Below are 144,179 nucleotides of genomic sequence, written 5' to 3'. Positions count from 1 at the left end.
CCTTTCAGGTAGTTCTAGAAAGCAATGAGGTCTCTCCTGAGCCTCCTCTTCTCCAGACTAAACAGCCCCGGTTTCCTCAGCAGCTCCTCACAGGACTTGTGTTCCAGGCCCTTCACCAGCTTCTCTGGATGCCCTCCAGAGCATCAATGTCTTTCTGGTAGTGACAGGCCCAAAACTGAACACAGTAATTGAGGTGCAGCCTCACCAGAGCTGAGTACAAGGGGACAATCATCTCATAGACCAAACTGAGAAGAGTGTAAACTTTGTGTTACAGAAGTCATTAAAAGAGTATAGTGCTAAAAAAACTACTTTTAAAGTTTTTACTCCTTGAAACTAGATAACGACCGTTAAAAAAATCTCATGTCCATCCTTTTGTTGTTTAGATGTGGGAAACAGGAATGTTATCGCAGCTGCAGGGTAACAGTATAGACTGTACTTTTCGGGGGGAGGAGGGGAGGAAGGGCAAGCTGTCAGATACGGTGATATGAATGGTATTCTCTGCTCAAATTTTAAAAATTGGAGAGTGGTTAGAAGCATGCAGTTGGTGCCTTTTGGTTGAGTGATGAGTATATCTGAAAATTAAAATGAATGCATTGTGCTAGCTTTGTTCGTGTCAAAAAAAAGGATTTTCAGAGTTTATCTTTGAAGAAGTAGGAGTCATGTGAGTGCATCATGCTGACACACACAAAATCTGCACTATTCTCAAGGGTTCTGTTTAATGAGAGAAACAGATCTGCAGGGGAGAGTGCCGACCATGCCAATGACAGCAGGACACATACAGGCATTTTAAGGACTTTGATTGAACACTAATTGCAAACACTTGGGTTTGTTTGTTATAATTGAGTGTTCACAAAACTGTTAGACTCAAATTAGATTATAATGTCTTTGGTCTCATGTTCATAGTTATTTTCTCTGTAACAAAACCTTGCACCATTTGGAGGCTGCAGAAATAACGACTTTAACTTGTGACATAGCTAAGCCAAGTGCACGGCTATATTCCCTGCTTTATAGTTTAAAACCAACCAAAGGGATATTCCATGCCATATGACGTCACACTCAACAATAAAAGGTGGAAAAAGGAAGGAGACGGGAGGGGTGGGCTCTTGAGGGCAGACTCTTCAGGTCTGTCCTCCCGAACAACAGCTACATGTTCTGCTTCCAGGACGTGGTCAAGCATTGCTCATTAGTGGGAAGTAAAGAGTAATTTCTTTCCTCTGCACTTCTATATGGCCTTTGCTTTTTGTTGTTGTTGTTTTTGTATTTTTCCCCTTTCCCTTTAGTTAAATTATTTAATTATTAATAATTTTCCCTTACTAATTATTTTTCCTTTAATTAAATTATCCTTATCTCTACCTGTGAGTTGTTTCTTTCCTTTCCTTCCTCCCCTTTTCTGAGGAGGGGGAGTGAGAGAGCGGTTGTGGTGGAGTTCAGCTGCCTAGCAAAGTAAAACTACCACAGTTTTCATTGAAGTAGATCAGTGAAGATATCCCTCCTTTCTTTTGGGGCTGATCACTCAAGGTAAAAGTGACCTATGTAAAGTAATGAGCACATTGCTTTTTCAGGCAAAGTTACACATGCCTTAAGCAGTACATTGCTTTTGTAAGGGCCTTTCCCACAGCACTTCCCTTTGAGTGCTAGATAACGCTAAAACACTACAGGTGTAAACTGAGGTCCTTTCTGGTCCTCAAAATCCAGCTCATGACATTTTTTAATGTACTTACGTATGAGTGAATTTCACAGACTAACAAATGTCCCCATATTCCATTTTAGTGGTTAAGCAACATAACGTCAGCTATACACTATGATACATAAAAAAACACATACATCCTCTTCTTAAAGGTGGCCCATGAAAAAACTTGTACTCATCAAAAAACTTTTTGATCCTTTGTCACATAAAGATGTCCTGATGTTATTTAAAGTCTGATGGTTTACTATTAAGATAATAAAACCAGAAATAACAGTAACAAGTTAGGTCCTGTTCGAAATTCCAGGACCTATTTCTGTTGTTAGGTGAGTTCGTAAAAATTAACAACAAAAGTTGTTTATGTACAACTTTACAATACATAAAAATACTGAATAATATACTTAGTTTTACATGGGCACGATGTGGTCTTGAGCTCATTCCACTGCAATCTATTCTTTCTTTAAGCATCTGAGCTAAATCCTTCCTCTAGTTACAAATGCATAATGCTCTTTATTATAAGGAAGGCTTTATAGATATGACTGCTAATTTGACCAAAAGTATTAATGGGCAACACAGTTGCAAAGCAAAAATGAAGAAAAAGAAGGAGCATAAAGGCTTAAATGTAAATGACAGCTATCTACAAGATGTGTCATTCTCTTTTGGTAAACTTCTCTTATGTAGAGTAAAATATATTCAGTCCATTAATGAGATGTCATGATTAATTCAAACCTGATTAATGTTTATTTTTAATTAATCCAAAATAAATTTCATAATGTTATGATGAAAAAATATATAGGCACTGAAGGCACTGTGCACGTGCAGATGGGAGGAGTTTGTGGAAATGAGTTTGTGGAACTAATTTTAATGTGAAGTGGAGATAAGTCATGCATATGTATAGGCTCATTTTGAAACTTGATGCATATGTAACCCTTTACTGCATATAGCTGAGGCAAGTTGCCGCATTGGGGTGTGCAGGACTTTGGTGGGACTACCCCCCATGCTACCCAGTGCTGAATAAACATACCTACTTTAAAATCTTGCTGGTTGTGGAGTCCATTTTCACCATAATCACCAATTTATTAGCATGCAATTTCTAGTAATTCATTGTGTGGCAGAAATCAATATGTAGTATACAAAGAGAAGAAAGTGTTTATTTTATTTTATTTTATTTTATTTTATTTTATTTTATTTTATTTTATTTTATTTTATTTTATTTTATTTTATTTTATTTTATTTTATTTTATTTTATTTTATTTTTTATTTAGACATCGTAAGTCTCAAGTTAACTCATAACTTGTCCCAATTCTTGGGACATGAACAACTATTAACGTGAGTTAAAAGCTATCTAAGAAATAGGGAGAGGAAGTAGAAATAAATCACTTGGTTTATTGACATAAAAATCAGAATTCATATTGAGCAGTCCTGTAGTGTAGATGAAGGGAAAGGAGCCAACAATACAGCAGCAGCAATTGCAAATGGGTTACTTAAATCAGTCAGTCTGCGAAATGATGTTGAATTAGGACTATAAGGATGTAGCGAGGCTGTGCAGGGACAAAATTAGGAAGGCCAAAGCTCATCTAGAGCTCAATCTGGCTACTGCCGTTAAAGATAACAAAAAACGTTTTTATAATTACATCAACACAAAAAGGAGGACTAAGGAGAATCTCCATCCTTTACTGGATGCGGGGGGAAACTTAGTTACAAGAGATGAGGAAAAGGCGGAGGTGCTCAATGCCTTCTTTGCCTCAGTCTTTAGCGGCAATACCGGATGTTCTCTGGATACTCAGTACCCTGAGCTGGTGGAAGGGGATGGGGAGCAGGATGTGGCCCTCACTATCCATGAAGAACTGGTTGGTGACCTGCTACGGCACTTGGATGTGCACAAGTCGATGGGGCCGGATGGGATCCACCCAAGGGTACTGAGGGAACTGGCAGAGGAGCTGGCCAAGCCACTGTCCATCATTTATCAGCAGTCCTGGCGATCGTGGGAGGTCCCAGTTGACTGGCGGCTAGCAAATGTGACGCCCGTCTACAAGAAGGGCCGGAGGGCAGACCCGGGAAACTACAGGCCTGTCAGTTTGACCTCAGTACCAGGGAAGCTCATGGAGCAGATCCTCTTGACAGTCATCACGCAGCACTTGCAGGGCAAGCAGGCGATCAGGCCCAGTCAGCATGGCTTTATGAAAGGCAGATCCTGCTTGACGAACCTGATCTCCTTCTATGACAAAGTGACGCGCTGGGTGGATGAGGGAAAGGCTGTGGATGTGGTCTACCTTGACTTCAGCAAGGCTTTTGACACCGTCTCCCACAGCATTCTCCTCAAGAAACTGGCTGCTCTTGGCTTGGACTGGCGCACGCTTCGTTGGGTTAGAAACTGGCTGGATAGCCGGGCCCAAAGAGTCGTGGTGAATGGAGCCAAGTCCAGTTGGAGGCCAGTCACTAGTGGCGTCCCCCAGGGCTCGGTGCTGGGGTCGGTCCTCTTTAATATCTTCATCGATGATCTGGACGAGGGCATCGAGTGCACCCTCAGTAAGTTTGCAGATGACACCAAGTTAGGTGCGTGTGTCGATCTGCTTGAGGGTAGGAAAGCTCTGCAGGAGGATCTGGATAGGCTGCACCGGTGGGCTGAGGTCAACTGCATGAAGTTCAACAAGGCCAAGTGCCGGGTCCTGCACCTGGGGCGCAATAACCCCAAGCAGAGCTACAGGCTGGGAGAGGAATGGTTGGAGAGCTGCCTGGCAGAGAAGGACCTGGCAGTATTGGTGGATAGTCGGCTGAATATGAGCCAGCAGTGTGCTCAGGTGGCCAAGAAGGCCAACAGCATCCTGGCTTGTATCAGAAACAGTGTGGCCAGCAGGGCTAGGGAGGTGATCGTCCCCCTGTACTCGGCTCTGGTGAGGCCGCACCTCAAGTACTGTGTTCAGTTTTGGGCCCCTCGCTACAAGAAGGACATCGAGGTGCTTGAGCGGGTCCAGAGAAGGGCGACGAAGCTGGTGAGGGGCCTGGAGAACAAGTCCTACGAGGAGCGGCTGAGGGAGCTGGGCTTGTTCAGCCTGGAGAAAAGGAGGCTCAGGGGCGACCTTATTGCTCTCTACAGATACATTAAAGGAGGCTGTAGTGAGGTGGGGGTTGGCCTGTTCTCCCACGTGCCTGGTGACAGGACGAGGGGGAATGGGCTTAAGTTGCGCCAGGGGAGTTTTAGGTTGGATGTTAGGAAGAACTTCTTCACTGAAAGGGTTGTTAGACACTGGAACAGGCTGCCCAGGGAAGTGGTGGAGTCACCATCCCTGGAAGTCTTCAAAAGACGTTTAGATGTAGAGCTTAGGGATATGGTTTAGTGGGGACTGCTAGCGTTAGGTCAGAGGTTGGACTCGATGATCTTGAGGTCTCTTCCAACCTAGAAATTCTGTGATTCTGTGATTCTTCCACACTGCTAAGTGAATAGTCACTAAAATGGCAACTAGTATGATTAATGACATAATACAAGTGACAAATCACTAGGTGGATGAAATAAAAAGTCTTTTTAAAATATATGTTATGGGATTCGAAATTAACTATCGATAATTTCAAGAAAATATAACTGGCCATTACCATGAACAGTGCGTTAACAGTGCTGTTCGGTCTACAGTCTGATAGAAAAATAAATGAAATGTTAGGAAATGTTTGGGAAAGAATGAAAAATAATTCAGAAAACATCACACTTAGCTCTGTGCCATGGCCTTTTTCCACAACACCATGTCCAGAGAAGGATATTCTGGAATTAGAGGCTTGAGAGCTGCAACAGAAACAGGAGCAACTCTCACTGGAATAAAAATTGAAAACTTTGGAACTGTCAGTCTTAGAAGATGAATAGACTATGTGATAAAAGTGTAACAATGAAACATTGTTCAGAAGCTAGAACAGGACTGTTTCACATAACAGTAATAAAGCAATAGTAAAGTAATAAAGCAACTTAAATGGAATATTGGCAAACTAAAAAATTGTAACAGATCTTTGTGCAAAATGAAGATGACTCTGGCACTTACTGACATGTACCTGTGAGGCTAAGGATTTAGCAATGCTTAGACAGAGACTGAACAACTAACTGAAGTTCACAAAACTATACGGTACTAACAGTTAAGGCTGAGGATTCTGCAGTTGGGGTAAAATGGCACACTTCAGGATTCACGCCAATGCACACTGAGGTTGTGATGAAGATGAATGACTCAGTATCCGCCTGCTCTTGGACTTCTTGCATATTCTTCTGCAAAGCATCTGCTCCAGCTGTTCTGAGAAACTAGACTGGCCATATGGTTCCCATAAACCTTTAGCAAATTCCTACCTTCATGTCTTGAACTTTTAGGATTAGAGGCAGTTTAACGCTAGTCTTGCAGCACGATGCCCCTGGAGCTGCAGAATTTGGGGCTGTTACCACTTAAGTGACCAGCGAGGGACTCACGTTAGGCTTCATAAACGTGCTGCAGAGTGCATCTGCAAGGTGGGGACAGCGACACCTCCCCTGCATTTGCTTTGTGCCAGCGTGGGAGTAATTACACACCGTGCTTGCTTCGCTTCGCATTTAATTTCCCCGTCTTTTTGTGTCCTCCGCGCACAGGAGCCGCGCCCGCCGGCTCTGCCCGAGGCTCCCGGCGGCCCCTTGCTGAAGGACTGAGGAGATGGCGGCCCCCGCTGAGGGGCGGAGGAGACGGCGGCTCCCGGGGAGGGCGGCCTCGAACCGGCACTCCCCGCCCCGTCACCGAGAGCCCCCCCCGTTGGCGATAACCACCACGGGCAGCCGCTCCGCCCTCCCGGAGGCACCGAGCCGCCGGGCTCTGCGTGTCCCCTCCCAGAGGCCGGCCCCGAGAGCGGCGCTCCGCGGGCTGCCCCCTCACGGCCCCGCCGGCCGCACACCCCGGCAGGAGGCGCCGCTGCGGCCGTTGGGGCGGCCGTGACGGCTGCTGGCGGCGGGGCCTCTCTGCCCGCCTGAGTGCCGGGGTCGGCAAGGAGAGAGCTGATGAGACCAAATCCAAAGCTCTAGTCCCTGTTCCCATTTATACGATTATATATATATGTGTGTGTATGAAGGTGCTTCTTCATCATAATGAGAAACCAACCCATTCCAGCGTGCGAAAGGGGTGTTTCATACGCAGGCAGGCAGCACGCCTGTGCGGGCTGTGATGTTTCAGTCAGACCCGGGCACGTCGCGAAGGCAAAACCTGACCTCGCCAAGCGAAGAGGCTGGCCCGGTGACTCCTTAAGTCCCACGGAACGATGCTGCACAGGTAGGTTTTGTTGGCTGGGCTCTTGCACGTCTGCTGTGTGCACCCCCGGAAGGGCATTTATGGGGAACGGGATAGTGCTAACACAAAGTGTTTTGTGTGACAAGTGGTATTGGCAATGCCAAACACAGCTTGTCTGGTGTTTTATCTTTATTGTAAGTTCCTGGTGGTGGTCTGACAGAAATCTCCAAGTTGCGTTTCCGTTGAGCAAAAGACAGTACCAGGTAATGCATGTTTGGGGATTTATCAATAGAGCACCCCAAAGCGGTTTCTACTTGCTTTTAGTAGTCTTGAATCCCTGGTCACCTGAACTTCCTGTACCTTCCCAAAACGCTGGACCTGACAGCGGATAGGAAAAGTGCTCACATCCCCACCCCTACTCTGCTCTGAGCACTGGGGCGCTGGGAGCAGAACTGGTCCAGCCTCGCTCATCCGAGAGGTGCGGGACTGCAGAGGTGGACATCAAATCCTCTGTCATCTACATGGTGAGCAGGATCAGGATTTGAGAATGACTCAAATGAAATTGTAACGATCACATTTTTAAGGGGATGCTTAAAGAAAGAAGTGTTTATATTCAGCACGCTTTGCAGGTGATGCCACCAATCATTTTCTACCTCACAGGTTAATGAATGAAATAAAAACAGCAGGGGGAAGTGTACACTTTCAAGGTCTATGTGATGCTACAACTAATTTAGCATGTTTAAGTTAATTAATCAATCAACCAGCCCTTTTAGTTTGTGCTTAGGTTTGAGCACTCATACTCCCATTTATTTATATGCCCCAAATTAAAGGATGTGTGAGTGTTGTTGGGTCACAGCCTTACTATCTGCACAAACAACATGAGTGTTATTTCTATGCCACTTTGTAAGGATTTATGAAATTTAATATTGGTACAGTGCCCTGAAATTGGTAAACCTTTATATGGCAATGGATTTTATAGCCCTTGCAATTCGTATTTTACAGGCTTTTATGATTTATTAAAAAATGCTGAGTACGAGGGTGTTGGAAATGTCAGTGTTTATAAAACAATTTTTGGTTATGTACCTTGGCACAGTCCTGCTGGTCTAGTGATACTGTTACTTCTGGCTTTGCATCACTGCTAGAATTACATTTTAGTGACAACACTCCCCAAAATATTTTCTTCACTCAGGCGTTTGAAATAAAGCCAGTTAAGGTTTCATTTTTCTTTAAAAATTCTGTTTAAGTATTGCTGGGGGAGGATATTTTTTTGGATGTTTTAATGCCTTTTACATTTTGCCTGTATAAAGGTGAGGACTGTGCTCTACAGAGATGCATGTGTGTGATGTGCTACACTGTGTTTATAAACCCTTTTACAGGCTGTCAGCTGAGTGTCCATGCCTCAAGTGAAGAATTATTTTATTTTTTAAATTTCATATCGAATGCTATATACCCATAGTGAAGTTAGGAGTCATAAGTGGAATTGTTTGGGTAGAAGAACCCTTTCGACACTGAACAAGAAAATTGTATTTAGATTCTGCAGCATTTAGAAGACTGACTGAAGAGAGGCTGAAGATGCCTAAAAATGTTAGGGCCTGATTTTGCACAACTTTGCCTGGATGAAGAATCCTTGCTATCATAGTTCCTCTCACTGATGACAATGAAATTATTTATGTGGGTTATGAACTATTTGTATGACAAAGAATGTGCAAGAGTCTTAACCGTACAGTAAAGCTGCCCTTGCACAAATTCTTCCAGAAGTTTTATTTTGCAATAGTCAGTTGGATGAACTTTTCCTTTCCGCATCCTGCATATGATGAAACACTTACTTGACAATGTACTCACTGTTGATCCAAACAGGAATGTGTGAGGTAATCTATCACTTCCCCAAGCTGTAATTTGCAGGAGTCTGTGTGAGTCCCAGGAAAGCAATGTGCTTGGTAATATATTTAATACAAGGAGTCTGAACAGTGTGCAGTGCTGTGTTCAGCATTTACCACTGAAATACAGTCGCTTCTGTAGCAAGCACTGAAATACATACAGTATACATTTAAAGGTTTAACAAAAAATTCATCTCCATTTGTTTGAAGTGTTTTATATGCTTCAATAGTGCTGAAGCTGTTTCTTCAGATAAAGCACTCTGGCATGGTTTTGGACCAGTCACTGAGAACATATTCTGTTGAACATTTTTGCAAATTCAGAATTCACGAGTACTTGTTGCAAATGTATTGATTCGCTGACATTCTTCACTAGAAGAGTGTTCTAAATGTAAATTTTCAGTTAGCTTACAAGTTTGGCAATATTACTAAGATGCTGAACCTGAAAACCTGTTGACTATATAAAAATAAAAGGTTAAATATGTATTGAATGTCAGTAGAAGAAGGTCTTTTATATCTCTGCCAGTGGAAAACTCTTCTGATTAGTACTGAAGGTTTGACTGGATCAGATTTATTTGATTTTTATTTTTTTTTTGTGGTTCCTGATTAAAAAACAACAGAAACAACAACAACAAAAATAAACAGCATGCAGGTAGAAGGGATTTAGATGTAAATAAATTAATCAATCATGTCTCAAAATATCTTAGCAAAAAAATAAAATCTAATGCAAAGTTGCTTGGAAAATCCTGTCATCTTGGCACTAAAAATAATTTTATGAATTGGTAGAAAAAATATCTTGATTTTTGAGAGAGTTGTCCTATACAGTAGTGAATGTACTTCATATACAGAAATCAAAAGTGCAAAGGGTAATAATAAGTGGAAATCTAAAAATAGGTTTCCAGGTCTGTATTTAGATTCTTAAAAAAGGTGACCTGATTTTTCAAAGGTGCTGAGCAGCCAGTCATGCATGTGCATTCCACAACAGTTCTCAGCTGCTCAGTGCTTCCACAAACAGCCAAGCTATTCAGGATCAGAGAAGTGAAATTTTTAAAAGCTTTTTCTGTACCTCCTAAAATTGGTGAATTTTACTGGGCTTGTGCCTAATGTAGTGTTCTAAGACATCTCTATTTTGCCTTATGTCATCTTCCTTATTTAAGTTTTGGCACAGGGTAGCCTGGATTATATAGTGAGGTCACTGAACTCTTGGCTGCCAGCCTTGTTGCACTCTCACTTGGCTGTGAATGGACTCTGCTTTATCTTGCAAAGTTCAGTGAGTATTTATAAAACTGGAACCACAGTTCTACTGCAAGTTTGGAAAACCCTGATCTTAGTCAGAACGTTTTACTATTTCTTCACCAAAAAATAGATAGATGGAAACGGTCCAACTCTGGAAATAGACAGATGTCTTTTTCTATGTATATATTAAAAAAGGGAAACAATATTTAAACATGAATCTAAGCTTGGATAGCGAAGTATTTTGTTAATTCATTCTACCCCATACTTTGTATATATTTCTCTTCTGCCCAACACTGCAGTTTTATTATCTGAAGTACAGGTAGTTTTCTGTGTTTTTAAAGCTTATTGGAGAAAAATTGGTCATAATAGTACACAGTTTAAGTCTGATGGTCCTTGAGGCAAAGTGGTAATGGATGGATCATCAATTGGTATAGTCAAAATATTTCCATTTTCTTGGAAGAAACTGTGATTTCTGGATCTATGCCTTCCACTTATATGCTATTTTATTTTTATATTTCTCTTTTTCTTCATATATATTCCCACAAAATAACAGGCATATTATTTATTTTTATTTTTTTCAAGTAATTGCTGTGAACAACTTATATTCATAAATGGCAGAAGGCCTTTTTTTTTTTTTTTCTTTTTTTTTTTTTTTCCTTAGTATTTCAGTAATGTAAAATTACCTTTGGCAATGTAACAACTCAAATTACAGGAAACCTATTTTTCCCTTAAACTTCCTGCCTGATTGCATATCCCTGCTTAGTTATTTGTGAAACAAATAAAACAATGTTACACACAGCTTCTATGTTACTGCTTAACTTCATTTGGTTTGGGTTCTGTGAGTCGGGAACTATCAACCTAAGCTGTAACATCAAAATGAAGAAGGATCTGTACTTTTAGTTTGCAAATTACAGTGGAAATATACAAAGCTAATGAAATTCATGATACAGTGTATCAGTGAAGAAACTTGCTAATGCTACATCACATATATCATATAAATCTCTCAATGTAGTAACTTGATTCTCTGATTTTACATTTGAATGCAGTAGTTTTTGTGTGTTGTGTAACGCTTACTAAGATGTGAGCGAAACAGTTTTGGACACAGTTGAAGGTTTTGTTGGACAGATATTGGTAGTGAGATTATTCGGAGATAAATCAAGAAAATGATCTTTAAGTATTTATTTATTCATTTATTTGTCATTTTTTACCGTGCAAAGTTAAAATTATAGTTTCTGTTTTAGAATGAAAGTTTTCCTATGAGGTCCACATGAAATGGTTACAAAGCCCAAAGAGGTATAAGCTATTATTTTCATTCAAGGAATTAGGGAGAAATAGAATTTTTTATGGATTAGCTTTTGTCATCAGTGTTACATCTTTAAGGGAAATTATGAACTACTTTTTTTTTTTTTTTTCAGGTTTAGAAAAAAAACTGAAAAAGGTGTAAAGGATTCAGTTCTGTAGCTAACCTAACCTGAAATATCTGATGTCAGGATTGGTTGTTTGTAAAGAGTTATACAAATAATGCATACAGTTCTGGGAACAATAAAAGCTCAGGCACACTGGATTGACATTAGGGATTTAAAGAAATTCTTGGTATGAAACTGTGGGAAGAAACAATATAAACATGAGAGTCCTGCCACCTAACTAGTCAAATGGCACTCAAATGACAAATAGCATTAAAAAAAAAAAAATATTGCTAGTTTTGCAGTGAAATCTTTAAAGTACAGTTTCTCATATTGCTTTCAGTTAAGCCTGATTTTAAAGCCTAATAGAAAGCAGAAATGCAGAACACAATGTAAGGTGTGGACACTTCCATATTTTGAAAAGTACTTGGTTAATTTACTGGAAAATGGGTTACAGCTTTCTTAACGCTAACTAGTCCCTGAAGTAGGTATTGGCTAGTCACTGGGCAGGAATTCAAAAATCTGGGATATGTTGCATACCTGTGACACCACAGAAATCCTAATTCCTTAAATATAGCTACTCAGTTTTGTAATTAGCTGGAGAGGAGCACTAGTCAATGAAATAAATTTGAACAGAACACAAATTTGAAGGAGAAAGTAACTTTTTTTTCTGTTATTTTTATAATAGGTTTCTAACTTTAAATACAAAAATATTTGGTATGGATATGAATTACATTTTCAAACTGCAGCAAACATGCAAGTTAGATAATGAAGATGCAACCGTTTATTTCCTTTTGAATCTCAACATGAAAAAATAACGCTTTTAAAGTTAGAAATAAAAACCTTCTATTGAGATTACAAATGCCTTATGCCGTATTTTACCCTCTTAAACTCTTGTTTTGTTTTGGCTTTTTTTTGCTTTGCTCTGGAAGGAATAGAGACATAGCACTGACATAGGTTTTCCTTCTGCCTGAAAACTGGAGAGTTTGGTTTGGATTGTATCCATGCTGTCCTTAGTTCTCGAAGGTTAGATACCATTTATCTGTTCTTTGTGCAAGATGGAGCAATAATAATAATAATAACTCTAAAATAGCGAAAACCATCAGTGTCCTGCCTTTATATATATATATATATTATTTTTTTTAACATATATTTTCTGAAGTTTCTAAAGTAAAAGCAATAGAAGGGAAGAGTGGAACGTCACAGCAAAGGCCTCATACACCTCATGGGCATATATACCCATTATATGGATATACCATTATATTCTAGCTACACACATACACCTCATGGGCAGTGCTGGCTCTTGGGATACCTGCAAAGCTGTTGAAAGCGGTTTTACATGATTTCTGACACATTATTCTGACCAGTGCTTCCTAGACTTGGGCAGCACAATTATCTCTCCCAAAATGCATCTTTGCATTTTCTTTCAAACTCCACTTAAGAAATGCATTCTCACTCTGAGCATATGGACCAGTGTAATTTACCAGTCACCTGCAGGGTCAGTGCTAATGCAGTGCGCTGAGCAGACTGGTGGGGCAGGGATCCCAGCACTGGGTGAGCAGAGCAGAGCAAGCACCAGCCCGAAGAGCCAGGCACCTTCTGTGTAGGGGCGCTCAGACCAGAGCACTTCTGCTAGTGCTTCTGCGCAGGACAGGAGGCCGGAGCCAGGAGGTCACGCAGATAAGATCTCAGCCAAGGGAACTAGGCGTTTCTAATGTATCTTCTAGGCACAGGCTTATTTTGAACTTCAGATGTAGAAAACATTAGGCCAAGACCTTTGTAACTCAGCAGCTTCAGGGGAACTGTAGCGAGGAAAAGAGAGCCCAATCCCTGGTGATTATTCATGGGCAGGCAGACAGGTCCTGCATCTGGACTCTTGGCTGAGGCTGGTGGTTTATTGCAGTCCCAGCAGCCAGAGGCAGCCCATTTGGCAGGTTTTTCTGGTAACTTTTCCAACAGCCTTTTTTGTCCAGAAGTACCAAGCTGCTGAGGACTGGAGCGGCCCAGTCTTAACCAGGCATTAGCCAGCCTCTGTCTGTCTGCGTCCTGCTGGTGACAAAGAGGAGGGGCGGCTCCAGCCCACCCCATTTCCCTGGTGTCTGCTTGCACCCAGCCTTGGCTGCTGCTGCCTGGTCCCCGGGACAGACTCAGGCTCTGCCTGGCTGGGTGCCCCCTGCCTCTGCCAGGAGAGGAGGTTGCAAAAGCGGTTCTCCTCCTTCTCCCAGCACACAGCTGTCCACCCTGGCAGCAGCAACCTTAAGTCAGAAAAACAAGGAGAAAAACACAGAGTTGCTCGCCAGTGTTAAAATTAGCATGTTGACATGATTGTGGTAACTCCTTGATGCTGTTTTTTGATGCTGTATTAGATCCACAAGTAATTCTGCTTTGCTTTTTCCTTGGGGGTTAGCTGCAAATATTTTGTGTTTAGGTATCTGAAAAGTTTAAAACATAATTGGAAATTGATCCAAAGGTTATATGCATAGCTAATACAAATACATTTTTAAAGCTCTGTTATGAATGGCCTCATTGAGGAGTGAGGATCTTACTGATGAGCTACGTGGAATACTTTCCAGGAATTACAAAAATATTTTCTCGTTTTTCTTGGATAGATGCAACACAGTTCTCTGAAAATGTTAAGTAACTGTGGCAGCGTCAGCAATCTCTGATTAAGTATCCTTAGAGCAAGAAAATTTACCCTTTGGTTCTAAAGCAGTTGATGGAATGTATCTTTTTTGTATTTACTGCAAGATCAAAATATGCATGTTTGTCTTTATGGGATACCATTATATTCTAGCTAAACATTTTTCTTTTGAAATCAAGCAGTTGTGATTTTTTCTTTAGTGACTTCTGGGTTTAAAACTGTTAGTTGTTGTTTAATTTGCAGTGAACTTTCCTAATTCCTGCAAACTCCTTACAGCCTTTTAACTCCAGCAAAAAATAACTCTGTGATAGAAACTCAGTTCTTTTTTTCACAGGAGTTGACTCTGCTAATTCCATGCTTTAGAGTAGCAAATGTACCTTTAAAAATATTGCTAGCATGTAGGCTTTGATAAGACTGTGGAGAATATGAAGGTGCTTTAATTTTTGAGTTTTTCCTTCATTCAATAGGAATAGAAGTACCTCATGCTTTTTTTTTTTTTTTAATTATTATTATTATTTTTTTTTTTTAAGGAGACAGGAAAAAAGCCTATTACATTGAGTAATTATATTTCAATGAAATACTTTTTGTTTATGTGTGCCACTCCCCTCTAGTGAATAGCAGTGGAATTGCTCCATCTCATGCCATGTCATGGACCACCAGCTGCAAACACAAAGAAATTTTCTTTAACTTTCAGTGACAGAGAATAATCTTTTTTTTGGAGTTGAACAATGTGAGCTTTTTTGTGCTTTCCCTATTAAGGACAAATCAGATCTTCATTGTTAAGGATACCAAGTTTGCTAAATTCAGTCCTTTTTGTGCATATAATGCCCATGTAAGTACAAAATTAACTTCAGGGACAATGACAAAGCTATGAGCTATTACTGCTGTGTCTGTAGATTACTGGATTTATATAATAGTGTCTTGCTTTTTGCCCCAGCTTACATACATGCAGCATTTATTTTAACAATGTTTACTTTTTTCTTAATTGTTGCCAGTATTTGAACATATGTACACACACACGCACATATATATAGTGATTTTTAATTCCTCTATGTTAATGTTTGCTTTATTAAACCTTTAAGTAACTGATACCAATGCTGGCGTGGTTTGGTCACAGATAGGTGGGCAAGCCAAGGTAAAAATAACAATCTATGTATTTTCACACAGATGTTTTGGTATAATCACAGAATCACAGAATCATCTAGGTTGGAAGAGACCTCCAAGATCACCCAGTCCAACCTCTGACCTAACGCTAACAAGTTCTCCACTAAAACATATCCCTAAGCTCTACATCTAAATGTCTTTTAAAGACCTCCAGGGATGGTGACTCAACCACTTCCCTGGCCGAAAAAATAGGGTATGGTATGCATTCTGTAACATGTCAGCCAACGTGATCTCAAGTGGAGGATTTCTCTGGCAAAAGGCCGGTCATATAATTCAGTAATCATGCTAGTCTGTCTTCATTACCCATGGAGAGAAATACATGCATTTAGGGCACCATTCATCTCCTAACATACACAACTGGAGCAGGTCAGATATCTCATGCCTAGAACTGTGTTGTTTCTTTTGACTTCCAATTACAGACATCTCAAACTATTAAGACTTGTGTATGTGGTGGTCTAAGAAAATACTTGCATCTGATTCTTTGCTCTTTAGTGGTTTTGTTTTTGTTTTTCTTTTTGTTTTTATTTTTTGGCACAATAAATGGGTGATTAAATGGTGGTAGTGGTGAAAAGAAGTTTCTTTCACTCTGACAACCAAGGTAGTCTGTTAGACTTGCACAAGCTATGAAGGTCTCATTCTTAGTAAAATGAGTAGCCTGAAGAAGTCATGTAAGGAAGATGTAAAAATAATGAACTCTAAAATCAACACTAAATTTGGTGCGGAGCATGTATGTATTTTTAAAAATGTTTCATTAAAAAAATAAGAACAAGTATCCAAAGTTATTTTCAGTCATATCTAATGAATGCAGAGCTATGCATGAGAGTAGATTTAGATCTCTAGAATTTCATATGTTTATATATTGTACACATGCATTAAAACTGACATTAGACATTCACTTCATACAGTTTTCTTATATGTCTTATACTGCTTATGCACTTAATTTAAGCATGGTAATGCTTAAACACGTACATAAGCATTCAGTGACTCAATATACTGGATTTTGTGTTTCCAAAAGTTAGACATACTTCCTTTCTTTTTTCTCTTATACAATAAATAAATACATAAAGTCTGTATTTAATATTTCACTCTGATGTAAGCATGTAGGTGATAATCAAGTGTAAAGTAACAGCTAGCATGAATTTGTCAAGAGCAAATCACATCAAACTTTTTTTTTTTTTTTTTTTTTTTTTGTATCCACAGGTTTTTGTGGCTAATGCATGCATTATGAATCAACAAAACCATGCTTATGAGATACTGGGGGAGAACTGACATGAGAGATGGGAAACCAGTAGTAATAATGGCATATGTAAAATGATTAATAATCTTTCCACTTTACGTAGCACTGGTGAGGTTTTAGTTGCATTTCTTGTGCAGTCTTGGGTGATTCACTTCACATGTGACATTGGAGTAAGTCCAGAGAAGAGCAACCAGAATCATATTTAGAACATATGCCTGTAAAGACAGAGTGATATAATTGTTCAGGAGATAGAAAAAATGAGGCGAGACTTTTAAGTCTTTGAACATCTACAAGTGCTTTGAAGAAAGGAATGCATTGTTTCCCAAGTCCACTGGGAACATACTTAAATTGCAGGAAGGGGAGAGGGGTGTCAGACTTGATATTAGGAAAAAAAATTCTGATGACAATTTTGGAATGAATCACCGTCCTTGTTCAGGGAATGTAACTGAACATTGACTGGAAGGTTGTGAATTATCCTTTGTGATAAGGGTTCAGGAACATGTTAGATCTTAGACAAGCCCTTGACAGGAATGGCACAGGTACAGCTGATGTGTCTGAGAAACAGGATGTCTGTCCTGAGGACCATCTCTGTTCTTTGATTTCAAAATAGATACTGTGATATCATAAGAAATAAAGTTGAGGGAAGAATTTGGAAGAGAGAAATGATGCTGGCTAGGAGAACAAGAGACTTAGCACAACCAGGATCCTGTACAGTAGCAAGTGAATGTTATAAAAAATGGGTAGAAGCTGTCAGGCTCTTTGGACATAGTTGCAGCATTACAGTAATGGTAGCAATGGTCCAAATTTACATCCATCAAAATTAAATGCAGTATTATTTCTGATTTCTTAGGGGCATAAGCATGAACACCATACAGAACATGAGGGGAAGAAAATATGATTTCCAAATTTACTGCTTAATGGAGTCTAAAAACCAAGCAGTTACTACAATTATGTTGTACCATAAATCATTTCTGTTATCCTGATGGAAATCCACTGCAAGTTTGAAGTTTGCTTAGACTACATAATCAGACGTGTTGTTTGAAAAGGCTAAAGGAACTTTTTTATTTTTAGCTAAAACAAGCATTAAAAAAAAAATAAGACCAGACTGTGTGGACTCTAGTTATGCCAAACCTGCACTGGGATTTGTGGACTAGCATTTTATTTATGGACTGTGTTGTGCATCACTGCAAATTTTTGTTTTTTTCATTTGTAACAAAGAGATAAAGTCTTGCTTGTTGCTGCATACCGCTTTTAGAACTACAGTTGAGAAGTGCTATTATGGAATTGTTATTAAAAATAATCTCTTTTCCAGAGAGATCAGTGCTTGCCCATCCAACGTTTGTGTTTGAAAAGAAGGACCGTCCTTTGAAGGTAAAAACTTAAACTTTTGTTTTGCACAGTTGATCAAAAATGATGAGACATGAGGATTCTATAAACAATGATCCTTACAGTAAATCAAATTTTTAGCTCAGATTAAGACTTGTAATAATTGGGATCAAAATAGAACAAGGAATAGTGGAAAGCAAATACGAGACTGTTTTTAATACGTATATGTTGGATTGATGTACCTTGTGTCCTGCTCTAGAAAATGGCTGTTCTATTCTCCTTGACCTTTCCACACTTATATTTTTTTTCCAGCGGCCGGCAGAGGACCCAGTTTGCAAAGCTGAAAATGGTAATAACCACCTCACTGAAGCAGTATAATAATACACTGAGTTATTCATAGGATCTGACTGTTGCCTGTGAAAATAGTGTTTGGACCTTTATTTTGTATGAGCCAGGACAAATTTCCTGTTAGTAGACTTAGACTACATAGGTTGTAGAGCCACCTATTATGTCCTAATGTAAATTCCCCTGTCTTATTTCAAGAATTCTTGGCTTCTTACCTCTCATATTTACCAAAAAGCTGAACTCCAGAAGCCCTGAAAAGGAGCCAAGTATATTCATCAGCTACATTTGCTCCTATCTGCCCTTTCCTATTTGTTTTGGCCACAGCATAATGTTATTTCTCATATTTAAAATCCTCTGAGCCTATGGGCTGTTGTAATCTGATTCTAAGTGCTTGATTTTAGGTCCCCTGAACTTAATAGAAAGAAAGAAAGAAGATTCCCTAGGGCTTTCTACCAGGTGTTGATTGAGATTCTAAGACCTTCTTTTGGTTTTAGGTACTGCCTTAAGGCTGTTCCTGTAAGTCATTCCTAGAATTTATTGTGTTCAAGTTTTAATTCTGTATAATAACATTATGCTGAAATCACCTGCAAATCTGTACTCGCAGAACATTATATTTAACTTTCTTTAGATTTCATCTGTTGTTCCAGAAAACGTGCAAGATCATCATCTTTTACTTTTCAGAAGTCTAACTCACTGTCTAATACAGGTATGCTATTTAGATCCAATCATGTTTTAATTACCATAGTTCTGTATTCTTACCTGGTAAAGAAGAGAAGGTATTTTCCTATTTAATAAATGTTTCTGCTTTGTAGAAATGAAGACTTAAACACTGATATAAACTTCGATGGTAATTTCCAATAAAAAGGTCTTAAAGTAAAAATAAATTGTTTTCCCATATTTACATAGTATTGTATAAAATACTGAAAAATGTGTAGATTTCATACAGTTTCTTTGAGTTGCTCACACAGTCAGTGGAGGAGGAGGGCTGGAAAGGAATGAGATGTCTTGGTTTGTGGAAGAGATCAATGTTCCTTGAGCAAACCCTGAAACTGTAAAGCAGTTTTCCAAAGGGACCCTCTTTCTATCCAGCTGACAGGTGACCTCAAAGTCCCTTTAAGGATTGTGTGTTGATTCCATGATATTCAGGGGAAATGCAGACAAGTCACTGAAGGCTACTAAGCAGTAGGACTAATCTCTTTTTTACTGTATTTATTTAGCATAGGAACTGGGAAGTTTCTCCAGGATTTAGGCATTAATTGTGTAAATTATATTTGTATTTATAGTTTTCATTTTTAATATTTATTTTAATTTTTGCTTTTATTTTTATTTAGTTCTGTGACACACCTAAACATAGCTAAAAGGATTTAAGATAATCTATGTTGGATTTACCCTGAAAATTACATCAAAATAAAGTACAAAAAATCATACATATGGTAGAAATTTTAGAGTTTGCCTACATCAAAAAATAAATCAGGGTACTAGAGCAAGTATGAGTGTTAGTTCTCTTGACTGGTCGCACTATTAACCAGTAGCTTACTCCCTGGTTCTGTTTTGAACCTCTCTAACAGGCAATCTCCAAGACAGTAGAGTAGAGTAGAGTAGACTGTAGAGTGGCTGTAAGCAGTGTGCCTGAACCAGGCTATAGCACTTGGCCTCAGAGACCCCTCTGATTCAGCAGTATAAACATAATCTAGTGGTCTACTTCAGAAAGCTGGTAGATGGCATATAGTAATTTGTTCTGCTGCCAGTTAAGACATGACATGAAATTAGCTAGCCTTAAAATTAATCTCTTTGCTCCAAATAAAAAGAATAATGTCAGTTTCTTTTCTTTTCAGATACAAAACTTGCTCAGAAAAGAGGGAGATCATCTTCCTTTACCATCCTTCCTACCTTCCCTCCCTCCCAGCCAGGTAATTAAAAAAAAACAAACAACAAACAAACACAAAACCCAAACCAACAAAAAACGACATATAATATAAAATATAAAATATAATAAAATATATATAATAAATATATATATAATAAAAATAAATATATTAAAATATAAAATATTTGTGTAGAAAAGTAGTTAGCTACAATAAAGACATCTGCAGAAGTTCTTTTTTCTGTAGGACAGATCTGGACAGGATTGGGCTGGGCTTGTAGTGAAGAGGAGAAAGGAATATTTTAGGAGGATTGGTAGCACGATGTTATTTGAATTTGTTTTTAGGGAATCATGCACTTCTGGGGATGAATCTTTAAATAAGTTGCAAGTAGGCATTTTACTGCATGAGGTACAAATAGTAATTGAAAAAAACACAGAATGAAGTTAAAGTAGTTACATGAATTAGTTTGCTTGCAGTTTATTAGTAGTTGTTCCTATAGGAGTGTCGTTTTTATCCCAGGAACCTGTCTTCCATCTCACCAGTGACCTTGTGAGCATTCTCCCACTTACTAAGAATGGGGAAGACAGCATGGTCTGAAATCCTAGTCTGTCTCTTGTCAGGATCAGGTCCTTGACAGACTTTCATGTAAGGGATTTCTAAAGGGATCTTACGGGGCTTTGTTACAGCAACAAATGACATTCTTCCTGCAATGAAAAAGCAGTGATCATGTGTAGAGTATCAGTTGTGTGTAATTTTATAGGACATGGTACATGTTTACTATTACTTGCATGTTTCTGGCTGGCATGTTGTGTCTTTGTAAAAACAGTGAAAGTATCAGGAGTGCAATGCCATCACTGCAGTAAGTTATGAAAGCCTTTTGACTAGAACAGGGCAGGGTACATCAATTTATTTCCATGTTCTTAGGTCTCATTTACTCATTTTAAAAAAGCATGAGATGGGACTAGGTTGTATTGCTATTTCAATGGCTTTTGCAAACCAGCAGCAAAAATGCGTGATTTCCTGGTTTTGAAAGCTGAAGAAAGATTTGAGATTAAAGCATCTGTTCATATCCAAAAGACTTGTATCTCTGGCATAGCCAGAAAACCCATGGTACTTAAGACCCATGATACTTAAGATTAAGATATTGCTTGGATAATACCAAAAGAAGCCGGGGGGGGGGGGGGGAGGTAAGAGAGGGAGGGCACTTACAAAATCATTAATTAATAATTTAAACTTTTTCATTTTTGATTAAGTTTTAATTCCATGTTCTTTAGTAAAGAAGAACAACATATTCATGACCTCAGCTCTCCTTCGAAGAAACACTGAAGTCAAAACTACAAAAGAAGGTAATTACCATTGCATTATTTATTCACTATAGCTTCACAAAGATGCTCTTAAAGGATACAGAAGAGATAAAAATGTCAATTCTCCTGTAGACTGAGTAATATGCCAAGTGTCTTTGTGAGGTTCATCAGTTACTTTTTTAACAGTGTAAATATCTTGTGAGCTCTGGTCTGAGCCTCTGCTCTGACTACTTAATTCCTGAGTGGAATGAATATGGCCTTGCATAGTGAAATCCTACATTTCTAATAAACGACTGAATAAGGATAAAACTCTACTGTTTCAGAAGTCAATGAAGAGCCCCCCTTGGCATCTGCAGGTGCAGGATTAAATCTGAAATACTGGAAGACATGTCTAACACAAAACACTACTGATTTGTTTGAACCTAAATATGAATAGGTTAGTATTTATATTTAGGTCCAAATATATATTTAGGTTCTAAATATAAATATATATTTTATTTAGATATATATATGTATATATTATATAATGCATCACCCTGTTATCCTGATAAGTTGGTGTCACAGCAGACTTGTATGTGTTTTAGAGGTATTATTTTTTTTTAGAATATATACCACAGAAACAATAACAATAAATGTTATTTAAGTATGCTTTGAAGTTTTCAGTTAAAGAGGCAAGACACATTAGTATGAATTAGATGTGGAGAAAAAGTCTCTGTTTAAATATTTTGTCTTTGTATTTTGCAAGGATCCTTGTCACAAAGTCAATTGCGGAATGTTATTAGACCTGCCATTTTACAACCCCCAGAAGCCCTGACCTGTCCTGAAAATCCTGTAGTATCTCTAATGACTAAGCAAGAAGCACATATTCAGGTAAAAGGAAGAGTAATTTTACTGACTAATTTATGTTTGGAGCTCAATCAAATTAAAGAACAAAAAACAAATGAAAAATCAGTGCTGTTTAAAAGTGGTTAATTATTCCACTGCATGATTTTCAAGGAATTTCCTGTATCTGTTTGAGTGGAATTGATGGATCACTGATTACAGTGGGAACTGTTAAACTGGTCCTAACCCTGTTTAGAAAAACATGTCTTCTTTGCAGTCTGTCTCAATTTTCAGATACCAGGTTTCTGTGGGTGAATCAAGTTTGGGGATCTATATTTTACTTATTTAGAAAGTAACATTTTTATGTTTTGATTAAGGGCACTGGCTTAATACGTAGTTGGAGGAAGATTTGCTAACTACCACATATATAAACCTCAGTGACTCTGGATTTCTAGCAGACCTGTTTAGAGCAGAAAGTAAACTTGGACTGATTAATTCATCTGGTTCTGTTATTCCTAGTTACATGAAGACAGCTCTTATTCCTTAACTGAGAATTCAGTAAGTTCTAAAACAGCAGCAAGGTCATCTATTACCATGAATCCTTCTAGCTCTAAAGCAACACGGTAAGTTTATTATATTTTTACACTATTTTGTCACTCTGCCTATGGCCTGCCCTTTTGTATTACATGTCTAAGATGGTACTAAGCCTATCTACATCCACACAGTACTCACTGGTATTTGTGTGTGGTGCCAAGATTTGTGGGTGCTGACATGAGTTCTGTACACCATAAGGAATGGACTGCTGCCAGGAAACAGTTCATTTCTCCTTAGCAACTCCCAAGCCAGAAACTATTTTGGTTTGCCATTTCATGCAGCTTTGTCAATTCAAAATATGTCTTGGTTTTGAATGTTTACAATCACGTTTTCTCTTCGGAGAACTCTGTTCTGATTGCATAGCTGCCCATTTCATAAGCAGATGGAGAGAAAATCATTAATTACCAACATATGTAAACATATTGGACACAGAATGCATGAAGAAGACCATGCAGGACTGCTTTGGAAGACATGGTGAATGCTGCAGCTGATGTGCTACTTCCATGTACATACCGGAATTTCTGGCATGAACAAATAGCTGCAGTGACTGTGATAGGGTGGCATCTTTGTGCACAGGTTCTCCAGGATGGACTTTTGAATTTCTGCATGAGGAAGCTAATTTCTTTGGACTGGGACGCTTTCTCTCACCACTGCTTCTGTATATAACTGAAGGAACTCATACTAGTGCAAAAGAGGGCACTTGAGAGCTCACTTCTCTCTGGAGAATCATGAGAATGCTATAGGTCTGTCAGCTAACCAGTTTAGTGCAGACAGGTTATCCCATGAGTATTAAAACTGCTTCCTGATGGTTGGTTAAAGTTTTTTACCTGGAAATTGTGATCATCTGGAGTATACCTTAAGATACTGATTAAAGAACGGTACTTCAAAATTGCTAGGACCACAACCAACAATCTCTGATGTTGCATCCTTTCCCCCTCCCACCCAATGAGAGCAGAGAGCGTGTTGACTGCAAAGGAATCTGTTCAAGTCTTCTTCAGAGCCTGATGGACCACAGGTAAAGAGTCTTGCACACACATTTGGGATGCAGAGTGCCAGGCTTCCGAAGAGATGAGAAATTTTATATGCACAGGCAACTTAGATTCTCAATACTTATCAACAAGAAGAGCATTGTTAGAGGGCTCAATTGTTGTTTTTGGAAGAGCCAGCCTGCCCTGTTCTATCACAATTAACGTTGTGATGATATCCTATGAGTACATGCTATGTTTTTAGCAGATTAAGAATGATGGTAATGTACATATTAGAAAAGCTAAAGGAAGATGCTCCTGCCTTAAAATCAGTTGATTTTAAGCCAAAATTTAAACCAATATTCCAAGTCCATTTACCTTCTGTCACCTGTACAACATCTGGGAACAGAGGCTTGAGTGGCTTTGTTTTCTGAAGTAGAAGAATAGAGAAATGCTATGCAGTGTTTCAGTACTGACAAGCTACAGGACTTAAAAGTTCTTACAGTGTTTCATTTCCTTTTCTTTTTTTAAAAAAGGGATTACAAATCTCCTTGTATTCTGTGCCTGATTAATTTTGTATATCAGAATTGTGGTAAATGTAGACTTAATTGCCAAGCTGAATACTAATTTAAATATGACCAGGTGCTTTCTGGTCTTCCAAGATTATAGGAGAGGGCTAGTGCCATTCTTCTGAGTGTCCGTTGCTCAAAAACGTGTCATAAAAATCTTTTTTCTTTCCCCCATCTTCCTCCTGTTCTTCTCTGTGATACAGTTCTGTCAAGAGATGAATGAAAATAATTTGTTAGTCCTCTGCAGTTGCTGCAGCTGTTGATATCACAGGAAACCACCAACAGTTCCATTTCCTGAACTGACTGTAGCTTACAGCAATAAACTAAAGAGGAGAAATTTACTGATTTTCTTGAGTCTTATTAAGTAAATAATTAGTAAATTTGAAATTATTAAAATATTATGGATAATAATAACAATTAAAAATAAAACAAATTTATTAACATTTTAAAGACAACATTTTTTTCTAAGTGACAGAAATACAATGTTGGGAGAATGCAGACTTCTGCTCCTGTATTCATCTTTGAACAATAATTCGCCTGAAAACCTTGCAGTGCATCAGAGCCAGCACTAGAAGTGGCAGCTACTCAGAACCCTCTGGACAATCTGAGAAGGAGCAGCGGAGTATCTGAATCTACTCCCTCTCCATGGTATCTTTCCAGTGTCCTATAGACATTGCTCCTTCTCTGATTCTTCCTTGTTAGTGTTAGTTTCCTGAATTCAGTGTCTCTGATTTGCATCTCCATGTCAGTGTCATCCTGGCACATTTTGTTCTTGCCCTGCAGCAACATAAGGGTATTGAGGTTTTAATGAGACTCTCAGGCTGGCACATACAATTTAATTGTCTGCAAAAAGAAAGATCCTGACAGATTGTTTTTTTCTTAAATTTCTCAAAATAATCAAAATCTGTTTCCTGCATTATTTATTTGAGACAAGGTTCTAGTTTTTGATTTTCAGCTCTTCTAGAATGCTATCCTTACTCTTTTGCTAGTAGAGTAGCCTGGATGTAGCAAATGAAATCTCAGAATGGAAATTGATTACAATTCATTGAATTTTAATGGAAAATTGTCTTTACTAAAGGATAAGAAAGTAATTAGTTTAAACATACTTCAGATTCCCTGTTCATGGCATAAAATCTGTAGGGAAGACTTCAAGGCTGAAAAGAGACTGATTTTCTGCTTTTTATATTTTATTTCCTCTTTGTGTTTGTAACACATCAAATATGGATGAAGAATAGTTAAGGAGTATTATTTCTGTGAGTGTAAGGTTCTGAATTAACTGTTAACTACTGAATTCCTTCATACTACATGAAGAGATTTCAAGCACATTGTCACTGTGAACACAAAGACTTAGTTGTAGACACATATCATCAAAGTTGTAGAAGCAAACCCAGCTTATTAACAGGAATATCCTCTGCATGACATAAGTGCCACTAAGCCCTCCCAAGGATGATAAGTGCTCTAGAAGAGACTTGATAAGTGGTGCTGAGGTATGTACTTTGTGTCAGAGCATCAGATTGTCTTCCTGCCAAATCTTCCTTCTGAAACAGAAGGAGACAAGAATGGTTTTGACTGTGACAGCAAGAGAGATACAGTGATAAGTTCTACAGCAAGCATGAACAACCTGTAGGCCTATTGTCAAAAAATGCCAGCAGGAACAATTTCCAAATAAAGAAGTTAATAAGGACTTTTTTAGTGAATTTTATAAAAAATGGATCTTGTTAATTTAAAATGGCAATCGAGTTAGCAGTAATCACAATTAATAATCACAACTCAATTTATACTAAAATATTCTTGATTGTGATCCACAAGTAATATGCTTTTTATAAGTTGTGACTGTATCACTATTGCAAAAAGCATTCTCTTAAAACCTCCTGAGAAGCAAGAAGCTAATTGAGAGCTGTGAAGCTCGGGGAGGCAGTTCAATAAAAATACTTAATGTTTTTTACCTGGAAAACCTAAGATGGTAAGAAGAGGAAAGGGAAAAGAAAAAGTGTTGTTTTAGTGTAGCTTCTGCCAAAACTAGTCACACTCAAGAAACTCCAGATCCTAGTTGTAACATAATTTATCTACAGTGGGAAATTTTCTCCCAAATCTGTATCCCCCAAAACTATTATTTAGTCAGTGTCACAGGACTGTAAATACTTACTTTTCTTCACTTCTCATCTTAAATATATCTGGAGAATAGGTCACTGAAGAACGTAAAGATCTTTGTTTCCTGTTTTAGTTACATCTCATCATAAGCCATGTGCTATCATATGATATCATCTCATGAGCTGGCAATGTGCACTTGTGGCTCAGAAAGCCAACCATATCATGGGATGCATCAAAAGAAGCATGGCCAGCAGGTGGATAGAGGTGATTCTCCCCCTCTACTCTGCTCTTGTGAGGCCCCACCTGGATTTCTGGATTTCAGCTCTGGGGCCCCGAGCACAAGAAAGACATGGACCTGTTAGAAGGAATCCAGACGAGGGCCTCAAGGAAGATCAGAGGACTGGAGCACCTCTGCTATGAAAACAGGCTGAGGGTGTTGGGGTTGTTCAGTCTGAAGAAGAGAAGGCTCCAGAAAGGCCTTACTGCAGATTTTCAATACTTAAAGGAGGCTGACAGGAGAGACAAGGAGAGACTTCTTACCAGGGTGTGTAATGATTGGACAAGGAGTAATGGTCTTAAAGTAAAAGAATGTAGATTTAGATTAGATATAAGGAAGAAATTCTTCACTCAGAGGGTGGTGGGGCCCTGACACAGGCTGCCCAGAGAAGCTGTGGCTGCCCCATCCCTGACAGTGCTCAAGGCCAGGCTGGATGGGGCTTTGGGCAGCCTGGGCTGGTGGGAGGTGTCCCTGCCCATACTGGGGAGGTTGGAGTTAGATGATCTTTAAAGGTCCCTTCCAACCCAAGTCAGTTTTTGATTCTATGATACTACAATTCAAGCTCTGCAGGAGGATCTGGATAGGCTGCACCGATGGGCTGAGGCCAACTGTATGAAGTTCAACAAGGCCAAGTGCTGGGTCCTGCACCTGGGGCGCAATAACCCCAAGCAGAGCTACAGGCTGGGAGATGAGTGGTTGGAGAGCTGCCAGGCAGAGAAGGACCTGGCAGTATTGGTGGATAGTTGGCTGAAAATGAGCCAGCAGTGTGCTCAGGTGGCCAAGAAGGCCAATGGCATCCTGGCTTGTATCAGGAACAGTGTGACCAGCAGGGCTAGGGAGGTGATCGTCCCCCTGTACTCAGCTCTGGTGAGGCCGCACCTCGAGTACTGTGTTCAGTTTTGGGCCCCTCACTACAAGGACATGGAGGTGCTTGAGCGGGTGCAGAGAAGGGCGACGAAGCTGGTGAGGGGCCTGGAGAACAAGTCCTACGAGGAGCGGCTGAGGGAGCTGGGCTTGTTCAGCCTGGAGAAGAGGAGGCTCAGGGGTGACCTTATCGCTCTCTACAGATACATTAAAGGAGGCTGTAGTGAGGTGGGGGTTGGTCTGTTCTCCCACGTGCCTGGTGACAGGACGAGGGGGAATAGGCTTAAGTTGCGCCAGGGGAGTTTTAGGTTAGATGTTAGGAAGAACTTCTTCACTGAAAGGGTTGATAGGCATTGGAACAGGCTGCCCAGGGAAGTGGTGGAGTCACCATCCCTGGAAGTCTTCAAAAGACGTTTAGATGTAGAGCTTAGGGAAATGGTTTAGTGGGGACTGTTAGTGTTAGGTTGGAGGTTGGACTCGATGACCTTGAGGTCTCTTCCAACCTAGAAATTCTGTGATTCTGTGAATTCTCTGATGCTACAATACCTTTACATATTTTTGCAGTATTTATCTGAATTAAAAGTGTATTAGAATGCACTGCCTGTCTGCTTTTCTAAGTTGTTTGGTGGATGACCAAGGAGGGCCTGTGAGGCACTGAGAAGTAGGTTATTCTGTAGGGCACCAGAGCTGCATCAACATGGAGGGATAGTTGTTTATCAATGGTACATTTTCATGGTGCAAAAAATAGGGAAACAAATGTGACTCTTTAAAGCTTCTAGAGTAAGAAGCTTTAGAGTAGAACACTTCCCAGAGGAGGAGAGGGCATGTTCTTTTGCTTGTTGTCCTTGGCTTTCAAGGAACATCCTTGGTAATCTTCATGTAATCCTATATGTTCCTTTTCTCAAATGTTATGAAGAGAACAGTTTCAAATTCTCTTGAAGATTATGTCTATCTGATTGCTTAAGAGGTCATTTTTTGTTTGTCTTTAAGAATGTAAAGTGTGGCAAAGTAAATGCATGAACATATTTTTATTCTTTACTTAGTTCTATATTTATACTTGTAAAAGAAATTATATTATTTAAATAGTTCTAAATCACAGCCTTATTTTGTTCCCACAGAACAGAAAACAGAAGTGTATTATGCAACAGCAATTCTAGTTTTGTGTTTGGAGAAAACATGGATGAGAGAGTTCTGGTAAGATCTGTGAATGCTTGCAGGCTTTTTATCAAGATTAACATACTTAAAGAGTATATATTTTTTCAGAGATTAATACTTTTTTAGCTCCTCCTTTCTTTTTAAGATGTGAGTAGATAGATTCTAGCGGCTGTTGAAGAGATAATATTTATTTTCTTCAGGAGAGGTAGGCATCCTTATTTTCCCATCCTAAATAACTACCATAACTATAAACCCATACCAGTATGCATTTCCTTTCTTTTGCTCATTTTTTACCTGTAAAAGGCTTGTTTAAATACTCCACATAAAGCAGAATAGCCACAATAGGAGAGGAAAGAATGTATTCCCCAGCATTCTAACATTTTTGATCATAGTTGTTAAGAGATAGGAGAAATTAGTATGAATTCTGTTGGGCAGAGAGGAAAATTGAAAACAAATCCTAGATACTGTCCATGTTAAGATACATTGTGCAGCTGTGAGACAGCTTAATGGATCAAGGTCTGAAAAAAAACTTATGACAACAAGGTGGTTCCCAAGCTGAAGACTGTAACGCTTAAAGTGGTATTGAACTTCAGTTTCTATTAGAAGTTCAGTGAAAGCAATTTGCATATCTGTCAGTGAAAAAGCTTCGGAACTGTAGGGGTGGGCTACAGCTTGTGACAAGGATATACGTATAGCATGGGAATTGAGCCACAGTTATTCTCAGGAGCACTTTCTTAGACTTAGGACATATTCTGCAAAATCGAAAGATGGAAATTTTTAATTCCGCTGAGGTTAAGTTTGTGGTGACTGGGAGTTTTAAGTTATTCTGGGGTTTAAATGCTTAAACTGGAAATTAGCTGTTACTTAAAAATCTAAGTCCTTCAGTAGATTTACAGCTTAGTCCAGGGTCCTTACAAAGAAGCCATTCTTCCTGGGAGGATTGTGTATTGATTTTATGACAATAAAATAACGTTGAAATTGCATCATCTGTGTTGGTGTTTGTTCTTAATACATTACAATTCTTAATCATCTCCTTAGTGTGAATTCAAACATTCAGTGGTCTGTTTGATAACAAGTAACATAGCCCTTTCATTTAAATAGGAATTCTTACTTCTCCTCTTTTTTTTTTTTGTTTTGTTTTGTTTTGTTTTGTTTCTTTCTATCTTTCTTTGTTTTTTAGAGCCCTGAAAAGCATCCCAAGCCATGTAATGAAGCTGATTCATGTAAAGGAGAAACAACATCCTTATACATAGAATCTTTTCAAGCTAGTCCACAAACAAGTAAGCATACTCAGCAAACAAGTACAGTTAACTTTTGTATTTTATGTTCGAGGGTGTCTTAGAGGTTGTCAGATGAATGGTGCTCAGTAATTTTCATCTATTACCAAGGTGTCCAGTCACTAGTACACTATTGCAGTATGTGTAGTCTACGCTTAGAAAGCAGCAACAGTTTGTTTTATGATGCTTAAACCAGACTAACTTCAAAATGAATAATCAAAGTTATACATGAAAGGGTAGAGTTTTCCAGAAATATTTGTTATTTGAAAAAGTGCAGTGAACTTAGTGAACATCTTTCAGACTGCATTTTTGAACTACAATTTCAAACTATCTGCAGTAAAATGTAAATGTAAAATACTTTTCTCATATAAAATACTTTTCATTATTTATACCCTTATAGTAGATCTAAAAATTCTATGCAGACAGACTTCAGGGATTGTTTGTGATTCTGATGGGCAGCTTTTCTGCTAGGCAAGCCACGTAAACATTGACTGTTTGAGGGAATTCCAAATAGGTCCCCATCTTGAGCTCCCTCCTGAAATTTTACATCTCTTTCTGGTAATGTATGTATTGGGTCATCTCGTTTTGTAGAAGCATTCTTCCAAGACAAAAAAAAAAAGAAAGGACGTGGAAAACAGATTATGCAAACACTCATTTTTTGTAGCGTATGCTCTTTTCAAATCTTGTCCTTTCATGTTCCTGTCAAATAGTCATTGTATATGTATTACTATTCTGAATATTGGGACATATGCCTTTCATTATTATCAAACTGCACAGCAGTATGACAGACCAGTTTAATCTGGAAAATCAACTTCTAATCGTTTAGGGTTTGTTCCTGCAGCTTGTCCCTTGGGCCTCTCCCCTGCAGAGAGCCCTATTCAATTAAAAATAAGCCTAAATAGATGTGACATTTTGCAGTATTCCAGCCTTTTTCTCTTCTATCTGCTGCTTTGGCCAAAGGCTTATTAATGGCATTTAATGATAACAGACACAGGGAATACGGAAGTCACGGGCCGTTATATGCGCTATAAATATTCCTTTTACAGACAGGATTTGCTTTTTTTTTTTTTTTTCCCTACAGAAACAGCTTTGTTAAGGAATACAACACTAATTGAATCAACATCTGCTTGTATTTCCAAGCCAGTGGAGAAAGTTCTATTAGATAAAGTTGAAGTTATAACGGGAGAAGAGGCAGAACACAATGTATTACAGGTGTGTATTTCATCAAGCCCTGGTGATGAGCAGTTTTGTTGTTGAAAAGAACATCCAGATCTATTATAGATTGCAGAAATCAGAACATCAGTTTATATCTTAGATTTTTTTTTTTAAGATATAGCTATGCTAATTTATTTCTCCATAGGCTGAAAATTTTCGTATTGTGTCTGTTCATTCTGTAGTCCCCTTCAAAATTCATTCTATGGTTGTATATTACAAGCATCTTCACAGCATGCCAGCACTAACTGAAACACCAAAACTGAAAGTAAATGAAGATTTTTTTAATGATAAAGCTTACAGAAAAAAAAATGTTATCAAAATAATTAGTTTTATAATTCATCTAAAATACCAATTATCTTTCTCGTCTAGCAGTATGCATTTTGCTATTCTTCATCTTAAAACTGGTATTTTCTCAGACAATAGCAAAGACGTATAGGGTTTAAAAAATCTTAAAATTTAGAGTTACATAGTTTTAGCATTGATGAAATCTTTTGTCAGAACATGGAAGTCTTACTCTTTGTGGGGTAGTATTCTCTTAGTAGTACTGGTATCCTCCTATACTGGGCTACATAATGTTTTTAATGAGAGAGGTAATAGGTTGAAATAGTTGCAACAAATTCAGCTATGTTAGTGGATATCGCAGTTGAAGAGTTAATGCAGATGAAATAATTGAAAAAGTAAACTGACATTCATGCTGACTGTTTTCAAAGACTAACATGTCAGGGACTCATTTCATTTTAAGTAATAATGTTGATGTATCTATAAAACTGTCCTGTATACAGACATACTAACATATTTGAAGCTGTATTATAAGGTTTAAAAACATAAACTTTTAGAAACAGTAAAGTTAACATTGGCTGGCAATTTCCATCATGTATTTCTCTTTCAGATTAACTGCAAGCTCTTCATATTTAATAAGCTTTCTTTAACCTGGATTGAAAGAGGCAGAGGATCTCTCAGGCTTAATGATACTTCTAGCAATAAATGTGGAATGTTGCAATCAAGGCTAAGTAAGAATTGAATAACAAAGTAACACATGCATAAAATACTAAATAACTTACACTATTGCTGCCCAGAATCAATTTATCTCAGGACATTTAAAACTCAGTAGCTAGTTTTATTTAAGTGAACTTGCTGAGTCTTTTTGTCACTAAAGACTTAGGCATTGCCTTGCCTGGGCATTTTTCACTCAGTTTTTGCAGTCAGGCATATTACTGTTGTTAGGTTCTGTGTGTTTCTACTGCAATGTATCTTTAGCTCAGTCACCAGTGTGACAGTTTGCTCTTTGTTGATTCTTCTTTTCCAGGAGCACTGTTTCAAGTCACTTCAAGAATGTTGTTTTTACTGTGCTGTCATTTTTGTATTGCATTGCACAGTTTCAGCAGATTATTTGGTCTGCGTTCCAAATGTATTAAAGAAACTAATATATTTTTGGTATTTTAAAAGAATTTTAAAATAATATCTAACAACATCAGGTTTTAGACCAAATTAAAAGGAATAATTCATGAAAGTATTTAGTTGTATAGAAGTGCTAGAAAAATGCTATAAAAAGGAAGATAATTCCAATTACTTATATGAATCTTCTTATTTTAGTTATGCGAAATCAAGGCAGCTTGAGACTGATTCTCAACACCAGACTCTGGGATCAAATGGTAATAAAAAGAGCAAACAGAAAAAGCGTGTGCTTCACTGCAACAGACCAAGAGGACCACTCTGTTCAAGTATTTCTAATTCAGGTAATCAAAAGATAAAAATCCACCCAAATTACAGAATTTCACAGAATTACAGAATCACAGAATTTTTCTAGGTTGGAAGAGACCTCAAGGTCATCGAGTCCAACCTCCAACCTAACGCTAACAGCCCTCCACTAAACCATATCCCTAAGCTCTACATCTAAGCGTCTTTTGAAGACTTCCAGGGATGGTGACTCCACCACTTCCCTGGGCAGCCTGTTCCAGTGCCTCACAACCCTTTCAGTGAAGAAGTTCTTCCTAACATCTAACCTAAAACTCCCCTGGCTCAACTTAAACCCATTCCCCCTCGTCCTGTCACCAGGCATGTGGGAGAACAGACCAACCCCCACCTCGCTACAGCCTCCCTTGAGGTACCTAAAAAGAGCGATAAGGTCACCCCTGAGCCTCCTCTTCTCCAGGCTGAACAAGCCCAGCTCCCTCAGCCGCTCCTCGTAGGACTTGTTCTCCAGGCCCCTCACCAGCTTCGTCGCCCTTCTCTGCACCCGCTCAAGCACCTCGATGTCCTTCTTGTAGCGAGGGGCCCAAAACTGAACACAGTACTCGAGGTGCGGCCTCACCAGAGCTGAGTATTCCCAGAATTCTCATGTCATCTAAGATTCTGAAAATTTGCTGAGGCTTTGGTTTTAGCAAGTAGTATTTTATACTCTGTCAGGCTGTGCTTAGCTTAGCTTTTGCATAGCTTTTATGACAAAATGAGTTAGCACTGCTATCCGTTGGTACTTAAAAAAGGGTCTGAAGATGTGATTATTGCCTTAGGACAGCCACTTCCAAACTCTGGTACACATACCACTGATGGAATCAATATTATTCCACAGTGGTATGCAGCACTTCCTGTTCTTTACAAAAACATTTGTAAGTCACTTAGGTACAAGGCTGCAGCTTTCAGATGTGGTTCTAGACACAGTACTTGCAACTCTTATGCTTGACCAACCCGATAAGCTTCTATAATGAAATGAGGAGCCTGATGGATGAGGGGAGAGCAGTGGGTGTGACCTTTGACTCTATCCGTGTGACCTTTGACTCCATCCTGTGTGAACTTTGACTCTATTCTCCATAAGAAACTCAAAGAGAAGCTGTTGCTGTATGGGCTGGAGGAGCAGACAGGTGGATCAAAAATGGGCTGAACAGCCAGACCCAGAGGGTAGTAGTCATTGTCACAAAGTCTAGTTGGAGTCCAATAATGAGTGGAGTACCTCAGGGATCAATACTGTGTCTAGCCTTGTTTAACATCTTTGTTAATGATCTGGATGATGCTATAAAATGCACCCACAGTAAACACACTAAATAGGGGGAGTGGCTTACTCACCAGAGTAAGTCACCCAGAGGGACCTCAACAGGCCGGAGAGGTGGCCTGACACCTGTCTCATGGAGTCCAACAAGGAGAAGAAGAGAGCCCTGCATCTGGGGAGGAACAACACAAGGCACCAGTATGTGCTGAGAGCTACCCAGCTGGAAAGCATCTCTGCAGAAAAGGATCTAGGAGTCCTAGTGGACATGAGGTTGAACATGAGTCAGCAACATGCTGTTAAGAAGGTTCATTGTATTCTTGGCTGCATTAGACCAAGTATCTCCAGCAGGTCAAGAGAGGCGATCCTTCTCCTTCGCTCAGCACTGGTGAGGCCACATCTTGGTGTACTGTGTCCACTTATGGGCCCTCTGGTACAAGAGAGACATGGGCATATTAGTAAGAGTCCAATGGAGGACCACCAGGATGATGAGGAACTGGAGCACCTCTCCTGTGAAGAAAGGCTGAGAGAGCTGGGGCTGTTCGGCTTGGAGAAGGGGAGGTTTGGGAGAGGATCTTATCAATGTCTATAAATACCTGAAGGGAGGATGCAAAGCAGACAGAGTCAGGCTCTTTATTGCTCTAACTGGATGCATATAAGCCTCTGGGACCCAATGGGATTCATTCCAGGGTACTCAGAGAGCTGGCTGATATCCTTGCAAGACATCTCTCAATTATTTGTCAATGGTCCTAGGAACCTGCAGAGGTCCCAGTTGACTGGAACCTGGCAAAGGTTGTCCCACTTTTCAAGAAGGGCAAGAAAGAAGACCCTGGTAATTATTGGTCCTGTCAGTCTCGCTGCAGTACAAAAATTATGGAGAAGGTTATTCTGAGAATTATTGAAAAACATGCAAAAGACAATGCAGACATTGGTCACAGCCAACATGGGTTCACAAGGGGAAAGTCCTGTCTTATGAACTTAATTTCCTTTTATGATGAGGTCACCCGCCCACTTGACCAAGGGAAGCCAGTTGATGTAATCTTTTTGGATTTCAGCAAAGCTTTCAATACTCTTTCTGACAATATCCTTCTGGACAAAATGTCTGGCATACAGCTGGACAAATACATAATGTGATGGGAGAACAGTTGGCTGACAGACTCACATGGTTCTACTAAATGGGGTTCAGTTTCAGGTTTCTTGATCATGGGAAGGTCTACGTGACACCAGGCCTACTGAATCCTGATGTTGAACACCTTTCTCTGAGGGGGGAAAAGATTTTTGCCCAGGAGTTAGCAAGATTGATTTATAGGACTTTAAACTAGGTTTTAAGAAGGAAAGGGACAAAACCAGACCCACCAGTGATAAGCTACAGGACTGCACGCTGGTATTTGAGGAACTACATGCTAGTGAGGCCCTTCTGTCTGCTCCACAAGGGGATGAGTTGAATGAAGGACATCTGAGATGTTTCTGTGCAAACATGTGCAGCGTGAGAAACTAGTATTTTAGCTCCCTGAAGTGCTTGTATACTAATGTGTGTAGTATGGGAAACAAACAGGAAGAACTGGAGATCTGTATGGAGTCACAAGGCTGTGATCTCACTGCAGTCATGGAGACATGGTGGAATAGCTCACATGACTGGAATGCTGTCATGGAAGGCTATGTGGTTTTTAGAAATGACTGGCCAGAAAGGCAAGGTGGTGGCATTGCTCTTTATATGTGAGAGAGCAACTGGAATGTGTGGAGCTCTGCCTGGGGGTGGATGTAGAGCAGGCTGAGAGCTTATGAGTAAGGACTAAAGGGCAGGCTACCGTGGCTGATACTGTTATGGGTGTTTGTCCACCTGATCAGGTAGATTAAGCCTTTTTCAGACACCTCCAAGCAGCCTCTCAGTCACAAGCCCTGGTTCTCATGGGGGACTTCAACTACCCTGATTATCTGTTGGGTAGGCCACACAGCTAGGCACAAACAGCCTAGGAGGTTTCTGGAGTGCACTGATGACAACTTTTTGACACAGGTGGTGGAGAAGGCAACAAGGAGAGGTGTGCTGCTGGACCTTGTACTGACGAATGAGAAAGGACTAGTTGGAGATGTGAGGGTCAGGGGCAGCCTTGGCTGCAGTGACCATGATATGGTGCAGTTCAGGATCTTGTAAGGAGGAAGCAGGGCAAAAAGTAGGATTAAGACCCTGGACTTCAGGGGAGCAAACTTTGGCCTCTTCAGGGATCTACTTGGAACAATCCCATGGGTTAGGGCCCTGAGATGAAGGGGGGTCCAAGACAGCTGGTCAGTATTCAAGCATCACCTCCTCCAGGCTCAAGATTAATGCGTTCCTACAAGCAAGAAGGCAAGCAAAGGAGGCAGGAGACCTGCATGGAGGAGCAGGGAGAGCCTAGCAAAGCTCAAACAGAAGAAGGAAGTTTACAGCATGTGGGAAAAGGGACATGCCACTTGGGAGGAATATAGGGACTCTATCAGAGTATGCAGGAATGTGATAAGGAAGGCCAAGGCCCAATTGGAATTAAATCTGGCAAGGAATGTCAAGGACGACAAGAAGGGCTTCTTCAAGTGCATCAGTAGAAAAAAAGAAGATGGGAAGATGTTGGCCCACTGTTGAATGGGGCAGGTGCCCAGGTGACAAAGGATACAGAGAAGGCAGAGTTGCTGAATGCCTTTTTTGCTTCAGTCTTTACTGCTAAGTTCGGCCCTCTGGAATCTCAAACCCTGGAGACAAGAGAGGAAGTCTAGAGAAAGGAGGACTTTCCCTTGGTCGAAGAGGATAAGGTCAGAGATCAATTAAGCAAACCTGACACCCACAAATCCATTGTCCCTGATGGAATGCACCCACAGCAGGTGCTGAGGGGGCTGGCTGATGTTATTGCCACTCTCTGTCATCTTTGAAAGAATGTAGAGAACGGGAGAGGTGCCTGAGGACTGGAAGAAAGCGAATGTCACACCAGTCTTCAAGAAGGGCAAGAAGGAGGACCCAGGCAACAACAGGCCAGTCAGCCTCACCTCCATCCCTGGAAAGGAGCAGCTCATCCTGGAGGTTATCTCCAAGCTTGCAGAGGACAAGAAGGTGATCATGAGTAGTCAGAATGGATTTACCAAGGGGAAGTCATGCTTAAATCCTCCTAAGTGTGGTAGATCAGAGAACTAATCTTTTTTTTTGATGTTGTTGTTATTTGCTTGTTAGTTTTTTAGCTTTATTTTATTCATTCGAATTGCAGTACTGGCACAATGGTGGTCACAGAAATGAGTCAGAGTAGATTTGGAGGCAAGTCCATCCCAGTTAGCAGAAGCTTGAGTTTACCTTAGGTTAAAGTGACAGAGGAACTCTGACTTTTGAATGAATAATTTGAAAGCTATAGATAGAAACGGTCAGAATGAAAAAGCTGCCTTTTTGTATTTGTGACCCTGCATTTCCTAAAAAGCCATGTTGTCTTGAGAGCTCAGGTTTGGCCATTGGGAATGTCATTTGATGTTGGGAAACCTGAACGATTCTGAACTGGTTTCTTCTTTGCCTCGCTGCATGGAGAAAACTGTTCTCTGCTGCAAGTCTGGGTAGCGCAGAGACCCTGATCAGCTGCTGCTTCACAATTTGCATAGCTTTTCTACCTGTGCCCATTGAAAGTTGTCATTCCAATACAAATGAAACATATTTCTTCCTATTGTGAAGTGATACAGATAGAAATTACTCCACATGATGCACAGCAGTGGAAATTTGGGCTACAAAAGACAACGTGCATTCACTTACCCTCTGGTAGATTATTTGCTTTACAAGAATGCATAAGGGAATCTACTGGTACTTCTGACAGTACCAAAATGCAGTGCTTTTGGGGAGCAAAGCCATTTTATGTAGTCTGTTTACCTCATAGTCCCCCAGCATCCAAAATTGTAATGTTACGTGTGAGAGCATGCATGCCTACATCTTTCCTTTGGTATCTATTTATGAAATGGCTGTCCCATGTTTTTTCTCATTCGTTTTTTTAATCTTTTAGTACTGTATTTTTGGGCTGTTTTCAGTTCATACTGTCTGCCCCCACTGTTCCCTGAGGTAGTAAATTTTAGAATGTCATTACTCTGAAAATAAGCACCTGCTTTTATGTTTTATACTGATGTCCTACTGCTTTCGTTAAGTGTACCATGGTGTATTTATTGTGTAAACTGATGAACAGCTGTACCTGTTTTTATAATTTTTATAAAAAAATTTATAATTTTTTAAACTTTAGTTATATTTCCTCTCATATTTCTCTTTAGACTGAAGAGTTTCAGCTCTTCAAGTGGACCACTCCCTTGATCATTTTTGGTGTCCTTCTCTGTACCTTCTTTAATTCTACTATACCCTTGAATTGTGGTGACTGTAACAAAATACAGTACTCAGGACATGTTGCTGTGTCTAGTTCTCAATACCCTTCTTGATGATGCACAACTTCTGTTCAACAGTAGGAGCACAGTTCATGGTGTCTTTAAATTATATAATCAGGAATATTTTTTTTTATATTTAGGTTTTAAAAGTCTTATTTATTCTGTAAACCAAAATGCAAATACATGTATTAATATTTCAGTGCTCTGTTACTTCTAGAACTATATTCAGGAATTGTTTGGAATATCAAACATTTGGTACCAACTGAACCATTCTTTGTGGGGGATCATTTTTAAGTTTCTTGTGATTATAGATAAAATGATCAACAACTCCATATTATAAAACTCTGACTACTTAGAGAAATATGACCTTATTTGTATTTAAAGTTATTTTCTGAAATTAATTACTGTGAATCTTACATGATTTTGATTAAAAAGGAAAAAAATAAAGATCTTTTACTACTTCTGAAAATTTCTCTTCTTTTCTGTAAAAAATACGGTTTCTTCTTAGTTAGTGTTGACCGTATGAATTTTGTTTTCTGCAGGCAAGCTCAAAAGATGCCGGATATCTGTATGCAGCAATACATCACCGCCTTGTGGCATTGCGAAGCTTTGCTGAGCAAGAACCAGAAGCTAACCAAATAGACATAGAGTCAGAAATAGCTTTTCAGCCATTAAACTGTGACAGTGATGAAGATGATGAAAAAATAACTCAAGTGAGCAGCAGTGGATCTGGTAAGTAGAATTTTTCCTGGGAATGTTGTAATTCTTCATTTTTTTTATTATTTTTTTTAATTTTAAGTAATAAAATTGTACTTTTTTTTCTGAATATAGCTTTCATCAAAGTTTCCGTTATAAATACCCCTTTCCAGGTAGATGAGGGCAATTCTTTGTAGCTTATTGCTGTTACAATACTAGGTTTTGCTAGATCAAGTATAAATAGAATAAAATAATTCAGTTGGAAGGGACCTGTGGAGATCATTGAGCCCAACTGCTTGACCACTTCAGAGCTAAACAAAAGTTAAAGCATGTTATAGTGGGCATTGTCTAAACATCACTTGAACACTGACAGGCATGGGGCATCAACCACCTCTCTAGGAAGCCCCTTCCAGTGGTTGGCCACCCTCGTGGCAAAGGAATTGTTCCTAATGTTCAGTGCGAACTTCCTCTGGTGGAGCTTTGTGCCATTCCCACACATCCTGTGATCAGTTCCCAGGGAGCAGAGACTGGCACCTCCCTCTTCACTTCCCCTGATCAGGAAGCTGTGGACAGCAATAAGGCCACCTCAGAGCCTTCTTTTCTCCAGACTGGACAACCCAAGTGTCTTTAGACTCTCCTCACAGGACATGTCTTCCAGCCCTGATACCAGCCTTGTTGTCCTCCTCTGAACACTTTCAAGTACCTTAACATCCTCTTTATATTGTGGAGCCCAGAACGGCACCTGATATTCAAGGTGAGGCTGCACCAATGCTAAGTATAGGGGGAGAATCACGTCTTTTTGCTGGCTGGCCATGCGGTGTTAAATGCACCCCAAAATGCTCTTTGCCCTCTTGGCTGCCCGGGCATGCTGCTGGCTCACGTTGAGCCTGCTGTGGAGCAGCACCCCCAGATCCCGTCCTGCTGAGCTGCTCCCCAGCCACTTGTGTCTCAGGCTGTACCTGTGTCCCATTGCTCTGTCCCAGGTGCAGAACTCAGCGTTTTCCTTTGTTGAACTTCATGCCATTAATTATCACCCAAAATCTATCTAGATCCCTCTGCAAGGCCTCTTGTCCCTCTGGGAAGTCAGCAGCACCTCCCAGTTTAGTATCACTGGCAAACTTGCTGTTGATGCATTCCACTTCTTCATCCAGATCATTGATAAAAATATGGAGCAGGACTGGCCCTAGAATTGAGCTCTGGCGAACACCACCAGTGACCATCTGCCAGTATCTACTTTGCTTTATAGCAGTGGAATACTCTTTTGATAAGAGGTTGAGAGTTAAGAAATTTTAATATTGTCAAGCTTTATCTAAAGGCTTTTTCAGTACATTTCAGTGTAAATGACTAGAGATTCTGAGGAACTTATTAATTGCTTGTAACAACTACTTGTCTGTGAAACTTGTGCGTCAAGATTTACATACCAGTTTTGGCAGCTTTTTTCAACATAAGAAGAATGTAGGCTTTTCAAAGTGAAGAGTGCAGTTAAAACAGGACATAAGCCCACTGCAAGGCTGGGGTTGCATTTGCAGAAAGCAAGGCAGAAACAGCTCTCAGACTTAGAAGTTCTTCTATCTGAGCAGAACACAAAACAAATTTCTGTGGCAAATTCACTCACTTGTGCCAAACTGCTATTGATGCACAAGCTACCAATTGTGTTGTTTTCTCATAGGACTACAGCAGGCATATTTGAGTTGTTGCTCATATCATTAGTTTTCCTCTTTAACTAAGTAACATACTGTCCTTATATTATAAACTACTCCGTTTAAAACTATTCAACAAAAATCAAATCATGCACAAGTAACAGCTATGAGTGACCATTTGCTTAAGGAAACAAATAAGCCTTTTTTCCCTTTTGGCAAATGCAGTTTACAGTGCTTGTTCCCATGGTCAATTGTTATTTAACTACATTTCAGCAGTATTCAGTGATCTAAACAAAGCATGATTCTCTTACACAACACTTTCTCACAAATACCTTCATTCTTTTTAGGAAATGTAAAATTGTTGGCTTTGAGAACTCCCTGGATTGCTCCCAGATAATCAAATATTCCCTCAGTTATTCCTAAATAGTCTCTATTGACTTTACAAAGAGTCTGGTAACTTGAAAACTCTGGATGGAACTTAATTCCTTTCCAGAATTACTCTGATAAGAACTCTTTGTTCTTTTAGGGAAAAAAAAAAAAAAGAGGTGAAAGGGAATATCAAAGCAGTTTAGGAGCACAGATTTACAAGTTAAATATTTATTTTGACTTGCAGAGACTTTTGATACAAATATTCAGATGGCAGCCAGCAAACAGATTCTGATATGAGTGTCAGGTGCTCATGAGTGTCAAACCCTTTAGTTTAAGCTTTTATCTTTGATGTATGTCCAAACAATTACTCACAGCAGTTCTAACAATCAATTTCAAGTACCTTCTGCATGACTTCTGTCATTCTCTTCTCCTTATCTCTTCTATTATTTTCAGAGCCATGAGGTTTTAATTTTGCATAAATTTCAGTTACTGGTCACACTTTACATGCAGACATTCAGATCTTACACACACCTGTCCCTGGAACTCCCATATCCAAAAGAGGAAAAAAATACACATCATGGCTTTTTGAGCAGGGCATGGTCAGTTTTAAATACCAGCATAGAAACATGAATTTGGATGCAACAGATCAGATCCTGCGTATTTAATAACATTTGATTATGATCCTGCATGCTTTCATTTTCATTGTAGTATATGCATGCAAATGTCTCCTTATTTTCATTTTCAGAGATTGCCTCTCCTTTAGACTGCTATAAAGGTTAAGAAACATAAATTCTCAATGACTGTTTCATTAGAAGAAATAAGGGTAGAAAGTACACCTGGACTTCATTTCATTGTATTCTACCTGTTTTGTCTGAGGAAGTAACAACGGTTCTCCCTTTTCCTTAACATAAGCAATTTCCTTCTTGTTAAATGGAAGTAGTTTCCCAGATTATGCCATATGTTTCTTGACACTATGGAAGACATGAAAAAATAGATCAAAACTATCTTTAGTGAAAAAGACTGAAGAAAAAACAGGCATGGTATATGTAAGTGAAGCACTTGTGAACATGAAAATGGTTCTATATGTATTTTTTTACATATGGAATTCTTCACTATACTATTCACAGGACATTAATGCTGTACAAGGACACTGTATTGTAGGAAAAGTATTTCTACCATTTTACAGATTCACTATTGACATCTATTCCAATATATTCAAAATTCTTAATTGAATTGCCTTACTTTCAAGTAGGGATATTGTTCTCATAAGCTCCATAAATAATAAGTTTATTTACCTAGTATTTTTATCAGCTTGTATTTCACTAGTCACAGCTTGGATACTTTCACCAGCAAATTGCTTTTTAAATCTAAAAGGAGAGAAACAGAAAATTCATCTATCTTTAAATGGATTTTTAGAGTGGTTGGGATCAATCACTCTCTGGGAAGTATTTATCTTTTCACACTAACTACAAAATGAGTTGAGGAGATGAATTTAGACTAGACAGCAAATTTCTAGGCTGACCAAAGTCAAGCAAATCTCTTTTTCCATTTCTTTCACTGCAAATTTATTTCTCCACTAAATATTGTCACTATATTTGCATCAAGCTATCTTTGTAATAACTAGCTGAAGAAAGCTCAGCAGAATTCTTCATTATACATATGAAAAAAAAAAAGAAATCTCAAAATCTCACCAAATAATTTAACAGATAAAATGATGCAAAATACTGGTATGAGAAGGCATGAATAATTGGAACTAGAGTACTCTGTTATGAGGGAAATGCTATTGCGTGATTGCATGACTATCCTTTTTTTTTTTTTTTTTTTTTTTTTTTTTCTTCTCCTGGGATTTGCAACTTTACATTATTTGCTGTTTGGAGAATCCTCAGCAAATAGAATGGGGAATGCCACTTAACCATGCATACAAAATAGCCTAGTGAGGCTATTCAAGGAGAATGGTCTCCTTGTAGGCAACAACATGAGCCCTGTGGATATGGAGGACCTAGCACCCAGTAGCTGTTCTGCAATGAGTGAGTGAATGTGCAGACTGTTGCCAATTCCTCCTCTGTCTTCGCTAATAGATCTCAAACACCTGTTTGGGATTTTTCTGTGTGTTGGCAGACCTGTGTCAGGTATCTGTGCAGATACAGTCTTATGACAGCTGTTTTCTAAGCCCATTGACTACAGGCTGTTACAGTTTCAGCACGTGGGAATACTGAGTCACTCTGCTGATATGCATAAATGCCCCACATAGTTACTGGATAGATGATTCTCTAACTTAGGCACCATATCTTTTGCAGGGTGCCTACCTCTTTCCACTGGGCACTAACAAGGTACCAACGTCAGGCTCACCAAGTCAGCCAGCCAGCACATGCATCTGTTATTTAGAACCACAACTTCTCAGCCTGCCATTGGTAGCAGGTGATCTGAAGTCATTACTTAGACCCCATAGTCACTAAAATGTCTTTGAAAATATTACTTCTTGCTTCTGATACTTCTAAGAGTTTTTTCTGTGTTTTCTTCATCGCTGTCAAGGAGATTCCATCCTTGCTCCAGAAAGACGCACTTTGGTTACATTTATAAACAGGTGCTGATTCCATCATGGTCATCAGAAACAGGGGAAGGCCCTTTAAGTGTTGTAACTGTATTAGGATTTAGAAAGAACTGTTATTCTTTGGGAGGTGTAATGAGTTTCTTTCACAGAAGTGTACAAAATGTCAGTAGTAGTAGTACAATGTGGGGCTATACATGGGATAGCACTTCTATCCTCTTCTCTTTTATGATGTTGCAGGAATTAATTTATGAGGATTTGCATCCCTGAGGGAAAACAGAGAGGCTGGAAAAGCGTATGTGAGGGATAAGGATGAGAGTTATCACTAGGCACAGAAATGCTCTATGAGTTGGGTCTTACACTGTACCTTAACCATTAACTCACTTAAAATTTCTCCTAAGTTCATTCTGATTGTGGGATCCTCTCTCTTTATTGAGTTGTCTTCTCTTTCCTGGCATAGAATTTTCTTTTAGAGTTTCTTAGATGGAATTCAAAGATGCTGGTGTCTACAACTAGGTAGGTCCCAAGAAGTCTACCTGTACATAACCTTGGGAGAAAGCCAAAGTGTGTGGAGACATAGTGTGTCCTGTGTGGATCCAGCAAGAATTGTATGGATTTTGAAGACTAGTGGTGTTGAGCGCAGAACAGTATCATGTCACAGAAGTGCAACCTTTGTTTTCTTATATAGAAGTTTTCTAGTCTACTATACACATACCTCTTATATCAGCCTCACTATGACTCTGGCATCTCCTGGTGTTTATAAAGATTAAAACTGTTAACAGAGCTTTTTTATTAAAAACAACAACAACAACAAAAATTAAAATACTTTCTAAAGAAGCTACTGTTCAGCACCATCATAGGAACTCCTGAAAAACCTACCTCCGTTTGATATTTTTTGTCAATTTGAATTCTTACCTTGTGCTAAAGTTAAGATTCCAAATCATTAATCTAACACACACACACACACAATAGATAGTGATTAAAAAAAGCAGAGGAGAAGTTAATTCTTAACTTATTTTTTGGAGTTCAAGTTTCTTTATTCTTTGAAGTGGATATCAGTAACACCTAAAAAATAGTGGAAGAGGCAACTCTCTGATTGACTTTAAATGATGACATATCAGGAAAAGGGAAGAAGAAATCAAATGTAATGTTTCTGACAAATGGAAGGCCTTTTAGATCACCTCTAAGAAGTTTAAAACTTTTAGTAATTGTTTAGAGGTGGCCAGATGAAAGCAATTTGTAAACATAGTAAGATAGTTGTATGCATCTGACATCAGCTATGAAGACTTTTTGCAGATTAGTGATAGTCCCCACAGATAGGTGGATAATGTAAATTACCCACCACAGACACCCTTGGGTACTTTATCATGACCAGTGAGTTACTTGAAGATATGCCAGAGTTTTCAGTTTACTGAGCACCTATTACAAAGTGTTAAAAACATCAAATTACTTAAGACAGTATTCCCCTTACAGGGCAAGTTGTTTTGCATCCCAGATTCACTGTCCTATCAAAACACCTGAATCTTTAGTGCTCATGTGCTCATCTTTATTGGCATGGGGAGTCACAGGATTCATTCACTATTCACATGCTCAAATATTTGTGAATAATACTGTGTTATCTTGTTAGATATTTACCTAAACCAGGAACTGATTGTATCCAAACTTTAACCTACTGCTTTGGTATTATGAAACACCAGTTTGTTTCAAAATGCGAATACACTCAAATAAGCAAGGTTATTAAAAATTCTATTTCAGATCACTCTAGATGGAACCGCAGGCAGCCCGTAGTCTGCTCATGACATCTACCACACAGCAACAACAGCACCACTGGGAACTGATCTTCCCTAAATGCCTAAGATGTCTCATCAGAATGCGGAGGAATGAAATCAGATGAATTTTGCTTTGTAATTTTTAAGCACAGTTTAATTTTAGAGACAGCTTAAGTTCAATAAATTGGGAAAGAACTTGAGAGGCACTTTTGAGGATTCCAGTCAGCCTGCTTTGCACTGAGATAAGAATGACATGATGGCATCCAGTATTCAAGAATTGTTAAAAAGGCTTCAGATTTTATAATTAAATATACTTAGATTCATTATTAAAATAAGGAATTTTATAGGGAATCAATTTTTATTCATCATATTGATGGATAAAAACATATAACCATTAAATAATAAAATACCTGAAAGATTTTTTTTTGTCTTTTATTTAAAAGATACATTTTGAAGACTTTAAATTGGGCATCACTGAAAACATTTATTTAAAATTATCTGGTAATATTCAGCATCTCGTTTGTAATTACATTCAAGCAGAATTATGACTGGCAGTTCAGCATGACAAAGGCCAATAGAAATCAAAATTCATAACTAAGCAAGTGTTTTTTTTTGTTTGTTTGTTTTAAATATGTGGAGTTGTAGACTGGTTATAGAATTTTGCTAAAGGACAAAGAACCAATATCTGCTTTTACACCCAAGAGCACCAGGAGGACTGAACACGAAGAACAGTAAACACAAGTTCCCGGGGGTATGTGAGCTTTAAATCTATAAGTGTATCTGTTTGCACTTACGAACACCTTTTTGCTTGCTCAGAACAAGCACTGTTAACAGTCCATTTGATATACACAAATAAATGCCTGGACAGTATAACTAGAGATCTGCATAAAATCTTTTATATGCATATCTAAGATTATTTATGCTTTATTATTAGCTGCAGATATCCCTAAACAGCATCTTGTACTGAGATGAATATTTTACACAGTCAAATTATGTGCAATAATCCAAACAGTGCCAAAGACCCAATCACTCTGTAAAAGTGATTCCACAAACTGCTGCTCACTACCCAATCAGTCTCAAGAAGAATTAGAAAAATCAATTCTCTGTAAAGCCACCTGTGAATTAAGACTTTCCAGATCCTTTGTAAGCCTATGACAGCGCAGGCACCATTTAACGCCATGTGCTTTCTATTCTTTCTGTCAACAGATAAAGAAGGTGTCTGTAATAATTCTGCTGCAATGCTGCCTTGTATCTTGTTGGTTAACTAATATTATTTCCTGGTCATTCTTAGAGCTTAAAAAAAAAGTTCTGAAATATCTGAAGTCCTTTTAATTAAGAAAGCTGTAATGATTTCTCAGCCTTAAAAGCTGCATCATACCTGAAGACTCAAGTTTTAATTTAGTCTTGCAATCTGAACATACAAGTATGAAGTTGGAAGAATTCCAGCTTCCTGAATTCTCATTGCCATGTCAAGATCAGCTTCTAGATGAAGCTGAACTAGCATCTGGATTACGCTGAATCTTAAATAGCTGGCCAAAATTAGCACTTGTCTGACATCTGGATGACAGAAAGCTTGAGTGGGACTGGACTTTTGCCTTCAGAAAAAGGAAAGCCCTTCACTACAGAACATTTGTCTCAAATAGTGAAGCACTGGAACTCTTCAACTCTTCAGTTTGCTGATAACAAAAATGTTTTTTCCATGACTAGCTGTACAGTGTGTCCCTTTCTATCAGACTCACTGCTGACCATAACAATATTTCCATCAGTGACCTTCATATTTCATTGCTGCAACTCATTCGCAGGAGCTAAGCTCCATGTTATAAAAACCAGCAGTTGTTAAAAACAGCAGTTCCATGTATTTAGCAACAGGTCACGGTGAGAACTTTGTCCTGGAGTTCAGCTGGTTGTGCACTGAAAGTAGCGATTGATTTCAAAATCTGCCTGGGTAATCAAAGTGTTCCATGAAATCAAGTGTAGGCACCAGAGCGCCATGATATCCCACAACATCTAAATTCTACTACTGCTATAAAATTATTGGGAAATAAGGAGCGTTCCAGAGTAGGTGCAACAGAATTTTGCAGACAAAGGATTTTAAAACTTTGTAAGTTGCTCTCACAGTGTAAGGAACAAAGCTTACAATCAGTCACAAATAAACTCTCTTCTCAGCTGCCTTTTCTCAAGATCTTATTATACATACACAAGAATGCACACACACACACGATCACACACACACACATTTAAAAATGAAGCTATATCTCCTACAAGCTGAGGAGAAAAAGAGATATTTAAATATTGTGAGGAGTTTGGATACTGTGGTAATAGAAGACGAATATATGTGCAGACATATTTATGGTATGAATTTTTACTCTTTATATCCTAATCCATTATTTATTCTGTTTTGTCTCATTGCACTAAGTTCCATTGTTTCCCAAGACTGAAGGTATGCTAATATGTAATATATAATCTTGGTTTTGGAAATGTAAAGTATGCCACTTTTTGACTGCTGGAGCAACAATTTCTATGCCTAAATAATAAACAATTTTCTTACAGCTTTATCTTCCATGTAACGAGGTGTCTTATTGTGTGTCCAAATCAGAGCTTCCTACAGACTGTTCTTACTCACTATTTCTAGCCTGTTTTCCTAAGGAAAGATTTAAACAACTGTATGCCCTACCCATCTGGCTCTCAGACCTACTTTGAGCCCAGCTGAGTTTTGGAAAAAGTTGCCAGGAGGTACAAAGCTCCAAAACAATTTAAGTTCTTCATGAAAATTGGCAGTTTTGGGGTGACGCAACTCAAATAGCGGTATCCTTTCAGGAAACAGTCTCAGGGTAAGCTTGGTTTTATTTTCTGTGAAGCTTGTGGGGCTGAGCATGGCATTCCTGATTCTGAACAGGGAGGAATGATAGAGGAAAACCATGGAGGGGTGGCTACCTGGGGTTACTGTGGTCTGAAGAGTAGAACAGAGACATTTAATAGGGACCAAATCCATATGAAACTAGACATCACTAATTTTGCTGTTCATGGAGCAACTTGTTGCATGCTTTTCCAGATGAATGTTTTTATTTAATTATTTATTTACTGAACATAACTTCTTCATACAAAATTTCTAACAAATCCCAGTGATTAATTAGTATATAGAGAGGATGCAGAGCTGGAAATTCTTAGGTGTTAGTGCATGAATAATAAGCAAAAAGAGGGAAAACTAGCAATTCCAAATAAAAGGATATACATGTATATGCAGATATCTGATATTTAGATGATGACTTTCTGGCAAAATGTACATGGACAGGATGGCCTAAATGACTTATTCCATACTCTTCACATAAAGAAAAAAAAAAGAAAAAAGAAAATGTCTTATCAAAAATCTTTGTATCTCTTCCTTTGTCTCTCTCTCTCTCTTTTTTTTTTTTTACATCATTTGGTAAACTGTATGAAGTGAAGAGTTTAGCAGCACATTTGCTACTGCTTTCAGTGCTGCTGACAGTCTGTACAACAGAGACGGAGGGAAAGAGCATCCTCTTTTCTCTACATGGTTTTAGAGGACCTAGCACTGGAGCATGCTGGCAGGAAAAATAGGGAAAATACACATTCTCTGTTCTACAGCAGCTGTCTATCTAAAAAGTGGAGTTCAGATTCCAGTGTAATTTTTCGCAATTCATTCTTATAAAACAATGTGTCTGCAAGTCCAAGCATATTCACATTGCTTCTGAAATGTTGAAATCAATTGTTAGCCCACTTCAAGGATGATGTAGATGGCCTTGCACAAAGGCTGAGAAGAAAAGCAGAAATGTAAATTTCTCTTAAGACATTCTGATGAAAGTGTGGACAATAAAGCTTGCTCTTTCATGTTGTTTTTGTGTAAAGATTTTTAATAATTTGCATTCATAATAATAACTGCATTTATTTTTCTTGTTCTGAAGCATCCTTTAGTTTGGAATTTATGAAGCAAATTATATAGTTGAGCTATGCAATCACTGATGCAGATACAAACATTGCCAATAAATTCTAGCACACATGGATGAAATCTGGGATGAGAAATTCAATAACTACTAATGAATTCATCTACCTGCCTTGTAAGATTCTGATGGGCTGAACGAGTGACACGTTCTCTGAGCATTAGTCTGGACTTTTCCTCTGAATAGTCAGAATTAACAGCTGTGGTCAGCTGAGTTCACAGTCTGAGGACTCCGTTTTGTAAAATATTACCTTGATGGTCTGTTTACCTCCTCCTCCGTGAGTGCAACTAAACACTGATAGCATTATCATTTTCAGATATCAGTGGTAGTTACTGGCATATGAAGAAAGTCGTATTAGTTAACTATATAACTGGTTATTAATTAAGTAATCACAAGAAGCCATTCCCCAGATTTAATAAGGAGTAGAAATGAAGAAGTTATGGCCCTAGACCATAATTTCAGTAGAACTAGTAGTAAATTATTTTGGATGAAAAATGGCTACATTTGGACAACCATATAAAACTGCTGGCACAGTCATGCACTGCCAGTTTTCCAGCTAGTGTAATGACAGGAATAAATTAGTTGTGACTTAGAAATTATTCCAGGTATATTGTTTTGTCACACAGAATGAATACTTTTACGTTTCTTACATACCATTTTGTTTTGTTTTGTTTTTTTGAAGTCCAGCCTGGTCTTCTACGGATTTTTGTCATGAAATTGACCTGTACTATAACTCCTGGATGTCTAAAATTAATGTTATTTTGAAGCATTTTCATTGCTGCAGGCAGTACTGAGGTGTCCTTTATCACATGGGATATATAACTTTGGTTGTGGTCAGCCACAAGATAGAAAATTTTTACAGTGCAAATTCATCCCTGCTGCATAGTCATTTCTTATAAGAATACCATGCTTAAATGCCCATGCTTGTTGATTTAATTCTGCATGAGCCTATCTGTCTTTTAATGCACCGGATGTATTGCTCGGAAGCCATTGAAGATGGGACATACTTCATCTCATAAGTGACAAACGTGAATATAATTCAAAACGAGTAATGTGTCATTTTACAGATTCTTGCATCTTATTCTGATGTATCCAAGTGTATGTTTCATGAAAAACTGTAGTGAGGGTGAGGTTAAGCAGTGTCTTATTGAATGTTTTGGAAGTAGGCCCATCTATAAAGTAAGATGCAAATTGTAACATTATACAAATTCTATTTTATGCGTTATGGAAAGTTTAAACCTTTTTCCAAATGTAGAAGGGGGTGTCGTAAGATCTCTGTACCTCTCAGATAGTTTGTCTGAGACTCCCTTTTGGCAGTCATCTTCTTGGATGAATCACTTTATACTCTGTCCTTCAGCTCTGCTTCCAGAAAATTAGGATATCTTACGGCATGTTGAATTTACACTTTAAAATACATATTTTAAGATTGTATGCCTATAATGCTTGCTGTGGGCATTAATTCAAAAGATCCTATCATGGCCTTTACTCTGAGGCATGTGTGTCTTCAGGGTAAAATGCTGCTCCCTATCCAAGCTTGACAAAGCGGTTGAAGCTCATTTGTGAACAGTGATCAAAACAGTTCAATATAAATAGGTAATGCATGAAGTGCAGATCCCTAGAGCAGTCCGATTGTCACGTCGTAAGCTATAAAGTAGATATGATGCAGAACAGAGCCATAGATTTGCAAAACCTCTTATTTCCATTTGTTCTCCAGATATCATATTATCTACTGCTTCGTACACTCTAGAAGTTAATGGTTATACAGAATGAGGTATTTTCTGGTCAGCAAGGGAATTAGTTATGGTTAATTACCCTCTGGTAATCTGGTTTGTAGTAGCACCCTTCAAGGCTAAGCTAATCAGTAGATAGAAAATCCTACTACCTGTCATCAGTAAAGACTGGATGGAGCTCGTGTATTGTTATTATACAACAGCAGGGAATGGCAGAATGCCTTTAGCTAGTAGGATTTCCGAGGACTCTCCTGCTTAACAGTCCCATGGAAAAAAAAAACCCTGCACTTACAGGTAAAAAGCTGTAGCTTCAGCCTGCCTGCACGGAGAGAGACGTGACTTCCCGTCGGGGAAAACCAGGCACAAGATGAGTAATTAAAGAAACGTGCGTGAATGCAGCCTTCAGTGTAGATGTGCTACGTAAGAAAGAGAATACCGAGTAAGGCAGTTTTTTGAAATGGTAAAAAAAAAAAAGAAAAAAAAAAGAAAAAAAAAAAGTGATGTTTCCAAGTAGCTCACTTACAGTAATAGAAAGTAGCCCAGGATCGATTATTTTCCCTCCTTTTTGTTTTGTTTCCTGCATTTGCCAAAGGTAAACTTTGTTTACGTTAGTTCACGAGGCAGTGCTCCCCACAGGTCTTTCCCCAGCCCTGCTGCTTTCCGCCAACCCTGCCATAAACCCATGAAAGACCGGAATAACCACGACCAGAAGCCGGACTTTTCCCACTATCAGAGCCCCCTCGGGCTCGGCGCTTCCCCCTTCCCACACACGGAACCCTCCCCAGCCCTCCTCCTCCTCACAGAGGCCGGTTTAACCGCCAGCCACACCCGCCCCGCCTCGGGCTTCCCAGAGCCGGGCTACCCCCCAGCTCCTAACTCCACGAGCTAAATCAGAGGGCACCGCCGCCTTTATTTCTTTACGAGCAACCAGCACAGAAAAGTGGGGGTACAGGGGACACCCCTCAGCGCCACGGGGCTGAGGGGACAGAGACGGGGACAGGGACGGGGACTGGGACGGGGACCCCGCCCCCAACGGCCGCCCGCGCTCCCCTCGCGCCCCGCCCCTCCCGGCGGGCAGGCGAGGCGCGCATGCCCTGGCTGTGGGCGGTGGCGGCGCATGCGCCTGGGCCCCGCCGCCCCGCCCCCGCGGGGGCCGCCGCAGAGCCGTGGCGCGAGCCGGCGGCGGGCAGCGCTGCCCTGAGGGGAGCCGGGCGGGGGGCGGAGGCGGCGGCGGCGATGTCCGCCTGGCGGGGCTCCCGCTGCGGCTCCCTCTGCCTCGGCGGCCGGGCGGCCGCTCGCCGCTCCGCGCTGCTCCGGCAGCGAGCAGGGACCGGGACTGGCACCGGGACCGGCACCGGGACGGGGCCGTGCTCCGGTAACGGCGGAGGTGTCCGGGCTGGGGCTGGCGGGTTCCGCCCGTCGCGGGTGGCGGTGGTGGCCAAGACGACGCGGTACGAGTTCGAGCAGCAGCGGTACCGCTACGCAGGGCTCTCCGAGGACGACCTCCGGCAGCTGGTGAGGCGGGGGGGGGTGTGTGGTGTGTGTGTGTGTGTGAGCCGTTAGCCGTTAGCCTGGGTCCGTTGCAGCCCACGGGGGGTTGAAATCTGCAAACGGGGTTTAATTTTCGGTAGGAGGGACGGGCGGCATGGTTTGCCTTGCTCTGTGAAGATCGAGGGTTAAGGAGTGCGTACCTAAAGCAAGAGGACTCTTTCCGTTTTCTGTTTCTCCCTGTGCACTTCAGGTGGCCGTCCATCTGCTGTGGAATCCCTAACGCTTGACGTGCTCCATAAAGCTCTCTTAAGTAGTGAGACTGGACACGTTACCACATTTAACATGGAAATGTACCAGCCTGTGTTCTTACTGTCACCGCATGTGGGTGAAGCGTCCCCGTACCTGCCTTCGTGCTGTAGAAAAGCAGTGCCTCATCCATGAGGCTCCTCTTCTGCGTTTCAGCATCTCTTGAGAAGGCATTTCTTGCAGTGAAGCATGTAGGGAGTCAGCTTGGTCCCTCATTGCACACTGAAACCCAAAAAGAATAAAATCTGCTTGTTCTTCACCCTACCCTAACTGCTTGTGAACAGGCAAGGCTGGAGCAGTGAATCAGTTAGTGAGCAATGTTGTTACTAAGCGCTGAATGTCCTGGAAGGTGCTCTTGCCTGAATATATATATATATAATAATATATAACTGCAGCCAGCTGCAGCTCTCTTCTCCCAGAAACAACGTGTTCTGCTGGGTGGGTGACCTGTAGCAGCTGAAGATGCATTAAAAACAAAAAAAGTAGCCCTGAATGCACGCTGCCTGATTGCAGTGGTTGTGGAGGCATCTTAGAGTGCATCCTTTTGGGGATAATTGCAGGTGTAAGAATTCTCCATGTGGGGGGTGTTCTTTTTCTAGAAATGGTGCCTTTTTAAAAATCTAGCTTCCCCCTCAGTACTTCCACATGAGTAATTGCAGCAGTAAAACTGAGTGTCTTCAGGTAGCCAAAGTCTAACTTGCTTAAGTATGTGTTTACCAGTATTGATTTAGGTTCTTTGAGGCGGGGTGGTGGAATACAAAGATTTGTGCAAGAACACTGAAGATTTTTCCAGAATTATATCTTTGAAATATGACAAGAAATACTGGAGTGAAGACAGCAATGAGAATTGCCCTTGCTCATGTTCTTTAGCTGGCCGGTATTTAGAGTCTGCTGTGACTTGGGTCTCAGATTTTTTCCCTTGGTCTCTGAGCTAACAGCAGTCTCAGCAAACACATTAGGTGAAAACTCAGAAGGTTCTTACTCTGTCTCAGGTGGACAGCAATCTCTGCAAAGTGTACTTCCTTATCTGTGCCACATTTGTTAAGGGCAGCCTTGGAACGTGATGTTTTTTGTTTCCTGAGGTTAGTTGCACTCTATTCCCTTTGTCCTTGCTTCTCTGCTGAAGACTGCAGAAGCTGCTTCCAAGGCTGCTGGTGTCCCTGAAGCTGAGGCCAGTGAGCACAGAAGTGCAGGGTGTCCCTGCTGTCGCCACCCAGGGTGACTCTCAGTTTAACCGAAGGCCACAAAGCAGACGTGAATCTGGCATGGGAGGTTAGTCACGTAGAAAGGTGAGACAGGAAACAAGGTGGGAATCGAGGGTCACATGGAAGGCTGTGGATGATGAGGTGGTGGCAAAGAGTGGACGTGAAAGTATACAGGAGAAATGGGGCTCACCTGGTGGTGTAAGCTGCTAGCAACCCAGGAGGGGTGGTGGTGAAGACTGTGTTATTTTTGCAGGGGCTCAGGTGACTCTGGAGCTCATTTGTGCGTGGCAGTGTTGCAGCGTGAGGGATGCCATACCAGCAGAGGAGTACATGGTCTGTCACAGATCTTCAGGTGTCCAGACCCTGGAAATCTTTAATAAGGAAGTCCAATTTAATACCTCTGTAGTGTTGGTGGCTTAGATTTAGGACGTGTTACCTGGGGTCATTTGCCTGCTTGATTGTGAGCAGGAGAGATACTTGCAGTTCTCTGGAAGGTAGCTGACATGCCCACTTGCAAGCATCAGACTTCAGTGTAGGACAAATTATGATGGTTGTGCGCTTAAGCAGTTGTGTCTGATTGCTGAGAAAGGAAATTTAGGTGTTGCAGTCAGTGTGTTTATGCATGAAGGCAGAAAATACAGTAAGCCACTTAATGCAGAAGTGACACTGCATATGTGCCTTTGAGCCTCAAATTAAATAGAACTTCTTTTATGTTCAAAGAATCTAAATATAAATCACTGGCACACTCCATTGTATATGGAAAAAATATAAATCACAGCATATATCATATGTATTATGCTTTATAAATTGTAGCATACTCCATGAAGCAGACTCTCTTGGTATAGAAGCTGACTCTGACACTTCTAATAGGAAATGCAGGCCCTTAGGAGCTGTGGCCTGACTTCTTCTGTGGCATTTTTTTGGACACACCAAGTAATTTGTACTATACAAACACTGCTAAAGGTTGCAAGTCAAAGCAACAAGGTCAGAATTCCTGGATTCTTTCTCAGTGCAAATAGACAGGAGAGGTGAAGAAACAACCCAGACAGCAGAAAAGCAGAACAGATGGGGGAGAGATGACGAGAGAGAGTAAACACTGAGAGTATTTAGGAGATCTGTAAAAGATTAAATCTTTCATTGCGTCTCTACGTATGTGTCATGCATGCTTTACCCCAAGTGGATGTTTTCATGGATCTTCTGGTAGATGCTCTTGCACGCTTAAAAATAAATCTTGAAGCTGCTGATAACCACACCTAGACGTGTCTGACTTTTTTCATGAGTATTCTAATTGTGAACTATTCTGGAAAGGGTGATTAAATGCTTTGAATGTAACTTACACAGGAGATGTTTTCAGTATCTTTAGTTTTGAAAGGAAATTAGAAATGCGTAACAGTATTTCTCTTCTAATACCTGGGAAGAAAAATACCCCAAAATAACCCAACATTTAATGATGCAATATTTTTTAAAGCATCTTGCATCATATCATGCAGGAGCTCTTTTATTTACTCTGTTGATATTTGAGGAGACTATTGTATTGTATGGAGGAGACACTTGCAGTTACTAGGTAAAAGCTAAATAAAAATATTACGTGTTTTCTGAAGTCGCTACAAATAGTTTGCTTACTGTAATTGACAGCAGCTTGAATTTTGTCTGACCTGGATGGTGGGATAAACATCTAAAAACAGCCCATCACAAAAAATGAACAATCCAGTCTGTTAATACTGAAAGCTACTGTATGTGCTGCAAGAATTTCACTGCCACACACAGCCCTTTATTTCACTCTCAGAAAACTCATACAGAGCAGGCAAAGCTGTATTCCTTATATAATTCTCAGAGAAATCAGTCCCATTAATAGGTAAAGCTAATTTCCTCCGAGTCCTGTTCTTTCCAGCTTGACAGAGCAATTGACGTGTAGTTGCTGACTTGTCACTGCTGGAAGGTATTTAGGAAAGATCAGTTAGCTGTCCGAACACGCTTCATATGCAGTTTTAACTACCTTTGAAACATCTTGTCTAGTGAAATGTCTTTTTTTCTTAATTAGAGGAAGATGATTTAACGTGGACTGCAGTTGATAGTCTGTTTTGACTGTTTTATGTGTCTTTGAAATGGCAAGGGAAAGCAAGGAATTGAAGCTTTGGAACAAGTTTTGGCTCCTTCAGACTACTGCAACAAACTGGCAGGGATGGTCATCCCGAAAATATGAAGTTTTTACAGCTTTCTTGAAAACTGGTAATTGGATCGAGAAAGGGCACTCTGTTGCAATGTGTTGCTGCCTCTGAAAGAGGCACGATGTGAGCTCATCATTAATATAGGGCACTGAAAACATAGTAAGCAGAACTGGTCAGGAAGGGAGGTGTTGTCCGTTCCTCCAAGCAGATGGGAAAGGCTTGGCTGGAGCTGGTGAGTTCTTGTGCACCAAAATGCAAAATCCATTAAAGGTACGCACGAATGTGTGTGTGCACTCAGCCCTCCTTTATTTAGATGCTTCCAGCACCAGCTGTTACTGATCTATACGCTAAAATTTTCATATCTAGAGAGAACTCTCTTTAGGAAAAAAAACTATTTTATCTCCAACTAGATAAGTGATTTTTTTTTTTTTTTTAAATTACAGGAAGTTCTTTACCTGCTTTCACATTAGATGGCAAAAAGATAGCATTTTTTGGTATCACTTCTGAATTACCTTTCCTAACTAGTAGAGTTTCAGGTATCTGAATTTCATACTGCTATACCAAGGTACTCTTTTCAGCAGCTAGGCAGGCTTTTTGCTCTCTAGATTTGTTTGAGATCTGCATTTTAGTCCAAATGCCCATGATCCACTGTGATGCTCTTGTTACTCAGGTATTTTTAAAACAGTAGGATTTTTATAAACAGAATGAAGGGAGTAGAAATGTAAAGTAATATGCAAAATGAAGAGTTCAACCAAATTTGAATTTTTAAATGAAGTCAGGTAACCCATTTTTTCAAAAATGTAAAGCATTTGTATTTTCTTCTTAAAACTCGAGCAATTTGAAAAAGTAGTATGCTTTAGGGTGCATATTGACCTGTGGATTCAATTGTATAAGAAGGTAGTATTTTTAACGGAGACTTAATTAACAAATGAGGTGGTGACCTGAAGCTTTTCATCATTCTGATGAATTCAGACTAGCTATCTCTGGTTGCTTGTTCTGTAATGTGAACTATACCAGCAGATTATCCTCTGTGGAGTGCATAAAGAGTGTTTAAAAACTGGCAGAACTGTAGTTGACTCCACCTCACACTGAAAAGCTAAAAGAAAAAAATAAATAATAATAAAAAAAAATAAAACCTGTCTACTGAATTTGAAGCATGAAGAAGTCAAGGCAGATTACAGTGTATTGCAATTACATAAAGCTAGAGATGCTATTTCATAAATAAAAAGTTGGAGCTACTTTGCTGAAAACATTGAGGTGGGTAACATGTAGTTCATGTTATGCAATCCCAGAGTAGTTTTGGTTTTGAAACTTGGTATACGTGCCTCGGTGCTCAGTAGGTTGGGTTGCTGCTTTATTTAAAAACAATGAACACAACCTTTTAGGTTGTCATTCTGTCATGAGAGGAGTCTGGAAAATGACTAAAACATAATTCCTTTTCCTGCAGTGTTTGTTTTTCCAACACCCCATTCAAATACACTTAGTCATATATAGTAAATAGATGTGAAAGTAGGATGTTCTGGTGTGCCTAAATTAAACTTCACCTATCTCATCAAGGATCTAATAATTTATACAGCCAAAAAAGGCTTTTTTTTTTTTTTTTTTTTTTTAAATTTTTTGATATTGTTTTCAAATAATTAATGTCATAAATCACAACTAGTTATGTTAGTATCATACTGAAAGATTAAATTGCCTGGACTGCTAGAAAGCTGTTAATGCAGAAAGTAGCTACTGATGTGTTTATAACTAACACAACATGTTCTGGATTAGCCTTCAAATTACAAACCATTATGTGGATTCTTCAGTTGTGGTTAAAAGGGCAATACTTTAATTTAGTAGATGAAGAACTCTTAAACAGACCATGGCATTATTACTTTTGTTCACCTGTAGATAAAACACTTACTCCAAGGCAGCATCTTTAAAAGCTCCAGGGAAATAGTGTTGCCAGCTTCACTTACCAAGTGCAGAGATTGTGAAAGTCAGCTACTACAGAAGTAATGGATTACAAAATGCTACGATACACAGAACACCTCATAAGCATTACTCTGTAGTGGGTATGAGGCAGCATTTGAAAGGCTGTCACTGTATAATGAAAGAGTGAGGTCTAAGTTGTTGGGAGGAAAAAAACGCAAGGGAAGTGTAAGCAAAATGTTTCCTAGCTAAAGCAGCTCACTGGTATACTGCAGAAGGAGAGGTGACATACAGCACTGTTAGAAACAGTGTACAGGAAGGCCAGACTACTGGGAACAGTTTGTATAGTAACTCATGACCCAGACTGGGAAGGAAGAGAGGAACTGGGCTTAATGCCTACAGCCTGCAACTCAGCAGTACTTTGAAATCGAAGACTCAAATCACGTTGAAAGCTTTGCAGAGAAATTGAACATTGAGCCTAGGTTGTCCTCAATAGGACATTGTTTTGGGAAGTTGTGTCTTTCTTTGCTACCTTAGCTAAGGCAATTCATCATTATTAAAGCTGTCCTATAAACAAGATGTTGAGTTTGTGAATTGTGCTTTTTAGCTATTAAATCGTCTGAAATCAATGCATACTAAGTTTACCCAGGACCTGCCTCTTCTTAGTGAAACTGTTTCTTAGGTTTGCTTCAGAGAGGGCTTCAGAGCATTCCTGCTATTTGAGGTTACCTGGATTGAATGTCCCTGGAAGATCTGAGTATCCCAGAATGGGTTAACCCACTTGCACTGCAGGCATGATTGTGCTGAAGCCTGTATTTTTGTTAGCAAAAGTTTTGGCCATGGGCTTATCAAACAAAGCATCAATTCACTGCACCTGGAGTCTTTCAGTAAAGGCTTAAATTTGACAAATTTATTTTCCAAATTTGATGATCACAGAGTCTGTGTTTTTTTTTTTTTTTGTTTTTTTTTTCCACCTCTAGCAACCATGGAAGATCAGACTTGTTGCATTTAGTATTTGAAATGCTAAAGCAGGTAGGAGAACATACTTCACTTTTGAGAAGTTTAAGAAGTTTGGGTGACTCCCATGAAGGCCATAAATTAGTATAAATACAGCAACTGAGGCTTGCAAATGGTTGGTGTTTATTGTCTGGATAATTCATATGTATTTACAAGAAGTTGAGGTGGGCATGCTGTCCTACACTTACCATGAAGGCTGGTACCATTCCCAAATGAGGTTATCTATTCTATGAACCTAGAAGTTTGAATCCCCTATCAGTTCCAGCTGATGCTGGAAAACTTCCTGAAGATTCAGGGTTGTGGTTGTGCCTATTGCAGGCCCTTCTCTCTGGCATGCTTGAAACATGCCTCTAAGGTGCAGGTTTCCACTGGGCAGGTTCTACTGTGACCAACTGCTCGGTGTATTTTGCCTTTGCCTTTGTACATCATTCTCTAAAATCCAGAAACTGAGCCATGCTTTAATCCCAACACATTAGTATGCAGGTTGTTTTTGTAGTATGAAATAGGGAAGCTTAATGTGTGATTGAACTTTTAAATACAGGTGAGGAGAAATGAGAAAGCTCAACGTTTGCTTGGCTTGTGAGGAAAACTGCTTGTTTTTAACATGAGAAATGAAGATATATTATATGTAGGAGATAACACTAGAGCATAGAAAAACTACTCGCATGTAATTATAGATTGCCAGTCTTAGACCCTGGTCCTTTAACCAAATGTTGAATCAGTGTTTCTTGTTTGTCAGGGAAACTGAGTGTATTGCTTGAATTGCATGCTATATTCAAAGCTGTTTCTAGTTCTGGAAAAAGAAGAAACGATTTGAAAGCTGAGTGGCCTCTCAAACTGCCTTCTTTTGGAAGGAGTATCGCAACAATTGTAAATCAGAGCTTCCTCCAAAGGGTGCAGCTTGCCAGTTATCTTCATGTAGAAGGGCAGCACAAGAAGAAAGGAAATCCTTGGCTTTGTACTGCACTGGCAAGCACTGCTCTGCAAAAGCTAAGCCATCAATCAGTGTGTTATCAACTCTGTTTTCATCAAAGATCTGAAACAGCATCAGATGAGGCTCTCTGAAGAAAATTAACTCTATCACAGCTGAAACCAGGATGAATCCTCCTGTTATTCCATACCATTGACATTATGCACAGGTCCCACACTTTCTGGTACGTGTTTGTTGATCACCACCCTTTGATTAATACACAGATATCATCCCCTTGTTTTGGGGACCACCCCGTGGTCCCCCAAATGTCTGTACAACGTGCACTGAGGTCTCTGTATGTGACCAAGTTACTATCTGTTTGTGTGCTCTCCCAGGACAGGAGGGGCAGTGTGTTGTGTGGAGTTACTGGATGCCAAAACCACCTCGGGTCTGGTCACTGCTGCACTTGCACTGCTTCTTGTGAGGCTCATCCTCTCTTGGTATGAGTAGTTCCTGTGATGGAACTTACTATAACATGCAACACGGATCATGGGTTACAACAACCCAAAGGTATACATGTTACCATCTCCACCCTGGTCCCTTTGGGCCAGGCTGCAGAGTTTGAAAAAGGAACTCTGGCCCTTGCTCCTGGTGTGGCTAGTGGCAGGGGTTCCTGTTGTAGTTTCTCCTAGGGGTTCCCTCCTATAACATGCTACTCAAATTGTGGGATGGGTTAACAACAGTTTAAAGGTGTATCCATTACAATCTTCACCTCTTGTCCTTTTGGGCCAGGCCTTAAGGTGTAACATTGCAATGAACTCCACACCACATGGTATGGAATATCCCTTTGATTGGTTTAGGTCAGCTGCCCTAGTGATGTTTCTCTCCTCACTTTTTGCCCACCCCCTAGGAGGGTTAGAGAAAGGCCCAATGCTGTGCCACTGCTGCTCAGCAGTAGACACAACACTGGTGTGATAACACTGCTGTTCCAGCTACAAGTACAGAGTACGGCACTGAATGGGCTGCTGCCGGGAAAGTTAACATTCCAGCCAGACCCAGTACATCCCCTTGCCCCTGCTCCAGCCTGGGCTTGTCCCTTAGAGGTGTACCTGCTCCTGTATGGCCTTATACAGGAGCTACAGTCCCTTTAGAGGTCTGCCTACTATAATGTGGACTTACCCACAGTCACTGTGAGGTGTCCCTGCTCTGCTTGCTCTTTTTCTGTGTTGTAGTCCTCCTCGTGGCCACAGACACTTCATGGTGTTACAGCATGGTCTTATCCACAGCCACTGCAGGGTGTTCCTGCTGCATCTTGGACTTCTTCGTGGCCACAGACACTCAGAGGTGTACATGCTCCTCTGTGGGCTCATCCACAGGCCGTGGTCCCTCTGATGTGAGTTCACTCTGGAGCTCCAGCCTGTCCAGTAGAGCAGCATGGGGACAGCAGTGATGCCCTGTCCATGGGCCAGCCCTAGAGTGTGGCTGTGGCTGTTATCAGGACGTTCCCAGGCACAGCAAGGAAAGATGACAAGGAGTATGGCCAGCTGCTGAAGCAAAAGCAGTCACTGGCAAGCACTGGACTCTAATATACAGTAAGACAAGCAAGCCCCGTGGCAAGCATGGGAGCCTGCCAGTTGGCAGCTAAGCAGAAGTCTAAATTCGGTCTAGCATGCTCCAATCACATCTGTCATTGCTTTGAACCCTTGCAGCCCCATGCTGGGCACCAGAGAGGGCTGGTGGCTTAGCCCTGGCAGGCAGCTCAGCACCACATGGCCTCTGGCTTGCCTGCTCTCCCCTAGTGGGATAGGGGAGAGAAGCAGAAAGGTAAAAATGTGAGAGCTCACAGGTTGAGATAACTTGAGGGAGCTGTTCCCCCCCCCCCCCCCCCTCCTTTTTTACTCCAGTTTTATCATTCAGCACAGCACCACGTGGTGTGGGACACCCCTTGGGCCAGCCTGGGCCTGTTGTCCTGGCCCTGGCCCCTCCAGCTCCTGGTGCAGCCCCAGCCCCTCATCGAGAAGCTGAAACATCCTGGTCTCCGTGTGAGCACTGCTCAACAGCAACCAACCCATCAGTGTGTTTTCATCAAAAATCCAAACCACAGCGTTATACCAGCCTCTGTGAGGAAAATAACCTTATCCCAGGCAAAACCATGGCTGTGGTAAAAGCTTTCTAGAGACATTCAGTGCAGGCCTTTCCTACTTACGGCTCCTGAGGGAGCACAGCTCCATCAGAGCACATTCAGCTCATCGTAGTGTGTTCTCCAATGCAAGGTCTTTTGGAAGCGTGCACTGCATCTCTGCTGTGGTGTTTAAGAACACTACTAACATCAGGCCTGAAGGTATTTTTGGCTATTTTGTCCCTGTTTTCATACACTAGTGCGCTTTCATTTAGAGTAGCTCTCATGTTTTTATTCTAGCATTTTATTTTTCAATTTTGCATGCTGTAGAAGTCAGATTAACAGGTGTACAGTTGTACTTGCTTCTTCTCACTCCATGAATACTTCTGGTTTTTTTTTGTACTTCTGATGATACCGCCCTTCGCTGAATATCCTTATGCTCTAAGCCATGCTTCTTGTGTGTTTTGCCCTTGCTCTCCTCACAGGAATAAGGAACATCTTTTTCCTGTTTGGTAGCCTTAGCAAGTAAGACTAGGTAAGCATTACATTTCCTGTGTTATTGTCCATAACTTCTTTTCATTGGTACTTTCAGTTTCTTTTGCCATTACTGGCAAAATTATTTAACCTGCTGCACCGGACTGCAGGCCTGTGTGTGACCCCCTCACATAGGTTTTTACATTTTCAACATAAATTCCAAGCCTGTCCCAGCATGAAGATCCTGAGCTCTGTAGGACTAGCATTTTATTTTCCAGCCTGTCTGGAAATCCGGAAAGTCAGTCTTCAGTTTGGCAGTTTCTGAAAGTGTTATCACTGGAAGTTTGTATCTGGAAATTTAAATGTTTTGTGACTTACTTCTTATACTGGTAGGTATGTCTTAACGTTCTTCGTAATGTTTTTTATTTTGCTTTTTTTTTTTTTTTTTTTGCAGGAGTATATACTATGACTCTGTGATACTTAGTTTTTTTGTTTAATTTTCTTCTGTTTCATGAATCAAACCAGCTTATTCCATGCAAAGAAGTTAGTGGTAAAATGAGATACAACGATTACTTTGGATGAAAACGTTTTTCTGTAAAATGTCAGAGCTCTGTTGTTTCTCTTCATTTGAGTATTAATGAGGATTTTTTAAATAAGCCTGAAGAAAGATCCTTTTACAAAGTCACTTTTGTAGGTGTTATTAGGCGTTTGGTATAACTCAATTTTTCTTCACTTAGACTTGATGCTTTTATCAGATTGCTCCTCCACACAGCTTGCGATACCTAACACACTCAACACTGGGCTGTGATAATAGTTTTATGTTTTCTCATGTTTTAGCCAAGAATGTCAATATTTAGTATAAAGCTATCTGTAAGACATTCTGTGCCCTCAGATCCTAAAATTACAGCTGCAGTTGTCATTGCCTTGTCTTTTATGTACTCAGCTATCTGAACATTTAACAATGTAAATAGTAAAGATTAATACATGCTTTTTCCCCTTAAAAGTCAGGTGAGTGTTTGTGCACTGTGCTCAGTCACTGCAGCCACCTTTTGCCTTGCTTGCAAGGTGGTTGTGGAGGCAGATAATGCTCGAATGCTTTCAAATTGTTTTTCCTAGTGACAGCAATTTGAAGATTTGCTCTTTTTGGCTGTAGTTGCAGAGTTAGCTATCGCAGAGGAGGCTTTGAGGGAGACAGTGAATTCCCTTCACCCATGTCTGGTTACTTCCATGTAAGTAGGGAGGCCGTGACACTTGCTGCTGGATTTTGAAAGCTGAGTGGTCTGCCAGAGTCCTTTCTTGTGGAAGGAGTGCTGTGGCAGCTGTAAATCAGAGCTTCCTCAGCATCACAGAGATCTTCTAAGAAGTAGCATACATTGGTGATCGCTTAGTGTGGCACTGGGATCCTGGTGTGAGGTAGAGCAAGAGGCCGTTGGTGTGGATGGGCACAGGAGGCTCTGTCTGAATGCTGAGGAACGCTCCTTCCCCTGAGGTGTGACTGAGCCTGGGGGCAGTTGGACCAGAGGTGGTGGAGATGTGCTAAGGGCATCTGGGCACTGGCTGCAGGTGGCCCTGCTTGAACAGGGAGGCTGCACCAGATGGCCTCCAGAGGTCCTGTCCTGCCTCAGCTGTTCTGTGATTCTGTGACCTCAGACCACAGGGCTTATTTGGATGCTTATTTGGAGTCATTACCTGAAAAGCAGCTGATTACTAACACTCATGTTTGATGCACTTCACTGTGGTTAGGCTCAGGCAGGCTGTGACTGTGAGATCTCAGGTGAATGAACTTCTGAGTTACTGATCTCTGAGCTAGAGGGATGAAACCAGACAGGCAGACTTCTAATCTCTAGGGTCTTTTGCAAATTAGGAGGATTCATCAGCCCCACAGATGTAGCTTAGCCATTTAAAGGCTTTAACTTTCCATTTGTCTTGTAGCTTAGTGATACTTGCTTACTTGTTGGAGTTGGATTCGAAGAGGAGACCTTCACACATCTGATACCTGTTCTTTATCCTGGAAATTTTCAGCCAGTCATCAGGATACCAGTATCTTACTTGATGAGTGTTCCTTCTGCATCCTGAAGCTGTTGATGAAATAATAATTTATTACATCTAAGACAAATGTAAATTAGAGAAGAGACTTTGTTCCTCAGCAATGAAATTACTCAACTCTCTCCTTGTTAGTAATAACAGAGAAATGCGATCTGATGACTCGGCACTGATGTTGGGAGAAAAAATGCCTACAAATGGTCATGCAAAGATTCGCTGCTTTGTCATTGTTCTGAGATAAAAGCTCTCTTGGACTAAGCTGAAAAGTAGTTTGCAGACAAATTTGGCAAATAAATGGGGTAAATAAAATTGCAAGATGGAGGCTGTGCTTTGTGTGGGGAAGTAATAGCTCGTGGAAATAGCAGCCTGAAAAAACGAGAGCTGCAGCAACAGTCTGCACGTCAGGTGCTTGTTGGTGGCAGTATTTTATTCACAGCAGATATTTCCAGAGGAGGCATGAACGAGAGCCCTGATTTAGTAACCCTGTTGATTTTTTGAGTGCAGTGGTTATTTGCTGTGGATTTCTCATCCTTTCTGGTAGTAAAGCAAGGTCAATTTGTTCTCCAGGAAGGCAATTGAAAGTCCCAGTTCTAGCAAACGAGACCTGTGGTGCACAGGGGCAGATGTTGTCTGTGGGTGGCAAATACTCTTACTTCCTGCCTTCTTTCCAGACTCACTGGCTAGCATGAGGTTGAGAACCAGCCCAGCAGTGGGCAGCACTGCGACTGGCCGTAGCCTTACGTACTCTTTCCCTACCCACCCTGGCACCATTCAGCTTCCCAGTGCAGCACCGAGCCGTTGAAAGAGGTGTGCAGGAGTGTGCCAGTATTGCAGCTGGGAGTAGAAAGGAGAGGTCAATGTGTGAGACAATCAGCGGTACAGAACACCCTGCATCCCAGCAAACCATTGCTAATGAGCTTTGCTGGGATGACCTGAGAGCTCAGTGGAGATGTGTACTGGTTACCCACAGGCTTTATCTTTGCTTGTGACCAAGCACAACTGGCAGCTACTCCTGCTGCCTGCCTGTAGTGCTGTTGATGGCGGCCGGGCAAAGTCTGGGAGCTCTTTCTGTTGGAGGTTTCTTGAGCCCAGCTGTGAGACCAGTGGAGATGCAGTTCTAGAACAGCCAATCCCATTCTTCTCTGTAACTTTTTCAGCACTGATCTTTGTGCTTAGCTCATGGTTGGATTTCTTGACATTGATAGGTGTCAGATGAAGAAAGACAGCATTTGTTGGGTATTGGATTGCAGTTAACTGGTGTTGTCGTGTCGTGCCAGTCCTCTCCCCTTCACTGCAGGGCTCTGTGGTGTGGGAATCTGTACGGAAATAGGATTAGATGCGGCTGTCTGGCACCACTTAGTCCTGGAAGGATGTGCAGCCTTGCATAAAGGCACATGAATAAATTGCTGGAAGTGCCCATTCAAAGCTTCTGGCACTGACAAATTTCTTTACTCTAGGAGAACTTTTGCTTCTGCACTGGTAGGTTGGTTTTTACTGAATGGGAAAAGGAACCAATGACAGTATAATCATAGAATAATTCAGGTTACAAGGAGTCTCAGGAGGTGATCTAGCCTAGCCTACTGCTCCAAACAGGATCTCCTTCATTAGGAATGTATTTATCAACTCCTTGCACTTAATATCATCCTTTTTTGTTCTTTCTTCTGCTTCCAAATTGGGGTTAATCTGCACACTGACATGTATTTGGCAGTACCAGCACCACATGAACAGACTAAATAAGTGAGGAGAAGAGTGGATATATAAAGTTGGTGACTGAGACTTGGACAGAAGCCTGTTGCAAAAAGTCTAATAATCAGGTGGAAATCTTACCTACCTGCCTGCTCATTTAAGCCTTACCCATACGAACTGACAGGTGTCTAAAGAGTGCCCTCTATTTAAATTATTTTGTTTCCAAGAAGAACAAGAAAAATGGTGCCAGAATGCAACTGCTAAATTATTGATACAGATCTGAAAAATGTGGTCTATCATCCAGGGAGCGATACTGCAGGCAGTACGTGGCTTGACCTTAAGTTTTGGGGGTCTTTTTTGTTTTGTTTTGTTTTGATGCAAGGGAACTGTTACCTTTGTCACCACTTGGCAAGCTTCCACTTAAGCTCAAATACAATTTGAAGGTTAATGCTCTAAGTATTCAAAGATGCATGTTTTAATTATCATTCATGTTGCTTTTTCTGTTTTCTTTCTCTATAGCACAAAGTTTAGAACTCTTCAGGTAACTTGCAAACTATTTGAGTATTTTCATCACGTGGTGGAGGAATGTAGTTAGTTAAGCTGTTTGATGTAGATTTACTTAGAGTTTAAATTTACTTAGTGAATTCAGGGAAAGCAAAGTGTCTGCTGTGGCATAGAAGTCAGTGTGGTATATTTGTTTGTATGTTTGTGTAGAGCCCTCAAGAGGTTGATGCTGTGGCTGTGTAACTACTCCAACAAGTGAATGTAAGCTGACCAGTATGTATATAGAGATGTAACTAATGGGATGCTTATAAAACCAGACATCTTTATGTTGAGATAAAACACATAGTTTTTAAATAGCGTCTGTTTATATCAACCAAGAGTACTTAATGTAATGATTAACTATTTCGCTTTCTGTCTTACAGCTTGCCTTGAAGGGATCTAATTACGCTGGTCTATTGGAGCGGCACCGCATTCATACAAAAAATGTGGAGCATGTTGTAGACAGTTTACGGTAAGAATATACAGATGTTAAGAATTTCAGAAACAGTGCAAATATCCATGGATTGTATAAAATAATGGAAGAAAGCTTTGTGTGACAAGCCCTAATAAAATGGAATACTTAAAACAGGATGATGCAGATGGACGGTTATTCCTGAAACAAATGTGAACTTGCACAGTTCAGCTAACACATTTCATTGCTGTCTTGAAAACAAATGGAAAAGGTTTAAAAGGTTTGTGTGAGCATCGAATGCTTAGAAACCAAATACAATTGTACTTAGTCCTTAATTACATGTTAGTTTTTCAGAAGGATGTGACAAGGAACAATATAGGACACATTCAGGCTTTTTCCTGCACTTTATAGGAACGAGAGGATAGAAGTCCGTCTTGTTAAACGTCGAGAATATAATGAAGAGACAGTTCGGTGGGCAGATGCTGTTATATCAGCAGGAGGTATGACTTTATGGAAAGGAGGTATACGTTTCAGTATGTTTTCATAGATATGTTTTTCAAATAAGTTTTGCAGGCTGTGAAGCATCTGGAGATGTGCACATCTTGAAAATAAATGGCTGATAAAAGTGTCAGAAAATATGACAAAATTCAGTGGTTGTGGCTATCCTTTCTTCCTCTCATATCTGAAATTTGTAGCACTAGGAAGTGAATGGCAATGTATGGCCACTTAGGAAAAGTTTGCTATTATCTTGTGCAAAATGGTGGAAATTGTGGAATTTACTGTAATTTTCAACTAAAGAGGATAAAACATTTGCTTTTATATGATTATGAGTAGCCCTAAACCCTACTCTGTTAGGAACATGAGTTGGAGACTAACATACTTGCTTTTTGTCCCCCTTCCCAAACTTTTTCGCTCGCTTTCATTGCAGCATATCTGGAATTGGTGGCACAGGTAGAAATGTGCAACTTCTGAGCAGCCTGTGCCACTCCTTAGAGCTTATTAGACAAACCAACAGAGCAGCTAACCTGATTGATTCCTTTTAACATCAGATTGCAGCACTTCATTCAGTTTTATTTTTGTGACTTGCTGCAAATACTACAGTGCGTTGCTGTGTTCTCACTTAATGTTCAGTCATTCATGGCAGTAGGCTTGAATGCTGCCCTGCCATTGTCTTCTCCATACTGGTCCACTTGTCCCTCAGTTATTGGTTACTACTCAGAATAGGTCAAAGGGGATGTGTTCATGCCTGAAGCATCCAATAATACTGTTACAGATTTCAATGAAATCCTCAAGGTTAGAGACTAAAGTGAGGTGTGAATGTATAATTTCTCTTACCAGCTGATAAACATAACAGAAAGCTCCATAAATGTCTTTCCAAACTTGCTTCTGCCAAATTCAGTTGCTAGGGCAAGTATAGCTGTCCAATAAGTAATACTTTTTCCAGGCACATTTATTATCTTGAATTCAGTTGTCATTACTCTGCTTTAAAAGGTGTCAGCAGTTTTCTGGTCCCGTTTTATTTTTGTGCCACTTACCTGTTCAGTTGTTGACACAGAAGCGTGTTAACAGTTGTACTGCGATATATGTGAAACTATTTTGTTTGGAATATTATAATGAGAAGAGAAACTAATATTCTTTGTTTTGCTTTTTGTGTAGGTGATGGCACAATGTTGTTGGCAGCCAGTAAGGTCTTTGATAAATTTAAACCAGTTATTGGAGTAAATACTGATCCTGAAAGGTAAAAACTGTTTGGGAAAGAGATACTATGTTTAATGTCAGGCATAATATGCATCTGTTTTCATGATGCATGTGGCATGCCTGTGGCATCTGGTAACAAATGCCTGTCTTAGTAGATTGTAGATACCAAGTGAACCTGTTGTTTTATTACAAAAGTTTCCACGAGTTGTCCCCCCTCATCTGTGAGGACATTAGGTAGCATTGGATAAGCACTGATGTATTCAACTGCCACAGCTGTTTTCATGTTAATGCAGCTGTACTTGGAGCTAGGTTTATTACTGAGCAGTAGCTTGTGGCTGGAGATGGTAGTATAGACTAGTGACTGGAAAAGGGACTTTCTTAACAAAAGCAACTAAATGTGCTATCTGAACATTCAGAAACTTAATTTCTTTATGAAGATGAACCCTACTGGAAATCTGTTAGGGTATGAACAAATTAAATTTGTTCTGATTTTGTTGGGTAAACCGTTCCAGAACTCAGAGGACACCGTCTCCTCAGCCACTTAATGGCATTTAGTTGTCCTCTTATAAACTCCCATTCACCTAGCGATAAGATTGATTTGGGCAGGTGGATACAGTGTATTAGTACTGCCTGGTTGGTATAACCTTCAAATGGATGGCAACTAAAAACTCAAAATTCACCAAGGCTCTGTCTGACGAGATTTCCAGATTTAGATTTTTGCATCTGATATTTCCAGTTAATCAAATCTTAGCAGATAAGAAAGCAGTGGCCAAAAAGTTTTAATTCTTTCCATACCATATTCCTTTTCCAAAACTTTTCAAATGCTGTGAACAGATATTCAACAGTATCAAGCCTGAATAACAGGGTTCAAATAACAAGTGCCTTCAAGTTATCAAATATCACTCATGAAAGGGGAGCAGTGTTTAGTCTTCTGGCTTTGACGTGAGATTCTTTTGATCTTAGGCATGTCACCTACCTGTCTCGGTATCACCAACTTATATGTAAATGGAAAATACTCTTTCTAACTTGCAGGGTTTATTAAGCTTGAATTCTTTGCCTAGAACTATGGTGACAGGTGCTATATTAGTACCTGTGTATTCTTGTGGGTTGACCTGCTGAACAACTATTTCTTAGGGGAAAAGTGGAAGAAAGATCCTGATGTCTCACATGTACATCACAGGAGCTGAAAGATGGGTATTGTTGCTAATGTACCATGTATGTAAAAATAGTATGGGATCATAAAGGTCAAAAGCCTAGCTTTGCTTTGGGTAACTGAAAGAGCTTGCTTGTTTTTTGTGTTGTTTTTTTGGGGGGACCAAAATAGTGTACTTTTTCATCATCCTTACTCCTGTTTGCTTCCAGATCGGAGGGTCACCTGTGTTTGCCTGTAAGATACACACACTCATTTCCTGAAGCACTACAGAAGCTTTATCGTGGTGAGTTCAGGTACGATTCAGTGATCTTTGGTTTTACAAAACATGTTGATTGGAAAATGCATAATAATATGTGATCCATAAGAAGCAGATGGTGCTTAGTAAAATCTTAATGCCTCAAGTAATTGTCTTTAATGTTTACTATGTTGAGAAATGCATTTGTGGTTGAGAGAGGGGCTGGGACCACAAAGGATAAAGCTGATAACAAGTTCCTGGAAAAACTGCTTTTGGTGTGACCTTCAATAATTGATTTATTTTATGAATTAGCATATGCATAAATGAGGAACTGTAGTCTTGTAAAAGATGTATTGGTTTACAGATTTTAACACTCTTAACCGTTTGTAGTACAGTGATGGGCCATACTAATAGAAGCTAATGAAGTCTGTACTATTAGGAAGTGGTCAGTTTGATGCAGATGGTTGTAGTGATTAAGGCAGAATGGCTTAAATTTTATTACCAGAGTAGTGTTGGGAAAAGCTTTTATTTATGATAAAGGTAGCTTGATGCTTTCAATACTAGATACTCTCAAAATAATGATCTTACTTAAACTAAGGAGGAAGCAAGCTGAATTTTAAAGGACAACCTAGAGTACAGTTTTTCATAAACTCTTATTTAAAAACAAACCATTGTTCTGTGTTGTATTAACACTCTAAGATACTTCTGTGATGGCAAACAAACAACAGAAGTAAGTTATTCCCATTAAAATACATTGCAGTTGCTTTTTTTTGTTGTTATTGTTCATACTTATAGCATATTTGATTTGTAGCTTGTTGTTGTATTTGTGCCACATAAAATAATTACAGAATGAGGTGAATACATTCAGCAGGATTGATTATAACTAACTCAGTGGGTTTCAGTAGCTTTACTAAATGAGAAGGTAGTTTGAAATCAAATATTCCCGGGCTTAGAAAACAGCAGATTTAACTTGTGATCTTGCTAAGTAGTTTGGTTAAACCTAGTAGTGCTAACACCGGTAAACTCCCTTGATACTCTAACCACTTGTAATGTTTTGTTGGATGCCATGTTAAATTTTTGTTGCTGATGCTCCTGTTACTGCTCTTAGGGAGCTTAAGCCTCACCAGAGTGAAACAGAAAGGATCTTTCTTTCCTTTATTTTTTCAGAATAAGTGTGACTTGAAACTGATGTTCTTAAGCAAAGACCTGAGTGGGTGTTTGACTTGGCAGTTCTCAGATTTATTTGGGCCTAAGCAATCTTTTTAATAGGAGGATAACTGGATCGACTTGTCTGAAAGAATTTCTGTTGGCTTAGAGTACCATTAGGATGGTGAGGTGCTCAAGACTGGAAATGAACATTTTTCTTCTTTCCTTGTCCTTATCCATGACCTTTGTGGAAGTCATTTTAGTGGAAGAATCTGTGTAAGCACTTACCTTGTTTTTCCATGTAACAACTAACCTCACTGATTTATGAAAAACATGCAATGTCAAACTGCCCTTGTTTCTTTTTATGATGGTAAACAGTGTAACAGGATCTCAGAATAGAGATGCAATAGTAGGCTACCTTTTTATAATTTTATAGGATTTCTGCCTTGTTCTAGCATGAATATTCTGAGGAAGCTAATGTAATGATATCCACTGCAAGCTGTTTGCCTGACTACCTAAAGCCATACTTAAAAGTTAAGGGTAGATAGATAATTTTTCTAAGGATGTGTTTGGCAAGGCTCTAGAATTATGACCTCTGGGTTTGAGGTCATCCTTTCATCCCTTCTTGGGATGAAGAGAGTAAAGAGACTTTAATATATATACATATATTAAAAGTCAGATTGGCATGAACTGTAAAAACACTGGAAGAGAGGATTAGAATCCAACAAATTTTGAGGCATATTGAAATAAATGGTTTGCTGTTCAGTGCAGAGACACTGAAGTCAAGCACAGAGTATTGCAGTTACTGATTAGCAACTCAGGTGCATGAACATAGGATGGACAGTGACAGGTCACTGTTTCTCAGGAAAACACCTCATATTGTACTGATTGCAAACTGAATGCAAATTAATGTCAGTGTTGCAGAAAAATCAAATGCAAGGTTGTATAGACACAAGTCATAAGAAAGATGTACAGAATAGTTTTTCCTCTTTATCCAACAGTGGTAATGCTTCAGATGGTGCATTATATGTAGATTTCATTATTTTTATTTCAGAAGGGGAAGAACAACTTAAAGCTGATGGGAAAATGACCCCAGAATTTCTAGAAAATTTTGCACTTGCAGGTGCATGAAAAAGAGTTGTGTTAATTCAGAAAAGGTTGAGGGAACTTATTGTATAGGTTTGAAGGCTAAAGTTACTGCAAAGTTGAGATGTTGTCTTAATTCAGGAGACAATGAGGAAAAACTAGTAATATATTTTTATAAGGCCTGAGTTTTCCTTGGTGTAATTTTCAGGAAATATGTAAGCGGGCTACTGTCATCCAAATACCAACAGCATGAACTGGGAAAAGATGTGATTTGCTTCCTTGTGATTTGCTTTCTGAATCAAAACTACTATTTCTATCTTGTTTTATGTAATCTCTAAATTATAAGAGGAAAAAGGAATTGATTTCTAGGAAAAAAAACATAAAAATCTGAATGACGTAACAGCATGCCTTTTATATACTTCTTTCTCCATCTTAAGTACTCTTAAGCACCCTAAAGCTCCCAAGCCAGGAGAGATCATTAAAATTAGAGGATGATTATAGGGCTTATGAATAAAGGGATGGATAGAGCTGCTTTTCTGGACATCTATGAATATAAGTAAAGTGTTAGAGAAAGTAGAGCAAGTATTAATACAAATATATTCATTATAAGGTATTTATATGAATATAAATTCCTGTGAGCTTGTTGCTCTCAAATGCATTGTATCAGTCATGAATTCATAAGACAGAATCACATTTCTAAAAAAATAAATGTTATTATGTATAATGTAACATTTGCAGACATCTTTTGGTCAATGTCATCTTATTTTACACACAAAAAACATCAGCTAACAAATAAATGTATTTACTTTTGGGGATGATTAACTTTATAAATACAGAAGTGATAGTGGAAGCTATAAAACTTGAAATATGTCCTTGAATATATTTAACTTTTAATCTTAAGATGCTCTGCTTTGAAAATGAACCAGTGAAACTCTTGTGTCTTCAAGACAATCTGATCCTACCTAATTCTATAGTAAATATTTTGAATACTGACACAAACTTTTCTCCTCTCTTAGGTGGCAGTGGCGACAAAGAATCCGACTGTATCTTGAAGGAACTGGTATTAACCCTGTGCCTGTAGATTTACATGAACAGCAGCTAAGCCAAGAGCAACACAGCAGAGCTCACATAAATGAAAGATTCCAGGATCAAAGTAGGTTCAGGTCCATCACAAGAATATAATCACTTTGCTATGATAACTTTGAATAGGAAGTAGATTTTTTTTTTTCAGAAGGGAATATTGTCTGTTTCTATATGTTTATTCTGGACTATACATTTAGAACTACTTTTCAATATAAACAACTTATATAACTATCTTGAAATAGTATTACCTGTTGGCAGAATACCTGAGCTTGTTATTAAATGGTCTCTTGGGGTTACCTTAGACACTTGGGGTTACCACAGGAACAATTTACCGTGTATCCAACTGGTCCACAACAAATGCATGTGTGGGGGGGAGATTGCATATGAGGACTCTTAGCATCTGGTGAATTTGAGGTAGATTAGCTCACAATTGAAAAACTGTCACTCTGCCTGCAAGCAAATGAGAAAAGAGAAATAAGAATATGTCAGTGGGTAATTCCTAAGTCATTAAACACCTTCAGTTGTTCTCTTTATGGTGTACTGAAGATCACAGAATCACAGGATTTCTAGGTTGGAAGAGACCTCAAGATCATCGAGTCCAACCTCTGACCTAACACTAACAGTCCCCACTAAACCATATCCCTAAGCTCTACATCTAAACGTCTTGTAAAGACTTCCAGGGATAGTGACTCCACCACTTCCCTGGGCAGCCTGTTCCAGTGTCTAACAACCCTTTCGGTAAAGAAGTTCTTCCTAAGATCCAACCTAAAACTCCCCTGGCTCGACTTAAGCCCATTCCCCCTCGTCCTGTCACCAGGCACGTGGGAGAACAGACCAACCCCCACCTCGCTGCAGCCTCCTTTAAGGTATCTGTAAAGAGCAATAAGGCCACCCCTGAGCCTCCTTTTCTCCAGGCTGAACAAGCCCAGCTCCCTCAGCCGCTCCTCGTAGGACTTGTTCTCCAGGCCCCTCACCAGCTTCGTCTCCCTTCTCTGCACCCGCTCAAGCACCTCCATGTCCTTCTTGTAGCGAGGGGCCCAAAACTGAACACAGTACTCGAGGTGCGGCCTCACCAGAGCTGAGTACAGGGGGACGATCACCTCCCTAGCCCTGCTGGCCACACTGTTTCTTATGCAAGCCAGGATGCTGTTGGCCTTCTTGGCCACCTGAGTACACTGCTGGCTCATATTCAGCTGACTATCCACCAATACTGCCAGGTCCTTCTCTGCCTGGCAGCTCTCCAACCACTCATCTCCCAGCCTGTAGCTCTGCTTGGGGTTGTTGCACCCCAAGTGCAGGACCCGGCATTTGGCCTTGTTGAACTTCATACAGTTGGCCTCAGCCCATCGGTGCAGCCTATGCAAGAGTCTGTGCTTAACTTGTCTGGCTCTGCATTTCCTCACTGAGAGGTCCTGATCAACATGAACAATTTGTTAGCCCCCTTTAATTACCTGCAATATAAAGTCTAGCTCTTTGAACTTGATTCAGAACATCTGTTAAGTCACTGTGAGTGAGTTCTAGAAGAGACATCCGTGTAGTTGCCCATGAGTTTTCAGGGAAAGCAATATCTGAAAATGACTTTGGTTCAAATACTTGTAGTCTCCAGTAAAGAACTGTAACTGGATACAGACTTTTCAGTTGAAAAAGTGGGTCATTGAAGAAAACTGAACACTGAGAACCAACATCTAGAATGCAAAACAAGGCAGCAAAGTGTGTCCCCCAATGAGTGATGAGTTGGTTTTGAAAATTTGCATTTTTGAGCTTTGATTTAACACTGCTCTATTCAATATCTGCAGGATCTGACATCTCTGGTCCACATCTTTTACCTGTGAGAGCACTCAATGAAGTCTTCATTGGGGAATCTCTTTCATCCAGGTATGTGTAATTATTTTTTGTTGCAGCAGGACACAATTAACTTCATTTCTTTTTATGGCACTGCAATGGGCAATCACTGTTGAGACGTCTTTGTTCTAGACCATGAATAAGACTGATGGGATTGTTGCTGGTTACAAAGTGTGTGTTCAGAGATTAAGTGCAGTAATGTTTATTTTTGTTACTCTGTTTTCCAATGTGGCCATTCCATCCTTCATTATTTCTGGCTGTTATTTTCTCTTTGTTGTTTTACTCCATACCTGACTAGTTCTTATCTAATCAAATACCTTCAATTACTATCTTTACCATGGACTGAAGATTTCAAAATCTTCAAAATTCTGCATCTCTTCTTTCTATAAGTCTAGCGTGACCAAACTGAAATACTAATAACTTCTCCTTTCTGCCTCTCTGTCATTAGAGGCAAAGGTATAAGCCTACTTTTGTCTGAAACTGTGTTGTTTCAGGAAAATGTCTGACACTTCCTTATTTAAAGAAAACAGTTTGTATCATATACTGGTACTGCACTATGCAAGATACCTTTACGACTATCCTTTCTGTCCTGAAGATGAATGCATTTCTGTTAGCCAAATGATAGCAAGAAGAATGTGGGGAAATGTGACTGGGGCTGTGGGAAAGGAATTAAAACATGATTCTTGATCAGGACTTGGCCAAACTTTTACTTGTATTTTATATTCCCTCTCCCTTTACACTGTCTGTCTTTTTTTTTTAAACTTTAGTGTGTAACATCTTCTTGTGTTTGTACAGTGCCTGGGACACTGTGATTGCTGCTGGAAACAGTATATATGTTCCATGAGTGCTTTATCTTCCATCTGGACTGCAGCCTCAGACTGGCAGAAGGAATTAGTCTCAAACAGATACAAATTTTGCTCTCTTCTAACTCAAATATAGTTTTTTAAGATTCTAAAAGATTTATTTAACATGCAGTGATAGAGGAACACAAAGCTCCTTTCCAACACTTTACAGTAGTCCTCTGCTTCTGAATGCCACAAATACATTGTGCTCTTTAGTTCCTGTATATTTTAGAAACTATGTGGAACACAATGCGAGTAGGAACAAATCTCTAGTAACACATTTTGTGGTAATAGAACTTGAAGACTTCAATAATGATGTCACGCAGATGGATCATGTTTTTAAGGCTCAAATACATGTATACTGTATAAAGAAACAAAATAACTCTAGGTGCATCTTCCAAGGGCTTATTCTTCATGCCAGTTAAGAAATCAGGGAAGGCGAAGGGAACAAAAAACACCACCTAGTTTGTTTAAAAAGAAAGTCTTAAATTGAATCAAGGTGTGCATCTGTGTCCTTAAATTGCTTTCAGTTCTCTTATCTTCTCATCTTCTCAAGGGTGCACACAATGCTCTTTATCACCAAGAGTGTTAAATCACTGTTTAACACCATTGTATTCTTAGTCTGTCCAGACCAAAATGTTCATCACCAAAGGATAATTCACTAAGCTCGTTTTATTAAGAAGGGTGAAGTTCAGTCATGCTGAACACAGTGAACATGTGTTTCTAAGAGGGTATCCATTTACCTGAGGACTATATACTGTTTGTATTAGGCACTATAAACGTCAATAGCTGTAGTTCATAAATGTATGTCTGGATGTTCTGAAGCTTATGGGAGAGAGGCTTTCTGGTTGCAACAAGCCTAAGATTAGGAATCCCCTGATAAATAATACCATGCACAATGATGATTGTGCCCCAAGACTTACTACATCTGAGTTTTAGGAAGAATTTACCTTGGAAGGAAACGTAAGCCTGCTGACTGTTGTAAAACTAAAACTGTTCCTGAAGAATCACAGTGGATTTTTAATTATTGAAGTGATCAAGAATTCAGCTTGAAGCCATGTTATTACTTACTGATGCTGGAATTTCTTACATCTTAGTGTTCCCTGATGTAATTTTGAGACCCAGTCACAGCATAAGCACAGCTTATGCAGTAGTTCAACAATTATGCAAGGAAGGTAATGTATTTTGTAGTTTCATTTGTAACTCCAGCAAACCCTGCTTGTATGCAAAGTTATTCCCAGATGAACCACAGAGTTCTTCACACAGAACTTAATATGAAAAGTAGCTGAAAAAAAATGCCTAAAACTTAATGCTACAAATCACTTTTTTTTTGTCCATTATAAAAACCACCGTAAAACAGCGTATCAAAAGTGGCTGCCAAATCAGAAACACTGTACAATGCTTGTGAAATTGCCATCCAGATTTGAAACTACCCCCCTCTAAATTTTCATGTGCCTGATAAGGCTGTGTGTTCTGTCTTATTCAGGGAGAACTTTAAGTCCTGCAAACCCAGTTTTAAATTCTCGCTTCATAGGGCCTCCTATTATGAAATATCAGTTGATGATGGTCCTTGGGAAAAACAGAAGAGTTCAGGACTCAATGTGTGCACTGGAACAGGATCAAAAGCATGGTAAGTACATGATGCTGCTTTGATACAAAATACTATTTTAGATAAGCTAGATGCACCTATTTTGCTGAAGCATTTTGTCCAAACTGAGTTTCTCTTTTACTTTAACTGTAACTTTGGTGAAAGAGCTTGCACACCCCATGTAGAGATGAGGGCTTGGGAGTGGTGATGGAAAGACCTGCTCTGACTGGTTGGCAGGGCATGTCCAGGGGTTCTCTGAACTAGTCTTGTTGGTTAAAATGTTTAGATGAAACAGTTCAAAAAGCCATTATAAAAATCTAAGCTTTAATGAAAATTGGAAAACATACTTGGAAATAGTATTAAGTGTTCTCTGGCACATCTATTTTCCATTCTTCTTCCAAGCTTCTCTTTCAAACTTAAATGAAAAGGGAGTCTCTTTGCCAAAATATTGCCCTTAAGTGCAGAAGAGTATATCTAACCAGAGCTGTACTAGCTTAATCAAAGGGGTAGATTTTCTTAACTGCAGTTTAAACAAGCTTCAATACTACAGACAAGTCTAATCAATTTAGTTTTTTCAGATGTGTAGGAAGTGAGAGCCTCTTTCATTTGGAAATCTGGCTATCCTTATCATTTAAAGTTGTATAACAGGCCCTGGATTTATGTGGCAGGCTAAGATGGACTAAAACTGAAGCTTTTAATGAAATTCAAAAGTGAATATTCATGCTGTAGCCATGGTTACTGGACTTTACTTTTCATTGTAATTCAGAATCTTGTATTCAGTCGGCATAACTTGGTCTTGGAGGCTGCCAAGGATGAAACTCTCAGATTGCTAGGAGAACTTTCCTAGTGTTCAGTACCTTGGAAATGTACAGCCTTGGTTCAAAGCTGTTCTTAGGCATTTCATTTGCTTATTGTATGTTCTGCACTGAGCAGTCTCAGAACCAGAGACCAAATTCCAGGATTGCCTATTTTTACTGCTGCAATTGGTGTCTGCTCCTGAACCTCTCTAAACACCAAGCTTGCTGGGTGATCTTTAGTCTGTGGTTTAGGGGCCCTGCTGGGGTTTCAGTCCTCCTCACCCTGAGAGGCATTTAAATGTCCAAGTCCTTCTTCAGCTGCCAAAATTCGTACAAAAGGTTGTTAACTAGTTAGGGGAGAGAATAACTTCAGACTGCATCTCAGTTTCTCCTGTGCCTTTATTCAGGTTTGCAGGTAGGCAGTAAGTGTAAGGGGAGTAGCCCTGGACAAACATCCTTGGCACATCTATAGTCTATTATGTGTATAGTGGATGTCTGTTGCAGTCTGAGGTGTTCTACTACCACGACAGAAGTGCTGACTGAGGATTGTAAGCTCCACTGAGAACTGTGCAACCGAGACATTCACAGTACTACTGCACAGGGGCTGCAGTTAGAACCTAAATCCCTTCTGAACCTGGTCCCAGGAGGGAGACTGCTATCTACTCAGACTTCACAGCATTCTTTTTTTTTTTTTTTCTTTGTCTGGAACTTAGTCCTTTATCTGTATGCAAGGTAGGTTTTTTTTGTTCCCCACCCTCAATTGTATTGCTTAGCAAACAAGACTTCTACTTCTCTGTCTAGGTCCTATAATATTAACAAGGTAGCAAATCAAGCTGTTGAAGAGGTCCTTAATATCGGTGAGTGAACACGTGTCATTACTGGCTAAGTTTACAGAAAGATACTCCTATCTAATGGGGGCTCTTTCTTTCTCTTGGCTCAACAGCTAAAAAGCATGGAAGCTTGAATACGCCACTGAACACAGAACTAATACAGAAAGGTTAGTGAAAAACTCTATACTTCTTTAAGGTATCGTAAGTCTGACTAGTTCATTTTTGATTGTACTCTACTACTCAATACTGCTTCCACTATTTTAGTGCTCTTGCAATATTAGTCTTACAAACATTATTTAGGAACATTTGTTGAAATGCTTCTCACCTTTGATATTAAAGCACTAATTTAGACTTCCATGTGTAGATCTTCAAGAGAATTTCAATTCTCCTAAGATTTTAAACAGCATTTAGTCACCCGAAGAGAGTTGGTGAATGTTAGTCATGCAATAGAACTGAAAGGAACCTTTGGTAAAATTGTATCATCTCAGAGATGAAGGCTATTAAGCATTTGGCAAACTGCTCTTTCCTGGAGAAATGTGTGTTTCTGAAAATAACGAACTTTCTCTAAAAAAAAAACAACCAAAAAACCTTAATGTCTGATTTCTGTTCACAGTAACAAATGATTACAATGACTCCCTGCTGTATAGTCCAGAAGAACCAAAGATGTTTTTCAGTATTCGAGAACCCATTGTAAACAGAGTTTTCTCAAGCAGTCGGCAGCGTGGCTTCTCTTCAAAGTAAGTGTTGGCTGTAGGAGTCTGAAGAGTTTTTTCATTGTATAATTTGTTGAAGTAACACAGGAGTTTCACTTGAAATGTTTCAACTACCAGTTTGTGTTTTGAGGGGCTTGAGTATTCTTGTAAGAACAGGAAGAAAATGTTTCCAAGCTGGATTATGCTTTTGCAACATTTGATCCATGCACAAACTTAGAGAGTAAAAGAATCACACTGTGCCCAGCTTTGGGTGTATGCCATTTCCCCCACTACGAGACAGGCATTGACAAACTGGAGTGAATTCAGGAAGAGGCCCCTGAGATTTCTGGGGGGCTGAAACACATGGTGTATGAGGGAGAGAGTCAAAATGTATTTTTGTTTAGCCTGGAAAAGACAAGACTAAGCAGGGGAAATCCAGCTGCTGTCTTCAGGTTACAGAGGAGACAGACTCTCTTCAGAGCAAAAGAGGAGGTGGCAACAGCCATGATCAGTAGGATATAACAGTCCCATAGAACATCAGCAAATATTTTTCAGTGAGAATCAGAGGTCAGGCAGTAGAATAGGTTGCTGTCCTTGGAGATGGTCAAAACCTGACTGGGCAAGGCCCTACACAACCTAATCTGTCTTTGAAGTAAGGCCTGCTTTGAGTTGAAGGATTAGATGCACTTCCAAACTAAACTATTCTCTAATTCAGTCATTTTAATTTGGGACTCTTTTTGTGGAGCTCACCACAATTAAGTAAATACAAACACATGCAACTGTTAATTGTATGTTCAGATTAACTGTGTTGAGAACAATACAGTGTCTCAGTATTAACAAAATGCTAATTCAACCTTTTATGTCAAAACAAATGTTTAAAGGAGCCTTGACTTGGAGACGCCTCCTTTTTGAGCCACATCAGTGTTGCAACACTTTATGACCCAGTAATAAAAGAAATCTGTCTACTGGGACTAATTATTACTATATTTGAGGCTCACTCTGTGCAAGTCATGTCTTTAAGTGTTTACTGCTTCTTAGTCATTTTGATCTGGGAGATCTCCAGGTTGAGTAAATCTTAAGAGACTGTAAGAAGAGAGGTTAGAATAGGAACAAAGAACTGGATTATCATCTGGGGATGCTACAGTTTAAGCCCCGTCTTTATTTAAAATAGTCATCAGCATGGGAAATACTATAAAAACTGTACTGGAGCAACAAATGTCTGTGTACCCAAAAGGGGTATCTGCCCATTTTTTCTTCTTGAAGTAGTTTTTGCTTTTGGTCACAGCTGGTCTTTAGCTCTTGGTGCTAGAGATCTTGCCTTTTCTGTTCTTTCTTTAGTTGCACAGTGAAATGGAGGAGTAAAATGTGCCTCCAGGTTCTTCTGCATTGTTCAGACTTGGCTGTGTTGTACTGATGCACAGACCCATTAAGCTCTGACGCTGTGGCCATGCTTCCAAGTTTTTCATCTTTGTGAAAAATGTGTCTTCATGAAAATTTAAGTCACTGGAGTAATTGATGATTAAATCTTAGAGATCAGGAGATTATCTAGACCAAGGCCTAAGTCCTGAACAGTCAAGCACATTCATGTGAGATTGCAGTCCGCAGCTTTTCTGAAATCTGTGAGTTCCCATCTAGCAAAGTAAAAAAAAAAAAAAAAAAAAAAAAAAAAGTTTGGAGAACTCCATATTTACTACTGTTCTCACTTCCTACATATTTGAAAGGATACGTTCTGACACAGTTGAGTTAATTTCACTTTTAATGATGAGTGAAGAGGAAGATCACTAGTAGCTTTATTCTGTCTTGACCAGTCGTAGAATAGCTGCCTTGAAATTATATGCAGGATTTTTCCATTAGGCTAAACACATGCTAGTTACACTCTAATATTGACAGGAAATTGCTGCCCTACCTAATTACAATGTTGTGCAGCAAGCATTCTGGCCTTCAGCTTTGTGTTTGAAGTTACTTTCTCTTCTCTGAATGATTCATACAGCAAAATCGTACACAGTAATATCTAAATTACTTGAATTTCAGCTTGCTAGTTGAAACTGCATGTTCTTCTTAACATGAAGGCCATGCATTAGAATCATGCTAAATTAATGTAGAACTGTTTCCAAGCAAATCACTAAGCGGTATCACCAGGAGCTTTGTTTAAAAATGTAGCTAAATTTCAATTTTCGTTACTATGCATATAAGCTGTCCTCTGACTCCTGTAGTAACAGGCTGCATTTGAACAGGTCCTTTGGTCCTCTCTGGGCTCTGCTCTGTCTATACAAAGCACTGACAGATTCAGGGATCCTAGTACTAAATTCTAAACGCTAAATTCTTAAGTATACTTCTACGTGATTAAGCATTTACTGATCCATGCAAAGAAGCATTCAAGAACCAGTCTCTTTGTTCAGCTAAGTTATTGTGTGACACACCTTGCTTACCGGCTATTTTGTGATTATTTTGGCAGAGTCTGTGTTCGTTCCCGTTGTTGGGATGCATGTATGGTTGTAGATGGAGGAACATCGTTTGAGTTCAATGATGGGGCGATAGCTTCCATATTGATCGATACGGAGGACGCACTGTGTACTGTTCTGCTAGAAGAATGAAGGACCCTAGTGTCTTCTGCTGAAGCAACTCTGGATCCAGAGAGAACCCCTGGAGATAGACAGCACATCATAATGCTGCATTAAGTTGGAAGTTGGCTTTTTTTGGATGCAAGAGCATTTGGAGGAAGCTTGGGATGCTTTTCATTCCTTGGGTTGGGGAAATCTTAAAAGCCTGACATTTAAGCTCTTTTTGCATCTGGTATAAAAGAAATGTATCTGAGGTCTTACCTCTAACTTCAGTGAAAATTGACATTTTTTAACCTGTAAGACAAACATGAGAGAACATCTTTTTAAAACATAGGTAGGATGGGTTCAAATATTGTCGGTAGCATTAAATATTCAGATGTACAGTTTTTTTAATAAGTGTGGGAGATTAAAAAACTAAACACCTTCACACATCTACTTTTGTAGAAAAGCTGACTGTCAAAATGTAGTGATTTGATGCAAGGATATATAGATTTTGGTAATTTCTGATGTTGGCATAAGAAATGGAAATGCAAACCTTTTGTATGCTTTTCAAAAATTTTACAACTTTGTAGTTTCATACAATTCATGACAAATTTTTTGGCTCTTCCAGTATTTTTTTCTACTTTGTAGATTTACATCAAAGGTAAAAGTCCGGTTTAATTTCTAGAAGCTCTTTTCACAAATTCAGTGAGGTAGCTCTTACCTTTGCTCTTAACTTTTGGGTAGAGAGGGACTTGAAACTGAAGGCTGTTCTTTAGCCCTTTAATAAATACAAAAAACACAGAAAATGTGTTGAAGTTAAGACATACTCCTTCCCTGAATGGACAAGCTGGCTGGCAGGTGTTCAGTCACAGCAATGTTATGTAGGTAGCTATCATGAAGAAAGATGAGGGCCTAAAGTTAAATGATTTGGAATTTTAGCTTCCGAGTTCCTTTATAACTACGGAAAAATGAGATGTGCTGGGTGCTAGTAGCTGGAGCATAAACTAATACCTATGTGGTTCCTCATTAACTTCCCCAGAAAGTTTAGTTTTCCAATCCTATGCTGAATTTTACTGATACTTAATTGGCAACTTAATTTTATATGCCTCTGATTATGTATGTTATATAAGCAACTGATTGTAGAAGAGGAAGTGACTTTTTTAGATACTGTTTTAGAGAAACTGTGAACTTTGCCCTTGGAAGTCTGTGCTGATTAACGCATAGATGAGGGCAGAATTTGACAAAATGAAGATTCCTACAGTGGGGATGTAGTACCTCTTCCGGTACATGACTTGAAACAGATGTTTTTCTTCCTGTCTACTAGGAAAAACCTATTTCCAAAAGTGAGTTTTCTTCAAACTACTTCTGAATGAAGAGACTTCTGTAACAGATGTTCTCAGGTTCAATGGGGATGTGGCCAATCAGTGTATTTATTGCCACTCACAAATAAACTTAGCTCTACGAATGTAAAAAGTGGATAAAGGATTTTTCCCTTACACTACTTAAGTTTTTGTATTCACTCAGAAGCAGAACTTAGAAGAAATGGGTTTGACCATTCCATTCAGTTCTAGGAGAAATCTGATTCTGCTGAAACTTTTTAAAAATAAGCTATCACTGTTTTGTGCACATTTCACCCTTTAAGTGTGCCATAGATTGATTTATTTGTAATATCTATGTGAGTTATCAGGACTGCAGACCAGAAGGGGAAAAGTAAAGTAACCAAATATTCTTTGAAAACTTGTCAAGTTCAGGAACTATCAGAGTAAAACTCAAAATGTCTGAAATAGTCTGCAAAATTTGCCCAAATTTGAAGATGCAAAATATTCTTTATAATGTTGGCTGCACAGAGACTAAGGTGTTGTAGTTATTCCTGATGGATGGCGTACGTGTATCTTGTCTAGTATGCTAGTCAATTTGCTGTTAAGACTCAAAAAATAATGCCAGTAATGTTAATTTATGACTTCCTTGGACTTTACCAGTAACTGTTAGGTCAGAGGTTTATTTGGTGTTAAGTATTTAGGTATTCAGAGAGTCCCTGAATACCTGCACAGAAAAATTTACAGCAGAGAACCTGCCCCTACTTATTGAGACATTTGTTCTGTAATGTTTTAAAGGAGACTGATTAGCCTGAGTTGGTTATGATGCTCATAAAGATAACTGCCATTCCTTATTCTGAATGCTAATACTAAAAAGGCAATGTGTTCAAGTCCTGCAGACCCGAAGTACAACCTGATTCAGAGCTTAAATTTCACAGTTAAGTTCCTAACCGTTACATAGCAAAATGGAAACCTGACCTACTCATGAGTGGCCTCTACTGGTTTTGTCTGTAATTAATTGTGTATCTGTTAAAGCATTTACTGGTGAATGCTTGATTTAAATAACTGGGAAGGGTCAGAGATCTATAATAGATAATCAGTAAGCAGCTACCTTTTTTAATTAAAGAACTGTAAAATCCTTTATTACGAAGGAATGCAGTACAGACAACTTACCTGGTAGACAGTGTTCTGTGACAGGACTGAGTATTGGTGTAACACTGACTTAATCTGCCTGGACTGGCACTGAACTCTGCACCTCCTACCCACTGAATCAAATCCACGGTGGCTTTATTTAGTGCCAGTCCACAATTCTGTGTTCTGCTAAACTAAACCTGTCATTCTTTGCCTTTTTTTTTGTTTATACATTATGTAATAAAATTAAAAATTTAATAGATGCTTGAAGCTGTCCCTTTTTTTTTTTTTTGAAATGTTTAATGTGCTCAGCTTTCTTTCATTTACTAGGAGCGGGGTTGTTTCTTTTTTTTTATAGTGGTTCCTGTGTCCTCATGTTTTATTTCAATAGATAAAATAGAAAGGATTATCTATGTGGGAATTCTTGGTATTGATTTCTTGGGGTTAACAAATAACTTTTTCAGTCAGGTAAAGGTCAGTGCTGTGCCTTACCCAGAGGACATGAATTGTGTCTGCTGCACCTGCCATCACATCCAATAAACCTGCAGTAGAGACACTTGTCTTCTTCCACCACTGAACCTAGCTAGTACTTCAGAAAACACGTTCTAGACTGTTCCTCCTAGTTAAAGCCATACTACTGTCCCTGTTCTGTTCGCGGTTTTTAAAGCACTGTACTCTATTAAATACTATGTGTATAGGTGATGATACAATGTCCTTTAAACTACATTTCTTTGTCCAATGAATATCCAATGTTCTGCTTTTTTTATTCATACCATGTGATTTGGTGGCAAATCATTAGTCATTTTGTACAGTATCACAATTCTTTAGCTCCTTATTAAATGCACGACAAGTTGTAAGGGTTTACATTGTATATAGAGAGAAGCATTACAATAGATTTAATTTTTCTCTTGAAGTAGTTTAAGACACAAATCTTAAACTGCAAACCAAAAAAGTAGTCTTCCACACAATCTGGTCTGCACTAGTACATAGACACTCCTGAACTTTTTATCTTTGGATTCAGATGGGAAGATACTATACCTATGCAACAGCCCCACAGTGATGTTACTTCAGCACTAACTTGTTACTAACTTCAAACATCCATGAATAACTTTACCACTTGCTTATTGTGTTCATGGGAACAGCAATGGCATATTCATGCCCTACTTTTGCTCATAGGGTGCAAATTTTTGCTCTAGTACTTCAAATAATGCTTAGCCTTATTCCTAGAACATTCCAGGCTCATGCAGGAGGACACTGAAAATAGAGATAAAAGTTTTATGTAAAGTAATTGCTTGTTCTTATTAATTTTTTTCACCAGTTATTCAGCTTTTCCTATCACAAAAAATTAATAAGACCGGCAGATAGTGTTGAAGATGCTGGAAGTTAAATGATACTGAAAACAAGCTAATATGAAAGAGAAATAGATATCTCTTAATAGCACCCAGTGAAGTTCTTCCTTTCATAATTACTACAGTGCAGTTCTCTTGCTGGTCTGAGCTCTAGAACCCTTTGAGTCCTTCTGGACAGATTGGAGAGCTGGGCGATCACCAACTGCATGTAGTTTAACAAGAGCAAGTGCTGCGGCCTGCACCTGGGACGGGGCAGCCCTGGCTATATGTACAGACTGGGGGAATGAGACGCTGGAGAGCAGCCCCACAGAGGGATCTGGGGGTTGTGGTTGACAGCAAGTTGAATATGAGCCAGCAGTGTGCCCTGGCAGCCAGGAGGGCCAATCGTATCCTGGGGTGCATCAAGCACAGCATTGCTAGTCGGTTGAGGGAGGTGATCGTCCTGCTCTACTCTGCTGGTGTGGCCTCACCTCGAGTACTGCGTGCAGCTCTGGGCACCACAGTACAAGAAGGACATTAAACTGTTGGAGAGTGTCCAGAGGAGGGTGACAAAGATGGTGAAGGGCCTAGTGGGGAAGATGTATGAGGAGCGGCTGAGGTCACTGGGCCTGTTCAGCCTGGAGAAGAGGAGGCTGAGGGGGGACCTCATCGCGGTCTACAACTTCTTTGTGAGGGAGAGTGGGGAGACAGGTGACCTATTCTCTGTAAACACCAGCGATAGGACCTGTGGGAATGGCGTCAAGGTGAGGCAGGGGAAGTTCCAGCTGGACACTGGGAAGGGTTTCTTCACCGAGAGGGTGGTTGCACACTGGAACAGGCTCCCCAGGGAAGCAGTCACTGCACCAAGCCTGTCTGAATTTAAGAAGTGTTTGGACTGTGCACTTAGTCACATGGTCTAAATGTTTGGGTAGACCTGTGCAGTGCTAGGAGTTGGACTTGATGATCCTCATGGATCCCTTCCAACTCGGGATATTCGATGATTCTGTGATTCTTCTTCCTGCAAGATTTCTGCGACTGTACTAAGTGCAGCCAAACGACATTATTCTTTGAAAGAACAGAACTTTCATAAGAAGTTTTGATATTACATTCCTACTTCAAGTTCATAAAAGCAAGGAAAAGTACACAAAAGTTCTCTAACATGCTAAGGAAAACCTGGCAACACAACATGGACCAACTGTTGTTAGCCACTTTTACAGATGATTATTCTGAATGGACTTTCCAGCCCATACTTCCCTATTTTTCATATTTTCCTAGATCAATGCAAAAAACAGAAGTTACCTTTGTGGCATATAAAAAACTTCACAATAGCTCCTTTATACCACTTATTACTTGTATAATAAGTATAAAAATACTTATAAAACTACATTAAGGCATAAGACCAAGTTAGAACATTTTATAAAAACAGTCCTATGATTAGAGGTGCTCCATCACTTTGCTTCTCCGCATCTTCACTACACGCAGCGTGCCCATCATGTCCACCATGCACGATCATAAGCTACTAGGGGTTCTCAGTGTCAATCTACATTTGATGCCCCAAATCTCATGGTTCTTTTTAGTGCCAACAGTTGGCCTTGCAATAGTTGTAAAATGTGAACAATTGATCTTCATGTCAGGAAGCGTTTCTCTGAGGAGCTGTAGGGAGCTATCAGTCACTATTCCAAATACCTGAAGAGTCTTTAATGTTGGAATTTCACCAAGTTCTCTAGAAAGAGAGCAGTAAGAAATTGATTATTAACCTAAAAGCATATTTTGCAGTCTGTACCCAAACTACATGAATGTACTTATATTAATATTTTAGAAATAAGATCATTATTTGAGATAAATGTCCTTTCCTATTTTTTTTTAAATCACATATTCAGTTGAAACATTTTCTGTACTAATAATTCATGAAACAAGTTGGATGAATTGTGGTAAGACACCGGCACAGGCTGCCCAGAGAAGCTGTGGATGCCTCATCCTTGGAAGTGCTCAAGGCCAGGTTGGATGGAGCACTGAGCAAACTGGTGTAGTGGAACGTGCTCCTTCTCATGGCAGGGGGGTTGGAACTGGGTGATCTTTAAGGTCCCTTCCTGCCCAAACATTCTATGATTCTATGAAATGGCTTCTTGCTGTTCTCCATCTCATGAAAATAGACTGGTTCCTCTCATTCTACTGGAATTAAATACTTAGAACAAGTAGAAGGAATTGCCCCATATAAAGTTTCAGGATGTGGCTCGGAGCACACAAGTCTCTACTTTCTAGCAGTCTCTGACTGGTGATATTTATCTAAGTAGCCAGTCCTGGTTTGTTTTACTTCATGCTAAACTTTGGAATAAACTCTGAGTTAACTCCAAACTTGTCTGGCATTTGCTGCTCCACCTGGATGCATACAAGACTATGGGGCCTGATGTGGTTCATCCCAGGGTGTTCAGACAGCTGGCTGATATCATCACAGGACCTCTCTCACTTATTTTTCAACTGCTTTGGGAATCTGGAGAGGTCCCAGTTGGCTGGAAGCTGGCAAATGGGGTCCCAGTTTTCAAGAAGGGCAAGAAAGAAGTTCCTGGCAATTACAGGTTTGCCAGTCTCACTTCAGTGCCTGCTAAGGTTATGGAGAAGATTATCCTTGGAGTTATTGAAAGACACCTGAAGGACAACGCAGTCATTGGTAACAGCAAACATGGGCTCACAAGGCAAAGGTCATGGCAAACTTAATGTCCTTCTATGACAAGATCACCCAGCTAGTTCACCAAAGCAAGCCAGTTGATGTAATTTTTCTGGTTTCAGTAAAGCTTTTGATACTCTCACAGTATCCTGGACAAAATGACCAGAATACTTAGATAAAAGCATAATAAGATTGGTGTACCATTAGTTGATGGGTTGGGCCCTAAGGATTCTTGTAAATGGGGTTACATCAGGCTGGTGACCTGTCACTAGTGAGGTTCCCAAGTGCTCCATTTTAGGACCAGTCCTCTTCAATGTATTCATAAATGATTTGAAGGTTTTTTGAGAAAGTTCGCAGATGACACCAAATTGGGTGGAGCTGTTGACTCTGTTGAGCGTGGGGAGGCCCTGCAGAGAGATCTGGACAAACCAGAGAGCTGGGCAAACACCAACAATACGAAGTTTAACAAGGGCAAGTGCCAGATTCTAATCCTGGGAAGGGGAAACCCTGGTTATAGGTAGAGTCTGGGGGATGAAATGCTGGAGATCAGCCCTACAGAAAGGGATCTGGGGGTTCTGGTCAACATCAAGTTGAACATGAACCAGCAGCGTGCTCTGGCAGCCAGGAGGGCCAACTGCACCCTAGTATGGCATTGCTAGATGGTCAAGGGAAGGGACTGTACTGCTCTGCTCTGCGCTGGTGTGGCCTTACCTCCAGTATCGCGTGTGGTTTGGGTGTCACAGTATAAGAATGACATAAAACTGTTAGAGAGTGTCCAAAGGAGGGCTACAGAGAGGGTGAAGGGTCCAGAGTATGGGAAAAGCTGAGGTCCCTTGGTTTGCTCAGCCCTGAGCAGAGCAGGCTGAGGGGAGGCCTCATGGCGGCCTGCAGCTCCCTCACGAGGGGAGCGGAGGGGCAGGCGCTGAGCTCTGCTCTATGGGGACAGCGACAGGACCCGAGGGAACGGCATGGAGCTGGGACAGGGGAGGGTCAGGCTGGGGGTTAGGGAAAGGGTCTGCACCCAGAGGGTGGTTGGGCACTGGGACAGGCTCCCCAGGGCAGTGGGCACAGCACCGAGCTGCTGGAGTTCAGGAAGCATTTGGACAACGCTCTCAGACATATGGCCAGATTTTTGGGTTGTCTTTTGGGGACTCTGGAGTAGAACTCTATGATTCTCGTGGGTCCCTTCTAACTCAGATATTCTATGATTTTATGACAGCTACCAGCAGAACAGAAAAAGTTCTTCAGATTCTGAGTCTTGTTCCTCTCACAACCTCTTTCTTCTGCTCGAGCACAGGGTATTCCTCACAAGATAGTTAGAGAAGGGAGTGAGGAGAAGCAGTGCAAACCATTTTAAAGCAGTAGAATGCTGTGTTCCTATACATCCATTATTATTAAGGACTGAGCCTGGTTCCGAAGTGCCCTGTTTGTCACAAAATCCCAAAGGAAAGAACCACAGGCCTGTGCACCAAGAAAAGCTGGGCAATAAGAGGCTGTGGATTATTGCCCTGTCTAACAGTGAGAAAACTGCATCCTACAAGGCTCTCAGGTCAAAAGATAGCCTTGTACTTGAGGGTGTATTCTTTAAGACCCAAAACAGGATAAAGATGGATAGATTTAATAACAAAACACAGGAAAAAAGAAAAAAAAAAAAGACACAAGGACACAACTCCAAGCTGTGTTTCAGTGGCAACCAATAACTGGTAGGTGCATGCAAAAGCAAAGGAATACACAGATTCTGACACTGGTCAGCAAGTACTCTGCACTCTGTTAAGTCTTGTAAAGGAAAGTTATGCACAGCTGCGTAAAGCCTAATATTGACACTAACACTGGTCATTGTCAGGACTGGAACCTCACAAGAAGTTCCAGCAGTATAAGGGGAGACACGATGCACGTGCTGAGCAGCAAGTTCCAGTAGTACAGTCTGACACCATGGAAAGATTATCTCAGATACCTTTGGTTCCAGTCTGTATTCTCAAATGTACATGATCTAGTAGTCAGGTTCTTTTTTAAGATAAGGAACTAAGTTCCTTAATAAGGAACTAAGTTCCTTATTCCGAATTTAATTAATCCTACCAGCAAGCTTTTCAAACAATACTTGCAATTCCTAGGCTGAAAAAAAAGCAAGTTTAAATTAATTTATCCTCTCTGAAGAGCAAACCAAAGCCATTAAGAGATTACTTACACTAAGGCAGCAGGTGATATTTGGTAGCATCGGCTAAGACACAGATGTTGTAGAAATATGAGTTGATGAAAATACTGGAAGCACTCAGGCTTCAACATCACACTGTCACTGTATATGAGAACACATGAATTAGAAGTTGTCCTTTAAGTATAAAGCAGCAGTAAATTTGCTATCTCTAGAATTCAGGCTGAGAAATTTAATGAATATCAAGTTGTTTTTCTACCACTGAGATATTTTTTCCTTAAAACAAAGTAGCTTATTTCTAAAGTGTGTGTTGGATTCTGCCCTTCACTGAAGTGCAAGTGAAGCAGCAGCTGCTCTGCAGGTACACGTTCTGCAGCAGAAGTCACACCATGAAAAGGCACTTTACACATTAAGATTTCAAAGATTGTAACTGACTAGGTCAAAATATAACTTTTATTAAACGGTTCTAAGGCCATGTCAGAGCTGAATGAAATACTCACAAGGGTACCAAGCTCGTAAGCTTTGTATGCCTAAATGCTTCCTTCTGTTCTACCTATTGACTGCTTCACTTGTTAGCTAACAAATCCTTTAAATATGTAACTTTTACACTAAGGGAACAAAATCTTTAAGTTAGTTACCCGCTCCAGTTTAAGCAGGTAGTAGATCTTTTGTAGGTTTAGCCTAGAAAGCATTTTTGTATGTGCAACCCTACTCAACTACGCATTATTGCTATACAGTTACTGCACAGCAATACCATTAGCAATCCCCCAAACCCTACGGACATAAGGACTAGCTGCACGGGACTTCTTACCTTAGATCTAAATGGACAAGAGAAGGACATCTTTCCACCAACGTTTTAACATCTGAAAAGAGGTCACACAGTCAGCTCATCTTTCAGTAATAAGACACACATGCTTTATAAAGCATACACATTTCCGTTTATGCAGCTATTAGCAAGTAAATAGTTAATGTTGATTGTTGAGATTATTTGCCTTCCAAATCAATTGATATCTGTAGGACATTATGTCATGGTGAAACTTAAGTAATTATGTCTGTACTTTTCTGGATGATGCCTTCAGCAGCCACAACAGCAGAAGCCTTAATTTAAGAAGACTCCAAAAATTAAGTTTCTTCCCACAATATCTGAAAGGCTGATTCACAGGAGAACATCAGATCCACTGTGTCCTGCCTATAGGACTTCAGAATTTCAAGCTACACCTTTCAATTGAGCTTCCATTTAACCATTTTTAAATTCAGAAGACAAATTATTTCGCTCCTCATGGTTAAGCCAGTGACATGAGTAAGAGTCTCTGACAATGAGAACATCAAGCTACACAGAGCAAAAAATCAGTCTTGGTGAATATTTCCAGTACCTACAAAAGAAGCCAACCAGAAGAAGATATAAAGCCTGCTGCTTTATCCCTTAGTGGGATAAAGGTTTGTCATGCTGCTATTTACCTGATATTTGTAGATTCTGTCTGTATCCACTTAAATTTAGTTGGGTTACTTTTGAAGTAACGTGATTGACTGCTGCTTTGACATGGGTGGCTGTAAAGTCACACCAGGACAAGTTTAGCTCCTCCAACCTATACAAAAAATGAATAAAGAGCTGTTTGGAAGAACAACTGAAATACAAGGTTTTTTGTCTTACAAGTATTACCTGTATACTTGTAAGACATTATATACTTATGTATAAATACCAAAACTCAAACTGTAATACACCTACAACCAAAGCTACTATATTAATGAATACAAATTTCACCATGGCAATAATTAAACACTGGAGCAGGTTGCCCAAAGAGGCTATGAATTCTGTGTTTGGAGGTTTTCAAGACCCAGCTAAAGAAATTCCTCATCAGCAGGGCCACTGATTAATTTAGACCCTGCTCTGGGCAAAGAGTTGAAGTGATCTCCCAAGCCCACTTCCAGACAGAATGATTCTCTAATATTGTAGGAAATGAGACACTCTTTTCATCTTGCTTTTGGTTGGTGACCTGAATCTATTCCCACTGAACAGATGTTCACATTGAGAGGAGAAAAAGCCTTTTGCTATTGACTATTAGCATTGGTCAGGTGACCAATTACTTTTAATTAGCATAAAATACTTTATAATTTTATATTAGCATGGGCCAGGTTGTGACCTTAACTCGACTACATGCTTGATTACCTATAGCCCATCACCACTCAGGGACAAAGTATTTGTTTTGTGTTTAGCTGCTGTGGATGTAACCCAATGACAAATGCACAGCAAACAGCACAGCCAGAGCCTGTCAACTGTTACGTAATGAAAAAAAAAATGTTAAAAGAAATTAAAAGCCTTCCCTCCCCCAAAGTATCACTGGAGAACACACAGTGACAAAGCCAACAAATGCGGTACTGTCATAAAAGAAATGATCCTAGGTTGTCCCAGGATTCCTAGCCCTGATCAGGTTTGCCATCTGCTGTGCACTGTGCAGACTGCCTTTATCTAAGGAGCTCGTGATCCATGCAATCAGACCAAGCAACAGAAGCATTGTCTACCCATGAGAGGCAGAGAATGACTAAGGTTTTGTCTGTCCACTATCTTGCTGCAATTTGATTAAAACCATGGTTTTGCAGAAGCAAAAATGAAGTAGATTGTCCAACATCTCACAGGAAGTCAGTGAAGATCAGGGTGTAAAACCCAGACCTACGGGAGCACAATTCAGCAACTTCCTGCCAGCAGATGGTTTAGTCTCTGCAACTTCATAAACTGAAGGATTATTCTACCACGGATGGAAGGGCACAATGTTTTCTGCCATTTATGCTGTACTCTGATTGCAAAGGCAGCTCTCAGACTACACTTTTCTGAAAACACACGCTTTCACACTTTGTGAGGATGACTTATTGCTTTCACAGAGAAAATCAAATTTCCTTGATAATCAAATGGATGCAAGTGGGTTTTCAAAACCAACAAGACATCCTTTAAGAATGATTAAGGAAAAACACATAACTACTGATGTACATCTTTGCTATTAAAGAAGAAAATAACTGGATGGAAGGAAACGATTTATCTATTCAGCTAATCATCAACTGTTAGGCATTTGAGAATATAAACAGGCTCATAAAAAAGGTAGTAAGAGATGAGTACAGTTGGAATGATGATGGGAAGATAAAAAAGGATAATTTTTCTCAGGACTAACAGTAAGCAGGAATACCAAAAGCTGTATTTGTCTTACATAGAACAGCTGCTCAACATCAACTCCAGGGCTTCTGCAGAAAACCCTGAGCACCCACAGAGGTTTAGTCGTATCAAATTGGTATTCTTAGCAATGCTTCTGTAGAAGAAAAAAAAAAAAAGTCTTGATAAAATTCAAACGTTGGAACATTGTTAGGATACGTGGTAACGTTTAAGAGCGAAGACTCCAGGCACATAATTATTTGGTAAACACACAGCACTGCATTTTTTGTAAACTGGCCTACTTAAGAATCACTAGGGATCTCAACTCCGTACCTGCTGCATCACAGAACAACTTGGAGAAGGACACATGTATATATTTATAAACAATGTTTAAAAAGAAACAATTATTTTCCACCATTTCCTGTGGTATCTCATTAAACAAACACCACAGCTTATTTGAGATGATTGCACCTCTACAAAAGATGAAACAATAAACTCATTTCGGAAGTCACCTCTCTGCAGGATAGAGGTTATTCCAGAAAACAAACAAAAACAAACAAAACAAAAACCACACGTTTCCAAACAGTCCTCATGAATGCACTTGCTTGCAAGACTATGGCAGACATGCAGTTGGTGACACCACGAAAAAACCTTACACCCCTGTACCTGTATTTGCACACAGGACAATAAACTTCGGTAATCAGTGCCTAATTAGTACATGATTTTCAGATGCTTTTTATCCAGCATCACAAACCAAGCAATACTGGTTTATTTGCATTCTGGTATTTTTCTGGGTGCGAGGAAAGTACCAGAAAGCTCAAAAGCAGAAAGCGGGACACCCAGAGCCTCAGCCATCTGAGCTGGGCCCTGGCACCTCTGCAATCACTTGAAGCAACTGAACAGGAGGCTGACTGCACACCCGCAGTGCCTTTCCCGTTTAACTAAAAAACAGCTCATCTGCCTTGAAGAGTCTGCAGTTTTTCAGATAGTCATTGTCAGGGTCAACAAAGTAGTGAGAAATGGTGCAAAAGCATACAAAGAATCTGGTAGGAGACTTGCTGGAACCCCTTAAAATATCAAAGAATATGTATGTTAAACACCAAGCTATCTTGCGGGCACAAAAACTAGAAAATAAAAGTAGCTCTGCTGTGCAGTCTCACTGCAGCAACAGCGAAAAGACACACAAGTCCTACAGAGATAAGAAGTTTCTCTAGGTTCCCCCTACCCTGCAGAACAGAAAAAAAAACACCATAAATTCACTCACTCTTTTGGAGCGGGGTTTCCTCCTGACCTGATCTCTTGGATAGACAGGAAAGAGGATGCTTATCTAACCCATCAGCTAACTCTGGTGCCTACAATTGGTCATTTCAAAAGACTCCCACAAAGGGCAACTCTAACCGCATTCTCTCCCTTGCCTGCACAAAATAGTGTCACCAAACAGAAGTTATTTACTAAGTATTCCCAAACGTATTACTCACCTGAGGATGTCATCAGAAAGCACTAGTCCCTCCAAGCTGAGATTCTCCAGTCTTTCACACCGACAAAGAATACTCTGGAGATCTGGAACAGACACTGTGCAGTTCGACAAATCCATGTGTTGAACTCGAAGAGGTCTGAAAGAGGAGAAAGGCGGGTTACTAAAATTGCATTAAAATCCAGTTCCACAAATCCCACTTATCGTAAAATACCCGATATTCTAAAAGCATGTAGAAAATTACTATGCTTCTGTACTTTAGCTACAGACTGCTCATGTTACTAAGCTTACTGGCCCTACTGCTAAGCTACCAGCCAGAACTACTGAAACTTTATCACACTGCAAGATGTATGAGGAGTGGCTGAGGTCCCAGGGTTTGTTCATCCCTGAGCAGAGCAGGCTGAGGGGAGGCCTCATGGCGGCCTGCAGCTCCCTCACGAGAGGAGCGGAGAGGCAGGCACTGAGCTCTGCTCTCTGGGGACAGCAACAGGACCCGAGGGAACGGCATGGAGCTGGGACAGGGGAGGGTCAGGCTGGGGGTTAGGGAAAGGCTCTGCACCCAGAGGGTGGTCGGGCACTGGGACAGGCTCCCCAGGGCGGTGGGCACAGCACCGAGCTGCTGGAGTTCAAGAAGCCTGTCGACAATGCTCTCAACAGTTTGATTTTTGGGTGGTCCTTCAGGGAGCCAGGATTTGGACTTGATGCTCCAACTTGTGGGTCCCTTCCAATGTAGGACATTCTATGATTTTATCTTTGAGGTATTTACAGGATTCATTGCAACCACTGCAAGTCTATCCTGTTGGATTTAAAGTTTTTTTTTGAGCTCACATATAAAAATGCTGAAAAGACTGACAGTTTTTGGTTTGACAAGAAATAACTTGCAAGTGTATGCCTGTACTTGAAATATACCTTCAAAAATCAGACTAGCTTGGTTTTAAATAACTGACTGATGAATGCAAACCTTATTTCAACCCATTCCCACCCACTGATCAACTCTTCCACTCTTCAGATACATGACAAATGCTACTACTGGTGGAGATGTTATAACTAAATATACACAGACAAAATGGGAATATATGAGACAGTTTCAGGATCCGGTACACAAAGAAAAGCCTTACTTCATGGTTTTAAACTGCGGATTCCCAATAGATGATCTTGGGCAGCGGAAAACAGTAACACCTGCAGGTAGCAACTGTCCAATTACTCCTGGCAGCAGATTTCTACAAGTCAGATCAAGGGTCTGCCAGAGAAATTCATCAAACCTAAGGAGCAGAGTTTTACTCATTAGTTAGCAAGGAAGGGTCAGAACTGTGAGTAGAACCATACAAAGTCTTCACTGCCACAAAAGACTGAGAGGAGGGAAAGTCATTTAATAAAATTTAATATGACTAAACTATTTGAGTTGGTTTTGATTACATATACTTCTAATCCACATACAGAATAAATTGAATTACATACGAATAGGCATGATTAAAACGAAATAATTTATCAATATGTGGAAGCAAACAAAGTTCTTAGCGCTGCATGATGATAAGTAATACTTACGAGAGACAATGCCATCTCTTACAAATCATGGAAACTTTCAGCAGGTCGTTTAGAGGCAAATATGCAAAGATTGCCAATAGCAGTTCATCTGGAAGTGCATCCCAAGAAACACCTTTAGGGAAAGAGTGAACACATTCTAATTAAGGCTGGCTTATTTTTGCCTGCTAATCAGATGCCTCCTTTGGCTTGGTTGTCAGACGCAGCACTGCTGTCTGTCTGTCTCTGGGCTGTACATACATCACTACTCAGAACCCTTTCAGCTCTTCATTGAAGAAGGACCCTTTAGGAAACAAGAGCATCTCGACCACTTCCTTTGTATTCTAAGGCCTGTACGCTTCTTCAAATGCAGGAGAGGTACGACAAGTCTACAAGGTCACCTCAGAAATAAAGAACTGAACTCGTCTCCTTTATTTCCCCTACTGAAACACCCACCCTCGCTATACACATCAGGCTCCCAGAAGGGGGCCCAAGGTGAGGTGTACATTTGCACGGTACCCAAAGCAGGCAGGCAGCACAAAGTGCTCTTTGAAACACCCACACTGACTGCCACCCCCCATGAACTGTATGCAAGGCTGTGGTGCAATTCTGACTTGTAAGGAGCTGATGCGGAGCTCCAGAAGGCGCTGCTGTTCACCTGGGAAAGCTTTCTGGATTGTGGTGCTCACGAACAGCTTCCTGTGACCCACCACTCGCCCTCACTTCAAAGAGGGGCCACCTGAGGACACTCCCGCCGTTCACACAGCAGCCTTGTGTCTGCACGGAGCTCTCTAGCTTGCACTAGGTAGTGGTGACAGGCTGAAAACCCATTTTGATACCAGGGGGAGGCCCAGGAGCCTCACACCCCGTGCCTGCAGCCCTCTGGCAGGGTCCCGAGCAGCGCCCACGGCTCAGCTCCAACAGGACGGGTACAGCTGCTGCCCCTCCGCCTCCCTTCACGGGTGCAGACGTGCAAACCCACATCCTTCACTCTCCAGGGCTCAGCCTCTCGTTTCTGAGAAGTTTATGGGAAAATATCGAGCCCCTGGCTTCAGGATCAGAGCAGGGGCGGCAGCACGGGCTTTGTAGGCGGCGGTGCCAGCCGTGCGGGTTACCTGGCTCTGCCTCTCGCAGCAGCCGAGGCCTGCGCACGATGACGAAGTCCTTCTCCTTCTCCTTCACCTTCTGCTTCTTGTGCGGGGAGCAGGCGGCCACCAGCAGCTCCTGCGGGGTGTTCTCGCTGCCCAGCCGCTCCTTCCTCAGCACCGACACCCCCATGCCCGACAGCAGCTCCGCCGTCCTGCCCGACTCCCAGTCCCAGGCGAAGCCGGACGAGACGTTGCTGCCGGAGCTGGGGATCTCCTGAAGATGTTTCCTGAGGGAAGAGGGGAAAAAAAAAAATAAAAAAAAAATAAATAAAATAAAAAGAGAAAATAAAAGAACAAAAAGAAAAGGAGCCGCACCGCCAGCCCGCCGCGGGCGTCCGCCTCAGCGCGGTTCCCGCCGCCTCCCTCAGCCCCGCGCGCGCCGCCCGCGCCCCGCGAGCACGCGGCGCCCGCCCGCACCTCTGCATGGCGGCGGCGGGAGCGGGAGCGGCACCAGCAGCAGCAGCAGCGGCGGCGGCGGCGGGAGCCACGGCAGGACAATGTTGCTCCCGCCACAGGCGCGCGCGGCGCCCCGCCGCAAAGCCTCTCGGGAGTTGTAGTCCGGCGGCGCCTCTCTTGCGCCCGCCTCCCTCCCCTCGGGGCGGGGGCCGATGACGACAAGGCCGAAACGACGACAGCGACCAGGAGGAGGAGGAGGAGGAGGAGGAGGAAGAGGAGGGATGGTGGCGGCGACAGCAGCAGCAGCAGCAGCAGCAGCAGCAGCAGCAGCAGGGCCCGGGGGTTGGTGAGGGGGAAATGTCGGCCGGCTCGCTGCCCGCAGCGGCCCTGAGGCGTCTCCTGTGAGGAGGGCGGCGGCTGAGGCGGTGAGGGGACGGGGAGAGGGGAAGGGGGAGGGGAAGGGAGAGGAGAAGGGAAGGGAGAGGAGAAGGGAAGGGAGAGGAGAAGGAAAGAGGAAAAGAAGAGGAAGGGAGAGGGAAGAGGAAAGATGAAAGGAAGGGGAAGAGGGAGGGGAGGGGAAGGGAAGGGAGGGGAAGGGAAGGGAACAGGCATTGGAAGGAAGGGAGGGGAGGGGAAGGGAACAGGCACTGCAATCAGCATCTCCATTTTTATCAATGAATCTCCTTTCCTCCTCTTTTTTTTCAGGGCCCCCGAGCACCTGCGTTATGAGCACGCATCGAAGTGTTTGCGGAGCGTCTCAGGGCCGTGCCCTGCAGGTCAGTGAGCGCACGCTCCCGTCAGGCTGCCCTTCCTGTAGCAAGGCCATTCCCGACGCTGTCGTTAGGCTTTCTGAACAAACAACGTATTCTGAAATTTTGAGGGATGGAGGCCCGAATTCTGGGCCCTGAGTCAGCAGCTCGCTTGTCAATGCCACCCGTTGTGCAGTCGGTGGTGGCAGGGAGAGGTGCCTGCAAAGGCAGGGGTGGGAGTGAAACGCGTGGCAAATCGTGCACAGCTGCTTGGTTGGGTGTCGTCAGTGGGGCGACTCAAATGGGCAGTCACGTAATCTTTGAACAGAACGAGTGGCAACCGGTGCTGTTTTTAACTAAAGCTACGGAACGGTGATTTACTGCTTGCTCAAGTAGGTAATCAAACGAAGGAGAGTGGGTTTTTTCAGTTTAAAAAAAAATAGAAGCTGGTTGTATTTAATCCTCTGTTCAGCAGCATCTCTGCCATTTGTCAATCCTTTTAATTTCACAGGAAATTGAAAGGAGAGGAATTTGCTGAAAGGGGTAAAGTTCAATTATTATTTTTTTAAAGTTCTGGATTTCCAAATAGTGTGTTTGTCTTACGGCAATGTTAGGGTTGTAATCATGTGACTGACCTCCTGCTGATGGACACCTGTTTTGTGTGAGAACAGTCGTCTGGCACTCCGGGTAGCAATTTCTGTTTGTGTTTTTTTTTTTTCTTTTTTTGTATTCATATTGCAACTGTACAGCTTTCATTTCTTCTTCAATTTTAGTTCCTCCATGCAGATTGTCTTCTTCAATATGTTTTTTTTCCAGAGTGTTCCCCTTAACTCTATGAAAGTATCAGACTTTGTGGTACTTACTATTCTTTATTAGTGTGAGACAGTGCCAAGTAGGTGAATAAACTTCCCCTGTATTTGTGCTCCTGGTCCTTGCTTGCTATTGTCCACAAAAATCTTTATCTTCCCTAATAGAGCATTTTTCTTATACCACCTGGTTTCACAACAAATCAGAGAATACTGCCACTTTGAATGGACTCAGTGCAGTATTATATTTTATTGTCATTAGCTGTTACAAAACGTTTTTTCTCCCACAGTGTTTAAAAGCAACAATTAAATGTTTAATCATTTTCATTATTTTTTACATTTCAATATACTAGTGGTGTAGTATTACTATGGTAATACTAATTAAATACCAGTCAGTACATAGTCTGACTAGAGTTTCTTAGAAGAACAAAGCTATGTAGAATATCTTTTCTTGATTCACCTCAGAGGTTGTTTCTCTCAATTAGTGCAATCAAGTAACTGGTGTCCTGGTTTCAGTTAGGACAGAGTTAATTTTCTTCCTAGTAGCTGGTAGAATGCTATGTTTTGGCTTAGGATGAGAAGAGTGCTGATAACACCCCGATGTTTTAATTGTTGCAGAGCAGTGCTTATACTGAGCCAAGGACGTCTCAGCTTCTTGCTCCGTCCTGCAAACGGGCAGGCTGGGGGTGCAGCAGGAGCTGCGAGGGGACAGACCCAGGACAGGTGACCCAAACTAGCCCAAGGGGTATTCCATACCATCTGGGGTCATGCTGAACAGTATATAGGAGTGGCTAGCTGGGGGACTGGGGCTGGCTGCTCAGGGTTAGGCAGGGCATCGGTCAGCGGGTGGTGAGCAATTGCGTTGTGCATCACTTGTTTGTACACATTATTATTAGTAGTACTATTATCATCATTGTTATTATTATTATTGTTGTTATTAGTATTTTCCTGTCTTAATAAACTGTCTTTATCTCAACTCACAGGCTTCACTTTCCCATTTCTCTCCCCCATCCCAGAGAGGGAGGGCGGAGGGTGAGTGAACGGCTATGTGGTGTTTAGCTGCCGACTGGGTTAAACCACGACATCTGGTCAGTTCTCTTTGGCAGCTCGTGGATAGTTTATTTCTTTAGATTTTCATCTAAAATTTTCTTTCTTTTCTAAAATCTTTCTTTAGATTTTCATCTAAATTTTTAGAGTTTTCTCTTTGTGCTAAGATTTAGAAGTACTTTCTTCATCTGTCTGTTGACTGCTTATAAATTCCCTATGCTGCAAAGGTTACTGTAGAATATGGAAGTTGGACGAAAACAACACAAAAAAACAAAAAGCAACATGCTAAGCAAACTTGAGCGTGAAGATGTCTGAAGGGATTATTTTTAAATGTGGCTTGACCTCTTGTTCTTCCCTTTTTATGATATCTACAATACGAGGTTAGCCCATTTTATTCTTTAAAGATGGTAGCGTCAAAATCTTAGTGTTGGGCAAAATCTTAGTGTTAGTCCAAAAAATTTAAGCATGTCTGTAAAGTCTTACTTAGGGATTCTTAACAGCATAGTTTTGTAGAGTAGGAGAAGCTTCAGAAGCATGTCACATCGTACTGGCATGGCAGATCGTACTTGTCTTTTGCAAAGGTAAATGTGCTGGAAGATATTCAGTGGAAACTTGGAGATCATTGCTCCAGAGGTGACTGTGGAACTGGCCACTGGTATTTGCTGGAGATGGCAGCTTTGGGTTTATACTTGCCCCAAAGTTGTGAATTCATATCGAGTTAGGAGATGCTGTTGCACGGATGCTTTTTTCGGTATGCTGTGGCTCTCGGTCAGTATTGTCCATTACTGTGTTTGGTATCTCTTTCATAGTTTGGTAGCCTCTTTGATGACAATTTTTTTCTGATGTAATTTTGGCATTAAAGTTTAAAATACAGAGTAAGGCAAGGAAATCTCTATCTACTTGTTTCTTCTTCAAGTGTTTTAACTGAAATATCCAAGACTTCTTAAAATGTAATTTTTTTTAATTTGGTTTGATGATCTTTACCCTATAGTATTTCAAGAAAAGCAACAAAAACAGGCTTTTTGCCCCTGGGATGGGCAAAAGCAGCAATTACATTAGTCTGCAAAATGAACAACCTGCTAGTAAAATAACCTACAAATTTTGAAAATAATAAACCTATAGTACAGTCTAATCTGGAATTTCTGATTAAAGAGGAATTGGGTGTCCACTTTAGTGAGACCAATGGCCTTTCTTCACAAATATGCATTGCTCTTTTCAGGCCTTCTTTAATGATATAATGTCAGTGTATCTCTGTTACTAAGTACAATTTCTTTGAGGTTTTATATAACATTGTAGTTTTTATTTCTGCTGTTTCATGTAGTAACCTGAGTATTTCTGCACCAGGCTGAGTAGTTAGTTCATTTGTAATGTAGATGGTCATGAGCTTGGTTAGTCTTGAGGTTGGCAAGGTAATTTAAGACTTGATGGTAGGCAGTTTCCAAGATAATTTAAGTGTGAACTGAACTCTTGATGGTGCTTGCTAAGAGTTATTAGCTGGGTTTAGACCGCACAAAATTTCATGTCCGAATTTTGAAACTTGTGTCCTGTATGGGGGTAACCAAACTCTTCCATTCATTAGATCAAAAACGTACTATTTTTGCCTGTCTCTGAAACAAAACAAGAAAATTCTAAGCATAAACAAGAGCATTGATTTCAGGAGAAAATTCTTTACAGGATTAGGAATTTCAGCCAGCTGGTAATGTGCGAGTCATGTGCTAATAGTGAGAAGCCTGTCAAAACAAAGAAATGGAGTTATGGGAAAGCAGTTTACCTTTGAGCTAACGACCAGGTTCAGAGGCAAATGCTGCTTGCCACAGAGAGGCATGCCCTGCAGTAATACATTTTAAGACCTGATACAAGTAATTCTAGTGCTATGATAATGGCAATACGGCTGTCCTATTGGGCAGAATTTTGTTTGCAATAAGAGCTCCTCTCTAGCATTGTGCTTCTTACCTTGCATTAGGCAGTTAGTGTTAGAAACTAGTTCTAATCTTTTTCTGTAAAAATTTTTGAACTGAAATTTTGAAAATGTGTATACATTGTTTCAAAACAATTTTTCATTAGTTGTAGCCTGGTAAAATCATAGTCATTCAGGTTGGAAAAGACCTCTAAGATCATCTAGTCCAACCTTTAACCTAGTCCACCCCTAAACCATGGTATTAAGTTCTACCTCTACACGTTTCTTGAAGACCTCCAGGCACAGTGACTCAGCCACTTCCCTGAGCAGCCTATTCCTCTACACAACTGCTGTACAACTTTTTTGATAAAGAAATTTCTCCTAACATCCAACCTAAACCTTCCTTGATGCAACTCGAGGCCATTTCCCCTCGTCTTGCCACTTGGTGCTCGGGAGAAGAGCCAAATCCCCACCTCACTACAGCCTCCTTTAAGGTAATTGTAAAGTACAATGAGGTCTTCCCTGAGCCTCTTCTGCAGGCTATTGAAGTCCAGCTCTCTCAGCTGCTTCTTATAAAACTCATTCTCATTCTCTAGGCCCTTCACCAGTTTTGTTGCCCTTCTCTGGACCCGCTCAAGCACCTCAATGTCCTTCCTGTAATGAGGGACCCAAAACTGAACACAGTACTCGAGGTGTGGCCTCACCAGGGCCAAGTACAGGGAGACAATCACTTCCCCAGACAATCACTGGCCACGCTATTCCTGATCCAAGCCAGGATGCTGTTGGCCACCTGAGCATGCTGGTGGCTCGTGTTCAGCCAACTCTCAACCAATACCCCCAGGTCTCTTTCCAAGGGAACTTTTCAGCCACTCTTGCCCGAGCCTTGCATTGGGGGTTGTGCCCCAGGTGCAGGACCTGGCCCTGAGCCTTGTTGAACCTCTTACAGTTGGCCTCTGCCCATGGGTCCAGCCCACACAGATTGCTCTTCAGAGCTCTCCTGCTCTCATGCAGATAAACACTCACACCTAACTTGGTGTCATTTGCAAACTTACTGAGGGTATGCCTTTCAAAACGATGCCTTTCATTTTGTGTTTTGAGATTAAAATAGGAGCCAGGTGAAGAACAGAAAAGATGTTGTTTAGTTTGATAACTAACGGAGTTGCTTTTTTCTTTGAAAAAGGTTGAAATTATGGTACAACTCAATTCCCTCTTTATTTTAGTATATTTGGTGCATGTTTATAATCTTTTTTGGATCCTATCATGGTAGAAACTGAGTGCAGCATCTTGCACAAAAGAATTTACCTTCTGTCTTGGTTGCAGCTCTTTAGGTATGACTAGTAAAACATTGTATAGCTGTGACTCACGGAGCATATGCTGTATAATTTTATTTGCATAGCACAAGGTGTGGCTATAATAGGCACCCAAAGCTACGTATGTCAGATAGCACTGGCTTAATGAAGTCAGTATGAATGGAGAATAAACACTTTTTGGTGGAATTCACTATTATACTAGAATTAGAAAAGATATTCTGTTTTCTGAGGAAACAAGAATAACACTATAGAAAGCACAAGGACTTCCTCAGAATAAGTTATGCGGAAATTAGTTAGGTATCCTGGATTCACAGTTTACAAATTGTCTGTCCAAAATGTAGTACAGGCAGATAGTAAGGGGATGCTTTGACCTCACATTAGAAATAATTAATAACTAGAATGATTCTAATTAAAATTATGAGAATAATTAAATAATTAGAAATACTAATTATACAATAAACATACAAAGATAAATAAAAGATAAAAGGTGCAGGTATGCCTTTCTTATAAGATACAAGAAGATAACTCAATCTGTTTCCAGCATATGGGATGCTCAGTGGACAACAGCTAATGGATTAAAAAGACTACTTTCACTGTTTGGAAATGAAATGCAAAAGAAGCAAATGAGGGAAACAAATCCTTAGGGGAAAAAAACACAGAATAACCATTTTCTTTACTGGAAATAAGACAACTTTCAGTTGTGCTTTCATATATATCTGCTTAAGCAGTATACTGAGAGCTTAATAAATAAGTGGTTTATTTTACCAAGTTCTGAAGGAATTGAAAAGTAAGTTGAGGGAATTTCAGTCGTATCCCTTCTTTTAAATATTTGAAATCCAGTGAAAAGTGAAAGCAATTAAAATTACAACAGTGAGGAAGCCATGCTAAGAAGTATTTCAGTTGAATGAAACCAGCTAAAATGGTAACCTTGATGGAAAGGCCAGAGTCTGATCAGAGAAATAAACAATTGTTATTGTTTTTTAATATATGAAGTATCTGTGATTAAAATGATACATGTAAAAAAAAAAAAAATCAATCCAGAAGCAATTTAACCATGTAACAAGTTGGTAAAATTTTCTCTTAACAGATTTGTGCTGCTCACTGGCCCTTTACTTAATGATATGCCTGTATGAATATGGTGAATATGGGCTAAGTATTTACAGCAGTCCTGACTGTAACAGAGTAAATAGATGCAGAGGAAAGAAAAATATAGCAGGTCTAATATGAAAGAACTGAGACCTGTGCTCTTCTGAAGAAGAGCAGAAGAGGAGTAGGAAGGTGAATTAATCAGCTGATATGTTGTCTCTTACATAAAATTTCAAATCTAAAAAGAGCCATATCACAAGTACACTAATGTATATGTCACTGCATTTTTATGCTCTGTTAATTCTGAGTAGAAAATTTTAAATGCATGGTTGAGAAACGGTTCATCTTAAAAAAGCTGCTTGGTAGCTTTCTGGAAACATTCACTTTTTAACCTTTCTTTTGTCCAAAACAGTTGATTGCATCTAGAAGGGAACAAAAACAAAGGAATAGCTTTTCTTTTGGAATTCATACTAATACTAAAAATTAGGACTATAGTCTTATTAACAGACAGAAGAATTGACTTCTGGATCTTCTGGACCACAAATTAGAGTTGTTCTGCTGCGTTGCTAGAAATGACAAATTGGAATGACATCATATTTTGATTTCTGCAAAGGACTTCAAAGCACCTTGCTGAAAATCTTGTTCATCTGATCAGTGTCCTTGTGTGAAATCTTGTGTGAAGTCTGTTAGGATGTTTAAAAATGACTGACAAACAGCTCTTTTCTGCATACATATAGATATCTTAATGTAATGAAATGTTTTCTTGTGTTACAGTTCTGATCCACTTTCAGTGAGCTGCACTGCGTGGCTGGAGTTGAACCTTCAATAATGAGTGGTGCAGCTTTGGGACTTGAGATAGTATTTGTCTTTTTTCTGGCCTTATTCCTCCTTCATCGGTATGGAGACTTCAAGAAACAGCATAGACTGGTGATCGTAGCAACATTACTGGCTTGGTATCTCTGCTTTCTTATTGTGTTTATACTGCCTCTGGATGTTAGTACGGTAAGAAATTATAAGGTTTTCCATTCTGTTGTGTAAAATGTGTATTTTTTTTTTTTGACTCTTAATTGCAGAAGATAATATCTTAAAAAGCAAATAATGTTTTCAAATAGTATCTTTTTAAACTAAACATATCACTTTTGCGTGACTATTTCTCTGTTTACAGTTAATTTTGTTAATTTCATCAGTAAATGAATCTTTGAAATGTTTCAGAATTTTTATAGCATTTTTTTAATCTGTTTGAACAGCATAAAAACACTTTCAATTGTTTACTTAATTGTCCTGCCGATTAAGTGTTGTTTTCAGCATTAGATAAATTGCTCCCAAATGTAAATTCAGAGGACAGGAATTATCATTAAAAATGGGACTTGTTATTTTTAGATTAACAATGTATTTTTTGCTTATCACTGATTAAATTTTTTTTTTGTCTTTTTAGACAATTTATAATCGATGCAAGCTTGCTGTTAACTCCAGCCCGGTGGAAAGTAATGGCTCTTATGTTACTCTTGCTCCAAGGTATGAGTTGTATGTTTTCTTTGTTAGAGTATTCTTAAATAAGTATTTTATGGCTTTTTTAAAATTATAGGAGTGTACTGTGTTTTTAGGACTAACAAATAAACGTTATTTGTGTGATGTGAAAAAAAAAGTAAGCATAGTAAGGGGGTGAGGGAAGAGAAGGTGAAGAAAAGCGCATCTGTTGGTAGGCATTTATTTGTAATAACAATAGTTCTAATTGATTAACAAAGTATTGCTATTTATTTTTTTCATGTCATCATCATTTCTTCTATTGTTAAAGTGATGTAGGGTTGTTCAAAGAGCTTCCTTCTAACTTTGCTCATCTGTCAGGAGATGCCTTGGTGAAAGCTTATATTTTCAGATCAGGAGCCTTTAAGATTATGAAGGAAAGATAATTTTACATGTCATGAATGTGGAGATTAGTAGACTTATCTTATATGCAAGCAACATATCTACTTATTATTGTAATGGCACATATAATAATTGGAGTTAGAATAAAATAGTTCAGTTGGATATTGTATCCTGGAATAGTTCAGATGATCTTCAAAGATTGAGTCCAACTCCAGACCACCTTGGGGCTAACCAGAAATAAAGCATGTTACTGAGGGCATTATCCAATTGCCTCTTGAGCACTGTCAAGCATGGGGCATCAGCCACCTCCCTAAAAAGCCTCTCTCAGTGTTTGGCCACCCTCAAGGTAAATAACATTTTCCTAATGTCCAGTCTGAACCTCCCTGGCTAGAAATTTCGCAGTTAACTAAATTGATTGTATACTACCAAAGTAACAACGGCCTGCTTGCTCTTCTCAGGCAGGAAGGAGATCATCCCTAAAGTGTGGGGAATGTAGGTGAACGTCGGCTCCTTTTGCATGTGGCTCTTCCATCTCCGTTAGCTATTTCCACACTATGTACATACATGCACTGTAGGACCTGTAAGATGTTTAGAACATTCAAAGTTTTGGTTATGTGTCATGTATTACCAGGTTTGTTACCCCAAAGTGGAGACTACCTGAAAGGCGTATATCAGTGGTAGAACTGTAAAATGCCAGATTGAGTGATACAACTTTTAACCTTCTATTTAAGACTACTCAGTGTGTGTTAATTAAACATAAGTAAATACATGATTTGAAGACTTAATAGCCTTTTAATTTACCTATAATTCAAGAGTATGCTGATGGGTGTTGTACTATAGCATATGACTTATCAAATAGGGATATTAACCTAATTGCATAGATACTGTTAGTGCAAGTCAGCTCTTAAAACTTTGAAATGTTTAGTCACGCAGCCTGTCATACAATGGTAATTTGATAGTTCTGAAAATATTTAGGCTATGCACATAAAAACTCACAACACAGGCTTAACTAGTTTGACTCTGGAAAACATCAATTATTTCTCAATAGATACTCCTATTAAATTGGTGATATTACCCCTTGACTCACCAATATTTCATTACCCAGATAGGTGGAGGGGGTAAAAAAAAAAAAAAGTTTTAGTGTAGGTGGCCACTTTGTCACTTGCTCTCTTCTTTCTAAAAGGCTCTGAGGACTTTTTTAGGTTTCCTGAAGTAAGTGCTACCTGTCAGAAAAATACTGTCCCAACATATTAGTTCATGAAAGTCTGACTAAAGCCAACTGGGTAACAGAACAACTAATATACTTTGTTACCACTAAGTGGTGTAGGTAGTATGTGTAGGTGATGGACTCCCTAGATACTCCTGAATAATCTCCTGCACTAGCTAAAGCTGAATGGTCTTCTGTCTACAGAAAGGTTTTTTTCTTTGCATTAAGAACTCCCTGCACAGAAAGAAAAATTGAACCAGTAAATTGCTTACTAAAATTGTTCCATTCTCTTTAGTCTTCAAGCTGACTTTTAAACAACATTTATTTATTAGTCCTAAAAACACAGTACACTCCTCTATATATATTTTTTTTTAAAAAGCCATCCTGTCCAGATACCTTATTTTTAATGGGGAGAATGCTAAATAATTTTTACATGGAAATACAGTTTATTCTTTGCTGAAGTGGTTGATGATTACCTACTTAAATAGTAGTGTATTACTTTTTTGCTTTTTTCAAAGTCCATCCTTGGTAGGGGAATTTATAGAAAAAAATCTATAAAAAAATCTACACTATTGACCTTACAACTAATAATAAATTTTCTTATGTTTTTACAGCAAGCAAAAATGTTTCAAACCATGGAGTTATATTCCTGATGGAATTATGCCAATTTTCTGGCGTGTTGTGTACTGGACATCACAGTTTTTAACATGGTAAGACAAAGGAACAACAGTTGGACTGCTAAAAGTATAAATTATGTCTAACACCTGAGCAGTATATGTAATATATATATATATATATATATATATATATATATATATATATATAAATAAAATAATATATATGATATAGTATATATATATTTGTTAGAGATGAAATTTCTCTAACAATTAGAAAAATTTGTGTAGAAAAAAATTTGTGTAGAAACTCTACACAATTAGTGTAGAGTTTTTGGTGGGGTTTTTTTTGGTGTTTCTTTTTTTGGTGGTTTTTTTTTGGTTCTTCTCTTCAGGTCACAATTATTTACCCTTAGTTCACTTCTGTAATTGAAACTGAGCAGTTTACACAAACATTTTCATGGGGAGATTGTGTGGAAAAGATTGTATTCTAGACTACAGGACATCAAAATAATGCTATGAATAATTTGCGTAATTTCTGAATAATATTGTAAAGTATTTGGTTTTATTGGATCATACTATATAAAGCTATAGATACAGTTACAGCAAACAGATTGTGCTTTTGGTTTAGATTGATGTATGGTCTGTGATCAGCCCATCCTTGTATTATTTTTGTAGCTCAGTCAAGAAAATTGGTAGTGAGCTCTTGATTAAGAGTATTTTTTTTATTTTATTTTTTTTAATAGTAAAGCTAACCGTATTTGCTTTTATCTACAACTTTTTTTAAGGTTTACCCTCAGACTGGTACACCTAGGATAAAAACATAGCTCATTTTGTTAGAAGCATGAGAGCCTTTAACTTAAACACTCCTGTCTCAGTATCTTGCCACTGATAAGCTACTTTTTGGTATTGTTTGCTTTCTTCCTAGGATTCTGCTACCTTTCATGCAGTCCTATGCTAGGTCAGGAGGGTTCTCCATTACTGGAAAGATTAAAACTGCATTGATTGAGAATGCAATCTACTACGGCACTTACTTGCTGATTTTTGGAGCATTTTTAATATATGTTGCTGTAAACCCAAAGTTCAATTTGCAATGGTAAGAGTAATGTTGTAAGTACTTGCATGAATTCTTAAAAAAATATATGTAATAAAAAATGTAAAAGAAAAAAAGTCCAGTGTAAGCATGTTCTGAGGATAAAATATGTCTTTAAAACAAACAGTTGATCTGATTTTTGCTAGGCAGAATTTTTTTTTTTTTTTTTTTTTTTTGAATGGAAAGAGATAATTTGACTTTGTAGGAATTTTGTCTTGTAGCTTTCTGTTTTTTTTTTTTTTGTTTGTTTGTTTTGTTTTTTTTTTTTGTAAGGCAGGGGAATTGTTTTTCTATTTGCAGTGATATTTTTTTCCCTCACTGAAAATGTATTTGTGTCTCTAGTGCTGAAACTTTTTCTTAGTGCTTTCAAAACATCTTTGACAGTATTTCCTGTGTAATACTTGTGTCTACTGTAGATTCTACTTAAAGCTCATAAGATAATTTTAAAATAATTGATAGTTATAACACTGCTGATATTCTTCCATGCTAGATAGAGTAGTAAATTCTGTTACGCTGTTTTGAACTGCCTAGTTGCTTTCAACTTCTGTTTCTGAAATACTAATCCTGGGTTCTGAGGCTGTTTCTTAGAGAAATTCCAATTATGGTGTTTTGATCTCATTTTAATTACATTTGCTAAGTTCATTTCCTTTCCTAAAGGAACGTATTTTGAGAACAAATGCTTACGTCTCTCTCCAGAGAGGGTACACTTAAAAGAACATTTTGCTGTTTTCAGAAATGTGATAGGTAGGGAAAAATCATGGCAGCTTTAAATGCACCAAAGCAGCAGACTGGGCCTAGACAAGAATTACAGATGATACTGAGTTTGTTCCTGTAAATTTGGAAGCCCTCTTGGAGCACAGATACTTTAAAGTTACTTTCTTGCAGGTGGGAAGCAGGTTGTAATTTGTTTTTCTTTTTCTGTTTGTTTTGAAGGAACCAACTTCAGACTATTGGGATAGCTGCTGCAAACACATGGGGTCTCTTTCTTCTCGTGCTGCTTTTGGGCTATGGTTTGGTGGAAATTCCTCGTTCTCACTGGAATGGGGCTAAGAGGGGTTATCTTCTTATGAAGACCTATTTCAAAGCTGCCAAACTGATGACTGAAAAAGCAGATGCAGAGGAAAATTTAGAGGATGTTATGGAGGTAAGTAACCAGATTTTGCTGTGAAATAAGTGAAGGCTGCTGTTGTTCATCTCTGAATTTCCTGGTGTTATGTACTTCTTGGCAAGAAGCACAAGTAGCATGAAATTTGAAGTATCTGTAAATTAAGAAAATCATCATAGTGTGCCACTTGATAAAACTAAATGACACTTTGATAAAAATCAAAAGAGAAATAGAAGAACCTGTATCTCATGGCAACTTGATGGTCATAATTTGTTGTTTTTTTTTTTCTTTTACTGTCCCTTCTGGAGTAATATTGGTGACTAATAACATTCCAGAGTGATGCTTGAAAATCTAGTGTACAAATGATTTGCAGGAACACTAGCAAAACATATATGTCTTGCTTGTGTACTCTGCTTCCAGCGTGTTTCTGCAATCTTGGAGAATTTTTAAGTTGAATTTGCAAGACTACAGTGTGTGCCTTTTGAGAACAGAATAGATAGATCACTGGTTTTTCAAAGAGTTTCTCTTGAAAGAGACACTATTATTATTGCTTGTGTGCGTAAGCAATTGTCTTTTATGTAGTTCAAAAACAGAATGGAAATCCAACCCATTGAATTGCTCTTGCTTGCTGTACTGCTGTAATACCATGGCTTAGAAGTAATATTTCAGAAGATTTGTAGGGTAGGGTGGTAACTTATTTTGACCTGTCACCAAAGAAAATAATAGTAGAATCTTCACTCCTTCAATAACAGTATTTCAAAGACAAAATTTATTACAAAATTTACTAGAAAAAGAGCATCAAAAACTTTGCTTATCAAGCTAGTAGCACTTGCTGTTTTGTACTGGACTGTTTTTTAGTAGAATGATAGGTTTTGAGATTGTCTTACCCAACATATTATTATGCATTAACAACATAATGCATAAAATCTTGTTTCAAGAATTAAGATCTGGTACTATACTCTTTCTTTCAATCTATAAACAATTGCACTATTCCTTTAGAATTCTTGGCCAGTATATTTTCTCTACTTTCTAACCTTCATAAGAACAGTGAAATACTTGATGATAAGCAAAAATTCTTAAGAATTCAGTGCTGACTCTGAGAACTTGATTGTAAGCTATACATTGCTGCTGTGGCAAATAAATCACCAAATTTTAGCTCTCACCCTCTTAAACTTATGCTTTTGATTTATCAGAGGAAGACATTACTAAAACTCTAGTAATCATAGTACTAAAGGACACTTAACAAAATTGTTTGGTTTAATTTATTTTTTTTTATTATTCTGGTGCAGTACTTGACAGTGCTGAATGTTAGGAATGACCTTTACAGACATTCTCTCAGGGTTTTGTTTGGCTTTCCGTATCATACTATTGTACGTACTATATAATGAAAATTTTTAGCTCAATAGATTCAGAGGGAATTCTGAATTACTGAAACCCGCCTGTTAGAACAGCCTTTTAAACATCACTGTAACTAGATACAGAACTGTCTGTGTCTGCTTAGCCTTCCTTGTCACACTAAACAAATGAAGTTCTTCTGTCTGCCTAACCATCGTGTTGGATGTGATTTCTAAACTTTCACAATTACTTCTGTTGTCTAGACTCTACAACTTTTTTTTTTTTAAAGTACAGTTTGTAACAATAAAAACACCATCAAAAGATTGTATCTGCATTGCTGATAGGATGAAAAATAAAACCTAGTTCTCACTAAGCCTGATAAACTGCTAGAATTGTTTCTAACAAATAATTTAGCTGTTTTATTCCTCATGAATGTCAAATAGTCTTAGAAGTCAGCTATGTAGAGATAAATGTGAGCAAGGTAGAAGGTAGTGTAAAAACATATTCATTTAGCTACTTGAAGTAACAAAGTGAAACTAAACAAGGTAAGATGGAGACTCGTTCCCATTACGTACAACTAAAACAGTAAGATATGCTCCATTTTAACATTCATGCATAGAAACCAATCCTCTAGACAATTGCAGAGTAATAGTTGGACACTGACAATGTGCTATATTTTTTAAATACACAACTTCTTTATAAATAAGCCTTCAGTTGTCGTCTTTTAGATGTCTAATAATCATAGAATGGGTTGGGTTGGAAGGTATGTTAAAGACCATCTAATTCCAACCCCCTGCCATGGGCAAGCTTTCCTGGTTAGAGGCTCTGGTGGTTACTGTTCCCATTGGCAGGGATGGGGCTCTTATCTGACCCTGTAAAGTTGTATCTAGTTAACATGTTGAAACAACTTTTTTTTTTTCCCTCAATAGGAAGTCCGTAAAGTAAGCGAGAGTATCAAGTATAATCACCCCTTGAGAAAGTGTGTTGATACAATACTGAAAAAGGCAAGTAACAATAAGAATAGTTAAATAAATAAATAAAGAATTGCACATCTTTTGCAGTAACTGTTCAAGGAGGTGGGAGCACATCCTGCACCTACTGCTTGTTGTGTTCTTTTCCGTTAAACATAAAGTCTCTAATTGGCATCCTGTGGCTTTCTGACCAGACTTGGAGTTGAAATTCTTTATAGAAGGATTTCTTAAGATGAATGTAATTTTCTGATGTCTTTTGAGATGCATAGTATATTAGAAGTAGTAGCAGTTGATTACTTATAAAACCGTCTTCTGAAGTCTGAGGTATGTAGAAAATGCAATCTGTTTTTTGCTCTGTGCCTTATTCTGAATTCATTCAGAACACGAAGTGCGTTTTTGATAAACAGATATGGCCCTTTGAATTATTTAAGGATGTCATGCTGATCTGTCTTGAACAGGAAAATACGGACATTTCTTCTACTTGTAGAAGATAGATTTTTTTTTTTCCTTTTGATACCGGCATCTATATTTAGACTGAGCTTTTCTGTTATGTGAAATGCTTAAAACATCTTAAAAATAATTAACAGAAGCCACTTGGTTTTCCTGCATCTTTCAGTCAAATTTCTTTTTCTTACCAGTGTCCTACTGAGTACCAGGAAAGAATGGGTAGGAACATGGATGATTATGAAGATTTTGAAGAAAGACAGAATAGTTATCCAAGTGAAAAAAGTTTGGTCAAACTTCACAAGCAGGTAATAATATATAATATGTATATATAATTACATATTATCTCACTAATAAATCACAGTGCCCAATTTGTGCTAATGTAATGAGAATAAATGCAAATCGAGCTAAAATTTTCAGATTTTACCTGAATAGCTTTCTTTATTTTTGGGGGGATGCTGCTTAACTTTTCTCAGCAAAAGAAAATATAAAGTTTAATATCACAAATGATCCAGATCTGTTTTCTAGATATGTGAAAACTGTTGTCACTAGACAACTTGAAAGTATTTTAATTGGCTGTGATGATTTGATGGCCTTGTAATGACTGGTTGACAGTGAGTTCTTAAAAAGTAACTAGTGAAAGAGTGGCATTCACTGAGACTCAAAAATAAAGTGGTATTTTGGAAATAGGAGGCTGTTAACGCTACAGATCAATTGTGATAAAAGAACTGCAAAACCTTGAAGTTGTGTAGTTCTCTTTGGACTTTTCTACTAAGATAGTTAACTGTCTGCTTTTGTGAGCATACTGAATTAATCTTTGCAGTTCTGTAATGTAGAATTTTTAACAGATTTTTGCAAGGCTTTTCTCTCATTTTTTGAAATGAGTATGTTGTAACCATAATTTCTTGGAATTTATGATAGGTAATTTATTCAGTACAGAGGCATCGTCGTACACAGGTCCAGTGGCAAATTCTTTTAGAACAAGCCTTTTACTTAGAAGATGTGGCAAAAAATGAAACTAGTGCAACTCGACAATTTGTTCATACGTTTCAGTCCCAGGAACCAGAGAATAAAATTGTTCAATATTTCTACACACCAACTGTTGGTAAGTGCTGTTAGGCAGATTTGAATATGTAAACCAATTAGTTTTATATTTACAGTTAAATTTACTGGATTAATTGGTAATGTTCTGTGAGAAGAACAGATTGTTTCATATGAAAATGTTCAGTTACAGTAGAAGGAAGCAAATGTGCATTTTGATGCATTTATTTAATGGAATAGCCATCAGGTATTAATTTTTTCACTTGGCCATAAATTTGAACTTTTTACAAGCTAATAGCTGTAGCCTGTTGCAATAGTCATTGAAAACTTTTGAATCTTTAGAAGAAAGAAAAATAGAAACTTGAAATTAATAAATCATGACTACCTTCTATATTTGTAGGATATTTTTGGGGTGTAAGCTCTTGTAAATTGAAGGGAAAAGGACTCTTCATCTGTCATGAATTGAACGTTAGGAGATGTGGTTTTTGGTGTATCTTCTTAGAAAGTGTCTTCTCATCATGTATTAACTTCTAATTTGTTGTGTATTAGCAATGAGTTATTGGTGGGGTAGGATAATTTAAGCCTAAGCTTTATTTATGATAGAGTAACGGATGTACAAACAAATAAAAAGTGGGTCACCCATACTATTTGGGCTGAAAGTGAAGAGTCTTGTTTTGCTGCCCTTAATCATTTTTTGCAAAATTTACCCCCCAAATCCTACTCTTGTTTTCCACAACTGTGCATACAATTCCATAGGGCTGAGCCAAATCCCTAGGCATCAGAAAAGTTCTGAATTGGAATTTGTGGAGTCACATATTCAAGCCCTGATTTGAAGGGTGTGCATGCATGAAGTTTATAACAGTGTTTTGAGAGAGTTCTTTTTCTGGTTGTGTTAACCCATTAGGGATGCATGTGTATTTGTTTTTCAGAGTGGTACTGGGAATGTCTTCTACGACCATGGTTTTACAGGGTTCTTGCAGTTGTTTTGGCCACGTTCTCTGTAATTGTCGTGTGGTCAGAATGCACATTTTTCAGCACAAATCCGGTTTTATCGCTATTTGCAGTTTTCATACAGCTGGCAGAAAAGACGTATAATTATATATACATAGAGGTAAGTTTGATCACTCAACAAAAACCTTTAGAGCTAGAGTGTTATTACAATAACAGTAGACCAAACTAACTTAAAAATAAGTCTCTGTAAATAATGTCAGCTTTTAGAAGCTCTGTAAAACACAAAATATGAAATTTTGTTTTTGTGAAGGAGGTCTGCCTCTTGCCACTTGTTATATTTGTTTATTACAGGGTGAAGTAGTAACCCCATTGTCATGAATACCAGGTGTAGAATAATATGTGCAGCATTAGCTTGGAACTTAAATATTTGACTTTGCGTCTGATTGACTGTGTGTGGCCCTTCTCCTAAATTGGAATGTGCTGCCAACCACAAATCCAGTTCTGGGAGGTGTGGCTAGCATATGAGTGCACAAATGTATCAGGAAAGGAGATGAGATGAAATATTTCAATATACTAATAAAATAGTTTGAACTTAAAATACACGTTTTTAATATTGTTTATGGGAAGAAAATGCGAAATCAGTCATAGTAATTATAAATCACTTGTATTAAGGCCAGTTACATAATAAAAAGTAGTGGAACAAATGTTTCCAACATCAGTTGTGTTATGCTTATATGAAGCATGGAACATCTCAAGTATCATTCAAAATTTAAACTAGGAAAAAAAACCTCCTGAAACTCATGTCAGAGTTGGTGTTACTGTCCTATCTCAAAATGAAAAATAACACTGCAATCAACCTGTTGCATACTCAGACTATGTGCTAACACATTGGTAGAATTCTTGTGGTTTTAACCTGGACAGCAGCTGAACACCACACAGCTGTTTGCTCATTCCTGGTGCAGTGGGGTGGAGGAGAAAATTGAAATGGAAGGTTCAAGAACTTGCGGGTTGAGATTAGAACCATTTAATTATAAACAAACAAACAACAACCAAACATGACAAACAGAAAAAAGAAGTGAAACAAGTGATGCACAATGTCAATTGCTTGCCACCTGCTGGCTGTTCTCCAGCCAGTCCCCAAGCAGTGTCAGCTCTCCCAGCCAACTGCCCCATTTTTATTGCTAAGCATGATGCTATATGGTTTGGGATATCCCTTTGGCCAGTTTGGGACAGCTGTGCTGGTTGTATCCCCCCTCAGCTTCTTGTGCACCCCCAGCCTTCTTGCTGGCAGTACTGCATGAGAACCTGAAAAGTCCTTGACTTAGTGTAAACACTGCTCTGCAACAACTAGAACATTGGTGTGTTATCGATGCTGTTCTCATCCGAAATCCAAAGCACAGAATCCTACCAGCTACTAGGAAGAAAATGAATTTTATCCCATCTGAAACCAGGACGGTTCTACATTCAAATCTCACTTTTTTTTTCCTTTCCAGATGGCCTGTTTTCTTACCATCTTCTTCCTAAGTATTTGTGTTTACTCCACTGTCTTCAGGATCCGTGTATTTAACTATTACTATTTAGCTTCACATCATCAGACAGATGCATACAGTCTCCTTTTCAGTGGCATGTGAGTATGTGGCACATAGTTTGCAGATTTTCTGCTGAGTAGTCAATTGTATCAGTTAATCAGAATTGTATCAGTTAATCAGCGTATCAGTTAAACTCTCACTTATATTCTTTCATTTATAATCATATGGGTCTAAAACCTCCTGAGCTGTTCATCATTATTCTGTGATAATAGAATCACAGAACAGTTTAGATTGACAGGGACCTTAAAAATCATCTAGTTCCAAGCCCATTCCCGTGAGCAGGGGTGCCTTCCACTAGACCAGGTTGCCCAAAGCCCCATCCAACCTGGCTTTGAAGGCCATGCATCTTGTTATTTCTTAATATTTTTTAATGCAAGAGATTGATTTAAATGCTATTATCTCTTACACTTGTGCAGGTTATTTTGCCGTCTTACTCCACCATTATGCTTGAACTTCTTGGGCTTGACCCATATGGATGCAACAATCTCTCACAGAGATACTCAGCCAACTGCTTACACATCGGTAAGTACAGAAAATATGGTATTGAGGCTATGTATGGTTCAGAGAATAGGAAAAATACTTTGTAATATTTTTTGTAGTGAGATTCAACTATTCATTTATTTTCTCACTAATACGAGACAGTAACATAACAAGAGTTTGGTAATGACTGCTAGCTAGACAGGAGTTGTTGAAAACTCCGCTTTTTTTGTTTTGGTCTCTGTCCTAAGAAAGTACAGCATTATGCTGGAGAGCGCAAGTTGTTTTTCCCTTCCTGACAGCTTTAGTAGGTTCCACTGGCTTTAGCATAATTTTTCCATCTTTATGGATTAATACCAAACCTAACTGGCCACTGAAAAGTACTGAGTTTGATTTTACTGAGCAATTGATTTCTGACAGCAAGTTGCATCTACCTTTGTTTGCAAGTAGTGTCCTAATGTAGTCCTTCTATAGCAGATGAAAATATCCACTACTTTTTAACCGATTCTGGATTAGGTGAGGTAAAAAGAACTAGCATCTTAAATGTTTTTAAGTGTTTTTTCTTTTTTTTTTCTGGACACTGTCAGTCAATTGTCTGAATCAGATCTGTGATAATAATTACCATGTATTATAGACTGAAAACACCCAGAAAGATTGTGCCATCTACTTGTATGTGCAAATACATCATTATAGCTTGCTCTTGTGAATTTGTTTTCCAGATAATGGGATCAATGAGAGTGCTGTCCTTCATTGCAGATGGATTCTATATATATTATCCAATGCTGGTTGTCATTCTCTGTATTGCAACCTACTTTAGGTAAGCAGTTTGCAAGACTGATCCTCCACTTCTTTTAATATTGGTAACTTCAATTTCAGCAATTGAAGCAGTTTCACTTCTTCAGCAATTCACTTCTTTTCCAGCAGTGAACCTGGAACATATTAATGCACCTGTGACATATTAATAAAAATGCAAAAGATAAATATATAGGGATCAGTTGTTTTATGTGAAATGTATACGTTTTAAGAATATCCTTTTTAAAACCATTTATTTTTACATTTAAATTAATTTAATTTCCCATTAAACATTCATTAATCAGATTGTGGGGTCCATTCTGTTCAACCTTCAGAGCCTACAAAAAATTAGAGTATGCTATTTGAAATTAAAATTATGGTGAGGAACCTATGTTTTCAGCAAGATTTTGCAATAAACAAAGAATCATAAGAGTTTCTACTAATCTAATGAACTTTCTAACAGACTAATAACAAATTTTTTCTCAGTTACCAGACTAGCTTGAAAACACAGTGTTATAAATCATTAAATCTTGCTTCCCTAAGCCACAAATTGCAGGAGTCTGGAAGGGTAATTACAGAAAGTCATATGCTTGCTTGGTCCTTAAATTGGCTTCGGAATGTCTGTTTCTGACCACTGTAAGAGATGAGACACTTTTTCATCTGACCCAGCTTGCCTGTGTTTATGTTCACTCCTTCAGTCTTGCAGTGTTTTTCAGTCAGAAGCTATGTATGTGTTAAGAGTCATCTGGAATATAGTTTGCCTTGAATGTCCTTCAGTAGCCTATGTACATTCACATGAAATAAGGCAACAAGAATCCAGTCCTAGCTTTTCTCAGCCTATCTTCAAGTTAGGTTGGGGTGAAAGAATCCCCAAAAGAAATGAGAAAGGACAAGAAAATGCTTTGTGTGACCTGTCCATGATGATCCTGGGTCTTCACTGTTACAGTGTAATAGAATAAAAGAAAGTAGAAGAATTTGATTTGCATGAACTCCAATGGTTTCTAAGGAATTCACATACGTGTGGAACTGAATGTTTAATTAAAATACGTCAAGTAAGGCTGTCTCCTTTATTTAATCTAACTATCTTAAGGCTGAGATAGTACAGGAAAAATCTTCTAATGAGTATATAATGAAGCGATTTTTGAACATGATGTTGATGTTACAGTTTGTACAGAGGTTAACAAAAAAAACATGGATGCTCTGAGAAGTTTAAAAAGTTTCTGGATACAGTTCCAGAACTAGCTTAATCCTAGAAAAAAGATGGACCAAGCTTACTCTGACTGCCATCTGATGGGTATCCAAAATGATGGCCTACAGCTGAAAAGAATGCCAGGCATTTCTTCTAAATAGCAACTGCAGTGAAAGTAGATCTCATGTTATTGCTGTTTAAAAACAAATAAACAAAAAATAACATACAAATCATAATGTGTGTAACAGATAGTAATTTTCCTCTGGCTGAGGAGAGTGAATTGGATATGGTAAGCATGAATTCTATTATATCTAAGAAGTTTTCGCTTAATTGTCTTAAATCATTTGCACTACTCTCAGACCATAAGCATCTCACTACTTGCATAGGAATATTCCATTACTTTCAACTACATTTAGGAACCTGTCACTATTTTGTATTTTCTTATCTCTGAGGTAATCTTTTTTTTTTTTTCAATGTTGTTTTTTTCTTTGAATTGTCCAGAAATTTCTGAATAATGTTTTACATTTTGAGGTATCCAAACTACTATGAGGAAATTTCTACTGTGGAAAGGAAGAACATTTCTACCATGAATTAACGAAGGGAATTTCTATTTTTCCTATTTTTATTTTTTCACTTTTACCAGTTTAGGAACTCGTTGTTTGAATCTTTTGGGATTTCAGCAGTTCATGGGGGACAGTGAAATGACCTCTGATTTGATTGATGAAGGAAAGGAGCTAATCAGAAGAGGTATGTTAGATTCTCTATCCTGTTCTTCACAGAAAGTATATTACATGTTTCCGTGTCTGAAATGTTGGGGGGGAAAAAGAATATATAGCTTTTCAGTGTTAGGAATGGTACTGAGGCAGTCTACTTACTGCACACAATGCAACAGATTCACAATACAGGTTCCTATGTAAACACTATTGGACTTCATTGACATTTGAAGTAAAATACCAGCTTTACTTGTACAGTGTCTGTAATTTTTACAATTCAGTTAGGTTGTGTTCCTTTGAAGTCATTAGTATAGTCTAATAATACCTGAGCAGGTGCAGAGATCCTGTTAATAAAGTATAGTTACCACTTAAATTGTCTTTATCATTTTAGTCTTTGTGTGTGCGTTCACTGACCTGTCTAAATTCCATCGTTCCCTTTAGGATATTTTTGCCATTTCTGTTAACTATTGTGTTTTATCACAGTAAGCATATTCTGTAGAGCTGTAGTTACCAGCTGTTTTGGAGAGCTCTTTGTTTTTTTTTTTTGTTTGTTTTTTTTTGTTATTTTTTTTATTGAAAGAGTTCTTGTTTAAAGCTGTTTGCAGTCCTGAGTAAAGATTCAGAAACTAAAATCTGTAGATAAAATGTTATATTATGCAATACTTTTACTTCTCCTTTCATACCTTATTAGAAACAAAACCAGCTAGATTAATTTAGAGGTTGTTTTGTTTTGTTTTTGTTTTTTTAGCAGGAAGGGTGTCACTCCCCTCAACAACAGATTACTATTTCTTTGGCATTGTAATGTTACACTTCCAACTGAATAGCAGATAATGACACAAACTATATCGGTCATGCTTTAGGCTTCCCAGAACTTCAAAAAGGTTTTTATTTAATAACACCCAAGTTTCTTCTTAATGTTATACTTTTTCCAGTCATTTCTTCAAGTTTATTCTTGCTTTGCCAACTGGTATCCAATTGTTATGTCTTGACAGAAGATATAAACATGATGAATTGATTTTAATGGGAAACTCCATAATGATAGAGAAGCAGCTTTGTCTTTGGCTTTATTTAATTGTATGAGTCATCTATTCAATGAGAACCCTGGTAGTTAACATTGGGTTTTCATTCCCTTTGAGAAAAGTCTGTGAATAACTATTTTTCTGTTACATAGCTGGACTTTTTTTTTATTTTTAGAGAAAAGAAAACGACAAAGACAGGAAGAAGGTGAAAACAGGAGAAGGGTATGAGCATGTTTTCTCTAATCATAATTATAGTGTAGTACAATATATGGTAGGATTTGCTATTGCTATTTAATTCTTCTTGAACAATTTGACAAAAAAATGTATATCCTCCAATAACTGATGGAATCAGTTTAATCTTGCAGAATAGTCATGACTGGGGGAAAAAGATAATGTACATGATCATTTTAAAAGATGAGAGGTTGATTGTGGTCATACTGCTTGGACACTCTTGTTACTCAGTATGCGGTTAGAAAGACCTATGCCTATTGGTGTAACAAATGTAGTTCCTGTTAAGCGGGATCCCAATCTGTTGGTTTCAAAATAATCTTGAATGGCTTGCTCTCAAACCCTTCTGTTGATACTGCTCTGCTTGAAATAACTGTGGAAAGGCAGTGTTGGAATATTCACTTGAAATGGGTACTGTGTGCTCTCCTAAACTTACATGTTGTTTTGTTTGCTCATTGGTAATAATTGGCATGGGTTAGTTTTTTTTTTTTTTCGGAGGAGGGAATTATATTAAGACAGAATAAGTGCTGTTGCCACTGGGTAGCAAACAAAGTACTTGATTCAAATCTTTTCCAATGCTTACTGAGTTGAAAGATTGTAAAACCATATAATGGCTTGGGTTAGAAGGGATCTTTAAAGATTATCTAGTTCCAATCCCTGTGCTACAGGGAGGGATGCTACCCACTAGAAGATACAGTTGCCTAGGGCCCCATCTAACCTGGCCTTGAACACCTGCAGGGATGGGGCATGCACAGCTTCTCTGGGCAATCTGTTCAGTGCCTTACCACCCTCTGAGGAAATAATTTTATCCTAACATCTAATCTAAATCTCCCTTCTTTCGGTTTAAAACCATTCCCTCTTGTTACTACCATTATCTGCCTGAGTAAATAGTTTCTCTCCATCTTTTTTATAAGCCCCACATTACATGTAAGTACTGAAAGGCTACAGTAAGGTCTCCCCAGGTGTTCTCTTCTTCAGGCTGAACATCTCCTGCTTCCAGACTTCCTTCCTAGAAGAGGTGCTCCAGCCATCTGGTCATCTTTGTAGTCCTCCTCTGGACCTGCTCTAACAGATCCACATCATTCTTGTCCGGGGTCCCCAGACCTGGATGCAAGTGGGGCTTCACAAGGGCAGAGTAGAAGGGAACAATCACCTCCCTCAACCTCCTGGCCATACCTCTTTTCGTGCAGCCCTGTTGGCCTTCTGGGCTGCAGGCATACACTGCTGGCTTATGTCAAGTTTCTTGTCCAACCTCCAAGTCTTTCTTGGCAGGACTGCTCCCAGTGGGTTCTTCTCCCAGTCTGTGCTCATGTCTGGGATTGCCCCAACCCAGGTGCAGCACCTTGCACTTAATCTTATTGAACATCATTAAGTTCACATGGGCCCACTTCTCAAGCTTGTCCAGGTCCCTCTGTATGGCATCCTTTCCTTCTGATGCATCAACTGCACCACTCAGCTTGGTGTCATCTGCAAACTTGCTGAGTGTGCACTCGATTCCACTGTCTGTGTCATTGATAAACACATTAAACAGCCCTGGTCCCAAGACAGACCCCTGAGGGACACCACTTGTCACCGGTCTTCACCTGAACGTAGAGCCATTGACCACCATTCTCTGAGTGTGGCCATCAAATCGATTCCTTACCCACTGGATGGTCCACCCTTCAAATCCATCTCTCTCCAATTTGGAGCTCAGGATGTCGTGTGGGACCATGTCAAAGGCCTTACAGAAGTTCAGGTAGATGACATTGGTCAGTCTCTCTTGTTGACTGATGCAGTTACTCCATCACAAAAAGCAAACAGATTGACTTGCCCTTGGTGAAGCCATGCTGGCTGTCTCAGATCACCTCTTTGTCCTGCATGTGCCTTGACATTACTTCCAGGAGGATCTTCCCAGGCACAGAGGTGAGGCTCACCAGCCTGTAGTTCTCCAGGTCCTCCTGTCTACCCTTTTTAAAAATGGGAGTGATGTTTCCCTTTTTCCAGTCACCAGGGACTTCACCTGACTGTCATAAATTTTCAGCTATGATGGAGAGAGGTTTGGCAACTCCATCAGCCAGTTCCCTCAGGACCATGGGATCCATGCCATCAGGCCCCTTAGACTTGTACCTTTTCAATTTCATCAGGTGGTCTTGAGCCTGCTTTTCACTTGCAGTAGGAGGGACTCTGCTCTCCAAGCCCTTGCCTAGATGTTCAGGGGCTTGAGAGACATGGGAAGTCTGACTGCCAGTGAAGCCTGAGACGAAGAAGTTGTTGAATACCTCAGCCTTCCTCAGGTCTGTTGTTACCAGAGTATAATTCATGCAGCTTCATTTAAGCAGCTTCGGTTAGCTGCAGCTTTAGTAATTGACTTACAGCATTTGGAATTTCGTAGACAGTCACAATCAAAGAGAGGAATCCAGAGGATACATGTGAAAAATGAAATGACTAAGGGGGAAAATACTGTTCACAGAAAGGCAAGATAATCACAGAATTTCTAGGTTGGAAGAGACCTCAAGATCATCGAGTCCAACCTCTGACCTAACGCTAACAGTCCCCACTAAACCATTTCCCTAAGCTCTACATCTAAACGTCTTGTAAAGACTTCCAGGGATGGTGACTCCACCACTTCCCTGGGCAGCCTGTTCCAGTGTCTAACAACCCTTTCGGTAAAGAAGTTCTTCCTAACATCCAACCTAAAACTCCCCTGGCTCAACTTAAGCCCATTCCCCCTCGTCCTGTCACCAGGCACGTGGGAGAACAGGCCAACCCCCACCTCACTACAGCCTCCCTTGAGGTACCTATAGAGAGCGATAAGGTCACCCCTGAGCCTCCTCTTCTCCAGGCTGAACAAGCCCAGCTCCCTCAGCTGCTCCTCGTAGGACTTGTTCTCCAGGCCCCTCACCAGCTTCATCGCCCTTCTCTGCACCCGCTCAAGCACCTCCATGTCCTTCTTGTAGCGAGGGGCCCAAAACTGAACACAGTACTCGAGGTGCGGCCTCACCAGAGCTGAGTACAGGGGGACGATCACCTCCCTAGCCCTGCTGGTCACGCTGTTCCTAATACAAGCCAGGATGCCGTTGGCCTTCTTGGCCACCTGAGCACACTGCTGGCTCATATTCAGCCGACTGTCCACCATCACTCCCAGGTCCTTCTCTGCCTGGCAGCTCTCCAACCACTCATCTCCCAGCCTGTAGCTCTGCTTGGGGTTATTGCGCCCCAGGTGCAGGACCCGGCACTTGGCCTTGTTGAACTTCATGCAGTTGACCTCAGCCCATCGGTGCAGCCTATCCAGATCCTCCTGCAGAGCTTTCCTACCCTCAAGCAGATCGACACATGCACCTAACTTGGTGTCATCTGCAAACTTACTGAGGGTGCACTCAATGCCCTCGTCCAGATCATCGATGAAGATATTAAAGAGGACCGGCCCCAGCACCGAGCCCTGGGGGACGCCACTAGTGACTGGCCTCCAACTGGACTTGGCTCCATTCACCACGACTCTTTGGGCCCGGCTATCCAGCCAGTTTTTAACCCAACGAAGCGTGCGCCAGTCCAAGCCAAGAGCAGCCAGTTTCTTGAGGAGAATGCTGTGGGAGACGGTGTCAAAAGCCTTGCTGAAGTCAAGGTAGACCACATCCACAGCCTTTCCCTCATCCACCAAGCGTGTCACTTTGTCATAGAAGGAGATCAGGTTCGTCAAGCAGGATCTGCCTTTCATAAACCCATGCTGACTGGGCCTGATCAAAGTGCCTTGTGATGACACTCAAGATAATCTGCTCCATGAGCTTCCCTGGTACTGAGGTCAAACAGACAGGGCCTATAGTTCCCTGGGTCTACCTGCCAGACCTTCTTGTAGATGGGCGTCACGTTTGCTAGCCGCCAGTCAACTGGGACCTCCCCCGATCGCCAGGACTGCTGATAAATGATGGGCAGTGGCTTGGCCAGCTCCTCTGCCAGTTCCCTCAGTACCCTTGGGTGGATCCCATCTGGCCCCATCGACTTGTGCACATCCAAGTGCCGTAGCAGGTCACCAACCAGTTCTTCATGGATAGTGAGGGCCACATCCTGCTCCCCATCCCCTTCCACCAGCTCAGGGTACTGGGTATCCAGAGAACAACCGGTATTGCTGCTAAAGACTGAGGCAAAGAAGGCATTGAGCACCTCCGCCTTTTCCTCATCTCTTGTAACTAAGTTTCCCCCCGCATCCAGTAAAGGATGGAGATTCTCCTTAGTCCTCCTTTTTGTGTTGATGTATTTATAGAAACATTTTTTGTTAACGGCAGTAGCCAGATTGAGCTCCAGATGAGCTTTGGCCTTCCTAATTTTGTCCCTGCACAGCCTTGCAACATCCTTATAGTCCTCCCTAGTGGCCTGCCCACTTTTCCAAAGATTATAAACCCTCTTTTTTCTCGTAAGGTCAAGCCACAATTCTCTGTTGAGCCAGGCTGGTCTTCTTCCCCGCCAGCTCGTCTTTGGGCACGTGGGGACAGACCGTTCCTGCGCCATTAAGATTTCCCTCTTGAAGAGCGCCCAGCCTTCCTGGACCCCTCTGCCCTTCAGAACCGCCTCCCAAGGGACTCCACCAACCAGTGTCCTCAGCAGCACAAAGTCAGCCCTCCGAAAGTCCAATACAGCGGTTTTACTGGTCCCCTTCCTGGCCTCGCCAAGAATAGAGAACTCCACCATTGCGTGGTCACTCTGCCCAAGACAGCTCCTGACAATCACATCCTCCACCAGTCCTTCTCTGTTTGTGAAGAGAAGGTCTAGCGGGGCACCACCCCTGGTAGGCTCACTAACCAGCTGAGTCAGGAAGCTGTCTTCCACGCTCTCCAGAAACAATCAAAGAGAGGAATCCAGAGGTTACATGTGAAAAATGAAATGACTAAGGGGGAAAATACTGTTTACAGAAAGGCAAGATAATTCTGGGACTAAAACCTCTGGGTTCTTCAGGCTCAGGGAAACTTGCCTTCAATTTTTGATAGTGGCCAGTACTGCAAAGACCTTTCTTCTGATGGTTCCCTCAGCACCCTACATCCCATAATTGTAGGACTTGCCCTCTATACAAAGTGATGTAGTAGTAAATGCATGACGTATTTAGTATACACTGAAATGATCTTGCATAAAGCAACAATTTTAGTTTCAACTACAAGCTCAATTTGAGATATTACCTGTGTTTTGAGTTTGTACTAACTACTGTAGCGCATCCATTTTTGAAACTTTTGGGGCTTTTGAGAGTATTACTTCTTACTGGATTATGATTAGATGTTTGATCTACAGCTTTGAACTGTAAGATTTGATGGTGTAAAACAGTACAGCAACTTTTGAGTATAGCAGGGATCCATATATGAATCTGAAATACATTGGATTTAGTGGAACAATTGGAAAAATTTCTATTGATACATGAAGTTCTCTCCTAAAAAGAGCGGGTGATATTTTTTTTTCTAGTACTTCATACTTTTCCATATTAAAAAGTTTAAATGCTACAAAGTTAGATGATGGAATGGAACAAAAAGAATAAGCTTAGTAAAAATAGCCTTTCAGATTTTTTTTTGTTGTCTGGGTATTTTACAATTCTACCACTAGATGGAAGGAGAAACCAGAAAACAGGAATGTTTGTCTTCTCACCATAACTTAGAGCATTTGAAGAACTTTGTAGATTTAATATGTAGCTTGTTTCCCCTGAGACGTTCTCTTCTAAAGAACATTTATTGAAACTGGTTTTGTGGAGGACTTACCTTGAGTTTAAAACAAAACAAGAGTTTTTGCTGTATAAAGGTATCGAAGAGTAACTCTTTTTGAAGTATTACTTTCATAGTATGTTGTAATTGACCAGTTAGCTTTGAATTGTGGAATATCTCTTAATGCTAGGTACGCTGTAGTTGCATTGCTCTTTACTCACAGCTAATGTTTTTCTTTTTTGTCTTTTTCTAGGAATGGAAAGAGCGGTATGGAAATAGAGAGGATTCTACTAGAAACAGGGTTGTCCACACAGAACAGAAAGAATCCAGTTTCTCAGAGACCAATACCAATAGACGTAAGTTTTGTGTGTTTTTTTTTCTGTTGTTGTTTTGAGTGTGTACATTTTTGTTTGTTTGTTTTTAGGTTTTTAATATCTTGTCTGCACAATTGCTGGCTGTATAAGAAAGACTAAATAGTTTCCTTTTGTCTTAGATGATGTGCTGATACATTTCCTTCCGTGGCATAGTGTTGCCTTTTCCGTTAAAGACACCTGAAAAGAGTACTGCGTTTCTTCCTGTCTTTTGACCAGCTGTAGTTGGAGATTCTGGCTGGTCTCAGTTACATGGTTTTCTTATGAGACATACACTGATTGCAGTCAGCATTGCAGTTTGTAACAAAAATACTTAATTTAGGACATGTTCATTTAATAACACATGTTAAAATACTGATGGCTTAGATTCTTATATGTGCAGTATTATTTTTCTTGTTGGAGAATAATAATGTTGAGACAAAAATCTTTGAAAACAAACAAACTTTCATTGTCTGCTTTAACTTTCCAAAGGTTGACTTGTCCTTGTGTCATTATTTGTATTAATGTTTTTAAATATATTTTATGCGCTCTTGTAAGCGAACAACAGGTGAGAAATGTAACTGAACAACTACGTATGACAGGTTAAATTAAGCAAAGTTGATAAAAGTTTACTCAATAAATGGGAAAAGATTCAAAAAAAAAAAAAAAAAAAAAGGTAAGAAAAAGTGGGAGGTGGGGAAGCTTTGAACATATTTCAGAGACAGCTGGCAGATTTTTTTCCCCCCACACATTACAACAGTTGGAAACCCAAATTTTCAGTGATAGCCAAACTGAAATTATTTGAAATTATATTTTAATATTAACGATATGATTGTGCAGCATTCTGTAGGCACTGTGCCTACACAACAACAGCTGTAGGCACTGGCCTAGCGAAGGAGGCAGTAAATTGCAAAACAACTGGTTATTTCACTAGTTTGTTTTGAAATGGATAAATCCACAGAAAAAGAACAGAAAAACCTCCAGGTAAATTTTATACATATCTCTTTCACAGCTAGTTTAATTAAAAGTAGAAAGTAGGAAGAAGAATGAATGCTTTATTTATTTACTTCTAAGTAATATTTGTTTATAACTTTTGCAAAGAATGAAAAGAAAATGAAAAACTAGATTTCATCCTAGTTAAGGGGAAAATGAAAAGTTGTAGTCACATAGCTCTGGAAATTAAAAATAAAATCCAAATTACCTACAAATTTGAGAATGTAGCCAGATTTGGTTTAATATTGAACTTACTCTAGGTAATCACTCTTATGCTTTATCTGAGATACTAGCAAATTATTACACTGTTTTCTATTGTGTTTTTTTAAAGTTTTATGTTTCCACACACTCTAAGGTGTACATAGACCAAACAAGTGTCTTTCCTTTCTTTTACATATTCAGCACTGTCAAAGTACACCCGATCAAATGGTAGGACTGAGAGAGATAGAATAGAACTTCTCCAGGATGCAGAACCTTTGGATTTTAATGCAGACTCCATTAATGATGACCCTCTTGAATCAGACTCTGGAAGGTGAGGAATTTCTGTTTTATTTAGAATTAAAAATTAAAAGATATTAGCTCATATCTCCTGATCTGTAAAAGTTATATTGGATGATTTTGTAATAATAGCTTTTTAAACCATATTTGACTCTCACTAGCTCTTTTCTTTTTCTTCCTTCTCCACGAAGATATGAAAAATGTTTTAAAACCAGTCAAAACATGAAGGCTTTTCCATTTTTATTATTATTAGAAATGTTTGAGTTGAACATTAAATTTGTATGTTGGTGTAATGTGAAAAATATTGCTTATAAATACAGAAGTGAAAGACCGGAAGAAAGACCTACATATGTCCTATATAAGGTTTTCCTACAGGACCTCAGTCTTACAGTACTTCAGAAAGCTTACTTGATTTCCCTATATGCAAACATCATAAAGGATGGAAAGGCAGGAAACAGAACAGAGTATTACAGGCCAGTAGTTGCAGGAATGCAGCTGGGGATCAGATCTTGAGACTAGTGAAGTAAATGAAAATCTGAAGCTATTGAACAAAAACTCTAGGACTGTATGGTGTAGCTCTGTGTATAATAGAGAACTCTGTGATTCTCTGAATGTCTTTGCAACACCAAACGTTCTTAATTTTGAAACAGGTATCTTACTAGCTGCTAGGCTCTGCTTCATATTGAGGAAAGAAGTAACACATGTAATGGATGCTTTTTTTACCTAGTCTATTATGATTTAGAACCTTTAAATGATAAATCATTTTAAATTTCTTATAAGGAAGTTATACTTCGTGTTATTTTTCAGCTTAAATTAGCATATCAAATCCAATAAAAATTCCAAAGTGGTTTCTGTTGAGTTACATCTGTAATGTCAACAAATAAATGCCAGTTCAAAAGCATGTAAAGAATGCTGTTAAAGTACCCTACCAGATTCTGTGGATTGATTCAGCAGTGTTAGAAGCAGTGTTAGATTATAACAGCGACTAACTTGTATTATCTAGTGTCACAACATTTCAGAAGCTTGGGGTTGTTGGCTTTGTTCAAGTACAAGAGTTTAAAGAGAAACTAGCCTTGCAGTTCTAAGCATTGTTGACTTTCTAAACAGTGCGTGGAAGGGTAATAACCTACAAAAATGTACATAGGCTTTCTTATAATTATTTTGAGGCAAATACTTTTCAAGTATATATCTGAAGTCTTCTGGCAGTTATGCAATTTTGCAGAGCATTCTGATCTTTTGCTTTAAGAAGGAAACCTGGAGCCAGAGAGTTTAATAGGGCCTTCTTCTATAACCTTCATTTCATAGAGTCGATAAATCAAGAGTAATTCCATTTAAAATTTCAATTCACTTAAAGATTGTTTGTGTGACATTGATATATTTTTTACTTTTTTTAAAATGATAGCTTCTGCAATAGTTATAAATGTTTTAGGACATTGTAATAGCACTAGGGAGGCTAAGTTCTGGTTTTGTGTCTGTTTGGGTTTTGCCTAAGTACTGCAGACAGGAAGTACATCATGCTTGTATCAGATTGTACTTGTGCCTTCTAAATCCTTTTGAAATATATATGACCAATAATTTGTGAAGATTCCTTTTTTTCCAGGTAAGTATGCAGCTGTTTGTTTTAATTAATCTTTATATGCTTCCTAGGAATACAGTATGTTCTGTTAAACACCCAAACAAGAAACTTGATGCTGTTTTTTAAAACGTTTGTACTATTTAACAAAAGCATTCAACTTCTTTCCTTTGTAACAGGAAGCAAAGTTCTTTAAGACTCCCTATGTTCATATCGCAAACCATATGTTTTTTTGATCACATGAGATTTAATTTAATGACTGCATAAAACATTCTCATGGAAAAAGTAATCCAGTAGAACTTCAGATCTTGTAACAATCATTGAGACTAAAGAAGCAAAGTGTGCAGTGAGGGTTATATATATTCTTGGGTCTTTATTCTTCTTTTTCCTGTGATACTTTTTCATACTTAAAATTCATTCTGCAGGTACCAGCCTGGTGGAAGATACCTGTCAATGTCTCGAAGCGTAATATTTGATGATGTCTAAACTCAAAGCTAAGGAAAATTCAGTGGACATGTATTTCTTAATCGTTGCTTGGAAAATACTGTATTTATGATATATCACAGAAATAGAGAAGACCATTTTTGTTTTTAAAATAATAATGAAGGAACAACTATATTTTGGAAATGCACATGTATTAGAACTTTACCACTTATGACAAGAATAAACCTGTTAATAAGAGCAAGTGTAGAGTCCTGCACCTGGGAAGGAACAACCACATGTATCAGTACGGGCTGGGGGATGACCTGCTGGAGAGGAGCTCTGAGGAGAAGGACCTGGGGGTCCTGGTGGATGACACGTTGGCCATGAGCCAGCACTGTGCCCTGTTGGCCAAGAAGGCCAATGGGAACATTAATGCTGGCTGCATTAAGAGGAGTGTGGCCAGCAGGTCAAGGGAGGTGATCCTCTCCCTCTACTCTGCCCTGGTCAGGCCTCACCTGGAGTACTGTGTCCAGTTCTGGGCTCCCCGCTACAAGAAAGACAGGGATCTCCTGGAAAGAGTCGAGTGGAGGACCACAAAGATGATACGGGGCCTGGAACATCTTCCCTATGAGGAAAGGCTGAGACTGGCTCTGTTCAGCCTGGAGAAGAGAAGACTGTGAGGGGATCTCATCAATGTGTATAAATATCTGAGGGGTGGGGGACAGAGGGATCTGGCCAACCTCTTTTCAGTGGTTTATGGGGATAGGACAAGAAGTGATGGCCACAAGATGGAGCACAGGCAGTTCCACACCAACACGCGAAAGAACTTCTTCATGGTGAGGGTGACGGAGCACAGGGACAGGCTGCCCAGGGAGGTTGTGGAGTCTCCTTCTCTGGAGATATTCAAGGCCTGTCTGGACGCCTACCTGGGCAGCCTGCTCTAGGGAACCTGCTTTGGCAGGGGGGTTGGACCCGATGATCTTTCAAGGTCCCTTCCAGCCCCTTCAGTTCTTTGATTCTTCTATTGTAGATGTAATTGTATGTCCATGTGGAATTTTTTGTAATGACCAAAAGGAGAAAACTAATAATTAAGTTAATAGAGAACAAACTTCCTAAGTATATCTATATCTAGGGCTCAACTTGAACAGTAATATTTAAGTTTCAAAAAGAGCGTTTTTGGAAGGATTTATTTTTTTGTATTTGAGCAGATGCTATGAGAGTATCTTGATGCATCCGAAGTGCAGCTATATCAGTTATTAAAATAATCATTTTCTAACTTTTTTTCCTTTTTGAATTTTTATGCCTAGTCCAAAATCTGCTGATTTTAAATTAAGGCTTCTTTTGGTTTCAGTGGTCTTTGAATCAGACCCTGCATAGGCAGAAAATTTAATGGCAGGCTGTGCTCATAAATCTCGCTGGCATAAATTTTGGAGAAGTATATATTGATCAAGAAAGGTAACTTTTTTTTTTTCCTTTTCTAATGCTATATAAAGATAAGTAGCATGTGTAAATAATTGAATATGGATGAGGGTTTCACCATCGTATGAACATGTGCAATAGCAAGAATACATTCATAAAGATATGTCTGTGTAAGATTTTTATAGTTGTAACTGAAAATCTTGGCATACTGATGGCTTTTTAAGTGTAAAAGAAATCTAATAAGAAAGCTGAGTTAAATTCTGAAACATTATAATTTGCATATGATTCAGGCACAACTTACAAATTTAGGGTATTTCTTTAGAAGAAGGGAAATACATAGCATGACTAGATAATAATAATAAACACTTTATGTCCCAAATGCCCTGGTTCCATTATGTATCTGTTTTTAAGGTGCCTGTACTTTGCAGTAAGTTGTTGCAAAAAGAATAAATGCTTACTCATTTAAATGCCATTCAAAAATGCCAATTAATGTTAATAACAGTGTAAAAATGCTTCTCATTAATTTCATTGGTGTACATATATTTTTGAATCGTAGTTAGTTGAATGAAGTTTGAAATATAAGGTTGAAGATATGGTCATAGTCATGACATCTTGTGAAATTTGATTAACTTAAAATGTTGCTTTATTGGAATTTGTCTTATATCTTTACCACTTAAAGTTTTCTTAAGTGCTTATTGCAAAACAATGTTGAATACTGAAAGAGAACATGCTTCTATCATAAATTCTCACCATGCTTAAAAAGACAGGCAACCCTTAAAGCATCTGGGACTGAGTTATTATGAAAAGTAAATTTTCATGAATGAGGTGTTCTACTAATTCTTAAAAGTAGTCTTTGTTTTCTGAAGTAACTGTTAATGGAAATCTAACTACCTCCTGTGATTTAGTACATTATATGTTCTAACAGTAGTGGTATTTATAATATATCAATCTGCCTGTTTTAAAACACTGTATTGTTATTATGAAGGAGGAGAAATACTCTACTTGTGTAGAAATAATTATGTAAATAAATGGGCAGGCATAAAATAACTGTCAATTTTGTTCTTAGGTGAATATGCTGAATGACAGCTATACCTGCATGTGTCCAAACTCATGCAATTTCCACTTTACCTGTAAGAGGGCACTTCTTTAATTTGTGCATTTTGTGTATTGTAAAAGCTTGATCAAAATCTTATGGCTGTATCAGGAACTGTAAGTTGAGAAAGAGACACTTTTTTAATGCAGGCTGTTCTTTAGGAACTTTATAATAGGAACTTTATAATAGCACCTATTTAATTTATAGTAGCTACATTTAGAAACACTATCTTGTATTCAGCCTTATCTGAAAGGGGATGTATGTTTTGGACATCCATCAACATGAATGTTCCAAGACTTTATATTTCTATTTTTATAACATGTATTTCATTTAATTGCCCAACAATTTTTGTGAAAATCTGTGAATGAAATAAAGGTGCAAGATCTTAATTTAACTCCTGAAATGTTACTACAAAGGGATCTAATTCAGTGCTAGTGGAAAAGTCACAGAAGGGATGTTTGCTTATCTGAACATTTGTGAATTATTCTTATCTAGCTGCAGTTTACTTCAGAGCAATGGTTAAAGCCTTCTCAGGGCTTGATTTTTTTTCCCCTCTCAGAAATCAGTGGAACAGTTGCTAGCAGAACTTCCTATTGAAGCATGGTCAGGATTTAATATACAAAAGCTAACTAGTCCCTGGTTTAAGCCCTCTGAGCAGTTTTAATGGGGATATAGTGATTTGAGGATCTGCTTTTATAAATTCATGGCAGTGGGGTTTCAGTTGCTAATACAGAAATTCTGAGCTCATTGAGGTGGGAATCCACTGACCTATTTTTGGATGTTGAAGTGCAGTAATGGAGTAACCAGTGGCTGCTTTTTGAAAGCCCAGAAATCAGAGCTCATAAAATATCTCAAGGGTTCTTCCCTGGTTTGTGCTTGGAGATCCCCAGTGCCACATCACGTAGCCCCTGGATATTGGGAGCTTAGATTTGAGTTGACAAGTGAAGGCATTATTTTATTCATGTGTTCATTACTGAACAACAGTTACTCTTGCTCTAAGTGCAATTGATAGGCTGATTAAAGTGTTTCAAAAAGTAATTATTAGAGCATATGACTAAATCTGGAAAACTTTCAACAAAAAATAGAGTACAATTATAAAAAAAAAAAGTTGTAGAAATAAGCTGTATGCCTGCATGACACTTGGTGCATACCTGAGCTAATTTTATACTAATTTGGTTACTGCTAATAAAAACAATGCAAAAGTTTTGCTTGGAAGATAAGTGCCTGAGGTTTTAAACACCTCTCCCCTCCCTCCCCAACCAAACTCTTGCTGAGTTCCTTGAATTCTACTCCTATTAGTACCCTAAAATATTTATATAAAATAAATTAAAATCAACTTTGGTATGTCTAAGCTGTGATTGTAGTATATGCTAATGGTTTTTTTGCAGTACATTTGATGCTCTGGATTAGATGATTTAAAATAAAACTGCCTTGCAAAATGTGCTTTTTGGAAACTGAATGTTAGCTTATTAATTTTGTCAGTATACAGTCATATTTATTTCAATTATATCTTTCTTTACAGTCTTGCTTTTTTAGTTACTGAGCAGCCAGGGTATACTTTGATTTTTATCATCATTATCACACTTTCCTCAAGCTATGGACACCACCACCACCACACACACAAAAAAAAAAACAAAAAACAGAGCAACAAACACACCAAAAAACAAAAACACCCAAGCTAAATACAGATGTTCGAATATTTTCAAGTCAGATATGTAAACCAGTGAAAAGAATTCACATAAATAGACATGAATGTTGAGATGTGGGAATGACGACAGTAGCCACTTTAATACTCTGTCAGTGCTGGATTTCTGGATTTCTTTAAAAGTATGGAGATTAAAAAGCTCTAGTCAAACTTCCTGTTCGTGCTAGATCTGTATTTCTGTTTTCAAACATCTAGAAATATACACATTCTGATAACTGCATTAAGAAGTGAGTCCTCTGCACTTGAAGTAAGGTGCGGCTCTTAGAAAGACTTCTCACTTCACATCACTATGAGGGAACATAAAGGAGACATTTAGCGAACTATGTAAAGGGCATAGGGCAAACTATGATGTATTTTATCACTTAGGTACGATAACAAACTATACTACTGTAACTTACACTACTGGAAAAATCACAGTATATATAATATGTCTTTGTTTTGCAATCAAGCACCTGTAAAATAAATTGTCTTTAACAGTATTAATGGGAGTAGTAGGAAGCTGCTAATTTTTCAATACTATTGTTATTTTAAATCACAAGCACGATGAGTTTTAGATATGAAGTATTAACAATGGTTACTCTGATTTTCTGTAATTATAATTTTATTAAATTTATCTTGGAATACTGTGTTATATGAAAAATACATTATTTTGTTACAATTTTCATTATTGTTGTTAGTTACTTGCAATCTGAAGGGCATTTATGATACCAAACAGATCACTTTATGAAGGAAGACTTTTTATGAGGCTTAAGCAAATCTGGCCTATTCATAACAGAGAGCAATGTTTGAATCTGAAACAATATATTCTCTCCTAGCTTTTAACTTTTGTTTAAAAATCAGAAAAATGATTGATTTTTACAAAGCAACTTACTGGTGAATCTTGTAAACCTTTTGAAATTTTTACATTCCTTTTCCCTAACGGGCTCTGCAGGAATATGTGCTGCTTCGTGGCAGTTCTATTAATACTATCTGTGCCTCTAATTAAGTAGTCTAGACTGAAGCTGAGACACTCCTACACCACTTACGTTAATAGAAACCCAGCGTTCCTAGCAGAATAGCACCTTGAACTGGATCCCTTTCTAGTATATTGATTGCTGTCATTGATTGTTGCATTAAATTTGGTATCTTCTGTTTCAGTCATATGGTAACCACCACCAGGTTCGTTCTTTGTTTCTATTAAAGTGCACTGGAATGTATTCCTCAGCATGTTTAATTTTGTGTGTGTTTTAGTTGTAATTGGCAGGCAATAATAATATGCAAATTCAGTTATTTCTTCAGGATAATGTTATATTTGACATTTCTATGAATTATAATAGTTTGATAGCTTAGCTATCGCTGTAGAAATTATTTTCTGTAGAAATATCTTATGTTTCTATGGAAGTATCTGGAAGACAAGGGAAATTATTTTTAAGTATAGCTATAGTAGTAGAAGACATTTATTCTCCAATGTATGTTGAGAATAGGCTGTAGGAGTGCTGCTTATGGATAGACTAGCTTTTGCCTTATGATGCAAGTATGTGTGGATAAAACCTTGTTTTGGAATTCACTGAGTTATAAATTTTTCTGTGTATTAAATTATTGATGTACTGGATATATTTTTGAATTGTATGTCAAAGAGTTAAGTTGGCATGAAATAAATCATTTCTGCAGTACGTTTTTCCCTGGTGTATTTTAGATATTCAGACTTCTCTGTAATGTTTTCTGGTAAGTGATCTCTCAGAGAAATTCAGCCCATTCCTTCCTTCCAGCTAGAAATTAAGTTTACTTTAGAAGACAATCATGGTTTTGTCACCTTTTTTGTATCTTCTTTAAAGCAGATTTAAATGGGAAAAGAATGGAAGATTTAAGAGGAAAGAAGCCTGCATAGCTAGACATACCATTGTCAGAGCCCAGGGCTGAGACACGGCACTTTGGGTCCAGTCCCATTCCTGACAGGTTGCCCAGGCTTCTGTGAACACAGGGAGGCTGTAAGCTTCCCACAGTGCCTGAAGGGATCCTGTAAGGAGCCTCTGTGTTTCTGGGGCTGACTGGACCCCTTGTACTTCTGGGGGGCGAGAGGTGGGGCAGAGGGTACGGCTCCTACATCCCTACTTCCTTTTCCTCCATCCGGCTGGAACAGAATTCCTTCAGCTGATACTGAGAAGAAAAGCAAGTGAATGTGAAGAAAGAGTTAACTCTTTTCTTTTACTACTTGTTTATTTATTGGTTTTACCAAAAAAAAAAAAAAAAAAAGTAAAAAGGGACAAATATGAGTAGGGTGGCTTTCTTTAATAATGCAATTATTAAAATGTTTTATTGTCTTTACAGATGCAGTGGCTGTACATATTTTTAGGCTTCCTTTTTCATTCTGCTGAATGAAGCATTATTTCCCTTGAGAGGTACGGGATTATCTTCTGGATGTAGTAAATTGAAAAGTCATACCCTGGAGCAAGTAATAATTCATTGTATTAGCACATCAGATTATTTGGCAACAACTGAGATTGGTGTGACTGCTGCATTTGATTTGTATCATATTTGATCTGGAACTGTTGTTTTAAGTAAGTTGTAGGAAACATTTTGTCCTCTCAAGAGCAGTGTCTGCCATTGCTGCGGTAGGAATGACCCAGAACTGTTTGGAGGGACTCCTCCTGTCACACCATTTCTAGAATGTCACCCATTCTCCCTCCTTGTTACTGTGCTACCAAATGTCTCTTCTAGATCTTTTTGTTTATCATTTTATGTATTTGTGCACTCAGGATAATGTTGTAAATGAATGACACATGTGGATGTTATGAAAGGTTAGTGACAAAGCTCAGTGGACTAAATGGAGCCATCTCATTTATCACATTCCAGGGGATGTCATTCCTCTGTTGACAGGAGACAAGACAAGAGTGGCAGAATGATGGTCTGTATATGCTTTTTTCCTTTTTCCACAGACAGTTTGGATGTTGAATTGAGTTACTCTCAGCATAGCTCATCAGCCACACACTTCCTCCAAACTTGCTGTCATAAGGTAGCTATTGTGAGCTTAACCCTATAGTTCAAAGGGGGGAATTCACTTTGCATGGAATGTTAACTTTGTTATTCATTGCCAGATTTTTACTTGCTTAGAGAGCTATATTGATTCTGTTTTTTAGTTCTCAGTGGTTGCTAATGCCACTATCTCACATTCTTAGCAAATGTTAAGTCTTTTGATACAGCATTTGGCTGTGAATTGTCTGGGTTGCGAATTAACCTCACTCTGCCCTTCTCCCTTCCCCTGTCTGCAAAGTGCCGTGGTGTGCCTACCGCAGCCTGGTACTTGTTTGTCCCAGTCTGCTCCACATACTGTGATCAAGATCTTATCCCTTCCTCTTCATAAACATCTTATCTTTTGCATCGTCTTCTCATGCTTTGGTTCAATAGACACAGTTGCCATCAGGGTTTTTTTTTTTTTTTCTGAGAGTTTTATTGAGTTGGTCAGGGCCAGACTCTGAAAGGAGACACATTTTTTTCTTCCCTTCTCAGAAAACGTGACCTGACCTGCAGAGAAAAATTCAGCTCAAAACCAGAGGTCAGACACTGGAGCAGTTGTATGAATGCAAGTTAGGCACAAACAATGAGAAAAGCTCTTGGGTTCCTTCCACAGAAACAGCTATTCTGGTTAGAGGTGTGTGCTTAAGTAGCTCAGTCAGACTACACTAAAGCAAAACTGAGGTGTAATGCCTAAAAATCCTCCATGGATACCTGCATATTCTCATGTCATTTAGAAACATTCCTTCCATAATCACTAGTACTCCGGTAAAAACATGAAGCTTTTAAATTTGGAGGATTGTGTTGTTTTTTAAATCTATAGGAATCAGGAAGAAGATAGAAAAGCAGAGTATTGCTCCTCCAAGTTTCAGCAAGCAGCAGCTTTCAAGCCCAAGTTTCACAGATAACCAGTAAGTCTATTGCAGGAGGCTAGCAGATGGGGCGGCCAGTGTGCCACACACAGCATGACCCCCCTCGGAGCAGGCAGCTGGTGTGTCACACATCGCGTGGAAAGGAACGAGGTGAGGCGAACCATGGGCAGAGAGATGTGACAGAGGAAGCGGGTTGAGAGGCACAGCGAGGCGTGGGAGAGTCAAAGGATAGCAAAGAGGAAAGCGTGAGCTCTACCTAGTCCTGGGCTTTTGCTGCTCACAGCCTCACCTAAAATGCTCAATATGATGTCTCATAGCAACATGCTGACAGCTGGCCCTAGAGGTTTTCGGATACTTAGTTCTGTGACTGCAGAGCAGCTGTGAAGGCCCATAACGGGCTCAGTACTGTGCAAATGTACTGCAGATTTTCATTCTGTTACCTCAGGCATCTACTCTAAGCATAGCTCGTCATCTGATGTTAAGAGTTTACCCCTGCACAGTTTATCAGGAACAACATTTACTGCTGATCCCGATGAGCTTGATTCAGCTCTCATCAAAATGAACAGGTCCTTCATCACTAGTAGTATCAGTCCACATCTGACATGGGTATTTCTTTGGGAACTGCTACAGAGATCGTCTGAAGACATCAATGTATTTGAACAAAGGGGTAATATTAAGCCAACCTTTAGATTAGCTATATAGTCTAGATGTGGTGTTCCTTAGCATGTCAATCCTGCACAACCTGTTCCAGCTGTCTGTACTTAAGCAAGAGCATTGAACTAGGTGACCTCCAGAGGTCCCTTCCAACCTCTACCATTCTGTGATCCTGTGATCATACTGAGGGATGCAAGCTGTAAATTTCAACATGCAAGCTGTAAATTTCAACATGTGGCAATTTGAGCTCATCAGCTGTAAGGACAAGTGACACTTCCAGATACTTTGGGGTAGATAGGCAAAGACATGATGCTTCCAGAATAGTATGTGCAGCAATAAGGCTGAGAGTAAGTGGCCCAATGTTACAATTAAAACCAAAACCAACAAAAACAGGCTGTTCATTTTTGCTGCAGTCTTTCAGCAGTTTCAGAGAACAATGAGCCATGGCAGTCAATGAAATGATTCTTGAGTTCTAAAACTACCAACATATTCAAGCAGTTGTCATTTCCTTGGATGCTTACACTCTTGGGATATTTCTTCATATCTCTGTTACTCTGAAATTGAGAATCCCCCGAATCTTGAGTAGCTGCCACTTTGACTTTTGCCACACTATTAAGAAGGACAGTCACCCTAGTTGGATCTAGAGAATCGTTAAAGTCTTTTTAGAGAAGTCTGTGTAGAAAGTCAGATTTTCATTGGATTTGACTTTTTCCTATTTGTTGATCTTTTCAGATTTGGTCTGTTCATGGCTTTCTGCTGCCAGTGATCAGAAAGGCAGAAAACTTTACATGGCTCCAGAAGCCCACAGCTAAGTGACAGTGAAATAGTGGGACATAGGACATTCCAGCTTGTGACCTGCTAGCAGTAGGAAATTCTGCTATGGAGAATGCTTCATTTTTCTATAGAAGGGCAGGAAGGATTAAAAGCATGAGCTGTGTAGGATTAAAAGCATGAGCTGTGTAACACCAAACTTCTCTTTCAAGAAGTTGAGATCTTTGAGTATGATATTGGTGTGCAAGTCAATCCATAAAACTGGGAAAGATTGAACATCTGTTTGAGTGGGAGGAAAAGCAAGACTGTTTAGCTGGGTGCTGTTCATAAGCATTTTAATTGCTACTTCTTTATGAAATATATCAATTATGAATTCTATAAATTTTAATGTTTTGGAAGTTAGCAAATGTGGATAACTTCTCAATGAATGCTATGGAAAGAATATCATAAACTATTATAACATTAAAAAAAAACACTAATTCTTCTGGATTAAAAAATAATTTGTGTTTATTATCACTGAAATTCATACTTGTAAGACTGGCTTACTTTCAGTGTATCCTTAAGTAGAAGGAGAATGTACCCTGTTTCAGTAGCCTCCTTGTCAGTGATCTGTTTGACTGGCCCACTTAAAAGCTGGTACTTCCATCCTGCACCACTGCAAACTCTTCTGGACTGCTTACAGCTTTGCTCAGTGTTGACAGGAAATCATGTGTTGCTTTTTAAGAGACCAGAGATAAGATAAGCATCGCAGTGCCTGAAATAGCCTCATCATTCAAGTTAGGCAAAGTCCTGCCTCCCCTGAAATCACTGGCAGTCTTCAAAAGTTCTAGAGAACAGATTATGCTGGTAGGTAAAATCTATTTAAGTATTTATCTATCTATCTATCTACAGCTGCCAAAGCACTTAATGAGAAGCTTGTTTATCATAGTTCTGAACTCGTCAGATTCCTGAGCTCAGTGTAACAATCCTTTCATCTTCCTCAGCAACTGGAGAGCCTGTTCCCAGGTCTCAGGCTGACTCAAGCTTTGGTGATGATGGAGCAGAATTCATCAAGAGGATTTCTGCTCTCCTTTACCTCGCAATAGTGAGGGACTGGATTGAGCTCTTAGCATTGGGCAGAAAGGGTTTTGTGTTTGTTTCAGTTTGGATCCAACTCTCAACGGCCGGAGAACAGCCAAATGTCAGGAACCCCTGACTCAACACAGTGTGTCTTTCCAGGAAATTTCCATACTGGGAAAGTCTCCAGGCAAAGGCTTGAAAATTGATGAATTTAAGTGTTGTAAATTTTGCAAAGGAAGCCTCATATCCTCCATGAGTTTCCCCAGTGCACTGACTTCTCAGTTGATCATTAAGGTGGGTGACTGATGCCTTACCCACACCAGCCACAGAAGATTTCTGACACTGATGACCAGGAATCTTCCAACAAAAAGCCAAAACTTCAAGGAGAGAAAGTGTCACACCACCTAAATAAGAGAGGAATTGCATTTTGTGCTTCCTTTCATTTCCACATTACTGATCTTGGGTCTTAGTTCTACACTGAAGCATTGGTTATGAATTGAGAACTACACTGACTCTCCTCGGTGTCATGCCTGGAAATGTTTTGTATATTACTCCAAGAACAAGGTCCACTGGGGAAATCCCTAAGCTTGAAATGAGTGGCTGCAGGACTTAATTCTAAGCAGCTGTTTATCTAAATCCCCTTTTATCAATGCAGCATTAGCTTTGCCTAGGAATAATGTGGTAAAGAATGGTATTTGCATGAGTAAGAGAAAGAGAACTTCCACTGACTGGCTTTTGCAGATTTACTGTGTTATTTAAAACCTAGTATTGAAGAAGACACTATTTGGGACCATGAGGAAAGCTGGTGGGCTTTGCAGATAATTCAAGCTGCTTAAGGATCTGGACACAGAAATCGCTGGGAATGTGTACCTATCCTCTGCAAACCTGTCTCTGTGGCTGGCAAATCCTATTTTAAATATTCATTAGTGTAGTCCTGGCAACCAGAGTACTTTTTATCTTGGTAGGGAATGCCTACTCTATTTTCATCCACATGATATTTGCAATTTATTTTTTTTTAAGGGAGGACAGTTTTAACATACTGCCTGTAACTCGTCTTCATTTCCTTTTCCTTTAGACTCTCCAGAGCCTAAATTTAACCTTTCCTTCAAAAATAAGTCAGACTGAGGAATGAGTAGCACTTGCTTTTGCACAGCAGTGAAGCAAAGAGTTCACTGTTTATTCTGATTTGGAACCAAGCTCTGACAATGACAGAACAGCTGGATGTCAGGAACCAAACCTCTCACAATGATCCCCTGGCAGGGGTAAGCCCTTGTCCAATTTACCCTTTTTGTCCGTAACTAAGAAACAGACATTGATTAGTGCCA

At 39.5% G+C, this 144,179-nt stretch overlaps 4 protein-coding genes across 10 annotated transcripts; 3 read left to right on the top strand and 1 right to left on the bottom strand.

The window, feature by feature from the left end:
* The first annotated feature begins 6,511 nt into the window (after positions 1-6,511).
* On the top strand, positions 6,512-48,049 carry RANBP3L (RAN binding protein 3 like). 3 transcript variants are annotated; one of them, XM_082782650.1, is made up of 15 exons: positions 6,512-6,945; positions 17,771-17,829; positions 18,097-18,133; positions 18,777-18,835; positions 19,965-20,039; positions 21,274-21,340; positions 22,044-22,168; positions 22,640-22,743; positions 28,599-28,674; positions 29,816-29,915; positions 30,994-31,124; positions 32,017-32,137; positions 32,721-32,863; positions 39,015-39,204; positions 45,481-48,049. In XM_082782650.1, the coding sequence occupies exons 1-15, from the start codon at positions 6,765-6,767 to the stop codon at positions 45,522-45,524; spliced, it is 1,512 nt and encodes a 503-aa protein (XP_082638776.1). In that variant the 5' UTR covers positions 6,512-6,764; the 3' UTR covers positions 45,525-48,049. The 3 variants fall into 3 exon arrangements, with proteins under 3 accessions (XP_082638776.1, XP_082638775.1, XP_082638777.1); XM_082782649.1 differs by having other exon boundaries at positions 6,513-6,945; positions 18,758-18,835; positions 21,269-21,340; XM_082782651.1 differs by having other exon boundaries at positions 6,907-6,945; positions 18,758-18,835.
* A 4,272-nt stretch (positions 48,050-52,321) lies between these two features.
* On the top strand, positions 52,322-85,712 carry NADK2 (NAD kinase 2, mitochondrial). Of its 3 annotated transcripts, none has more exons than XM_082783216.1 (12): positions 52,322-52,698; positions 67,440-67,528; positions 67,880-67,968; positions 69,125-69,206; positions 70,529-70,612; positions 73,803-73,939; positions 75,666-75,744; positions 78,088-78,183; positions 79,740-79,795; positions 79,882-79,935; positions 80,382-80,505; positions 82,916-85,712. In XM_082783216.1, exons 1-12 carry the CDS (start codon positions 52,420-52,422, stop codon positions 83,052-83,054), a joined length of 1,308 nt encoding a protein of 435 aa, XP_082639342.1. In that variant the 5' UTR covers positions 52,322-52,419; the 3' UTR covers positions 83,055-85,712. The 3 variants fall into 3 exon arrangements, with proteins under 3 accessions (XP_082639342.1, XP_082639341.1, XP_082639343.1); XM_082783215.1 differs by having other exon boundaries at positions 78,040-78,183; XM_082783217.1 differs by lacking the exon at positions 52,322-52,698 and having other exon boundaries at positions 67,469-67,528; positions 67,815-67,968; positions 78,040-78,183.
* A 75-nt stretch (positions 85,713-85,787) lies between these two features.
* SKP2 (S-phase kinase associated protein 2) lies at positions 85,788-99,413 on the bottom strand. Of its 2 annotated transcripts, none has more exons than XM_082783214.1 (10): positions 99,292-99,413; positions 98,842-99,101; positions 97,751-97,862; positions 97,324-97,467; positions 96,210-96,344; positions 94,790-94,888; positions 93,051-93,178; positions 92,404-92,455; positions 91,629-91,736; positions 85,788-88,501 (listed from the first exon to the last, which is right to left on the bottom strand). In XM_082783214.1, the coding sequence occupies exons 1-10, from the start codon at positions 99,297-99,299 to the stop codon at positions 88,288-88,290; spliced, it is 1,260 nt and encodes a 419-aa protein (XP_082639340.1). In that variant the 5' UTR covers positions 99,300-99,413; the 3' UTR covers positions 85,788-88,287. The 2 variants fall into 2 exon arrangements, with proteins under 2 accessions (XP_082639340.1, XP_082639339.1); XM_082783213.1 differs by having other exon boundaries at positions 99,190-99,316.
* A 146-nt stretch (positions 99,414-99,559) lies between these two features.
* On the top strand, positions 99,560-138,158 carry LMBRD2 (LMBR1 domain containing 2). Of its 2 annotated transcripts, none has more exons than XM_082783211.1 (19): positions 99,560-99,695; positions 99,976-100,046; positions 106,940-107,167; positions 107,601-107,680; positions 109,853-109,948; positions 110,781-110,948; positions 111,879-112,089; positions 114,315-114,389; positions 114,995-115,108; positions 115,722-115,905; positions 116,771-116,952; positions 118,286-118,419; positions 118,798-118,903; positions 119,578-119,675; positions 121,483-121,586; positions 122,747-122,793; positions 128,707-128,809; positions 130,199-130,328; positions 132,293-138,158. In XM_082783211.1, the coding sequence occupies exons 3-19, from the start codon at positions 106,994-106,996 to the stop codon at positions 132,351-132,353; spliced, it is 2,067 nt and encodes a 688-aa protein (XP_082639337.1). In that variant the 5' UTR covers positions 99,560-99,695; positions 99,976-100,046; positions 106,940-106,993; the 3' UTR covers positions 132,354-138,158. The 2 variants fall into 2 exon arrangements, with proteins under 2 accessions (XP_082639337.1, XP_082639338.1); XM_082783212.1 differs by having other exon boundaries at positions 99,591-99,671.
* The last annotated feature ends 6,021 nt before the right edge of the window (positions 138,159-144,179 follow it).

Source organism: Aythya marila (assembly GCF_965140915.1).
Source record: "Aythya marila genome assembly, chromosome: Z".
Lineage (NCBI taxonomy): Eukaryota > Metazoa > Chordata > Aves > Anseriformes > Anatidae > Aythya > Aythya marila.
The sequence above is the reverse complement of the archived record's forward strand: the minus strand, read 5'-3'. Positions and strand labels throughout refer to the sequence as shown.

Bases quoted from the DNA above. Each gene is read 5' to 3' on its own strand.
- NADK2 (XM_082783215.1), top strand. From the start codon at position 52,420: ATGTCCGCCTGGCGGGGCTCCCGCTGCGGCTCCCTCTGCCTCGGCGGC. The intron at 75,745-78,039 runs GTATGTGTAATT...TGTCTTATTCAG, and splicing joins GGGGAATCTCTTTCATCCAG to GGAGAACTTTAAGTCCTGCA. The intron at 79,936-80,381 runs GTTAGTGAAAAA...TTCTGTTCACAG, and splicing joins CACAGAACTAATACAGAAAG to TAACAAATGATTACAATGAC.
- LMBRD2 (XM_082783211.1), top strand. From the start codon at position 106,994: ATGAGTGGTGCAGCTTTGGGACTTGAGATAGTATTTGTCTTTTTTCTG. The intron at 112,090-114,314 runs GTAAGTAACCAG...TTCCCTCAATAG, and splicing joins ATTTAGAGGATGTTATGGAG to GAAGTCCGTAAAGTAAGCGA. The intron at 130,329-132,292 runs GTGAGGAATTTC...TTCATTCTGCAG, and splicing joins CTTGAATCAGACTCTGGAAG to GTACCAGCCTGGTGGAAGAT.
- SKP2 (XM_082783213.1), bottom strand. From the start codon at position 99,299: ATGCAGAGGTGCGGGCGGGCGCCGCGTGCTCGCGGGGCGCGGGCGGCG. The intron at 99,102-99,189 runs GTGCGGCTCCTT...CTCTTCCCTCAG, and splicing joins ACGCCCGCGGCGGGCTGGCG to GAAACATCTTCAGGAGATCC. The intron at 88,502-91,628 runs GTAAGTAATCTC...CTCTCTTTCTAG, and splicing joins ATATCACCTGCTGCCTTAGT to AGAACTTGGTGAAATTCCAA.
- RANBP3L (XM_082782649.1), top strand. From the start codon at position 6,765: ATGAGAAACCAACCCATTCCAGCGTGCGAAAGGGGTGTTTCATACGCA. The intron at 22,744-28,598 runs GTAAGTTTATTA...TTGTTCCCACAG, and splicing joins TCTAGCTCTAAAGCAACACG to AACAGAAAACAGAAGTGTAT. The intron at 39,205-45,480 runs GTAAGTAGAATT...ATTCTATTTCAG, and splicing joins AGTGAGCAGCAGTGGATCTG to ATCACTCTAGATGGAACCGC.